This window comes from Delphinus delphis, chromosome X (assembly GCF_949987515.2).
Source record: "Delphinus delphis chromosome X, mDelDel1.2, whole genome shotgun sequence".
In the NCBI taxonomy this organism is placed as follows: Eukaryota; Metazoa; Chordata; class Mammalia; order Artiodactyla; family Delphinidae; genus Delphinus; species Delphinus delphis.
The window spans coordinates 74,350,110-74,494,288 of record NC_082704.1 but is presented as its reverse complement, the minus strand read 5'-3'; the positions used below and the strand labels follow the sequence as shown (position 1 = coordinate 74,494,288).

Genomic DNA, 144,179 nt, shown 5'->3' with positions numbered 1-144,179 from the left:
TTCATGACATTTTTTTGTTAAATTCCGTATATATGTGTTAACCTACGGTATTTGTCTCTCTCTTCCTGACTTACTTCACTCTGTATGACAGACTCTAGGCCTATGCACCTCATTACAAATAGCTCAATTTCGTTTCTTTTTATGGCAGAGTAATATTCCATTGTATATATGTGCCACATCTTCTTTATCCATTCATCTGTTGATGGACACTTAGGTTAATTCCATGTCCTGGCTGTTGTAAATAGAGCTGCAATGAACATTTAGGTACATGACTCTCTTTGAATTATGGATTTCTCAGGGTGTATGCCCAGTAGTGGGATTGCTAGGTCGTATGGTAGTCCTATTTTTACATTTTCAAGGAACCTCCATACTGTTCTCTATAGTGGCTGTATCAATTTACATTCCCACCAACAGTGTAAGAATGTTCCCTTTTCTCCACACCCTCTCCAGCATTTATTGTTTCTAGATTTTTTGATGATGGCCATTCTGACTGGTGTGAGATGATATCTCATTGTAGTTTTGATTTGCATTTCTGTAATGATTAATGATGTTGAGCATTCTTTCATGTGTTTGTTGGCAGTCTGTATATCTTCTTTGGAGAAATGTCTATTTAGGTCTTCTACCCATTTTTGGATTGGGTTGTTTGATTTTTTGCTATTGAGCTGCATGAGCTGCTTATAAATTTTGGAAATTAATCCTTTGTCAGTTGCTTCATTTGAAAATGTTTTCTCCCATTCTGAGGGTTGTCTTTTAGTCTTGTTTATGGTTTCCTTTACTGTGCAAAAGCTTTTACATTTCATTAGGTCCCATTTGTTTATTTTTGTTTTTATTTCCATTTGTCTAGGAGGTGGGTCAAAAAGGATCTTGCTGTGATTTATGTCATAGAGTGTTCTGCCTATGTTTTCCTTTAAGAGTTTGATAGTTTCTGGCCTTACAATTAGGTCTTTAATCCCTTTTGAGTTTATTTTTGTGTATGGTGTTAGGGAGTGATCTAATCTCATACTTATACATGTACCCATCCAGTTTTCCCAGCACCACTTACTGAAGAGGCTGTCCTTTCTCTGCTGTACATTCCTGCCTCCTTTATCAAAGATAAAGTGACCATATGTTCGTGGGTTTATCTCTGGGCTTTCTATCCTGTTCCATTGATCTATCTTTCTGTTTTTGTGCCAGTACCATGCTGTCTTGATTACTGTAGCTTTGTAGTATAATCTGAAGTCAGGGAGCCTGACTCCTCCAGCTCCATTTTTCTTTCTCAAGATTGCTTTGGTTATTCGGGGTCTTTTGTGTTTCCATACAAATTTTAAAATGTTTTGTTCTAGTTCTGTGAAAAACGCCGGTGGTATTTTGATAGGGATTGCTTTGGGTAGTAGAGTCATTTTCACAATGTTGATTCTTCCAATCCAAGAACATGGTATATGTCTTCATCTATTTGTATCATGTTTAGTTTCTTTCATCAGTGTCTTATAATTTTCTGTATACAGGTCTTTTGTCTCCTTAGGTAGGTTTATTCCTAGATATTTTATTCTTTTTGTTGCAATGGTAAATGGGAGTGTTTTCTTGATTTCACTTTCAGATTTTTCATCGTTAGTGTATAGGTATGCCACAGATTTCTGTGCATTAATTTTGTATCCTGTTACTTTACCAAATTCATTGATTAGCTCTAGTAGTTTTCTGGTAGCATCTTCAGGATTCTCTATGTATAGTATCATGTCATCTGCAAACAGTGACAGATTTATTTATTCTTTTCTGATTTGGTTTCCATTTATTTCCTTTTCTTCACTGATTGCTGTGGCTAAAACTTCCAAAACTATGTTGAGTAAGAGTGGTGAGCGTGGCAACCTTGTCTTGTTCCTGATCTTAGTATAAATGCTTTCAGTTTTTCACCATTGAGTACGATGTTGGCTGTGGGTTTGTCATATATGGCCTTTATGATATTGAGGAAATTTCCCTCTATGCCTACTTTCTGCAGGGTTTTTTATCATAAATGGGTGTTGAATTTTGTCGAAAGATTTCTCTGCATCTATTGAGATGTTCATATGGTTTTTCTCCTTCAATTTGTTAATAAGGTTTATCACATTGATCAATTTGCATATATTGAAGAATCCTTGCACCTGGAATAAACCTCACTTGATCATGGTGTATGATCCTTTTAATGTGCTGTTGGATTCTGTTTGCTAGTATTTTGTTGAGGATTTTTGCATCTATGTTCCTCAGTGATATTGACCTGTAGTTTTCTTTCTTTGTGATATCCTTCTTTGGTTTTGGTAACAAGGTGATGTTGGCCTCAGAGAATGAGTTTGGGAGTGCTCCTCCCTCTGCTATATTTTGGAAAAGTTTGAGAAAGATAGGTGTTAGCTCCTCTAAATGTTTGATAGAATTCGCCTGTGAAGCCATTTGGTCCTTGGCTTTTGTTTTTTGGAAGATTTTAATCACAGTTTCAATTTCAGTGCTTGTGATTGGTCTGTTCATATTTTCTATTTCTTCCTGATTCAGTCTTGGCAGGTTATGCATTTCTCAGAATTTGTCCATTTCTTCCAGGTTGTCTGTTTTTTTGGCATAGAGTTGCTTGTAGTAATCTCTCATCATCTTTTGTACTTCTGTAGTGTCAATTGTTACTTTTCCTTTTTCACTTCTAATTCTATTGATTTGAGACTTCTCCCTTTTTTTCTTGATGAGTCTGGCTAATGGTTTATCAATTTTGTTTATCTTCTCAAAGAACCACCTTTTAGTTTTATTAATCTTTGCTATCATTTCCTTCATTTCTTTTTCATTTATTTCTGATCTGATTTTTATGATTTTTTTCCTTCTGCTTACTTTGGGGATTTTTTTCTTCTTTTCTAATTGCTTTAGATGCAAGGTTAGGTTGTTTATTCGATATGTTTCCTGTTTATTAAGTGGGATTGTATTGCTGTAAACTTCCCTCTTAGAACTACATTTGCTGCATCCCATAGATTTTGGGTCATTGTGTCTCAATTGTCATTTGTTTCTAGGTATTTTTTTTATTTCCTCTTTGATTTATACAGTGATCACTTCGTTATTAAGTAGTGTGTTGTTTAGCCTCCATGTGTTTGTATTTTTTACAAATATTTTCCTGTAATTGATATCTAGTCTCATAGCATTGTGGTCCCAAAAGGTACTTGATACAATTTCAATTTTCTTAAATTTACTGAGGCTTGATTTGTGACCCAAGATATGATCTATCCTGGAGAATGTTTCATGAGCACTTGAGAAAATTGTGTATTCTGTTGTTTTTGGATGAAATGTCCTATAAATACCAATTAAGTCCATCTTGTTTTATGTATCATTTAAAGCTGTTTTTCCTTATTTATTTTCATTTTGGATGATCTTTCCATTGGTGAAAGTGGGGTGTTAAAGTACACTACTTTGAATGTGTTACTGTCTATTTCCCCTTTTATGGCTGTTAGCATTTGCCTTATGTATTGAGGTGCCGTATGTTGGATGCATAAATTTTTACAATTGTTATATCTTCTTCTTGCATCGATCCCTTGATCATTATGTAGTGTCCTCCTTTGTCTCTTCTAATAGTCTTTATTTTAAAGTCAATTTTTCTCTGATATGAGAATTGCTACTCCAGCTTTTTTTTTGGTTTCCATTTGCATGAAATATCTCTTTCCATCCCCTTACTTTCAGTCTGTATGTGTCTCTAGGTCTGAAGTGGGTCTCTTGTAGACAGCCAATATATGGGTCTTGTTTTTGTATCCATTCAGCCAATCAGTGTCTTTTTGCGGGAGCATTTAGTCCATTTAGATTTAAGGTAATTATCAATATGTATGTTACTATTCTCATTTTCTTAATTGTTTTGGGTTCATTATTGTAGGTCTTTTCCTTCTGTTGCATTTTTTTGCCTAGAGAAGTTCCTTTAGCAGTTGTAAAGCTGGTTTGGTGGTGCTGAACTCTCTCAGCTTTTGCTTGTCTGTAAAGCTTTTAATTTCTCCATCAAATCTGAATGAGATCCTTTCTGGGTAGAGTAATCTTGGTTGCAGGTTTTTCTCCTTCATCACTTTCAGTATGTCCTGCCACTCCCTTCTGGCTTGTAGGGCTCCTGCTCAGAGATCAGCTGTTAACCTTATGGGGATTCTCTTGTGTGTTATTTGTTGTTTTTCCCTTGCTGCTTTTAATAGGTTTTCTTTGTGTTTAATTTTTGACAGTTTGATTAATATGTGTCTTGGCATATTTCTCTTTGGATTTATCCTTTATGGGACTCTCTGTGCTTCCTGGACTTGATTAACTATTTCCTTTCCCATATTAGGGAAGTTTTCAACTATAATCTCTTCAAATATTTTCTCAGTCCCTTTCTTTTTCTCTTCTTCTTCTGGAACCCCTATAATTTGAATGTTGGTACATTTGATGTTTTCCCAGAGGTCTCTGAGACTGTCCTCAGTTCTTTTCATTCTTTTTTCTTTATTCTGCTCTGCAATAGTTATTTCCACTATTTTATCTTCCAGGTCACTTATCCATTCTTCTCCCTCAGTTATTCTGCTATTGATCCCATCTAGAGTATTTGTAACTTCATTTACTGTGTTGTTCATTGTTGTTTGTTTCATCTTTAGTTCTTCTAGTTCCTTGTTAATTGTTTCTTGCATTTTGTCTATTCTATTTCCAAGATTTTGTATCATCTTTACTATCATTATTCTGAATTCTTTTTCAGGTAGACTGCCTATTTCCTCTTCATTTGTTAGTTCTGGTGGGTTTTTATCTTGCTCTTTCATCTGCTGTGTGTTTTTCTGTCTTCTCATTTTGCTTATCTTACTGTGTTTGGGGTTTCCTTTGTGCAGGCTGCAGGTTCATAGTTCCCGTTGTTTTTGGTGTCTTTCCCCAGTGGTTAAGGTTGGTTCACTGGGTTGTGTATGCCTCCTGGTGGAGGGGACTAGTGCCTGTGTTCTGGTGGATGACGCTGGATCTTGTGTTTCTGGTGGGCAGGTCCACGTCTGGTGGTGTGTTTTGGGGTGTCTGTGGACTTATTATGATTTTAGGCAGCCTCTCTGCTAATGGGTGGGGTTGTGTTCCTTTCTTGCTAGTTGTTTGGCATAATATGTCCAGCACTGTAGCTTGCTGATCATTGAGTGAAGATGGTTACTGGTGTTGAGATGGAGATCTCTGGAAGATTTTTGCCATTTGATATTATGTAGAGCTGTGAGATCTCTTGTGGACCAGTGTCCTTAAGTTGGCTCTCCCACCTCAGAGGCACAGCACTGACTCCTGGCTGCAGCACCAAGAGCTGTTCATCCACACAGCTCAGAATAAAAGGGGGAAAATATAGAAAGAAAGTATTAGTAGAAGTAGAAAGAAAGAAAGAAAGAAAGAAGGGAGGGAGGGAGTGAGGAAGGAAGGAAGGAAGGAGGGAAGGAAGGAATAAAAGAAATAAAGAAGATAAAGTAAAATAAAATAAAGTAAGATAAAATATAATAAATTTATTAAAATAAAAAATAATTATTAAGAAAAAAAAAAGGACAGATAGAACTCTAGGACAAATGGTGGAAGCAAAGCTATAGAGACAAAATCTCACCCAGAAGTATACACATACACATTCACAAAAAGAGGAAAAGGGGAAAAAACCATAAATCTTGCTCTCAAAGTCCACCTCCTCAATTTGGGATGATTTGTTGTCTAAAGGAGGGAAGGAAGGAAAGAAAGAAAGGAAGAAAGAAAGAAGGAAAGAAAGAAAGGAAGGAAGGAAGGAAGGAAGGAAGAAAGAAAGTAAAGTAAAATAAAATAAAGTTATTGAAATAAAACATAATTATTACGAAAAAAAAACGGTTGGTAGAACCCTAGGACAAATGGAGGAAGCAAAGCTATACAGGCAAAATCTCAGACAGAAGCATACACACACACAAAAGGAGGAAAAGGTGAAAAAATCATAAATCTTGCTCTCAAAGTCCACCTCCTCAATTTGGGATGATTCGCTGTCTATTCATGTATTCCACAGCTGCAGGGTACATCAAGTTGATTGTGGAGCTTTAATCCACTGCTTCTGATGCTGCTGGGAGAGATTTCCCTTTCTCTTCTTTGTTCTCACAGCTTCCAGGGGCTCAGCTTTGGATTTGGCCCTGCCTCTGCATGTAGGTCCCCGGAGGGCGTCTGTTCTTCGCTCAGACAGGACGGGGTTAAAGGAGCCGCTGATTTGCGCGCTCTGACTCACTCAGGCCGGTGGGCGGGAGGGGCACGGAGTGCTGGGCGAGCCTGCGGCGGCAGAGGCCAGCGTGAGATTGCACCAGCCTGAGGCGCACGGTACGTGCGTTCTCCCGGGGGAGTTGTCCCTGGATCCCGGGACCCTGGCAGTGGCGGGCTGCACAGCCTCCCTGGAAGGGGGATGTGGATGGTGACCTGTGCTCGCACACAGGCTTATTGGTGGGGGCAGCAGCAGACTTAGCATCTCATGCCCATCTCTGGGGTCCGCGCTTTTAGCTGCGGCTCGCGCCCGACTCTGGAATCCTTTAAGCAGCGCTCTTATTCCCCTCTCCTCGCGCACCAGGAAACAAAGAGGGAAGAAAAAGTCTCTTGCCTCTTCGGCAGGTCCAGACTTTTCCCCAGACTCGCTCTCGGCTAGCCGTGGTGCACTTACCCCCCGCAGGCTGTGTTCACACTGCCAACCCAGTCCTCTCCTAGTGCTCCGACCGAAGCCCGAGGCTCAACTCCCAGCCCTGCCTGCCCTGGCGGGTGAGCAGACACGCCTCTCGGGCTGGTGAGTGCTGGTCGGCACTGATCCTCTGTGCGGGAATCTCTGCCCACTTTGTCCTCCGCACCCTTGCTGCTGTGCTCTCCTCCGCGGCTCCAAAGCTTTCCCCATCCGCCACCCACAGTCTCCGCCTGCGAAGGGGCTTCCTAGTGTGTGAAAAACTTTCCTCCTTCACAGCTCCCTCCCACTGGTGCAGATCCCGTCCCTATCCTTTTGTCTCTGTTTATTCTTTTGCCCTACCCAGGTACGTGGGGGGTTTCTTGCCTTTTGGGAGGTCTGAGGTCTTCGGCCAGCATTCAGTAGGTGTTCTGTAGGAGTTGTTCCACGTGTAGATATATTTCTGGTGTATCTGTGGGGAGGAAGGTTATCTCTGTATCTTACTCTTCCGCCATCTTCCCGGAAGCTAGTCATCAATTTTATACACATCAGTGTATACGTGTCAATCCCGATCGCCCAATTCATCAAACCAAGCCCCCCACCCCCCTGACGCTTTACCTCCTTGGTGTCCATACGTTTGTTCTCTACATGTGTGTCTCTATTTCTGCCCTGCAAACTGGTTCACCTATACCATTTTTCTAGGTTCGAAATATGCGTTAATTTACGATATTTGTTTTTCTCTCTCTGACTACTTCACTCTGTATGACAGTCCCTAGATCCATCAACACCTCAACAAAAGGCCCAATTTCATTCCTTTTTATGGCTGAGTAATATTCCATTGTATATATGTACCACATCTTCTTTATCTTTTCATCTTTCGCTGGGCATTTAGGTTGCTTACATGACCTAGCTATTGTAAATAGTGCTACAGTGAACATTGGAGTGCATGTGTCTTTGAATTATGGTTTTCTCTGGGTATATGCCCAGCAGTGGGATTGCTGGATCATATGGTAATTCTATTTTTAATTTTTTAAGGAGCCTCCATACTGTACTCCATAGTAGCTGTATCAATTTACATTCCCACCCACAGTGCAAGCGGGTTGCACTTTCTCCACACCCTCTCCAGCATTTGTTGTCTGTAGGTATTCTGATGATGCCCATTCTAACTGGTGTGAGGTGATATCTCATTGTAGTTTTGATTTGCTTTTCTCTAATGTTGAGGAGCTTTTCATGTGCTTCTTGGCCATCTGTATGTCTTCTTTGGAGACATGTCTATTTACGTCTTCTGCCCAGTTTTGGATTGGGTTGTTTGTTTCTTTAATATTGAGCTGCATGAGCTGTTTATATATTTTGGAGATTAATGTTTTGTCCATTAATTCATATGCAAATATTTTCTCCCATTCTGAGGGTTGTCTTTTTGTCTAGTTTATGGTTTCCTTTGCTGTGCAAAAGCTTTTAAGTTTCATTAGGTCCCATTTGTTTATTTTTGTTTTTATTTCTGTTACTTTAGGAGCTGGATCAAAAACTTTCTTGCTGGCATTTATGTCCAAGAGTGTTCTTCCTGTGTTTTCCTCTAAGAGTTTTATAGTGTCCGGTCTTACATTTAGGTCTCAAATCCATTTTGAGTTTGTTTTTGTGTATGGTGTTAGGGAGAGTTCTAATTTCATTCTTTTACATGTAGCTGTCCAGTTTTCCCAGCACCACTTATTGAAGTTACTGTCTTTTCTCCATTGTATGTCCTTGACTCCTTTGTCATAGTTTAGCTGACCATAGGTGTGTGGGTTTGTCTCTGGGCTTTCTATCTTTTTCTATTGATCTATGTTTCTGTTTTTGTGCCAGTACCATATTGTCTTGATTACTGTAGCTTTGTAGTATAGTCTGAAGTCAGGGAGTCTGATTCCTCCAGCTCCACATTTTTCCCTCAAGACTGCTTTGGCTATTCAGGGCCTTTTGTGTCTCCATACAAATTTTAAGATTTTTTGTTCTAGTTCTGTAAAAAATGCCATTGGAAATTTAATAGGGATTGCATTGAATCTGTAGATTGCTTTGGGAACTAGAGTCATTTTCGCAATACTGATTATTCCAATCCAAGAACATGGTATATCTCCATCTTTTTGTATCATCTTTAATTTCTTTCATCAGTGTCTTATAGTTTTCTGCCTGCAGGTCTTTTGTCTCCCTAGGTAGGTTTATTCCTAGGTATTTTATTCTTTTTCTTGCAATGGTAAATGGGAGGGTTTCCATAATTTCTCTTTCAGATTTTCATCATTAGTATATAGGAATGCAAGAGATTTCTGTGCATTAATTTGTATCCCAGAACTTTACCAAATTCATTGATTAGTTCTAGTAGTTTTCTGGTGGCACCTTTAGGATTCTCTCTATATAGTATCATGTCATGTGTAAACAGTGACAGTTTTACTTCTTCTTTTCCAATTTGTATTCCTTTTATTTCTTTTCTTCACTGATTACCATGGATAGGACTTCCAAACTATGTTGAATAATAGTGGTGAGAATGGACATCCTTGTTTTCTTCCTGATCTTAGAGGAAACACTTTCAGTTTTTCACCATTGAGAATGATGTTTGCTGTGGGTTTGTCGTACATGGCCTTTATTACGTTGAGGTAGGTTCCCTCTATGCCCACTTTCTGGAGAGTTTTTATCATAAATCGGTGTTGAATTTTCTCAAAAGCTTTTTCTGCATCTATTGAGATGATCATATGGTTTTGTTGTTTATTTTAACACCTTTATTGGAGTATAATTGCTTTACATTGGTGTGTTGCTTTCTGCTTTATAACAACGTTAATCAGTTATACATATACATATTTCCCCATATCTCTTCCTCTTGCATCTCTCTCCCTGCCACCCTCCCTATCCCACCCCTCTACGTGGTCACAAAGCACCAAGCTGATCTCCCTGTGCTATGCAGCTGCTTCCCACTAGCTATCTATTTTACATGATCATATGGTTTTTATTCTTCAATTTGTTAATATAATGTATCACATTGATTGATTTGCATGTACTGAAGAATCCTTGCATCCATGGGATAAATCCCAGTTGATCATGGTGTATGATCCTTTTAATGTGTTGTTGGATTCTGTTTGTTAGTATTTTGTTGAGGATTTTTGCATCTATATTCATCAGTGATATTGGCCTGTAATTTTCTTTTTTTGTAGTATCTTTGTCTGGTTTTGGAATCAGGGTGCAGGTGACCTCATAGAATGAGTTTAGGAGTATTCCTTTCTCTGCAATACTTTGGAAGACTTTAAGAAGGATGGGTGTTAGCTCTTCTCTAAATGTTTGATAGAATTCACCTATGAAACCATCTGGTCCTAGACTTTTGTGTTGGAAGATTTTTAATCTCAGTTTCAATTTCATTACTTGTGATTGGCCTGTCCATATTTTCTATTTCTTCTTGGTTCAGTCTTAGATGGTTATAACTTTCTAAGAATTTGTCCATTTCTTCCAGGTTGTCCATTTTATTGGCATAGAGTTGCTTATAGTAGTCTCTTAGGATGCTTTGTGTTTCTGCAGTGTCTTTGGTAACTTCTCCTTTTGCATTTTTAATTTAATTGATTTGAGTCCACTCCCTCTCTTTCTTGATGAGTCTGGCTAGTGGTTCATAAATTTTATTTATCTTCTTTTTTTTTTTTTTTTTTTTTTTTTTTTTTGCAGTACACGGGCCTCTCACTGTTGTGGCCTCTCCCACTGCAGAGCACAGGCTCCAGATGCACAGGCTCAGAGGTCATGGCTCCCTGGCCCAGCCGCTCCGTGGCATGTGGGATCTTCCCAGACTGGGGCACGAACTCGTGTCCCCTTCATTGGCAGGCAGACTCTCAACCACTGCGCCACCAGGGAAGCCCTGTTTATCTTCTTAAGGAACCAGCTTTTAGTTTTATTGATCTTTGCTGTTGTTTTCTTTGTTTCTATTTCATTTATTTCTGCTCTGATCTTTATGATTTGTTTCCTTCTGCTGCCTTTGCGTTTTGTTTGTTCTGCATTCTCTAGTTCTTTTAGGTGTAAGGTTACATTGTTTATTTGAGCTTTTTCTTGTTTCTCGAGGTAAGCTTTTATAGCTATAAACTTCCCTCTTAGAACTGCTTCTGCTGCATCCCATAGGTTTTGGATCATTGCGTTTTCATTGTCATTTGTCTCTAGGTATTTTTTGATATAGTCTTTGATTTCTTCAATGATCTCTTTGTTATTTAGTAATGTATTGTTTAAGCTCCATGTGTTTGTGTTTTTTACGTCTTTTTCCCCTGTAATTTATTTCTAATCTCATAGCGTTGTTGTCAGAGAAGATGCTTGATATGATTTCAATTTTCTTAAATTTCCTGAGGCTTGATTTGTGACCCAAGATGTGATCTATCTTGGAGAATGATCCATGCACACTTGAGAAGAAAGTGTAATCTGCTGTTTTTAGATGGAATGTCCTGTAAATATCAATTAAATCTATCTGGTCTACTGTGTCATTTAAAGCATCTGTTTCCTTATTAATTTTCTGTTTGGATGATCTCTCCATTGGTGTAAGTATGGTGTCCCCACTATTATTGTGTTACTGTCTATTTCCTCTTTTATAGCTGTTAGCAGTTACCTTATGTATTGAGGTGCTCCTATGTTGGGTGCATATATATTTATAATTAATATCTCTTCTTCTTGGATTGATCCATTAATCATAATGTAGTTTCCTTCCTTGTCTCTTGTAACATTCTTTATTTTAAAGTCTATTTTATCTGATATGAGTGTTTCTACTCCAGCTTTCTTTTGATTTCCATTTGCATGAAATACCTTTTTCCATCCCCTCACTTTCAGTCTGTATGTGTCCCTAGGTCTGAAGTGGGTCTCTTGTAGAGTGCATATTTATGGGTCTTGTTTTTGTATCCATTCAGCAAGCCAGTGTCTTTTGGTTGGAGCCTTTAATCCATTCACGTTTAAGGTAATTATGGATATATATGTTCCTATGACCATTTTCTTAATTGTTTTGGGTTTGTTTTTGTAGATCCTTTTTTTTTCTCTTGTGTTTCCTACTTAGAGAAGTTCCTTTAGCATTTGTTGTAGAGCTCGTTTGGTGGTGCTGAATTCTCTTAGCTTTTGCTTGTCTGTAAAGCTTTTGATTTCCCCATCGAATCTGAATGAGATCCTTGCTGGGTAGATTAACCTTGTTTGTCAGTTCTTCTCTTTCATCACTTTAAGTATATCATGCCACTCCCTTCTGGCTTGTAGAGTTTCTGCTGAGAAATCAGCTGTTAACCTTATGGGAGTTTCCTTGTATATTATTTGCCATTTTTCCCTTGCTGCTCTCAATAATTTTTCTCTGTCTTTAATTTTTACCAATTTGTTTATTATGTGTCTTGGCATGTTTCTCCTTGTGTTTATCCTGTATGGGACTCTCTGCACTTCCTGGACTTGGGTGGCTATTTCCTTTCCCATGTTAGGGAAGTTTTCGACTATAATCTCTTCAAATATTTTGTCAGGTGTTTTCTCTCTCTCTTCTCCTTCTGGGACCCCTATAATGCGAATATTGTTGTGTTTAATGTTGTTCCAGAGGTCTCTTAGGCTGTCTTCATTTCTTTTCATTCTTTATTCTTTATTCTTGTTCAGCAGCAGTGAATTCCACCATTCTGTCTTCCAGGTCACTTATCTGTTCTTTTGCCTCAGTTATTCTGTTATTGATTCCTTCTTGTGTAATTTTCATTCCAGTTATTGTATTGTTCATCTCTGTTTACTCTTTAATTCTTCTAGGTCTTTGTTAAACATTTCTTGCATCTTCTTGATCTTTGCCTCTGTTCTTTTTCCGGGATCCTGGATCATCTTCACTATCATTAATCTGAATTCTTTTTCTGGAAGGTTGCCTATCTCCACTTCATTTAGTTGTTTTCTGGGGTTTTATCTTGTTCCTTCATCTGGTACATAACCCTCTGTCTTTTCATCTTGTCTACCTTTCTGTGATTGTGGGTTTTTTTCCACAGGCTGCAGGATTGTAGTTCTTCTTGCTTCTGATATCTGCCCCCTCACATTGAGTTTCTTTAGGAAGATTATTTTGACGTCTTTGTCAGGCAATTAATAGATTCCATTTATTTGGGGTCAATTCCTAGAGATTTATTTTGGTGGTGTTATATTTGCCTGATTATTTGTATCCATGTAGACTGGCATTTATGTGTGCATTTAAAGAAGCAATCATCTCTCCTGGTTTTACAAACTTCTTTTGGCAGGTAAGGGCCTTTTCCTGTTGATTCTTTGGATTGATGGAATTACTTCCAAGATTGCAGTGAAGCTGCTCTTCATTCACTCAGGAGCTGAGTCATGTGGCTCAGGATTGATTCATGTGGCTCTTGATGAGTCTGCAGTGGGGTCCTCAGTTGGTGGGTCTATTACCAGGGGCTCAGCTGAGTGTGAATCCTGTCTGGCACTTGCGTGGATGGAGCTGCCTCTAGGAACTTGTTTAGTAAGGTTGACACTGGGACAAAGGCCCACTTTAGAACTCATGTTGGGTCCACTGACAGTGTGTCTGTTACCAGGTGCATGGACAGGTTTGTCTCCTGCCAGATGCCTGAAAAGATTCCTGCCAGGTTACTGGATGGATCATTTGGCAGGCAGGACAGTCCCTATACTGTGGCTGATAGGACCTGAAATTGAGTCCCAGGGTTACTTCAGAATCCCCACCTAAGACTGAGGTCTGCAGACCTGGCACAGATGTGTGTGGCTCCCATAAAGTACCTTGGCAGTCAGAAGTGCTCCCTGACTGCTATTGGAAGGGACTGGAGCTACGTTACAGGACTTTTTCAGAATCTACAACTGGACTGTAGTCTACAGTCTTCCCTCTGGTTGCAAGTACAGGTTTTGTGTCTCTGGAAAGGCAGGGCTGCTCATGAACTGCAGCTGGGATAGGGCTTGAGCTAAAGTAGAGGACTGTTTCAGGATCTGCTGTTGGGCCAAGTTTGGTTTGCTCACCTCCAAGGGAACTAACAGGTATGTCTCCCAGTGTTTCCCTGGGCCAGCTGGACTGCTCAGACTGTGGCTGGGTGTGGCTAGAGATGAGTCATAAGGTCATTTTAGCACCTGCTGTCAGACCAAGGTTGGTTGGCCTGCCTCCAAGGACACCAATGGATATATATCCCAGCCGGACTCTGGGCAGACAAGAATGCTCCCTGACCATGGCTTGGAGGGGCTGGAGCTGAGTTACAAGGCTGTTTCAGGATCTCTGGAGGTACAGACAGGTGAGTCTCCTGCGAGGCCTCTGGGTTGGCAGGACTGCTCCCAGACTACAGCTGGTAGGAGCTGGAGCCAAGTTTTAGGGCCCTTTCTGAATCTCATGGGGCACAAATTGTTATGTTTCCCCATGGGTTCTTGGGAGGACTACTACCAGAGTCACAGATGGGTGTGGCTCCCACAACATCCCTTGGCAGGCAGGAGTGCTCCCTGACTGTTATTGGTAGGGACAGGAGCCGAGTTATAGGACGTTTTCAGAATCTCAGACTGATGCCAGGAGGATCTGGAGCCCAGTTACGGGGCTGATTCAGAATCTACACTTTGACCCACCTCAGTGGGCTTGCCTCCTAGGACTCCCAGACCATGGCTGAGGGGACTGGAACTGGTTCATGGTCCAGTTTTGGATCCACATCCAGGACCAAGTTCTGCAAGCCTATTGCTGGAGGCATAGGCAAATATGACTCTTCCTGGGTCCCTTGGTAAATGGTACTGGTGGCAGGACCAAGGCCAAACATAGGGGGAACAGAGCTGTTTCCAGGTCTGTAACTATAGCCATGGTTGGTGAGTCAGCAACTTGGGAACAGACCTGCCTTCTCAAAATGGCCCTTATCAGCCTTGGGCTCCACTGAGTTTGTTTGTTTGTTTGTTTTTTGTGAGATCATTTTGAGAGTTTTATTTGCAATATTTTAAGGAAGCTCCATCCTGTTTTCCATAGCAGTTACACCAATTTTCACTCCCATCTACAGTCAACAAGGCTCTACTTTTCTTCTCATCATGGCCAACACTTGTCATAGCTTGTCTTTCTGACAATAGCCATTCTAACAGGTGTGAGATGATATCTGATTGTGGCTTTGAATTGCATTTCACTGATGATTAATGATGTTGAGCATCTTTTCCTGTGTCTCTTGGCCATCTGTATGCCTTCTTTAAAAAATGTTTATACAGTCCAATATCTATTAAAATAAATCTATAATTTAAAATATAAAAAAAATTTCAGTGTCAAATGGCTTCCATGAGAAAAAATATATATACATATTTTCTACCTATCTTTATTTTTTAATTTTTAAAAAAATATTTTAATTAATTAATTAATTTTATATTTGGCTGCATTCAGTCTGTTCCTGTGTGCGGGCTTTCTCTAGTTGCGGCAAACAGGGGCTACTCTTCATTGCGGTGCACGGGCTTCTAATTGCAGTGGCATATCTTGTTGTGGAGCATGGGCGTTGGTTGTGGTGGATTAAGTAGTTGTGGCACGTGGGCTCAGTAGTTTTGGCTCATGGGCTCAGAGGGCAGGCTCAGTAGTTGTGGCACATGGACTTAGTTGCTCTGCAGCAGGTGGGCTTTTCCCAGAGCAGGGCTCGAACCCATGTCCCCTGCATTGGCAAGCAGATTCTTAAGCACTGTGCCACCAGGGAAGTCTCTCTCTACCATCTTTAATCAAATGATTTGGGATTTTCGCTATTGACTTGTATGCGTTCTTTGTATATTGCAGTCATTAACCACTTGCTAGATATATAATTTCCAAATATTTTCACTTAAATGATAGGTTGTCTTTTCATTTTGTTGATGGTTTACATTACTCTGCAGAAGCTGTTTAATTTAAAGTAGTCCCAATTGCTTTTGCTTTTGTTAGCTTTGCTTTTGGAGTCAAATCCAAATATTCATTGCCAAGACTGATGTCAAGCAGCTGATGCCCTATGTTTTCTTCTGTGAATTTTATGGTACAGGGTAACATCATTTTTTACTTCTTTTCATGTTATATTTTTAAAACATTTTTATTGCAATATAATTGCTTTATATTGTTGTGTTATTTGTGCTTTATAACAAAATTAATCATCTATACGTACACATACATCCCCATATCACTTCCTTCTTATGTCTCCCTCCCAGCCTCCCTATTCCACCCCTCTAGGTCACAAATCACCGAGGTGATCTCCTTGTGCTATGCAGCTACTTCCCAATAGCTATCTATTTTACATTTGGTACTGTATATATGTCTATGCCACTCTCTCACTTTGCCCCAGCTTACCCTTCCCCCTCCCCGTGTCCTCAACTCCATTTTCTATGTCTGCGTCTTTATTCCTGTCCTGCCCCTAAGTTCTTCAGAACATTTTCTTTTTTTTTAGATTCCATATACATATGTTAGCATATGGTATTTGTTTTTCTTTTTTGACTTACTTCTCTGTATGACAGACTCTAGGTCCATCCAACTAACTACAAATAACTCAATTTCGTTTCTTTTTCTGGCTCAGTAATATTGCATTATATATATGTGCCACATGGTCTTTTTTTTTAACATCTTTATTAGAGTATAATTGATTTACAATGGTGTGTTAGGTTCTGTTCTATAACAAAGGGAATCAGTTATAAATATACATATGTTCCCATATCTCTTCCCTCTTGTGTCTCCCTCCCTCCCACCCTCCCTATCCCACCCCTTCAGGTAGTCAAAAAGCATGAAGCTGATCTCCCTCTGCTATGCAGCTGCTTCACACTAGCTATCTACCTTACATTTGGTAGTGTATATATGTCCATGCCTCTCTCTCGCTTTGTCACAGCTTACCGTTCCCCCTCCCCATATTCTCAAGTCCATTTTCTAGTAGGTCTGTGTCCTTATTCCTGTCTTACCCCTAGATTCTTCATGACATATTTTTTTCTTAAATTCCATATATATGTTAGCATACGGTATTTGTCTTTCTCTTTCTGACTTACTTCACTCTATGACAGACTCTAGGTCTATCCACCTCATTACAAATAGCTCAATTTTGTTTCTTTTTATGGCAGAGTAATATTCCATTGTATATATGTGCCACATCTTCTTTATCTATTCATCTGTTGATGGACACCTAGGTTGCTTCCATATCCTAGCTATTGTAAATAGTGCTGCAATGAACATTGTGGTGCATGATTATTTTTAAATAATGGTTTTCTCAAGTTATATGCCTAGTAGTGGGTTAGATGGGTCATATGGTAGTTCTATTTTTAATTTTTTTAAGGAACCGCCATACTGTTCTCCATAGTGGCTGTATCAGTTTACATATCAGTCTCCATAGTGGCTGTATCAGTTTACATTCCCTCTTACATTCCATGCTGGAGAGGGTGTTCCCTTTTCTCCACACCCTCTCAAGCATTTGTTGTTTGTAGATTTGTTGATGATGGCCATTCTGAATGGTGTGAGGTGATACCTCATTGTAGTTTTGAGTTGCATTTCTCTAAAGATTACTGATGTTGAGCATCCTTTCATGTGTTTGTTGGCAATCTGTATATCTTCCTTAGAGAAATGTCTATTTAGGTCTTCTGCCCATTTTTGGATTGGGTTTTTTGTTACTTTGAGACTGAGCTGCATGAGCTGCATGTATATTTTTGAGATTAATCATTTGTCAGTTGCTTTGATTGCAAGTATGTTCTCCCATTCTTAGGGTTGTCCTTTCATCTTGTTTATGGTTTCCTTTGCTGTGCAAAAGCTTTTAAGTTTCATTAGGTCCCATTTGTTTATTTCTGTTTTATTTTCATTACTATAGAAGGTGGGTCAAAAAGGATCTTGCTGTGATGTATGTCATAGAGTGTTCTGCCTATGTTTTCCTCTAAGAGTTTTTTAGAGTCTGGCCTTACCTTTAGATCTTTAATCAATTTTGAGTGTATTTTTATGTATGGTGTTAGGGAGTGTTCTAATTTCATTCTTTTACATGTAGCTGTCCAGTTTTCCCAGCACCGCTTATTGAAGAGGCTGTCTTTTCTCCACTGTATGTTCTTGCCTCCTTTATCAAAAATAAGGTAACCATATGTGCATGGGTTTATCTCTGGGCTTTCTATCCTGTTCCATTGATCTATATTTCTGTTTTTGTGCCAGTGCCATACTGTCTTCGTTACTGTAGCTTTGTATAAGTGTCTGAATCCAGGAAGCCTGATTCTTCCAGCTCCATTTTTCTTTCTCAAGATTGCTTTGGTTATTTGGGGTCTTCTGTGTTTCCATACAAATTGTGCAACTTTTTGTTCTATTCTGTGAAAAATGCCATTGGTACTTTGACAGGGATTACATTGAATTTGTAGATTGCTTTGGGTAGTATAGTCATTTTCACAATGTTGATTCTTCCAATCCTAGAACGTGGTATACATCTCCATCTGTTTGTATTGTCTTTGGTTTCTTTCATCAGTGTCTTATAGTTTTCTGCATACGGGTCTTTTGCCACTGTAGGTAGGTTTATTCATAGGTATTTATTCTTTTTGTTGCAATGGTAAATTGGAGTGTTTCAGTAATTTCTCTTTCAGACTTTTCATCATTAGTGTATAGGAATGCAAGAGATTTCTGTGCATTAATTTTGTATTCTGCCACTTTACCAAATTCATTCATTACCTCTAGTAGTTTTCTGGTAACATCGTTAGGATTCTCTATGTATAGTGTCATATCATCTGCACATGGTGACAGTTTTATTCGTCTTTTCCAATAAGGATTCCTTTTATTTATTTTTCTTTTCTGATTGCTGTGGCTAAAGCTTCCAAAACTATGTTGAATAATAGTGGTGAGAGTGGACAACCTTCTCTTATTCCTGATGTTAGTGGAAATGGTTTAAATTTTTCACCATTGTGAATGATGTTGGCTGTGGGTTTTTCATATATGGTGTTTATTATGCTCAGGTAAGTTCCATCTATGCCAACTTTCTGGAGAGTTTTTATTATAAATGGATGTTGAATTTTGTTGGAAGCTTTTTCTGCATCTACTGAGATTTTTGTATTGTTTGTTTGTTAATATGGTTTATCACATTGATTGATTTGCGTATATTGAAAAATGCTTGCATTCCTGAGATAAAGGTCATTTGATCGTGGTGTATGATCCTTTTATTGTGCTGCTGGATCTAGTTTGCTAGTACTTTGCTGAGGATTTTTGCATGTATGTTCATCTGTGATATTGGTTTGTAGTTTTCTTTTTTTGTAACATCTTTGTCTGGTTTTGGTATAAGGGTGATTGTGGCCTCATAAAATGTGTTTGGGTGTGTTCCTCCCTCTGCTATATTTTGGAAGTCTTTGAGAAGTATACATGTTAGCTCTTCTCTAAATGTTTGACAGAATTCACCTTTGAAGCCATCTCATCCTGGACTTTTTTGGAAGATTTTTAATCTCAGTTTCAATTCCACTGCTTGTGATTGGTCTGTTTATATTTTCTATTTCTTCCTGGTTCAGTCTTGGAAGGCTGTGCTTTTCTAAAAATTTGTCCATTTCTTCAAGGTTGTCCATTATTTTGGCATATACTTGCTTGTAGTAATCTCTCATGGTCCTTTGTATTACTGGAGTGTCCGTTGTAACTTCTCTTTTTTCATTTCTAATTTTGTTGATTTCAGTCTTCTCCCTTTTTTCTGTTTTGAATTTTATTTTATTAATTTTTTATACAGCAGGTTCTTATTATTTATCCACTTTATACATATTAGTGTATATATGTCAATCCCAAACTCCCAATTCATCACACCACACCCTTCTCCCCTTTCTCCCCTTGGTGTCCATATGTTTCTTCTCTATATCTGTGTCTCTATTTCTGCCCTGCAAACTGGTTCATCTGTACCATTTTTCTAGGTTCCACATATATGTGTTAATATGTGATATTTCTTTTTCTCTTTCTGGCTTACTTCACTCTGTATGACAGTCTCTACATCCATCCACATCTCTACAAATGACCCCATTTCTTTCCTTTTCATGGCTGAGTAATATTCCATTGAATATATGTACCACATCTTCTTTATCCATTCATCTGTCGATGGGCATTTAGGTTGCTTCCATGACCTGGCTATTGTAAAAAATGCTGCAATGAACATTGGGGTGCATGTGTCTTTTTGAATTATGGTCTCCTCTGGGTATATGCCCAGTAGTGGGATTGCTGGGTCATATGTTAATTCTATTTTTAGTTTTTTAGGGAACCTCCATACTGTTCTCCATAGTGACTGTATCAATTTACATTCCCACCAACAGTGCAAGAGGGTTCCTTTTTCTCCACAGTCTCTCCAGCATTTGTTGTTTGTAGATTTTCTGATAATGCCCATTCTAACTGGTGTGAAGTGATACCTCACTGTAATTTTGATTTGCATTCCTCTAATTATTAGTGATGTTGAACAGCTTTTCATGTGTTTCATGGTCATCTCTATGTCTTCTTTGGAGAAATGCCTATTTAGGTCTTCTGCTCATTTTTTGATTGGGTTGTTTGTTTTTTTAATATTGAGCTTCATGTGCTGTTTATATATTTTGGGGATTAATCCTTTGTCCATTGATTCACATGCAAATAGTTTCTCCCATTTTGAGAGTTGTTGTTTTATCTTGTTTGTAGTTTGCTTTACAAAAGCTTTTAAGTTTCATTAGGTCCCATTTGTTTATTTTTGTTTTTATTTCCATTACTCTAGGAGGTGGATCAAAAAAGATCTTCCTGTTATTTATTTCAAAGATTGTTCTTCGTATGTTTTCCTCTAAGAGTTCTATAGTGTCCAGTCTTACATTTAGGTCTCTAATCCATTTTGAGTTTATTTTAGTGTATGGTGTTAGGGAGTGTTCTAATTTCATTCTTTTACATGTAGCTGTCTAGTTTTCCCATCACCACTTATTGAAGCAGCTGTCTTTTCTCCATTGTATATCTTTGCCTCCATTGTCATAGATTGGTTTACCATAGGTCCATAGGTTTATCTCTGGGCTTTCTATCCTGTTCCATTGATCTATATTTCTGTTTTTGTGCTGATACCATATTGTTTTGATTACTGTAGCTTTGTAGTATAGTCTGAAGTCAGGGAGTCTGATTCCTCTAGCTCCATTTTTTCCCTCAAGACTGCTTTGGCTATTTGGCATCTTTTGTGTCTCCATACAAATTTTAAGATTGTTTGTTCTAGTTCTGTAAAAAATGCCATTTGTAATTTCATAGGGATTTCATTGAATCTGTAGATTGCTTTGGGTAGTATAGTCATTTTCACAATATTGATTCTTCCAGTCCAAGAATATGGTATATCTCTCCATCTGTAATTTCTTCCATAAGTGTGTTATAGTTTTCTGCATACAGGTCTTTTTTCTCCCTGGGTTGGATTATTCCTAGGTATTTTATTCTTTTTCTGGGAAGGGTAAATGGGAGTGGTTCCTTAATTTTTCTCAGATTTTTCATATTACTGTATGAGAATGCAAGAGATTTCTGTGTGTTAATTTTGTATCCTTCAACTTTACCAAATTCATTGATTAGTTCTAATAGTTTTCTGGTTGCATCCTTAGGATTCTCTAAGTATAGTGTCATGTCATCTGCAAACAGTGACAGTTTTTCTTCCTCTTTTCCAATTTGTATTCCTTTTATTTCCTTTTCTTCTCTCATTGTGGTGGCTAGGACTTTCAAAACTATGTTGAATAATAGTGGCGAGAGTGCACATTCTTGTCTTGTTCCTGATCTTAGAGAAAATGCTTTCAGTTTTTCACCATAGAGAATGATGTTTGCTGTGGGTTTGTCATATACGGCCTTTATTTTGTTGAGGTAAGTTCCCTCTATGCCCACTCTTTGGAGAGTTTCTATCATAAATGGGTGTTGTATTCTGTCAAAAGCTCTTTCTGCATCTATTGAGATGATCATATGGTTTTTATTTTTCAATTTGTTAATATGGTGTATCACGTTGATTGATTTGCATGTATTGAAGAATGCTTGCATCCCTGGGATAAATCCCACTTGATCATGGTGTATTATCCTTTTAATGCATTGTTGGATTCTATTTGCTAGTTTTTTGTTGAGGATATTTGCATCTATATTCATTAGTGACACTGGTCTCTAATTTTCTTTTTTTGTAGTGTGTTTGTCTGGTTTTGGTATCAGGGTGATAGTGGCCTCATAGAATTAGTTTGTGAGTGTTCCTTCCTCTGCAGTTTTTTGGAAGAGTTTGAGAAGGATGGATGTTAGCTCTTCTCTAAATATTTATTAGAATTCTCCTGTGAAGCCATCTGGTCCTGGACTTTTGTTTGTTGGAAGATTTTTAATCAAAGTTTCGATTTCAGTACTTTTGATTGGTCTCTTCCTATTTTCTATTTCTTCCTGGTTCAGTCTTGGAAGGTTACACCTTTCTAAGAATTTGTCCATTTCTTCCAAGTTGTCCATTTTATTGGCATAGAGTTGCTTGTGGTAATCTCTTAGGATGCTTTGTGTTTCTGCGGTGTCCATTGTAACTTCTCCTTTTTTATTTCTAATTTTATTGATTTGAGTCATCTCCCTTTTCTTCTTGATGAGTCTGGCTAATGATTTATCATTTTTTTTTATCTTCTCAAAGAACGAGCTGTTAGTTTTATTGATCTCTGTTATCATTTCCTTCATTTCTTTTTCATTTATTTTTGATTTCAACTTTATGATTTCTTTATTTTTGCTAACTTAGCAGGGGGTTTGTTCTTTCTCTAATTTCTTTAGGTGTAAGGTTAGGTTGTTTACTGTAGATTTTTCTTGTTTCTTGATGTAGAATTGTATTGTCCCTCTTAGAACTGCTTTTGCTGCATCCCATAGGTTTTTCGTTGTCTTGCTTTCATTGTCATTTGCTTCTAGGTATTTTTTTTTAACTTCCTCTTTGATTTCTTCAGTGATCTCTATGTTATTTAGTAGTGTATTTTTCAGCCTCCATGTGTTTTTATTTTTATGGCTTTTTTCCTGTAATTGATTTCTAGTCTCTTAGCGTTGTGGACCTAAAAGATTCTTGATGTGATTTCAGTTTTCTTAAATATACCAAGGCTTGATTTGTGACCCAAGATATGATCTATCCTGGAGAGCATTCCATGAGCACTTAAGAAGAAAGTATATTTTGTTGTTTTTGGACTGAATGTCCTATAAATATCAATTAAATCCATCTTGTTTAATGTGTCATTTCACGCTTGTGTTTCCTTATTTATTTTCATTTTGGATGATCTGTCCATTGGTGAAAGAGGGGTGTTAAAGTCCCCTACTATAACTGTGTTACTGTCAGTATCCCCTTTTATGGCTGTTAGCATTTGCCTTATGTATTGAGGTGCCCCTATGTTAGGTGCATAAATATTTACAATTGTTATATCTTCTTCTTGGATTGATCCCCTGAACATTATGTAGTGTCCTTCTTTGTCTCTTGTAATAGTCTTTCTTTTATAGTCATTTGGTATGATATGAGAATTGCTACTCCAGATTTCTTTTGATTTCCATTTGCATGGAATATCTTTTTCCATCCCCTCACTTTCAGTTTGTATGTGTCCCTGGGTCTGTAGTGGGTCTCGTAGACAGCATATATATGGGTCTTGTTTTTGTATCCATTCAGCCAGTCAGTGTCTTTTGGTTGGAGCATTTAATCCATTTACATTTTAGGTAATTATTGATATGTATGTTCCTATTACCATTTTCTTAATTGTTTTGGGTTTGTTTTTGTAAGTCTTTTCCTTCTCTTGTGTTTCCTGCTTAGAGAAGTTCCTTTAGCATTTGTTGAAAAGCTGGTTTGGTAGTGCTGAAACTCTTTACTTTTGCTTGTCTGTAAAGGTTTTATTTTCTCTGTCGAATCTCAGTGAGATCCTTGCTGGGTAGAGTAATCTTGGTTGTAGGTTTTTCACTTTCATCACTTAAATATCTCCTGCCACTCTCTTCTGACTTGCAGAGTTTCTGCTGAAAGATCAGCTGTTAACCTTATGGGGATTCCCTTGTATGTTATTTGTTGCTTTTCCATTGCTGCCTTTAATATTTTTTCTTTGTATTTAATTTTTGATAGTTTGATTAATATGTGTCTTGGCATGTTTCTCCTGGAATTTATCCTGCATGGGACTCTCTGCACTTCTTGGACTTGATTGGCTCTTTCCTTTGCCATATTAGGGAAGTTTTCAACTATAATCTCTTTAAATATTTTCTCAGTCCCTTTTTTTTTTCCTCTTCTTCTTTGGGACCCCTACAATTCGAATTTTAGTGTGTTTAATGTTGTACCAGATGTCTCTGAGACTGTCTTCAATCTTTTTCATTCTTTTTTCTTTATTGTTCTCTGTGGTAGTTATTTCCATTATTTTGTCTTCCAGGTCACTTATCTGTTCTTCTCCCTCAGTCATTCTGCTCTTGATTCCTTCTAGAGAATTTTTAATTTCATTTATTGTGTTGTTCATCACTGTTTGTTCGCTCTTTAGTTCTTCTAGGTCCTTGTTAAAAGTTTCTTGTATTTTCTCCATTCTATTTCCAAGATTTGGATCATCTTTACTATTATTACTCTGAATTCTTTTTCTGGTAAACTGCCTATTTCCTCTTCATTTGTTTTGTCTGGTGGTTTTTTACCTTGCTCCTTCATCTGCTGTGTATTTCTCTGTCTTCTCATTTTTCTTAACTACTGTGTTTGGTGACTCCTTTTCACAGGCTGCAGGTTCATAGTTCCCATTGTTTTTAGTGTCTGCCCCCAGTGGGTAAGGTTTGTTCATTCAGTTGTGTAGGCTTCCTTGTGGAATGGACTGGTCCCCTGTTCTGGTGGATGAAGCTGAATCTTGTCTTTCTGGTGGGCAGTGCTCCGTCCAGTGGTGTGTTTTGGTGTGTCTGTGACCTTATTATGATTTTAGGCAGCCTCTCTGCTAATGGGTGGGGTTGTGTTCCTGTCTTGCTGGTTGTTTGGCATGGGGTGTCCAGCACTGAAGCTTGCTGGTCATTGGGTGGAGCTGGGTCTTAGCATTGAGATGAAGATCTCTGGGAGAGCTCTCACTGATTGATATTATGGGGGCCCAGGAAGTCTCTGTTGGTCCAATGTCCTGAACTCAGCTCTCCCACCAAAGATGCTCAGGCCTGACACCCGGCCAGAGCACCAATACCCTGTCAGCCACACCTCTCCAGGTACTTGGAGAGTTTCTTGCCTTTGGGGAAGTCTGAGGTCTTCTGCCAACATTCAGTAGGTGTTCTATAGGAGTTTTTCCACATTTAGATGCATTTTTTATGTATTTGTTGGGAGGAAGATGATTTCCACTTCTTACTCCTCCGCTATCTTGAAGGTCCTCCATCCACTGAGTTTTCACTGTTTTGTGTCTGGATCCGAAAGCTCCCACAAAGGCACTTTTGTTCAGGGATGGCTGTCAAATTATTGTCTCTGAGGGGGGATACAAGCAGGGGACTTCCTATTCCATCATCATACTGATATCACTTGGACCACACTTTCTTATTTCTTTACATGTCTCATATTGTTTTGTTGTTGAAAACTGGACATTTTAAGTAATATAATGTGGTAACTTTGGAAATCAAATTTCCGCCTCTTCCCAGCGTTTGTCATTGTAGTTGTTATTTAGTGACTTCTGAAGTAATTCTATAAATTCTTCAACAGAATTCTTTGTTGTGTGTGATCATTGCGGTCTCTGCCTGAAATTGCTTAGTTGTCAGCTAATGGTTCAACAGAGTTCTTCTTAAATACCTTGAACCAATAAATGTCCCTCCCTTTGCAGAGGAACTTTGTGTGCATGTTGGCACACACTTTCAGCACTCTAGGAGGCACTTGATAACTTTGCCTTAGCCTACACTTCCTAATGCACAGAGCCTTAATGTCAGCCAGAGGTGAGAGATAAAGGATTTTTCAAGTCTTTCCTGTGCACATGCACAGCCCTGCACACACATGTGTCCTTCCAGATCCCCCAGGAATATGTGGGAGCTTTTCATTGTCCCCTATGGACATCTAGTTTCCAGTTTTTATGTTTAAGAGTTTTAGTCAGCTTATTTTTTACCCCAAATGTTATTACAACTGAAGACAGCTGCAATGCTAAACAATAGCCTCTAATTATTTTTGATAAAACTCCCTGGGGAAAAATCTTTTCACCATGCCCAAGCACTAAGTCAGGACAAATAAAGACAAGCTCTATGAGTCAAGTATTCTAAGGAACTGCTAGACATATCAGATAATTATGATTCTAAGGGGATGGTACTTTGGAGCAGCTCTAAATGCATTCTGATCCCTATATTGGCTTCTAAGTTGCTGTATTTCATTACTAGTGTGATTGTGAGGCTGTTGGCTTTCAAGGCCACTATGGATCTTGGGAGAGGAGATGGGAATAGGGTAAATTAAAATGCCACAATTTCTGTTCTTACCATGGTTCAGCCAGTTGTTTGTTGTCGTTGTGTTTTGGTTTAGAACAAACACTCCCTATATTACTGCAAGTCTTTGTTTAATTTCCAGAATTCTGGAAATGTTGACTTTAACAAGTTTTGTTTGTGTTCTCATTGCTTTTATAGACAAGCGGTTTTTGGAGTTCCTGTCTCTACCATTCCTGTTGACATCACCCATAACTAAGCTAACACAATATTTTAAAGCAACTATACTCCAATAAAAAAAATCTCATGACATAAAGGTAATTACATGGACTTTTAGACATTTGGAGAGTTATGCTGTACATTGTTTTCACTATTTTTAATCTCTACTGTGAAAAAATGTGCTTTCCAAACAATTAGTATTAATGTTTACTGAAATACAAAGTCAATTACAGGCAGCTTTTTAAGCAAATTGCCACTAGATAATAAGTGACTCACAAGAAATCATTTTAACCCAACTCACCATTATTAAGGTGAAAGTCAGGACTGTATATAACTGATACAAAGTCAAATATTTTTTATAATTTTGATCAAGTGAACTTGGCTGCAGGATGCTATAGTATGTCAGAGGCTGCAACAGTACAAAAATGAAGCATTTAATAAAGTATTTATTGAAAAATTACCATGTACATAGCAATATGCAGTGTTGGGACTGGGAAAAGAGGAACTACAAACATGAATGTGAATCGTTCTTGCCTTTAGTGGAACTCATAGTCTAGTGAGGGAGAGAGACAGACTTGTAACAAACGAAGGAGGGAGTGAAGTGGAAGAAGTAGAGGGGAGAGAATCCTGACTGTGAAGAGCATTAATCACTAGTCTTAACTCCACTGTGGTCTTTCATACCTCCATGCCCTTTCAATGTTACTCCATCTGCCCAGCATGTCTTCCACAATTCCCTTACCTTTTCCCTGATGAACCCTCAAAGCCAGCTCCAATTTCACTTCCCTTGCCTCAGGTAGCAGAATTACTTATTCCCTCCTTCGTTTTCTCTTAGCACTTATAAACGACCTTATGAGAGTATATTATTCTGTGACAGTTTAAATGTTTGTCTTACCTACTAGGATGTGAACATCTTATAGGGACTGTGTCATATTTGTTTTAGAACCCTCAGTATCTAGAGTAGTGCTGGGCACATAGTATGCAAAAGAGAGAGAGAAAGGGAGAGAAAGAGATAAATTAGAACTTCCTATCTTCAAAGATCCAAATTGGAACAGTGATTTTATGATGTGGAAGGGCAGATTTTGGACATCCTCCTACTGGAAATGTATGGATAAGAGAGGAATGTAAGCCCAAGAGAAATACTACTTTGACATTATGTTTCAACAGTATAGTTGATGGTGAAGCAACCTACCAAGTCTGGAGATATGAAAATATGTCATATGGACAACTGGTATAGAAATTTACAGTTTATAAACAGCTTTCATATCTGTTTTTCATTTGATATTTACAAAATCCTATGAAATAGGTGCTATCACCATTCTCACTTCACAGGTGAGAAAACTACAGCTCAGAGAGGTAATATAATTTGTCCAAGATCACACAATTAGCCGTGGTAGAGTTAGGACTAGCATGTAAGTCTCCTGACTCTCATTCTACTACAGTTGTTGCTGCTTATTATTAAGTGGTTCACACCTCTCTCTTATAACCAACAATAACAATATCTTACATTTATATTATTTTATAATATACCTTCCCCATTTTCTTCTTTGATCCTCACACTGGTCCTCTCAGTAGAAAGATCAAAATATCCCCATTTTCCAGGGGACAAAACAGACTAATAAGTGAGATGACTGCCTAAAGTCACACAGCTCTAGTAAATGATAGAAGGCTGCTCCTGCTTCAGACGTTCAAGTACCAACAGCACCCTATGCTCATGGAGCAACCAGGAAAGTGCCTATGTCATAAAATGGTTGACATATTATTCACTATAACATATATTGCATTAAATATTTCCTATTCTGAAAGCCTCTAAAATATATTTAAAATTCTTTCTTATGAACCTGAATGGCCACAGTAGTGCAGCTTTGGCTGAGATAGAACAGAGCAGCTGTTGAAAAGAAAACAGTACATAACTGTCTGAGAAAGAAAGTGAAAACAAATAGTGTGTTGGTTAAAATAAGGATAATTAAGACTTATGAGAGTCTAATAACCTCTACAAGCATTCCACTCCCCCTTTCCCTCTTACTCCCATTTTCCTCCAAATACATTTTGAATTTCCTCTTGGAGATCACTGGGGCTAACCAGACTTAAGCTGATGACCTCATGGCTGCAACACTGCAAGCTACCCCTCAGAACTGTCCTGATCATTGAATGATTTCTTATTTTAGTCTAATGATTTGATTATGAAGAAATAAAATAGGATATACTCTATTCTACTTATTTTTCAAAGCAGTTGAATTGGAGAGAAGCAAGAAAGATCAAGCCTGGTATTATTAACTGAATGGGATGCTCAAGATATGTTTATTGCTATTAAAGTCATAAAACAGGCACTATTTTTTTTCAATTTACTGTGAGTATCGGATGGCACAGGCACATTTCCCTACAGCTTTGACCAAAAGAATTTTTGGGGTGGGAGTGTATGGCACAGAGAAAGAAAAGAGAATGGTGAAGGACAGAAAAGGGGAGAGGGCAGAAGAAAGCAAAAAAATAAAATAAATAAGAAACTTCATCAATGAGTCTTGACATGTTCTCTGGAACATGTGGAACCCACTAGTGACAGCTGTCATTAGTGGCCAGAGAACATACATGCACTGCACAGTTACTCTAATAAAGACCATCTCTTGTAGTGTGTGATGCAGCGTCCCCACATGAATTTCAACCAATCTTTATCTAGACCTTCTTTATACAGAAAGAAGAAAATAGTAGGTATGTAACCTACAGCTTCCTTGTTTTTCTGAAAGGTTGAGCACTAGAAATGATTTTGTATGGGAGATTGAATCCAGTATAAATTAAGGTGACATTTACCAATGTGGTTTTAATTAGTTTAGACAGCAGAGTGTGTGTAGTACTTTGTTTTAGTTGTTCTGTTGACATAAAACTTTCCTAATGGGATGAGTGCATTGAAAAGGAGCAAGAAAATGAGCCCCAGTTTAAAACCTAGGGATAATGGGTCTTGAAATTCAATCATTTTATGTTTATTATGTTTGAAATCCTAGAAGAATGAATGGATATTAAAAGTTAACGGAGTGTTACTTTCCTATAAACACTTTGTCTAAAACTTCAACATTGATACAGGGGACAAGAATTGAGGCCATTTAATCATGCGAAGATTTGAAATGAAATCCTAAATTTTGAATAACTTAGTTGTGTTTAGCTCCAGCCATGACATGCATCTTATTGAGAATGCATTGAAGATTAAAAGTAAAAAAGGAAAGAAAGAAAAAGCCTATTTTTTTTAGAGGGTAGTGAAAGGACAGGCTGACAAACACACTCTCTTTGCCTGAGGGAAATCCCATTTTTACAAACCACAGAAAATAGGCTATTTCTTATACTTATTTCTTTGCTAAGTGTTACCACCATTCAAGAGCACATGGACAAGTGGATACAGTTGGAGGCTGAGGAAGCAATAAAGCAAGTCTTTATCTCCTTTATGATATAATTGCTGTATGTAATTGATTTAATATAAATGAAAATGATAAGTTTCAGATTTTGGATTTTTTCAGTTCACTCTCATGTGAACTTTTTCATTTTGAGAATCAGTAAGTATTTCAAACCCCTTTGCCTCCCAAGCATTGAGAAAGCTTACATTTCATATTTTTCCCTGGGATTTTTGTAACTTCTTTAGCTGATGTGCTTGACACAGGGAATTAAAGGTAGACTATATAAGTTATAACAACCCAAATCTGGGCTGTATAGGTAATGGCATGGCCTTGTTGATTGAGAGCATGTATGTGAAAGCACTTAGGCAAGCTCTAATTTGAAATGCAAACGTAAATGATTGTTCATATTTTATTACTATTACTAAAGTTTCATAATAGCTTTTATTTTCTTTGCCACTTTTAGAGTAAAATATGATGGGTTGATACAATACTGATTTGGATTTGTTCTCTTTAAAGTTAATTCTAAAAGCGGTGGTACAGTTCAAGCAGTAGAAACCAAGAAAAGAGTTTAGTATTCTTATTATGACTGAACTGTAATCATTTCTCAGTTATCTGGGCCTCACCAAAACTCTCACATAGTAGATAATTTTTTATTGAAATATAGTTGATGTACAGTATTACATAAGTTGCAGGTGTACAATATAGTGAGTTACAATTTTTAAAGGTTATATTTCATTTATAGTTATTATAAAATATTTGCTATATTCCCCATATTTTACAATATATCCTTGTAGTTCATTTTATATATAGTAGTTTTTACCTCTTTATCCCCTACACTTATATTGCCCCCATCCCCTTTCCTCTCTTAGTGGTAACCACTAGTTTGTTTTCTAAATATATCTGTGTGTCTGCTTCTTTTTTGTTATATTCACTAGTTTGTTGTATTTTTTAGATTCCACATATAAGTGACATCATACAGTGTTTGTCTTTCTCTATCTGACTTATTTCACTTAGCATAATAATCTCCAAGTCCATCGATGTTGCTGCAAATGGCAAAATTACATTCTTTTTTATGGCTGAGCAGTATTCCATCATACATATATTTAACCCAGATTTTTGTTTTTTTTTAATCTTGAGTTACATGAGCTGTTTATATATGTTGGATATCAACCTTTATCAGTCATATCATTTGCAAATATTTTCTCCCATTCAATAGGTTGTCTTTTTGTTTGGTCAAGGTTTCCTTTGCTGTGCAAAAGCTTTTAACTTTAATTAGGCCTCATTTATTTATTTTTGCTTTTTATTTCCTTTGCTTTAGGAGACAAATCCAAAAACATATTGCTATGATTTATGTCAAAGAGTGTTCTACCTATGTTTTCCTCTAGGAGTTTTATGTTTTCTGGTCCTACATTTCGGTCTTTAATTCATTTTGAGTTTAATTTTGTATGTGGTGCTAGAAAATGTTGTATTTTCATTCATTTACTTGTAGCTGTCCAGTTTTCTCAGCACCACTTATTGAAGGGACTGTCTTTTCTCCATTGTATACTCTTGCTTTGTTGTAGATTAATTGATCATAAGTGTGTGGGCTTTTTTTTTTTTCTGGGCCATTTTGTTCCATTGAGCTATGTGTCTGTTTCTGAGCCAGTACTATACTGTTTTGATTATTGTAGCTTTGTAGTATAGTCTGAAGTCAGGGAGCATGATTCTTCCAGCTCTGTTATCAAGTTGTTTGGGCCATTCAGGATCTTTTGTGTTTCCATACAAATTTTTAAATTATTTGTTCTAGTTCTGTGAAAAATGCCCTTAGTATTTTGATAGGGATTGCATTGGGGATTGTATTGAATCTATAGATTGCCCTGGGTAGTATAGTCATTTTAACAATATTAATTCTTCCAATTCAAAAACAAGGTATATCTTTCCATCTGTGTCCTCTTCAGTGTCTTTCATCAGTGTCTTAGAGTTTTCTGAGTACAAGACTTTTACCTCTTTAGGTAGATTTATTCCTAGGTATTTTATTCTTTTTGATGTGATGGTAAATGGGATTGTTTCCTTAATTTCTCTTTCTAATAGTTTGTTGTTAGTGTAGAAATGCAACAGATTTCTTTATATTAGTTTTGTATCCTGCAACCTTACCAAATTCGTTTATGAGCTCTAGTACTTTTCTGGTGGCAGTTTTAGGATTTTCTTTGTGCAGTGTCAGGGCATCTCAAAATAGTAACAGTTTTACTCCTTCCTTTCCAATTTGGATTCCTTTTATTTATTTTTCTTGTCTGATTGTTGTGGCTAGGACTTCCAATTATATGTTAAATAAAAGTGGTGAGAGCAGGCAGGCACCCTTTTCTTGTTCCTCATCTTAAAGGAAATGCTTTCAGCTTTTCACTGTTGAGTATGATATTAGCTGTGGGTTTTTCATATATGGCTTTTATTATGTTGAGGTAGGTTCCATCTATTCCCACTTTCTGGAGAGTTTTTATCATAGATGGATATCAAATTTTAACAAAAGTATTTTCTGCATTTATTGAGATGATCATATGATTTTTATTCTTCAGTTTGTTAATGATGTGTATCACATTGATTGATTTTTGGATATTGAAAAATCTTTGCATCCCTGGTATAAATCCCACTTGATCATGGTGTATGATACTTTTAATGTATTGCTGGATTTTGTTTGCTAATATTTTGTTGAGGATTTTTGCATCTATGTTCATCAGTGATATTGATCTCTAATTTTCTTTTTTTGTGATATCTTTGTCTGGTTTTGGTATCAGGGTGATGCTGACCTCTTAGAATGAGGTCAGGTGTGTTCTTTCCTCTGTAAATTTTGGAATACTTTGAGAAAGATAGGAGTTAACTCTTCTCTAAATGTTTGGTAGAATTCATCTGTGAAGCCATCTGATCATGGACTTTTATTGGTTGGGAGGTTTTTTGATTATTGATTCAATTTCATTACTGGCAATTGGTCTGTTCATATTTTCTATTTCTTCCTGGTTCAGTCTTGGGAGACTGTACCTTTCTAAGAATTTATCCATTTCTTCTAGGTTGTCCATTTTATTGGCATATAGTTATTCATAGTAATCTCTTATGATCATTTGTATTCCTGTGGGTATTTCTGTATTTGATATGGGTATTTTCTTTGAGGATACCTATTATGAAAAACCTGCTAGAAGGGAAAGGAATGGGCAGCTGTCTAATTAGGTATCCCTAAGTGTCTCTCGAAACATGCCTTCCCAGATCACAGTTTGAGATTTAACTGCTCTACAAATAAGAAAGTGGCTTAGTCACATGTAGATAATTGAGAATTAACTATTCTGTTCTTGATTTGGCTACTGCTTGATGGCTCTGTTCTACATGGTTATTGAACTTTTTTGAACATTTCCAATGATTTTGGCTCAGTAGACATGGTCAGATGTTTCTGTCTCCATACAGGGTGTTGTTTAGCAGATTTTGGAGAAGATGAAGTGGGGTTTGTAGTAGAACCTGATTGATATTGGAAAATTACTCTGTGCAAATGCAAAATGAACGAATCATATTTTGTAATAAAAGGATGGGGGAGGGGTGGAGGAAGAAAGTGGACTGAGCAGACTGAATGGTAAGGTGAAGATTCTTTTTCCCTTGGTGGAAATTCCTTGTCACTCTTGACAGCTTTTGCCTGCATTTGTTTTTCTGTTTTTTTAGCTTCAAAGGCAAGTTTTCAATCATTTGTTTATTATATTCTTAAGAAAATTATAGGCAAGCTCTGTACCTATAACACACAGCCAACTGATGACAAATCTCTCAACTTCTTAAAACAAATTATATCCAGTCCTTTAATTTCTTCTGATGAATGTGATTTTCCAAAATATGTCAGTATTTGTGATTTTTTAAATCAATAACAATGAAAGATAAAAACTCTTTACAATACCTGTCGTAAGTAACAGCTAGAACATCGTCTTTGAAAGTTTTCCCCCCAGTCACCTTCCTTTTTCAGTAAAAGTAACTATTTTCCTTTAGCCATCTTCACCAGTAATATTAAGCATGAGGCATTAATTAAGGCACAATATCATATTAATCTTCATATATCTATAACATTAAAAATTCTTTCCTACCCAGTAAATTGTTACTCTTTCCTTTAAGACTCAACTCATATTGTCCCTATACTTTTTAACAGTTAATCATTTGTCACAGGTTATAATTATGAATTATATAAGTATTTGATTATTGTCTATCTCCACTCCCACCACCACCACTATAAGCACTATGAGATCAGAATCCTTGTCTGTTTTTACACCCTACCAGATAACATGTCTCTTGGTACATAGCACTAAGTAGATGTTAATTAATTAATTAGTCAGAAAATTACTCCAAATATTATATCTTTCTTGAATTCTTCATAATCCCTTCAACCACCACCCTCATCTCCCACCCTGCAGTTAGAATCGAACATTCCCTCTTCTGTATGTAAATGGAAATTTTCAAGTAACTTGAAGGACCAACCATGCATCCATATTTGCCTGGGAATTCCCCAGTTCATGCCTATTGTTCTGACGTAATTATTAGTAATGATCCTTCATTCTCAAAATTGTCCCCACTTGAACTAAAATTGATATGATCACCCTCTATAGAATTGTGTTTCAGCATTCCCTAGGGCCATTTCTAGTCATTTTTAAAATTAGTTTGAGAGTTCTTTGAGGACAGGATCAGTTCTGATCTCTCCTTCTAGACCCAGGGCTTATCACAGTCTCTGGCACTCAGCGATTGTTCTTTTGAATGAAAAGACTTCCCTGCTATCTTTGCCTCAAGAAGTTTGCATTGTAAAACAACACAAAACAAACACACAAAAACACATGATACTTACACACCTACGTAGGTTTTAGGACAGACAACCAGCATTTCTCTTAAAAACTTGCTTAAGCCTTTAAAAAGTAAATCAAAGTTTATGTCTGCCAAGTCATTTATTTATCTTCTATCTTAGGTTATTGAGTAAGAAACTTTCACAGTAATAACTAGACATTTGGTCTGCTAGCTAAGAGCAGTCAAACTTATCTTTTACAGGTACCTGTCATTTGCCAGGAAAATATACATTTAGTCTTATAAACAGTTCTTGTTAAGTGACTTTGGAGCTTTGAATAAATGCAAGAGGAAAGTTTTCAATTTCCTGTGTGCACTAGAAATTATTTTCAAGAGAATAAAATGTAAGTCAGTAGTAAATATGGAACTTATAAAGGAAATAGGATTTAAAATTTATATAACAAAGATTAATGGAGAAGTGACAGTGAAATGGGTGTCTATGTGTCTATTCATTAAGGGAAAAATTTGAAGTAACAAGTGGTGATATAATCATTAGAGAAGTCATATGCTGCCTGAATGTCAGGTCTGAGATGTCAATTCTGTGTGCATATGTTGTTTCCAAACGTGACTTTCCTAAGATAAGTATGCAGTTATCTATATTATTCTTAGATAAAACTACTGATGAATTTTCTTCTTGTTTAAATGAATAGAATTAAAGTGTAACTGGAAAACCCTAGTACACTAATTACATAGATAGTCTGGTTTTAGATTAGTGAGCACAGCTGCTATCTGAAGAGCTTATCAATGCTCACAGGTCTATAGTCTTGCCTCACTGTCAATCTTCTCTTTTTTTAAACCAAACTTCTGGTGGTGTCTGTTGTACCCTTTACATATATTGAGAGCCTACTATGTTCTGTTCACTTTTCTAAGCACTCTCCTTACTCATTTTATGTAATCCTTGTTCTGTGAGGTAACTATCCGTATCCTCATTTCATATATGAGGAAACTGAGGCTCAAAGTAAAGGAAACACCTTGGACAGGTTAGAACTCAAACCTGAGGGGACAGATGATGTAGGTGAAAGGAGTTTAGAAATAAAATGCCCCTATTTCTCTTCTGTAATTAATGTTCTTTTCAAATATTCTAGTTTCTCATGCAAATTGAGTTGATTTTCTCCTTTTTACAATATAATAAATACAATTACAGTAGATAAAAGAGGCTGCAGATACAATTCATGAGTGTGCACACACCTTCTTTTCTTGTCTGGAGCACACGTCTCTATTCGTGACTCTTATAGCCAGCTTCAATTGCTTTAAAGCAATTTTAATGGTTTACCAGTCTCCCCAGTAGATGGGGACCCTGATATTTTGCAAAAAGTAATGCTGGAGAAGTTGTCCTCTTCAGGAGTGGAGTTCAGCTTTAGCTAGAAGAATATGGTGTGGTATTCGGAGAATTTACCTGGCAGAAAGTAAAAAAGAGTTCTTAAAAGATGTGTATGTTTCTGCACCCTGTTGAAATGCCATGTTTCTCTTCCTTCGTTTTTGTGATAAGCAGTTAACTTTAGATATGACTTTTGTGTGTGGGGGGGAATTAAACCACTATGACCATCACTGAAAATTTTGTGTCTAGATTTAGTAGAGAATTAGAGACCCTTAGATGGCTCTGTAGTGCAATGGATAGGGCATCGGACTTCTCGAGACTCTATTTTTTTAATGTGAGTCCAATCATTTTTTATTGAATTATAGTTGATGTGCAATATTATGTTAGCTTCAGGTTTACAACGTAATGATTTGACATTTAAATACATTACAAAATTATCACCCCAAAATTCTAATAACCATCTGTCACCATACAAAATTATTACGACATTATTGACTATATATTCCTTATGCTGTGTATTGGATCCCTGTGACATTTATTTTATTATTGGAAGTCTGTACTTCTTAATCCTCTTCACCTATTTCACCCAACCCCTCACCCTCACCACCCAGCCCCAACCAGCAACCACGAGCTTGTTCTCTGTATCTATTGGTCTGTTTCTGTTTTGTTATGTTTATCCATTTGATTTGTTTTTTAGATCCCACATATAAGTGAAATTTACAGTATTTGTCTTTCTTTGTCTGACTTATTTCACTTAACATAATACCTTCTAAGGAATTCCCTGGAGGTCCAGTGGTTAGGACTCCATGCTTTCACTGCCAAGGACCCAGGTTTGATACCTGGTCAGGAAACTAAAAACAAACAAAAAACAACAACAAAAATAATACCTTCTAGGTTCATTCATGTTGTCTCAAAAGGCAAGATTTCATTAATTTTTATAGCTGAATAATATTCTGTGTGTGTGTGTGTGTGTGTGTGTGTGTGTGTGTATACACAAATATATCTCACATCTCTTTTATCCATTCATCTATTGATAGACACTTAAGTTGTTTTCATAGCTTGGTTGCTGTAAATAATGTTGCAATGAACATAAGGGTGCATATATCTTTTTGAATTGGTGTTTTTGCTTACTTTGTGTAAATATCCAGAAGTGGAAATGCTGGTAGTTCTATTTTTAATTTTTTGGGGAACCTCCATGCTATTTTCCATATTGGCTGTGCCAAGTTACATTCTCACCAACAGTGCAGGAGTATTCCCTTTTCTTCACATCCTCACCAGCACTAGTTAGTTGTTGTCTTTTTGATGATAGCCATCCTGATAGGTGTGAGGTGATAGGTGTGAGGTGATATTGTGGTTTTGATGCATTTTGTTGATGATTAATGAAGTTAGGGATCTTTTCATATCTCTGACCAGTTTTTAATCAGAAAGTTTGGGGCTTTTTGTTATTGAGTTGTATGAGTTCTTTATATATTTTGAATATTAAGCCCTTATCTAACATGTCATTTGCAAATATCTTCTCTGATTCAGTAGGTTGCTTTTCTTTTGTTGATAGTGCGCAAGCACTTTTTAGTTTGATGTAGTCTCATTTGTTTATTTTTTTCTTTTGTTGCCCTTGCCTGAGGACACAGATCCAAAAAATGTTGCTAAGACTGTTGTCAAAAAGCATACTGCTTATGTTTTCTTCTAGGTGTTCTATGGTTTCAAGTCTTACACTTAAATCTTTAATCCATTTTGAATTTATTTTTGTATATGGTGTAAGAAATTAGTCCAGTTTGATTCTTTTACATGCAGGTGTCCAGTTTTCCCAACACCATTTATTGAAGAGGCTGTCTTTTCTCTATTGTATATTCTTGTCTCCTTTGTCATAAATTAATTGACCCAATAGACTTCGGTCTATTCTTTGGCTCTCTATTCTCTCCCATTGATCTATGTGTCTGTTTTTGTACCAATACCACACTATTTTAATTACTATAAATTTTTAGTAAAGTTTTAAGTCAAGGAGCATAATACATCCAGCTTTGTTCTTTTTTCTCAAAATTGCTTTGGCTATTCAGTGCCTTTTTTGGTTCCATATAAATTTTAGAATTATTTATTCTAGTTCTGTGAAAACTACCATTAATGTTTTGATAGGGATTGCATTGAATCTGTAGATTGCTTTGTGTAGTATGGAAATTTTAACAATATTAATTTTTCCAATCCATGAGCAAGGTATATCTTTCATTTGTTTGTGTTGTTTTCAATTTCTTTCATCAGTATCTTATCCTGTTCAGAATACAGGTCTTTCACTGCCCTGGTTAAATTTATTTCTAGGTATTTGATTCTTTTTGATGCAATTGTAAATGGGATTGTTTTGTTAATTTCTCTTTCTGATAGATGGTTTTTAGTGTATAGAAACATTAGAGATTTCTGTATATTAATTTTGTATCCTGCAACTTTATCTCATTTGTCAGTTCTAATAGCTTTTTTGGTGGAGTCTTCAGGGTTTCTATATATAGTATAATGTCATCTGCAAGAGGTTTTACTTCTTTCTTTCCAATTTGGATTACTTTTATTTCTTTTTCTTATATGATTGCTGTGGCTAGAGCTTCCAATACTGTGTTGAATAAAAGTGGTGAGAGTAGGCCAACTTGTCTTGTTCCTGATCTTAGAGGAAATGCTTTCTGGTTTTCACAATTGAGTATAATGTTGGTTGTTGGGGTATATATGGCCTTTATTATGTTGAGGTATCTTAACTCTATACCCACTTTCTGGAGAGTTTTTATCATAAACAGATGTTAAATTTTGTCAAAAGCTTTTTATGCATCAATTGAAGTGATCATATGATTTTTATTCTTCAATTTGTTAATGTGGTATATCACATTGATTAATTTGCAGATATTGAAAAATCCTTGCATCCCTGGGATAAATCCCACTGGATCATGGTGTGTGAACCTTTTAGCTTACTGTTGAATTTAGTTTGCTAATATTTTGTTGAGTGTTTTTGCATTTATGTTTATCAGTGATTTTGGCCTGTAATTTTCTTTTTTATGTTGTCTTTGTCTAGTTTTGTTATCAGGGTAATGCTGGCTTGGAAGCAGCATTGAAAGCATTCCCTCCTCTTCAACTTTCTGGAATAGTCTGAGAAGGAGAGGCAGTAACTCTTTTAAAAATGTTTACCTGTGAAGCCATCTTATGCTGGACTTTTGTTTGATAGGAGGTTTTTAATTACAGATTTAATTTCATTACTGGCAATTGGTCTGTTCATATTTTTATTTATTCCTGATTCAGTCTTGAGAAACTGTGTTTCTAGGAATTTATCCATTTCTTTCAAGTTGTCCACTTTTTGGCATATAATTTTTTGTAGAAATTTCTTATAATTCTTTGTATTTCTGTGCTGTCAGTTGTAACATCTTTTTCACTTCTGATTTTATTTATTTAGGCCCTCCCTGTCTCTTTTGTTTGATGAGTCTGGCTAAAGTTTTATCAATTTTGTATATCTTTTCAAAGAACCAGGCCTTACTTTCATTGATTTTTCCATTGCTTTTTAGTCTGTATTTCATTTATTTCTGCTCTAATCTTTATTATTCATTTCTTTCTACTAACTCTGGGTTTTGTTTCTTCTTAATTTTCTAGTTCCTTTAGTTTAGATTCTTTACTTGAGACTTTTCTTGTTTCCTGAGGCAGGCTTGCATCACTATAAACTTCCCTCTTACAACTGCTTTGCTTCAGTCCCATAGATATTTGTATCATTGTGTTTACATTTTTATCTCAAAATATTTTTTATTTTCTGTTTGATTTCTTCAATGACCTATTGGTCATTTAGTAACATGCTGTCTAGACTCCATGTGTTCAATTATTTTCTTTTAGTTGTTTATGTTGTAGTAAATTTTATAGTCTCATATCATTGTGGTCTGAAAAGATGCTTGGTAATATTTCAAGAGTCCAATCATTATAAGCAGAAAAATATAATGTCAGACAACTGTAGTTTCTTAGGAAGAAAACACTGTGTTCTAAAATACTTTTTCATAAGTTTACTAAACATGATTATGGTATGTGTGTTTATTTGTAGGAACTGGTAACATCTAAACATAACAAACCAAACAGGCAAACCCTTGTGCCATCACTACCACCCCATTTTACACAAAGGGAGGCCAATGTACATGGATTCCAAGAAGGCTAAAAAGAAAAAGAGCTGATTAGACCTCAGATTGCCCACTAAACGGGATGACGGCCACAGCTGCAGTGGAAACACCAAAAATGAAGAAGAATGCCTCCAAGGAAGAGAAGCAGCAGCCTAAGCAAGAGAACACAGAGCAGCATAATGCTGATTCTGAAGAGTTGAACTCTGAGAGTGACCCTGAACAGATGAGCCTTAAAAGCAGCAGTAATGACAACAGCTGCCAACCTGGAGATGTTCAGTTGAAGAAAAAGGATATTCCCTCTAAGCCACACCGCCAGCTTTGTAGATCACCCTGCCTAGATCATCCAAGCTTCTCCCAGAGTAGCATTCTACAGGATGGGAAGCTTGACTTGGAAAAAGAATACCAAACCAAGATGGATTTTGCTTTAAAGCTGGGCTATGCAGAGGAACAGATTCAATTAGTACTGAATAAGCTGGGTCCAGAATCGCTTATTAATGATGTACTGGCAGAACTTGTCAGACTTGGAAACAAAGGTGATTTGGAAGGGCAAGTCAACTTGAGTTTGTTAGTGCCTCGGGGTCCCAGCTCCAGAGAAGTTGCAAGCCCTGAACTGTCTCTTGAAGATGAAATAGACAACAGTGACAATTTGAGACCAGTTGTCATAGATGGAAGTAATGTGGCAATGAGGTAAGACTGGTATATTTTCTTTCTCTTTCTTTAAAACTGCCCTGTATGCAAACATTGCTTAGCAGACTATCTAGAGGTACATTTCAATATACAGTTCTATATAATCTTCATAGCAACTTTATTTTACAGATGAGAAAACTAGAGCTCGGCAAGGTTAAATGACTTCCTTGCGAACACTTGATATAGGTAATATGTAGCAAAGTGAGGATTTAAGTTTTCTGGCTTCAGATGAATGAAATGAAATTAACATTTGTAATCTATTTTGTGCCAAGTACTTTGCATATATGATTTAACTTGCAGGTGAGCCAACTCAAGTTCAGAGGTTAAGTAACCGCCAAGGTTACACAAGTAATAAATGGCAGTTTGTATTAAAACCTGAATCTGACTCCAATGCTCCTTCTGCAATATCATGCAACAGTATGTGGCTATTAATGTTATTAAGAATATTTGATATTGGGCTTCTCTGGTGGCGCAGTGGTTGAGAGTCCGCCTGCTGAAGCAGTGGACGCGGGTTCATGCCCCGGTCAGGGAGGATCCCACATGCCGCAGAGCGGCTGGGCCCGTGGGCCATGGCCGCTGAGCCTGTGAGTCCAGAGCCTGTGCTCTGCGGCGGGAGAGGCCACAGCAGTGAGAGGCCTGTGTACCACAAGAAAAAAAAAAGAATATTTGACACGGTTTCTATTTTTTTTAACATCTATATTGGAGCATAATTGTTTTACAATGGTGTGTTAATTTCTGCTTTATAAAAAAGTGAATCAGTTATACATATACATATGTTCCCATATCTCTTCCTTTTTTTTTAATAGTTATCTTTTATTTATTTATTTTTGGCTGTGTTGGGTCTTCGTTTCTGTGCGAGGGCTTTCTCTAGTTGTGGCAAGCGGGGGCCACTCTTCATCGTGGTGCATGGGCCTCTTCACTATCGTGGCCTCTAAGGTTGCAAAGCACAGGCTCCAGACGTGCAGGCTCAGTAGTTGAGCTCACGGGTCTAGTTGCTCCGTGGCATGTGGGATCTTCCAAAACCAGGGCTCGAACCCGTGTCACCTGCATTAGCAGGCAGATTCTCAACCACTGCTCCACCAGGGAAGCCAATCTCTTCCCTCTTGTGTCTCCCTCCCTTCCACACTCCCTATCCCACCCCTCTAGGTGGTCACAAAGCACCGAGCTGATCTCCCTGTGCTATGCAGCTGCTTCCCACTAGCTATCTATTTTATGTTTGGTAGTGTATATATGTCCATGCCACTCACTCACTTTGTCACATCTTACCCCTCCCCCTCCTCTTATCCTCAAGTCCATTCTCTAGTAGGTCTGTGTCCTTATTCCCATCTTACCCCTAGGTTCTTTGTGACATTTTTTTTCTTAGATACCATATATATGTGTTAGCATAAGGTATTTGTTTTCTCTTTCTCACTTACTTCACTCTATGACAGACTCTAGGTTCATCCACCTCACTACAAATAACTCAATTTCATTTCTTTTTATGGATGAGTAATATTCCATTGTATATATGAGCCACATCTTTATTCATTCATCTGTTGATGGACACTTAGGTTAATTCCATGTCCTGGCTGTTGTAAATAGAGCTGCAATGAACATTTAGGTACATGACTCTCTTTGAATTATGGATTTCTCAGGGTGTATGCCCAGTAGTGGGATTGCTAGGTCATATGGTAGTTCTATTTTTACATTTTCAAGGAACTTCCATACTGTTCTCCATAGTGGCTGTATCTATTTACATTCCAACCAACAGTGTAAGAATGTTCCCTTTTCTCCACACCCTCTCCAGCATTTATTGTTTCTAGATTTTTTGGTGATGGCCATTCTGACTGGTGTGAGATGATATCTCATTGTAGTTTTGATTCACATTTCTCTAATGATTAATGATGCTGAGCATTCTTTCATGTGTTGCTGGCAATCTGTATATTTTCTTTGGAGAAATGTCTATTTAGGTCTTCTGCCTATTTTGGATTGGATTGTTTGTTTTTTGTTATTCAACTGTATGAGCTGCTTGTAAATTGTGGATATTAATCCTTTGTCAGTTGCTTCATTAGCAAATACTTTCTCCCATTCTGAGGGTTTTCTTTTGGTCTTGTTTATGGTTTCCTTTGCTGTGCAAAAGCTTTGAAGTTTCATTAGGTCCCATTTGTTTATTTTTGTTTTTATTTCCATTTCTCTAGGAGGTGGGTCAAAAAGGATCTTGCTGTGATTTATGTCATAGAGTGTTTTGCCTATGTTTTCTTCTAAGAGTTTGATGGTGTCTGGCCTTACATTTAGGTCTTCAATCCATTTTGAGTTTATTTTTATGTATGGTGTTAGGGAGTGTTCTAATTTCATTCTTTTACATGTCCAGTTTGCCCAGCACCACTTATTGAAGAGGTTGTCTTTTCTACGCTGTATATTCTTGCCTCCTTTATCAAAGATAAGGTGACTATATGTGTGTGGGTTTATCTCTGGGCTTTCTATCCTGTTCCATTGATCTATATTTCTGTTTTTGTGCCAGTCCCATACTGCCTTGATTACTGTAGCTTTGTAGTATAGTCTGAAGTCAGGGAGCCTGATTCCTCCAGCTCCATTTTTCGTTCTCAAGATTGCTTTGGCTATTAGGGGTCTTTTGTGTTTCCATGAAAATAGTGAAATATTTGCTTCTAGTTCTGTGAAAAATGCCAGTGGTAGTTTGATAGGGATTGCATTGAATCTGTAGATTGCTTTGGGTAGTAGAGTCATTTTCACAATGTTGATTCTTCCAGTCCAAGAACATGGTATATCTCTGCATCTAGTTGTATCAACTTTAATTTTTTTCAGCAGTGTCTTATAATTTTCTGCATACAGGTCTTTTGTCTCCTTAGGTAAGTTTATTCCTAGATATCTTATTCTTTTTTGAAATGGTAAATGGGAGTGTTTTCTTAATTTCACTTTCAGATTTTTCATCATTAGTGTATAGGAATGCCAGAGATTTCTGTGCGTTAATTTTGTATCCTGCTACTTTACCAAATTCATTGATTAGATCTAGTAGTTTTCTGGTAGCTCCTTTACGATTCTCTATGTATAGTATCATGTCATCTGCAAACAGTGACATCTTTAATTCTTCTTTTTTGATTTGGATTCCTTTTATTTCTTTTACTTCTCAGATTGTTGTAGCTAAAACTTCCAAAGCTATGTTGAATAAGAATGTGAGAGTGGGCAACCTTGTCTTGTTCATTATCTTATTGGAAATGGTTTCAGCTTTTCACCATTGAGGATGATGTTGACTGTGGGTTTGTCATATGTGGCCTTTATTATGTTGAGGTAAGTTCCCTCTATGCCCACTTTCTGCAGGGTTTTTATCAAAAATGGGTGTTGAATTTTGTCGAAAGCTTTCTCTGCATCTGTTGAGAGGATCACATGGTTTTTCTTCTTCAATTTGTTAATGTGGTATATCACATTGATTGATTTGCGTATATTGAAGAATCCTTGCATTCCTGGACGAAACCCCACTTTCTCATGGTGTATGATCCTTTTAATGTGCTGTTGGATTCTGTTTGCTAGTATTTTGTTGAGGATTTTTGCATCTATATTCATCAGTGATATTGGCCTGTAGTTTTCTTTCTTTGTGACATCTTTGTCTGGTTTTGGTATCAGGGTGATGGTGGCCTCGTAGAATGATTTTGGGAGTGTTCTTCCCTCTGCTATATTTTGGAAGAGTTTGAGCAGGATAGGTCTTATCTGTTCTCTAAATGTTTGATAGAATTTGCCTGTGAAGCCATCTGATCCTGGGCTTTTGTTTGTTGGAAGATTTTTAATCATGGTTGCAATTTCAGTGCTTGTGATTGGTCTGTTCGTATTTTCTGTTTCTTCCTGGTTAAGTCTCGGCAGGTGGTGCATTTCTAAGAATTTTTCCATTTCTTCCAGGTTGTCCATTTTATTGGCATAGAGTTGCTGGAGTAATCTTTCATGATTCTTTGTATTTCTGCAGTGTCAGTTGTTACTTCTTTTTCATTTCTAATTCTATTGATTTGAGTCTTCTCCCTTTTTTTTTTTGATAAGTCTGGCTAATGGTTTATCAATTTTGTTTATTTTCTCAAAGAACCAGGTTTTAGTTTCATTGATCTTTGCTATCGGTTCCTTCATGTATTTCTGATCTGATCTTTATGATTTCTTTCCTTCTGCTAACTTTGGGGGTTTTTTTGTTTTTCTTTCTCTAATTGCTTTAGGTGCAAAGTTAGGTTGTTTATTTGAGCTGTTTCCTGTTTCTTGCGGTAGGATTTTATTTCTATAAACTTCCCTCTTTGAACTGTTTTTGCTGCATCCCATATGTTTTGGATCATCGTGTCTCCATTGTCATTTGTTTCTAGGTATTTTTTGATTTCTTCAGTGATCACTTGGTTATTAAGTAGTGTATTGTTTAGCCTCCATGTGTTTGTATTTTTTACAGATCTTTTCCTGTAATTGATATCTAATCTCATAGCATTGTGGTCAGAAAAGATAATTGATATGATTTCAATTTTCTTAAATTTACCAAGACCTGATTTGTGACCCAAGATATGATCTAACCTGGAGAATGTTCCCTGAGCACTTGAGAAAAATGTGTATTCTGTTGTTTTTGGATGGAGTGTCTGACAAATATCAATTAAGTCTATCTTGTTTAATCATTTACAGCTTGTTTTTCCTTATTTGATTTCATTTTGGATGATCTGTCCATTGGTGAATGTGGGGTGTTAAGGTCCCCTACTATGATTGTGTTACTGTCGATTTCCCCTTTCATGGCTGTTAGTATTTGCCTTATGTACTGAGGTGCTCCTATGTTGGGTGCATAAATATTTACAATTGTGATATCTTCTTCTTGGTTTTATCCCTTGATCATTATGTAGTGTCCTTCTTTGTCTCTTGTAATAGTCTTTATTTTAAAGTCTATTTTGTCTGATATGAGAATTGTTACTGCAGCTTTCTTTTGATTTCCATTTGCATGGAATATCTTTTTCCATCCCCTCAATTTCACCCTCTGTGTGTCCTTAGGTCTGAAGTGGGTCTCCTATAGAACATAGGAGAAGCATATATATGGGTCTTGTTTTTGTATCCATTCAGCCAGTCTGTGCCTTTTGATGGGAGCGTTTAATCCATTTACATTTAAGGTAATTATTGATATGTATGTTCCTATTCCTATATTCTTAATTGTTTTGGGTTTGTTATTGTAGGTATTTTCTTTCTCCTGTGTTTCTTGCCTAGAGAAGTTCCTTTAGCATTTGTTGTAAAGCTGGTTTTATGTTGCTGAATTCTCTCAGGTTTTGCTTGTCTGTAAAGCTTTTAATTTCTCCATCAAATCTGAATGAGATCTTTGGTGGGTAGAGTAATCTTAGTTGTATGTTTTTCTCCTTCATCACTTTAAATATGTCCTGCCACTCCCTTCTGGCTTGCAGAGTTTCTGCCGAAAGTTCAGCTGTTAACCTTATGGGGATTCCCTTGTGTGTTATTTGTTGTTTTTCCCTTGCTGCTTTTAATATGCTTTCTTTGTATTTAATTTTTGACAGTTTGATTAATATGTGTCTTGGCGTATTTCTCCTTGGATTTATCCTGTATGGGACTCTCTGTGCTTCCTGGACTTGATTAACTATTTCCTTTCCCATATTAGGGAAGTTTTCAACTATAATTTCTTCAAATATTTTCTCAGCCCCTTTCTTTTTCTCCTCTTCTTCTGGGACGCCTATAATTCGAATGTTGGTGTGTTTAATATGTCCCAGGTGTCTCTGAGACTGTCCTCAGTTCTTTTCATTCTTTTTTCTTTACTCAGCTCTGCAATAGTTATTTACACTCTTTTATCTTCCAGGTCACTTATCCGTTCTTCTGCCTCAGTTATTCTGCTATTGATCCCTTCTAGAGTATTTTTAATTTCATTTATTGTGTTGTTCATCATTGCTTGTTTCCTCTTTAGTTCTTCTACGTCCTTGTTAAATGTTTCTTGCATTTTCTCTATTCTATTTCCAAGATTTTGGATCATCTTTACTATCATTATTCTGAATTTTTTTTCAGGTAGACTGCCTATTTCCTCTTCATTTGTTAGGTCTGGTGGGTTTTTCCTTGCTCCTTCATCTGCTGTGTGTTTTTCTGTTTTCTCATTTTGCTTATCTTACTGTGTTTGTGGTCTCCTTTTCGCAGGCTGCATCTTTGTAGTTCCCGTTATTTCTGTTGTCTGTCCTCAGTGGGTAAAGCTGTTTCAGTGGGTTTTGTAGGCTTCCTGGTGTAGGGAACTAGTGCCTGTGTTCTGGTGGATGAGGCTGGATCTTGTCTTTCTGGTGGGCAGGTCCACTTCTGCTTGTGTGTTTTGGGGTGTCTGTGGACCTATTATGATTTTAGGCAGCCTCTCTGCTAATGGATAGGGCTGTGTTCCTGTCTTGCTAATTGTTTGGCATTGGGTATCCTGCACTGTAGCTTGCTGGTCATTGAGTGAAGCTGGGTGTTGGTGTTGAGACGGAGACCTCTGGGAGATTTTTGCTGTTTGATATTACGTGGAGCTGGGAGGTATCTTATGGACCAGTGTCCTGAATTTGGCTCTCCCACCTCAGAAGCACAGCACCGACTCCTGGCTGGAGCACCAAGAGCCTTTCATCCACATGGCTCAGAATAAAAGGGAGAAAAAAATAGAAAGAAAGAAAGAAAGAAAGATGATAAAATAAAATAAAGTTATTAAAATAAAAAATAACTGAAGAAAAAAATTTTTAAGTAAAAAAAAAAAAACGGATGGACAGAAACCTAGGACAAATGGTGAAAGCAAAGCTATAAAGACAAAATCTCACACAGAAGCATACACATACACACTCCCAGAAAGAGGAAAAGGGGAAAAAATAATATATCTTGCTCCCAATGTCCACCTCCTCAATTTAGGATGATTCACTGTCTATTCAGGTAATCCACAGATGCAGGGTACATCAAGTTGATTGTGGAGCTTTAATCTGCTTCTTCTGAGGCTGCTGGGAGAAATTTCCCTTTCTCTTCTTTGTTCGCACAGCTCCTGGTGTTCAGCTTTGGATTTGGCCCCACTTCTGTGTGTAGGTCGCCTGAGGGCGTCTGTTCTTCACTCAGACAGGACAGGGTTAAAGGAAAAGCTGATTTGGTGTCTGTGTCTCACTCAGGCTGGGGTGAGGGAGGGGTACGGATGCGGGGCAAGCAGAGGCCTGCGTAATGTTTCAGCAGCCTGATGCATGCCATGCGCTCTCCTGGGGAAGTTGTCCCTGGATCACGGGACCCTGGCAGTGCCAGGCTACACAGGCTCCAGGGAGGGGAGGTGTGGGTAGTGACCTGTGCTCGCACACAGGCTTTTTGGTGGCTGCAGCAGCAGCCTTAGCATCCCATGCCCATCTCTGTGGTCTGTGCTGATAGCCACATCTAGCGCCGGTCTCTGGAGCTCTTTAAGCAGCACTCTTGGTCCCCTCTCCTCTCACACCAGGAATCAAAGAGGGAAGAAAAAGTCTCTTGCCTCTTCGGCAGGTCCAGACTTTTCCCTGGACTCCCTCGTGGCTAGCCGTGGTGCACTAGCCCCCTTCAGCCTGTGTTCACGCCGCCAAACCCTGTCCTCTCCCTGCAATCCGACCAACGCCAGAGCCTCATCTCCCAGCCCCCGCCCACCCCGGTGGGTGAGCAGACAAGCCTCTTGGGCTGGTGAGTGCCAGTCGGCACCGATCCTCCGTGCAGGAGTCTCTCCGCTTTGCCCTCTGCACCCCTGTGGCTGCGCTCTCCCCCGTGGCTCTGCAGCTTCCCCACCTCCACTACCCACAGTCTCAGCCCACGAAGGGGCTTCTAGTGTGTGGAAACCTTTCCTCCTTCACAGCTCCCTCCCACTGGTTCAGGTCCCATCCCTATTCTTTTGTTTCTGTTTTTTCTTTTTTTCTTTTGCCCTACCCAGGTACATGGGGAGTTTCTTGCCTTTTGGGAGGTCTGAGGTCTTCTGCCAGCATTCAGTGCATGTTCTATAGGAGCAGTTCCATGTGTAGATGTATTTCTGATGTATCTATGGGGAGGAAGGTCATCTCCACGTCTTACTCTTCCACCATCTTCTCAAATCCATCTGACATAATTTCTAGTAGCAGGGAATAGATTTACAGAATTCTTTTTTTGAGTATTATATTTTTATTTTTTATTAAAGTACAGTTATTTACAATACTATATTAATTTTAGGTGTACAACATAGTGATTCAGTATTTTATAGTATTGAATCAGTATAGTAAAATTCTATATTTTACTACATTTAAAGTTATTATAAAATATTGACTATTTCCCTATGACTGTTCTCTGCACTATACAATAAAACCTTGTATCTTATTTATTTTATGCATAGCAGTTGGTACCTCTTAATCTCCTACCCCATATTGCCCCTCCTCCATCCTTCTTCCCAGTGATAACCACTAGTGTGTTCTCTATATCTGTGAGTCTGTTTCTGTTTTGCTATTTTCATTCGTTTTATTTTTTAGATTCCACATATAAGTGGTAGCATACAGTAATTACCTTTCTCTGATTTTTTCACCCAGCATAATACCCTCTAGGTCCATTCAAATTTTTTCAAATGACAAAATTTCATTCTTTTCTAAGGCTGAGTAATATTTCATTGTATATACACCACAGCTTCTGTATCCAATCATCTGTTTATGGACACTAAGGTTGCTTCCATATCTTGACTATTGTAAATAATGCTGCTATGAATATTGGGGTGCATATATTTTTTCCAAATCAGTGATTTTGTTCTCTTCAGATATATACACAGGGATGGAATAACTGGATCATATGGTAATGCTATTTTTAGTTTTTTGAAGAATCGCCTTAGTATTTTTATAATGGCTACACCAGTGTACATTCCCACCAACAGTACAGTAGGGCTCCCTTTTCTCCACATCCTCACCAACACTTGTTATTTTTTGTGGTCCTTTTGACAACAGCCATTCTGACAGGTGTGAGGTGATGTCTCACTTTAGTTTTTATTTGGATTTCGGAGACGATTAGCAACGTTGAGCATCTTTTCATGTGCCTGTTGGCCATCTGTATGTCTTCTTTGGAAAAATGTCTACTCAGGTCTTCTGCCCATTTTTTAATTGAGTTGTTTGGCTTTTTTACGTTGAGTTGTATGTGCTGTTTATATATTTTGGACATTAACCCCATATCAGTCATATCACTAACAAATATTTTCTCCCATTCAGTAGGTTGTCTTTTCATTTTGTCAAAGGTTTCCTTTGCTGTGCAGTAGCTTTTAAGTCTAATTAGGTGTCATTTGTTTATTTTTACTTTTATTTCCTTTGCTTTGGGAAACAGATCCAAAAACATATCACTCTGATTTATGTCAGAGTGTTCTGCCTATGTTTTCCTTTAGGAGTTTTATGGTTTACAGTCTTACATTTAGATCTTTAATTCATTTTGAATTTATTTTTTATGTCGTGTTACAGAATTTTCTAATTTCATTCTCTTATATGTAGCTGTCCAGTTTTCCCAGCACCACTTATTGAAGAGACTGTCTTTTCTCCATTGTGTATTCTTGCCTCCTTTGTTGTACATTAATTGACCATAAGTGTGTGTTTTTTCCTAGGCTCTCTATTCTTTTCTATTGAGTTATGTGTCTGTTTTTGAGCCAGTACCATACTGTTCTGATTACTGTAGCTTTGTAGTATAGTCTGGATTCAGGGAGTATTATTTCTCCAGCTCTGTTTTTCTTTCTCAGGTTGTTTTGGCTATTAGGGGTCTTTTGTGTTTCCATACAAATTTTTAAATTATTTGTTGTAGTTCTGTGAAAAATGCCCTTGATACTTTGTTAGGGATTGCATTGAATCTGTAGGTTGCATTGGGTAATATAGTCATTTTGACAGTATTAATTCTTCCAATTTAAAAACAGGGTATATCTTTCAATCTGTTTGTGTCCTCCTCAATTTCTCTCATCAGTGTCTTACAGTTTTCTGAGTACATGCCTTTTACCTCCATAAGTAGCTTTATTCCTAACTATTTTATTCTTTTTGATGTGATGGTGGAAAGGATTGTTTCCTGAATTTCTCTTTCCAACAGTTCATTTTTAGTGTATAGAACTGCAACAGATTTCTTTACATTAATTTTATATCTTGCAACCTTACTGAATTCATTTATTAATTCTAGTAGTTTTTTGTGGAGATTTTAGGGTTTTGTATATATAGTATCTTTTGATTTGGAGCATTAATCCATTGACTTTTAAAGTGATTATTGATAAGTATGTACTTATTGCCATTTTGTTACTTGTTTTCTGGTGGTTTCTGTAGTTATTCTCTATTCTTTTCTTCCTCTTGTGGTTTGATGATTTTTTAATGGTATGCTTGTGTTCCTTTCTCTCTAGTTTTTGTGTATCTATCATAGGTTTTGTTGTTGATGTTTATAAAATTATTTATTTATTTTTGGCTGTGTTTGGTCTTCATTGCTGCATGCGGGCTTTCTCTAGTTGTGGCGAGCGGGGGCTACTCTTTGTTGCGGTGTGCAGGCTTCTCATTGTGGTGGTTTCTCTTGTTGTGGAGCATGGGCTCTAGGCACACAGGCTTCAGTAGTTGTGGCACATGGTCTCAGTAGTTGTAGCTCATGGGCTTTAGAGCACAGGCTCAGTAGTTGTGGCACCCGGGCTTAGCTGCTCCACAGCATGTGGGATCTTCCCAGGCCAGGGCTCAAACCCATGTCCCCTGCATTGGCAGGTGGATTCTTAACCACTGTACCACCAGGGAAGCCCCAGCATAGGTTTTTGATTTGAGGTTACCATGGGGTTTGTATATGTTGACCTACAACTAAATGTATAGATCATGTTCTAAACTGATAGTCATTTAAGTCAAACACGTTCCAAAAAATCTACATTTTATACTCCCCTCCCCCCACAGTTTGTGTTTTTTATGTCATATTTTATATCATCACGTCTACCCCTTAACTCTCTATTGTAATTATAGTTTATTTTACAACTGTTTTCTTTTAGTCTCATACTTGCTTATGTAAATTGTTGATCCACCACATCTACTATATATTTGCTTTTACTAGCAGGACTATTTCTTTCCTATAAACTTTTACTTCTTGTTGTAACCTTTTATTTTCTACTTAGAAAATACCTTTTAACACTTCTTGTTGGGTCAGTTTAATACTGATGAACTCTTTTAGTTTTTGTTTGTCTCAGAAGTGCTTTTTCTCTTCTTCAATTCTGAATATCTTTTCTGGGTATAATATCCTAGGTTGTAGGTTTTTCACTTTCAGCACTTTAAATATATCATGCCACTCCATTCTGACCTGCAAAGTTTCTGCAGAAACATCAGCTGATAGCTTTGGGGGAGTTCCCTTTTATGTGACTCTTGTTTTTCTCTTGCTGCCTTTAAAATTCTTTCTTTGTCATTAACTTTTGCCATTTTAATTATGATATGCCTTGGTATGTGTCTCTTTGGGTTCGTGTTGTTTGGGACTCTGTGCTCCCTGTGAATGGAAATCTCTTCTTCTTCTGGAATTTTTCAACCATAACTTCATCAACTACATTCTTTACCTCTTACTCTCTCTCCTCTCCTTCTGTGACCCTTATGTGAATGTTAGTATGCTTGATGTTGTCCCATAGATCCCTTAAACTAGCCTCTTTTTTTTTTTTTTGGCAGTACGCGGGCCTCTCACTGTTGTGGCCTCTCCCGTTGTGGAGCACAGGCTCCGGATGCGCAGGCTCAGCCATCATGGCTCATGGGCCGAGCCGCTCCGCGGCATGTGGGATCTTCCCAGACTGGGGCACGAAACTGTGTCCCCTGCATTGTCAGGTGGACTCTCAACCACTGCGCCACCAGGGAAGCCCTATCCTCATTTTTTTAAAATTTTGTTTTTCTATTTACTGTTCTGATTGGGTGGTTTCCATTAGACTATCTTCCAGGTACTTATGCCGTCTTCTGTATCACTTAGTCTGCTTCCAGTGTGTTTTTCATTTCAGTTATTGTATCCTTCAGCTCTGACCAGTTGTTTTATATTTTCTAGCTCCTTGTTAAAATTCTCATTTTGCTTGTCTATTCTTTTCCCAAGTTCAGTTAGCCTTCTTATTACTAATGGTTTGTACTCTTTATCTAGTAAATTATTTACCTCTCTTTCATTAGGGGTTTTTTTCAAAGGCAGGTTCTTTTTCTTTCATTTGAAACACATTCCTTTGTCTTCTCATTTTGTTTAACTTTCTCTGTCTCTATAGAATTAAGTGAAACTGTTACTTTTCCTGATCTTGAAGCGGTGTTCTTCTGTGGGAGTGTCCTTATGCAGTCTGTGTGTGCCCAGTGACTTTGGTGGGAGAGCTGAATCTGAAATGAGCACAGGTCACATCTTCCCCAGGTGTGTGCTGACAGCTACCACCCTAGTTGGTGGTAGGGCTGGATATGGAGGAGCTAGAGCCAGAAACAGATGTGAGCTGGGGCTTCTCCTATGATCAATGGTTGTCACCACCCTATGGGGGCTGGGGTCCAAGGTGCTGGAGTAGAAGCCCTAAGGGTTGGGTCCAAGCTGGTCCCATACTCTCTAAGTGTGCACTCTCCCCCAGCAGCAGCACCTCCACCCTAGTGGAGGGCAGAGCCAGAGCAAGTGGAGTTGGAACAGTAGCCCAGTGAGGGCTGGAGTGGATTCTGGGGCAGTTGTGAGAAACCAGCCAGAGTCCCAGGCTGTTTTCAATATGCTTTCTTTGCCTTGTTCCTGGGAGTAAGGAAGTGTGCATGCATACTGTTCATGATGGAGTCTCAGTTTCTCACAGCCCCTCTAGTAAGTCCCACCAGTTTTCAAACAAGGTAAGGGGACTCATCTTCCCAGTGTGAGACCCCAGTGCTGGAATGCCAAATATGTGGCTAGAACCATATATTTGGCATCCACTCACTTCCTAGGGAGTATCTCCAAGCCTATGATATACCCCTCTACTTCTGTGTCCCCCGCTAGTAGCACAGGTCCCAAACTGATCACTTCTCCTCTCTGCCTGACTCCTTGCAGATCTTTCTTTATAGGCTTGGTTGTAGAAGAGCCTTTCTGCCAGCCTCCAGTTAGTTTTCAGTGAGAGTTGCTACACATGTAGATATATTTTTGATGTGTTTGTGGGGGGAGGTGAGCTCCCACAAATGTCCTCCTACTCTGCCATCTTGATTCCCCCTTTTTAAAATATGTTTAAAAATCACAGCATCATAATAGGCTATGTAAAGGAGGCTAGACATCTCCCCTGTTTTAATGAGGGGAAACTAGAAGCATAGTAACAAGAAAGTTAAGTGACCTGTACACAATATTCCAGGAATCAGAATGATGCAATGGGCGGTGAAAAGCAGAGAGTGATTTCTGTGCCCAAAGGACCAAAGGTAACTTTGCCCCCCTCCCTAATAGGCATAAACTAGAGTGATTCTTGAGGGGAAGAGGTATGGATCTGCTAAAATCAATTTTTTTTTCCAGATCAGGCCACCCAAAACACTTTAGATTGGACCCATTTCCCAAGACCCACTCTTCTTTAAGTGTTTTGTGTTTTGGGGGTGGGGATGAGAAGAACCCAGGACTTCTTTGAGAACTTTGAATTCATGGTGATATAAGATCTTCCTTGTATTTGGAATTCTGTTCAAGGATTGCTGATTATGAAGGACGCTTTATGGTTCTTTTGCTTTGTAAGGAATAATGAAGAGATTAATTACCAAGGTAATTAGTTTCAACATATCTAGTCTTTGCCAATAGTAAACTCTCATGCTGATAGGAAGATAAACTTTTGTCTTTTATAGTAGTTGATTTACTATGTTAAAGATACCTCACACAACTTAAAGAGAGCAAAAAAAAAATCAGCACTCAACCTTATTTTTAGGAGCATGTTAAAATAGTGCATAATGGACAACATATTTTTTTTTTAATTGCCAACTGTGTCCTTGTTAGCATCTCTTCCTTGTATGACTAGGAAAGTTACTGATGAGTCCCATTTATTCTGCAATCACATTTCACACGGTCAAAAGTTCAGTGCCATAGTCTGCTCATGATTTTTAGTGCCATTAATCTGAATTCATTTTGTTTTCCCCATTCTCCTGTAACTTTATCATGAGATTGGTACTTAAACAAACTATATACTGATGTCTGTTTTTCCTCAATGTATTGGATGAGACTGCATTGAAATCATGATGCTTTGTCATTAATAGCATTTGTTTAACATTTGCAATAGTGGTGTACCTGTAATTCACATATTGATGTATGGTAAAATCCTAAAGGGTTTGTTCATTCAGAGAGCTGTTTCCTTGGGGGTTGGGGGGGATCCATTTCAGTGGAGTTAAGGCTTTCAAAGGTAAACGCCACCATATATTTTTTTTCTTAGCTGTGTGGGGTCTTCATTGCTGTACATGGGCTTTCTCTAGTTGTGGTGAGTGGGGGCTACTCTTCATTGTGGTGCACAGGCTTCTCATTGTAGTGGCTTCTCTTGCTGTAGAGCATGGGCTCTAAGCATGCAGCCTTCAGTAGTTGTAGCACCAAGGCTCAGTAGTTGTGATGCATGGGCTTAGTTGCTCTGCAGCATGCGGGATCTTCCCAGACCAGGGCTTGAACCTGTGCCTCCTGCACTGGCAGGTGGATTCTTAACCACTGGGCTACCAGGGAAGCCACCCCACCATGTTCTTTTTTAAGTCTAGGAGAAGCCCAAATATTTGAACCCTACAAAAAAAAAAGTCAGAAAGAGAGGCCAGTGACCCATCTGCTAGACAGAATTTGGCTTGGAACCTAGATCGTGAGACATATCTAAGCCACTTGACAGAACAAAGTGAGTTGTAGTGTCCCTAAAACATTCTGTAACTTTCAGGTCCTAGGTTTTATATTGCTTTTTAGATAGGATTTTAGGTCCTAGCTTTTTAAAATTGCAAAAGGACATTTTGCAGGTTCAGGCTAAAACAGGTCATCTTGCAGGATTTATTTTCCATTTTTTCATTCATTTATTCCTTAAATATTTATTGATCTCTAAACTTTGCATACTGGGCCCTTATGTAGTGTTACTGGGTTGGCGTGCCTTGTGTCAAATAGCTTCAACTAAGGAGGTCAAAGGAAGACCCAGACCAGTAATCTCTGTCCTTGTGATAGCAAGCAAAGAATTGCAGGCTACCACTTTGGGCTTAAGTGCAAAGCAAAGTTTACTAAAGCATAGTTACACTCTCAGAGAGAGAGTGGGCTATTTCTGTGAAGTGAAACCAGCACTCCTGTACAGGCTTAAGAGTGTTTGTAAGGAACGTTCTGTGAGGAGGTGGGTCATGATCATGGGTGACAGGGGATCATTATTTGATTGACAGTCCCGAACTATGTAACAAGTTCATTATTGTGCATGCCCTTACCCTTAATTCACTAAGAAAAGCCTACCCAGATGGGCAAAACCACTTACAGATTTTATTATAATGATGGTATAATGAGTTTGGGTTTACTATAGGTTATACGCCTGTCTGGTCTGGGCATGTGCAGCCCAGAGAAGTTCCCTCGTGTTATTGGGTTCCCTCTTTATCTTTATCAGGATAAATTGCCCACCACCTGACCATAGTTTCACCCATTCTGGGTGGGGTCAGGGGAGGGTCCTCAGATGGTTGGGGTATAACTTGACTATTCCCCCCTTGTCTTTTTACCACTGTCACCTCCTTGCTGCTAATGTCAGGGGAGGGTCCTCAGATGGTTGGGGTATGACTCAACTACTCCCCTCTTGTCTTTTTGCTACTGTTGCCTCCTTGCTCTTAATGTCAGGGGAGGGTGCCCAGAGGGTTGGGGTGTGACTTAATAGTTTCCTTCTTGTCTTTTCACCACTGTCACCTCCTTGCTGCTAATGTCTGACTAACTACCTAACATTCCCCCCTCAAGAGTATGGGACCCAATTCTTTGTGACATGGGCGATGACTGCTCTGGCTGCTTCCTGCTGTTAAGGGGCGGAGTCTTGATTGGGTCCCTCCTCTTGCTCTCCTTCAGCTAGGAGGTAGGCTGGAGTGATGATCATCAAGGGGTCCCATGTAGATCTTGGTCTCAGGGCCAGGCTGAATGGGCTGGTAGCTACCTCGCAGAACCATTTGGAATCGAACAGCCTGTATGCGTTCTGAAATGAGTCGAACAAGTAGGTTTATGATACAAGGGCCTAATAACAAAACAAAGGCTGTCAGGACTAATGGTCCCAACAAGGGCAACAGTTATGTCCATATCTGGGTCTCCATGGAGGAGAGGAAGGTAGAAAGCCAACTAGGGCCCTGTCCTGCTCTCTCTTTCAGATCTTCTATTATTTTGATGTTTTTCTTTAAAGCCAGAAGGTTTTCTTCAACCTGGCTGGAGATATTAACATAGAAGCAGCATGTTTCATTTAACAGGGCACAGACACCCCCGGCCTCAGCTGTTATAACAGGGGTCCCAAACTCCCTGGCTGTGGATCGGTACCGGTCTGTGGCCTGTTAGGAACCAGGCCATACAGCAGGATGTGAGTGGTGGACAAGTGAGTGGAGCTTCATCTGCTGCTTCCCATCGCTCACATTACTGCCTGAACCATCCCTGCCCCCCACCCAGTCTGTGGAAAAATTGTCTTCCATGAAATTAGTCCCTGATGCCAAAAATGTTGGGGACTGCTGTGTTATAACATTGAGGGCCCTCTTATTTTGTAAAATCACCTCAGCCAGAGAATCTAGGGCTGACTGTTGCTCCTCAATGGCTGCTACCATAGCCTTCCAGGATTCCTGGACCATGATGGTAAGATTGAGAATGCTTCTCTCTAAGAGGTGTATACCCGCAAACCAAAAAATTTCCTCTAAAGACACTGTGGATCACTTCAGGCTGATCCAAATGGCGATCCCAAGTACTTTAACAGCTGTAGGAGAAGACAGCAAGACTGGATAGGGTCCCTTCCAGGCCAGCTGAAGTTGAGAACCAGGGGAGCCATCCTTCCAAGTTTTGATGAATACTTGTGTTACTGGAGAGTAGAGGCAAGGAGAAGACTCTGGGGAAGGAAGCCTTTTTACCACATGTTTCTGGAGGGCTTTTTGGAATTGTCCAAAGGAGGTGACAGAGTATGTCAGTAGGTCCCCTCATAAGAAAGGGCTACCATACAGCATTTCATAAGAGTTAAGGTTAAGTAAGGCCTTTGGGGATGTTCTGACCCTTAAAAGAGCAATAGGGAAGGCTTCCTTCCAACTAAGGGAGGTCTCTTGGGTTATTTTTCTTAAGGTATTCTTTAAATGTTGGTTGGCTCTTTCTACATTTCCTGAGGATTGGGGTCTCCAGGAAGAATGAAGGTGGTACTCAATATCTAGAGCCTTGGATATCTGCTGAATAATTTGGTAAACAAAGGCAGGACCATTATCACTCTGAAGAGACAACAGGAGGCCAAATCTAGGGATTATTTCAATTAAAAGCTTCTGGGCTACCTCCGAAGCTTTTTCTGTCCTGGTGGGGAAAGCTTCCACCCAACCAGTAAAGGTGTCCAGAAACACCAAAATGTACTTATATCCTCAGTAGGGAGGAACCATTGTAAAGTCCATTTGCTAGTCTTCCCCTGGATATGTTCTGTGTCTCTGAGCTAGAAGGGCCAATGGGGGTGGCTTTTTCCCTGAGGATTGTTAGTCAGACAAATAGGGCATGATGAGGTTACCTTATTAACTACATCGTAAAGTCCCTTCCCAGAGAAGATAGAAGAAACAATCTGGTATGAGGCATCTCTCCCTAGGTGACAGGCCTCATGCAAAAATTTAATAATTTTCCACTAGAGTGACTGGGGCAGGTGAGTTAAGTCCTCTCTCCAGTACCATCCATCTGGGTCAAGGTGGTACCCATGATTTATGGCCCATTTGATTTCCTTAGGCAGGTAAGACAAGGAAGGGAGAGAACTAAGGGAAGGAACTAAGGCACCCTCTATCACAAAGGGCTGAAGGGATGCTTGTCGGGCAGCCTGATCAGCTAGCCGATTTCCCTTTGTTATTTCATCGTCACCCTTCTGGTGACTTCTGCAATGAATCACTGGTACATGGAAAGGCTTGAGGACTACATCCAAGAGGGAGAGAATTTGAGGTCCATACTTAACTGGGTTGTTTTGGACCATCAAGTAGCCACATTACTTCCAGATAACAGCATGAGCATGCAGAACCAAAAAAGCATATTTAGAGTCAGTATATATATTAAGGGCCTTATTTTCAGCCATGGTTAAGGCTTGGGTTAAAACAATTATTTCTGCCAATTGGGCTGAGGTCCCTGGGGGAAGAGTCCGGGCCTCAATAACCTGTGTCAAGGAGACCACCACATACCCTGCCCTTCTACATCCTTCAGAAACAAAATTACTTCCATCAGTAAACCAAACCTCCTCAGGTTTTGTAAGTGGAATATCAGTTAGATCTGGTCGGGGCAACAAGGAATGATATATTATCTTCACATTGGTGAACTGGTAGACCTTCTTCAGGTAGGGGGAGCAGGGTAGCTGGATTTAAAGAGGAACAGACCATGACACATAAGTCTGGATTCTCCAACAGTAATGCTTGATATTTGAGGATCCTGCTATCTGTGAGCAAGAAATGGCCTTTCTCTTCTGAGAGAGGTAACCTGATGGGAGGTATATACTGTCAGGGGAGGCTTCTTCCACTAATAAGGCCAAGGCAGCAACTACCCTAAGATAGTTGGGCCATCCAGTAGCCACCAGGTCCAGTCTCATTGACAAATATCCTACAGGTCTCCAGACAGGGCCAAGTTCCTGAGTTAAGATTCCTAAAGCCATCCCTTGATTTTCTGCCACAAATAGTTGGAAAGGTCTATCAGTTCTTGGGATTCCCAAGAATGGGGCCTGAGATAGTAATGTCTTTAGCTGTTAGAAATCTTGGGTTTGGTTAGGGCCCGAGAGCAGAGGTTTAGAGTCAGATTTTCCTTTCAAGGTCTCATAAAAAGGTTGTGATTTTAATCTGTAATTAGGAATCCATAGTCTGTAATACCCCATGAGGCCTAAAAAGGCTCAGAGCTGCTTTCAGATAGTTGGTTCCAGCAGATCTAAATCCCTCGTATTCTATATGGGGAGATACTTCGTTCCCCTGGGGAGAGGATTACTCCCAGATATTTGACTTCCTGCTGTGCCAATTAGACCTTAGACTTAGAAACTTTATAGCTTTTTTTGGCCAAAAAATTGAAGGTCTGGGTAGCATGAGTTAAGGCTCTCTCATGGTTTTGGGAGCAAATAAGGTCATCCACATACTGGATGATAGTCCCTTCCTCCAGGTATAGATCTTGGAGGTCCTTGGCCAGGGCCTGGGCAATAAGGTGAGGGCTGTCTCAGAACCCTTGAAGTAGGACTGTCCAGGTGAGTTGTCCTCTATTCCCTTCCTCATGCCACTCAAAAGCAAAGAGGTAGTAGGACTGGGGGTCCAGAGGTATGGAAAAGAAAGCATCCTTTAAGTCTAACACAGTAAACCAGGAGGCTGTGCCTGGGATGGTCCCCAACAAGTTGTATGGGTTGGGGACTACTGGATGGAGTGGGACAACTGCCTCATTGACAGCTCTTAAGTCTTGGACCAGTCTGTATTCTCCATTCGGCTCCTTAACAGGTAAGATAGGGATGTTGCAAGGAGAACTGTAAGGAATAAGTAGCCCGTGTTGTAAAAATCTGGATATGAGAGGCTGCAGTACCCTTTGGGCTTCTGGGCAAATTGGATATTGTTTCTTTTTTTTTTTTTTTTTTTGCGGTATGCGGGCCTCTCACTGTTGTGGCCTCTCTGGTTGCGGAGCACAGGTTCCAGACGCGCAGGCTCAGCGCCCATGGCTCACGGGCCCAGCCGCTCCGCGGCATGTGGGATCCTCCCGGACCGGGGAACGAACCCGTGTCCCCTACACTGGCAGACGGACTCTCAACCACTGCGCCACCAGGGAAGCCCTGGATATTGTTTCTGATTGGGGAAAGAGGTTGGCTCCTTTAAGGTGATAAGCACTGGGGAGGCGGTTATAGCTCTCCCTGGGATTCTATCAGCCCAGACCTGGGGGTCTACTGACAACTTATCTAAGGCTGGTGTGCCAGTTCTCAGAGGGGGCTGTGTCTCTAAGACTAAGAACTGGAGGGGTGTTACTGGGGTGGTTCCCCCAAGTAGCAATCTGGTTCCCAGCTTGCTGGGAACAGTGGAAGGGGGCATTCAGGTATGACCAGGAAGGAATGAGAGAGAGTATATCCTTCCCAGTAACAACACAAAGGGACAGTAAAGGGCCTAGTAGTAAGTTTACCTGAGACTCCTGTACCCTGACAGGAGTCGGAGAAGGGTCCAGAGAAGGAAAACTAGGACAGAGTAAGCGGCCCCTGTATCCAATAAGAAAGATATGGTCCTACCTGCCACATCCAGGTTCGCCCTTGGTTCCAATCCAGTAATACTGACGTTAAACAGGGGGGCCATTTGGAGCGGAGGGTCCCGTCAATCCAGGGTCATCTGAGGGGCTGCCCCTGGCCCCGGGGCCCTTTAGCCCAAGGGGCAGTTGGCTCCCCAACGGCCACTTTTTTGGCATTTTGGACAAGGCATCTGAGGAGGCTTGCCCTTGTGGAAGCATTCCCCCCGCCCAGTAGCCAGGCTTTCTACAAACCCAACATCCGTCTTGGCTTCTGCTGGGACGGGTCAGGGTTTCTCTGGATGGGGGTTGCCCCTGTAGGGCTGCCAATAATTGGGCCTGCCTATTTTCTTTCCTCTTTTCCCTCTCTGGGTAAGGAAACTATCTTTTAAGAGGTTGGATTAAAATTGGGTTTCTGGCAGATGGAACAAATCAAGCTCGCTTGTCTAGATGGCTAAACCCTTTTTACTAATATTTATGGAAAACAAGTCAAGTTCTAAATTACTTTACCCTCTTTTTCAAAATTTGCATTTTAAAACGATGGCAGAGATAAGGGTTCCTGAGAAGACCAGATAGCACATTGGCATCTCAAAGATACAGGCAAGTTTCTCTTAGGATGACTTTGTTTCCCCTTTGTTTAATACTTACAAGCCTCTTAAGATAAATAGGGAAGGTTTGGGAGTGGTAAAAGGATTGGTGGGCTTTGGATTATTTTTGGAGCCACACTCCTGGTTTTGTAAAGACTACATTTGTAAAACAAGGACAGTTTTGTTTTTCTTTTTTCAAAGAATCGGGTGGCTACCTCAATGATATTGAAGGACTAACATACCCATTTACCTATGTTGGAAAGTTTTACTTTTCCTCATTTAGCTTAGGGGAGAAGGCCTCTTCCAAAATTCCAATCAGGCTCTGAATATCAGCTGTGATTAATTTAGTCAGACCAGTGGCCTCCTATTTTGGTAATCTATGTACAAATATTTTTGAGGATCTTCCCTAGGTTTAAGAAATTTGTGAGGGTGGTTCCCTTGCCCCTCAAGAAATATAGTGGCCCCTAACTTAGTTAATAAACCTCTTCCCATTAAAGGGATGGGACAGTCAGGCACAAACAGAAAGGAATGTAAAAACAGCTGGCCATTGATGTTGCACAAAAGGGGTTCCAGGAAAGTGTGCCCCTGCCTTTTCCCTGACACCCCCATTACATACTCTTTATGGTTACTAAGTTTTCCAATACTTTGGGTTAAGACCGAAAAGGTTGCACCAGTATCTATAAGCAAAATTCTATCAGGAGGCCTGCCACATCAATGACCACCCAAGTCTCAACATTTATTATGTAGATGGTATCTCTAGGCAGAGCCACTTTTGGCCTCGGGCCCCCTCAGTCTTCTGATTGTGAAACCGTCAATGGCTGAGGGGCCCCCATCACTCTCTGATGTCTGGGGCATTCCTTCTTCCAATGCCCTGGCTGTTTGCAAAGGGCACATCGATCGCAACTCTCCTTCCAGTGCCCCTTTTGTCCACACAGGGTATATTGGTCCTGTCTGGGTATCCATGGGCCTAGTGGTCCAGGAAAAGCCAGCCTCACAGTTGGTGGTCTCTGAGCAGACAAAACCACTGCAATCATTTGGGCCTTTTGCATATTTCTCTCCATGCATTCAGCATTTTTGGCCATATACCTATTATTGAAAAACAAATAAGCCAATTGGAGCAAATCGTTCTTTGGAGTCTGAAGACCAGCAGTTGCTTTCTGAATTTTGCACCTGATGGCTGGGGCAGACTGGGCCATGAAATGCATAGCCAAAAGGGCCTGTACCTAGGGGGAGGAGGGATCCATATTCATTTGGGATCCATGGCCCTGTAGGGTGAGGTCCCCTAGCTGGTATTCTAGAGGTTGTAAGAACAAATGGTTTTGTACTTCTACAGAAACTCCCATGACCAGGATAGACTGAGATGTTTTCTGTGCCACTATGGTGTTTACCACAGAATATGTGACACCATATCTATTAGAAAGTCAATCAACTTATTCCTCACTGTCAATGTTACCTGGGGGCTCTTGTGGGAAAGTTAGAATCGGGCACCTCAAGTCCAAGGGAGTCCCCGGGCCTCTTAGAGGATATCGGAGCAAGGGAAATTGCCCTGCTGCGGAAACGGCTCCCGGTCCAAATTGGGTGTTCTGTCGGGTCTTAGATGGTGATACTAAACCAGGTTCCTGTGCTCCAGGGGTTAACATAGAAACTATTATTTGATCCCCATGGGTAAGGTAAATAGGAGGTGGTGAATATGTTGGCAGCATGGGTCAGAGGGCAGTTGGAACAACTGCCGGGGCAGCTTGCTCGGCCGCTGGGAGAGCTGGATAGGCTAGAGGGAGGCTTAAGTTTTGAAATAACATATCCCCACTCTCATTTTCTCCCTCTTCCCCTTGTAGAATAGGTTCCCCCTTAGGTTTTCTTTCAGACTGCTGCACCATAAGGTGACAGCCCTCTGACTCCTTTTCCTCCTGATGCAATAGCATAAATGCTTCTACATATGGAATCTCATCTCTTTTCCCTGCTCTTTTGCAAAACACTTCTAACTGCGATATCATATAATAATTGAGGGCTTCCTTGGTGGCACAGTGGTTGAGAGTCCGCCTGGTGATGCAGGGGATACGGGTTTGTGCCCCGGTCCGGGAAGATCCCACATGCCGCGGAGCGGCTAGGCCCGTGAGCCATGGCCACTGAGCCTGTGCGTCCGGAGCCTGTGCTCCGCAACCAGAGAGGCCACAACAGTGAGAGGCCCGCGTACTGCAAAAAAATAAAAATAAAAATAAAATAATTGAATGAGCCATTCAGGGGCCATTGTTCTTCTGTTCCTAACATATATTGGATCTGTACCCTATTATAGTAGTATATCATATCTTTCTTAGTCATAGGCTCACAGCTATGTTTTGCCCATTTATCTAATATACGCCCCAAAGGGCTCTCCTTTGGGATAGATGGAGTATTTCCCATTTTTATAAGTTTTATAACACCAGAACACAAAAGACACATATTCCAACACAAAAAGCACAAATTCCAACATCAACAAAACCAAAACCAAACCCACCAAACCGGTTCCCCAACAATTCCCCTCTCCAACAGGGTACCCCAACCAAACAAACTGGTTTGTCCTGTAAAGGAAAAGCCCAAATTGAGGGGGAAATATGTTCTAATGTGCACGGCAGAGCGACTTACTCTCCAGAATCGAGTCTGTCGATTTATAGAAGTTTGTCGGTTCCTTGCTTCAACTGCCAAGAGCTGGGGTAGCCAGCGCCACTTCAGGGAATTTTGAAGGGAACACCCTCAGGACAAATGGTCCCCGCAGCTGCTAGGGCCTAGCCCCAGTATTCCCTGACTGGCGCCGCCTAGCCACAAGCAGCAAGGCTCCTGGCTGGCTAAGCTAAATTTGTTACCAAGTCCAAGATCGCTCTGCTCGCCGCACAACAGGCCAATAAATTGGGAGACGAGGTGTTGAGACAAGGAATAGCTACTGTATTCGGAAAGCCAGCAGACTGAGAAGATGGCAGACTAGGGTCCCCCCAAAACCCATCTTATTAGGGTCTGGTTGCCAGTTTCTTTTATAGAATCAGAGAGGGAAGTAAAGTAAAAAGTCAGAATAGAGAGGGAGAGGTGGGGAGGAAGTAAAGTAAAAAGGGCCATCAGTCTTGAAAAACATCTCCTGGAATGGGAAGGGATGTGTTAATTTCTTTTTTCTTGCAGCCATTCACAGGTGGGTAGGGTTCCCTGAGGCAGGCCGTTATGTATGGCTATAATAACAAAAGCAACGAAAAGCAAATGCTAAGGTCAAAGAAACAGATCCAGCATGGAGTCAAAATTGGCTCTTCCCTGCTAAAATAGTTTTTCTAACTTTTTACAGTAGTCCCCTGTTATCCACGGGGTGGGGGTGGGGGTTACGTACCAAGAACCCCAGGGGATGTCTGACACTAGGGATAATACCAAACCCTGTTTGGTATATACTCTGCTTTTTCCTATACATACATACCTATGATAAAGTTTAATTTATGAATTAGGCACAGTAAGAGATTAACAACAATAACTAATAATAAAATAGAACAATTATAACAGTATATTGTAATAAAGTTGTATGAGTGTGTCTCTCTCTTAAATATCTTACTGTACAAATTCGGTGTCTTTTCCATCTTAACTTTTGCAGTTTGAGGTGCGACAGCAAAACTAGCATGAATTTCTTTTTCTTTCTTCACAATTTCATGGATAGAGGATTCGTTCTTACAGTAGACCTTAGCAACCTCAGCATATGATTTTTTTTCTTTCTTTAAGTCAAGAACTTTCACTTTTTCACTTAAGGGAAGCATTTTATGGCCCCTCTTCAGTATATCCAAATTGCGAGCACCACTACTCTTGCACTTTGGAGCCATTATTAAGTAAAATAAGAGTTACTTGAACACAAGCACTATGATACTGCAACAGCCAACCTGATAACAGAGATGCTGCTAAGTGACTCAGAGATGGGATATGCTGGACAAAGGGATGATTCACCTCCTGGGGTGGGATGGAATGGGATTTCACCAGATTTCATCACTCAGAATGGTGCACAATTTAAAACTTATGAATTATTTATTTATGGAGTTTTCCATTTAATATTTTTGGACTGCAGTTGACCGTGGGTAAGTGGAACTGCACACAGTGAAGCCACAATAAGGAAAGAATACTGTACATATACTTTCTTCTATAAAATTTAGATTACATTACATGTAGTCCAAATCCTTTCTTTTCTCTTTTAGCATTACACTGTGAGCATTTCCCACATCTTAAAATTTTCAAGACTGTGACTTTTGTTGGCACATCATATTTAATTAAATGTGATAACTTTTCAGTCAGCATTTATGTGTGCCTTTTTTGCTATCAGTTGTTTTATAAGCTTACTATATGTGATTAAAATTCATCTCCAATTAATCCTCAATATAAACTTTATCTAAACCTCTGGTGACACCTCTTCTTTTTTCATCTGATAAACATCTGAATCTTTGAAAAGAAAGTGGTAATAGAAACAGAAAGAGATGAGAGAAAATGGAAATAATGATAGGAAATAGTCACTAAGGCTGCTATAAGTTGGGAGGTGTGGCCTTGAATGAATGTGTAATAATAACTGCAATATTTGTAATGATGGAATAAAAAAGAATTTGTTTTTTTTAAAAATACATTTTTGCCATCCTCAAGAAATAATATGTCTGTCGTTAATGCCTTGGTGCTAAGAAAAAGCCTGTTCGGAGTATTTCTTTGCTACCTGTTGTCAATCTTCTCTACTCTCATTCTCTATCTTCCTGAAGCCATGGGAATAAAGAAGAGTTCTCCTGCAGAGGAATACAACTTGCTGTGGAATGGTTTCTAGATAAAGGCCATAAAGACATTACTGTATTTGTGCCTGCGTGGAGAAAGGAGCAATCCCGCCCTGATGCACCAATTACAGGTACCATTTCATATAAGACATTTCTTCTCATCCAGAGGCAAAGCTGGCAAGATAGTTTGGGGACAGCTTGATGCTCCCAAATTAGATAATTACTTTTCTAAATTTATTAAGTATACTTAAAATGTTTTTATTAAGTATATTTTAAAGCATATTTTTCCTGATCCAAATAAACCATTTTGCTGTGGCATACAGCAGTTAAATAAAGACTTCAATTTCAAGCAAAGAATAAAGCACACAGTTGAAAAAAAGGAGTGTTTTTTCTATTTGACCACAGACTTCAGACTAAAGGGGGATGAATCTGAGTTTTCCAAAATACTAAAGAAACCATAGTAGACAATGGATCTTATTCTGTACCAGATAAGTGACTGTGGGATTTGCAGATTAGGGGGTAGAATAGAAAAAGAGAAAAGTCCCATGGCATTCAGAGCGAACTTATCCATGAGGCACAGGAGGCCCAGTGCCTAGGGCCTATGATAGATACTTTTAGGGTCCCATGTAAAAGTTTTAATTTTATTATTTTTTTAACATCAGAGGGGAAAATTGAATATAACAATGAATGTATAATAATGTACCTAACTGGATTGTTTGTTTTTATACTAACCCAGTTGTAAAGTATAATTTTTAATATTTCTTTAATGGAAGAAGGGACCCATGAAGGCAAAAGTGCCTAAAGTCCACAAAAGTCATGATGTGGCCCTATTGGCAGGAGGATCACTACATTCACTTGTAGTAGTATATGAAGCTAGCTCTTTACAGCATTTGAGAGCATAAATACCCCAGTCCTCTGAGTATCAGCTCTTGCCTGTTGTGCAAAATGAGAAGGTTCAGTGAATGGCTGTCAGAACCGTGTCATGGAGCTATCTGCCAGCTGCTGAACAGGCTCCCAGCCTCAGTCTGAGAGTGGATCCTGGCTTCTTTCCTCAGTAATTAAGAAGCTAAAAGGAAAGGGGGTCAGTACTCACGTGCTACCGCTTAATGTTTTTCCTTAGTCATGGCTTTCCCTCAGGCAGAAGGCAAAAATGTTGTCCCTAGGAGGGATGCTTTATTCTCCTTCTGGCAGACACATCCTCAGCATACTGCCCTGGTTTCTTCAGCAACCAAAAGCTGATGCTTCAGCCAAAGGGCAAAACAAGCCTCAAGAATGCTAGGATATCAGTGTTATTTCTCACTGTTCATGGTAGGTTTTAAAAACTTAGATGTCATTGAATCTATTTCCTTCATTTTATCAGAAAGAAAACTGGAATGCAAAGGGGAAGGTAACTTGCCTAAGGTCACAATCCAAATTGGTGCCATAGCCAGGAATAGAGGCCACTTTCTCTCTACGGGCAAATAATATATTAATCTAGTACCAACTTTTGTATTTGTAATATGGGGATAATGCTGTTGATTTCCAAAGGTTATTTCTACCCTCTGGCATATAATCCGTATTTCAACAGATCAAGATATCCTACGTAAACTGGAGAAGGAAAAGATTCTTGTCTTCACACCATCCAGAAGGGTCCAGGGCAGGAGAGTTGTTTGCTATGATGACCGGTTCATAGTCAAACTGGCTTTTGATTCTGATGGCATCATTGTATCCAATGATAACTACCGAGACCTTCAAATTGAAAAGCCAGAATGGAAGAAGTTTATAGAGGAGCGGTTGCTGATGTATTCTTTTGTGAATGACAAGTATGTTTCTTTCCTGTAGGCTCTGAATAGCCTAAATCCAAGTTACTACTAGGGATAGATTTCATTTCATTTCAATAAACATTTGCTGGACACTTACTGTGTACAGTGCATTATGCTGGTCACCATGGGGATAAAAGGCTGAATGAGTAACAGGACTCACCCTTAAGAGGCTCAAAGTGTACTGGAGAAGAGAAAGATTCCCACAATGTGTCATGACATGTGCTATGGTTAGAATTTTTTTAAATTGCTTTGTCTATGTGAAATGATAGGAAAAAGCCCCACAGAGGAGATAACATTTGAGATGAAGTTTCTGCAGAGGAAAGAGGGCTGCTGGGCATTTCAGGTAAAGAAGACATCATGAATAAAGCTATAAAGATGTGAAAGTGGATTGCATGTTGGGGGAACCAGCAGGCATGCCAGTATGGCTAGAACTTATAATCCACAGAAGAATGATGCACGGGAAAAATCATTCCTTTTTTGTGTTAAAGTGGAAACAGAGGGAAGAACTGCTGGCTTAGCAGAAGATAGACTTGAGGCAGGAAGGGCCATTAGAAGGCTGTGACAACAGTATAGGCAAGAGGTAGTGATGGTCTGAACTCCTGATAAGGGATAGTGGAGACAGAATGGAAGACATTTGCCTCTTGCTTGCTTGCTTTCAGATTTATGCCTCCAGATGATCCTTTAGGACGCCATGGCCCAAGCCTTGAAAACTTCTTAAGAAAGAGACCCGTTGTCCCTGAACACAAGAAGCAACCATGCCCTTATGGTGAGTACCTATGTGCAGAACCAAGTTCTGTACTGAGAGAAACATGAGAACTCTGTGAATACTTTTCTCTTCAAGGTTTCCCTTCCAAAGGGAAAATCCTGGCTTGTCCACTTTCTGAGTTAAAGTCTGTGTCTTCATGTATTATCAGTTAGGCATTTAAAGAAACATCTTAGAAATTACATGAGGAAAAGGTAACTAGGATTGAAGGAAAGAATAATTGTCACTAGTTAAAATGATGCATGTGTTCTAGCTGCCTCTGTCCTGAGCAGGGTTGCTGGGTGTAGGGAAGTGCAGAAACCCACTTGGCCTATGGAATCAGAAAGGGCAATGCCAAATTGGGTTTGGCCTGAAGAAGGACATGTCTTTCAGGCAGGTGACTGCACACTCTGTCAACTAATAATACCCTTTTCTTCCAATCTGTACTTTCCAGTTTGCTTTCAAACTTTATTTTCATTTTCTTTTTAAAATATAGTTTTCTAGAGTACTTTCATGATCTTACCCAAGTCCCTAGGATACAAATTTGTGAGCCTAATAATATGACATGGGATGCCTGGTCTGAGGCTACTTTGAATGTTCACTATTTTTGGATAGTCATTTATTTATAGGATGACTAGGTGTTTGTTCTCAACTATCATTTATTCATATCATAGAGTATTTCATGTTCATTATTTTCATTTAATCCTCACAATGACCCTATAATAAAGGTATTATTATGAGCCTTGTTTACAGAATAGGAAAATGAGGCACAGAAAGTAAAATCGCTTACCAAGGTCACGGGGCTAGTAAGTGACATAGCTGGAATTCAAACTCAGGTCTGACCGGCCTCCAAGCCGGTGCTCTTTGCACTGAACCACCCTGCCTGCTGCTGCCCTACACTGCCTCAGCATGTGGGTTATACCTAGGCAAAGTTGTGAATTACAGGAAAATGAAGGCTGTTCAATGGCTCAACTCTTAGCTTTCGCATTGCAGTTTCCTCCCCAGGTTTCCACTTCTCTCTCCCCTCACAGTGTGTGATGCCACCGTGGTGTTGTCTGTCTCCTATCTTTATGAACAGTTAATTTTCTGCCTTAACCCCAAACAGTAAAACTCTAACCTGAGTGACCAGATTGTTACGACAGCTTCTGGCACAGAGAGTTGCACTACTCTGAGAGAGAGTCTTACCACAAGGCATTATTTTTCAGGCAAAAAATGCACCTACGGCCACAAGTGCAAATACTACCATCCGGAGCGGGCCAACCAACCGCAGCGTTCGGTGGCTGATGAGCTCCGCATCAGTGCCAAACTGTCCACAGTGAAAACCATGAGTGAAGGCACCCTGGCCAAGTGTGGCACAGGGCTGTCTAGTACCAAAGGTGACATAACCTCAGAAGTCAAACGTGTGGCCCCCAAGCGCCAATCGGATCCCAGCATCCGTTCCGTGGCTGTGGAGCCTGAGGAATGGCTGTCCATTGCCCGTAAGCCTGAGGCCAGCTCTGTCCCCTCACTTGTGACTGCTCTAAGTGTCCCCACAATCCCACCCGCCAAAAGCCATGCAGTGGGTGCACTCAACACCCGTTCAGCCAGCAGCCCAGTGCCAGGATCCTCTCATTTCTCCCACCAGAAGTCCTCACTGGAGCACATGACCAGCATGCAGTACCCCCCGATCCTGGTTACCAATAGCCATGGGACCCCTATTAGCTACTCTGAGCAATACCCAAAGTTTGAGTCCTTGGGGGACCACGGCTACTATTCAATGTTAGGTGACTTCTCCAAATTGAACATCAACAGCATGCATAATAGAGAGTACTACATGGCTGAAACAGACCGGGGGTTGTACGCCCGGAATCCCAACCTCTGTCCTGACAATCGTATGAGCCATAGCAGGAACGACAGCTATTCCTCTTACAACAACCTGTATTTGGCTGTAGCTGATACTCATCCTGAAGGTAGTTTGAAGCTGCATCGCTCAGCATCTCAGAACCATCTTCAGCCTTTTCCTCATGGTTACCATGAAGCCTTAACGCGAGTGCAGAGCTATGGCCCAGAGGACTCTAAGCAAGCCCCCAACAAACAATCAGTCCCCCACTTAGTTCTACATGCCCAGCACCCGACAACTGGAGCACACTCCAGCTGTCCTGGGGACTATCCCATGCCTCCCAATATCCATCCTGGGGCAACTCCCCAGCCAGGACGTGCCCTGGTGATGACTCGGATGGACAGCATTTCTGATTCCCGTCTGTATGAGAGCAACCCCATGAGGCAAAGACGCCCTCCTCTGTGCCGGGAACAACATGCCAGCTGGGACCCACTGCCCTGTGCAACTGACTCCTATGGCTACCACTCCTATCCCTTGAGTAACAGCCTCATGCAACCATGCTATGAGCCAGTCATGGTACGGAGCGTGCCTGAAAAGATGGAGCAGCTTTGGATGAATCCTTGGGTTGGAATGTGCAATGATTCCAGGGAGCATATGATCCCAGAGCACCAGTATCAGACCTACAAGAACCTCTGCAATATTTTCCCTTCAAACATCGTCCTTGCAGTGATGGAGAAGAATCCCCACACAGCAGATGCCCAGCAACTAGCAGCCTTGATTGTTTCTAAGCTTAGGGCTGCACGTTGACATGACATAGGACTTATTTCATTTTACAAATATAAATATGAATACCAATAATGCACTAATACTATGATAATAGTAACTAATAATTTTGTGTTACACTTTACAAGTTACAGAGTGTTTATGTCATTGATGTGCATAACAACCCTGTGAGGTAAGTCTTACTAATGTCTTGCTTTCTAGACAAGGAAACTGAAGCTCAGTGAGATTAGGTGACTTGCCGAGGTCACACTGCTAGCAAGTGACAAAGTAAAGACTCACACCCAAGTCCTCTGACTCCAAGTCCTATGCCCTTTTACACTGCACCATGCAGGTAATGGAGGACAAAACCCAGGGGAAAGGTCCAAATGCAAGAAACTCCAAGGGATTCCATTACCAACTGTTTTCTTAGTCACATATTCTATATTACAAAGTATCGATGATATATCTAATTTTAGAGAGCAAGAGCATCAGGATCAATCCATATGTTGAATTAACCTTTTAGGATTTTTAATAGGAATATTTAAAGGTATTTAAAAGTAAATGCATACTTTATTGCATGGATATCTGACCATTCAATACCTTTATTAACCGAGCTATAGGGTCACATCGAAGCTTCTAGAGCTATATTTCAAACTTATTGTTAGCAATTATATTGCATGTATGACTGTATGTATTTGTTTGAGAGGTGTGTGTGTATATCTCTATATAACCTTTTATATAGTGATGATAAAAAGACAGGCTCTGCACAGCCCTTAGTCTACAGCTGTGTAGATCACAAATCAGACTTGATTTTATGTCACATTTCATAGTTTCAACTAGTTTTGAAAGTGAAACTACATCCTAATATTTGAACATTGCTTTCTTAGGCACCAGAGCAAACTGGCTCTATTTCCTTTGCACTTTTTACTTGTCAACATTTATTGACAGTTCTTAGCTTTTAAGTCTCTTCACCTCAGTAAATTAGGGATCAGATTGAAGCCTTCTTCTGCAGAGGAGCTGATGGATAAGCTCAAGTTCCAAGCATAGTAGATGCGTGTGCTAGACAAGCACAGAAGAGTTTAACCAGGACCAAGGGATTTCCTACCAGAATCCGCTTCCCTTAATCCCAGGAGAGATGGCCAAACTCATTTGGCGTTAAATGATGGACACAAAAGCTGCATTCAAGGAGGGTCTAATGGATGCTCTTTGGACTTCTGACCTATGCAGTATTCAACACTACAGGATGAAATGTAATGCACAGCCATGTAATCCACTTTGTCCTTCCATCCACCCTTTGGGCAATAAGGTTGATCATTGGTGGAGCAGAATTTCTTTAGGAAACAAAATTAGGGGATTTTCTAGGTGGAAAAAAGGCAGCTTCCAAAAGGGGATGCTACATCTTTGCTAATAGCTGGCTCAGTTACACACTTCAAATGCACACAAAGAGTGTGCACTTGACCTTAGGTAATTCTTAAATGCATTACTAAAGAAGGCAGGACTTTGTGTTGAGGGCACCATTTGCGCAACTTGTATCTTGCTCAGGGTGGGAACCTTTGTAGCTAAATGCCTCTAGAAGAGGTGTTTATTGTTTTTGGTTTTTTAACAGCTGCACTAAATGAACCCCTTTTTGAATCCATTGTATATTGCAACATTTTGAACCATGACCAGCTCAGTATTTCTTGAGCTGGAACTTGCTAATTTCTATGGTCGTTTTTTCATGAAAGTTGAGAAGGCCTGGTCTTGGCCTTTTGTTTCTTCATGAGAAGGTGTGACACTGCCTATAAATGTTTCTTACTGTGAAACACTCCGAATGTGAGACTGTAGTCAGGGTTGTTTCTGGTGGTTTGATAATGGCTTGCATGCTGCTTTCTGGCTTTGTGTCTCTGTCCTAGTTGATCAAAACTTCATCTCAGTGTTTCTCTTCAGTTAACCACAGTTCACATTCATCTCCTACCCTCTGATCTTTCTATCCCCCAGCATACTGAGATGTAAAATTATTTTCTGTCAGGTAGGTCCATAGAGAGTGACGTGCTTGCTATTTCACACAAACACCATTTTATACCTTCAGCTTCTTGGACCTTCTAAATCTGTCCCATGTCTAAATCAGGGTATTTGACAATCTTAGATGACTCTACTGCCTTTGTGCCAGTTAGTTCATCTTCCTACCAAAACCATCAATGACACCACTGTATCCACTAGCTGCACAACGTACAGGGAAGCACAAGATTAATCTTGTCAGCTGCAATTCATCTGGAACATGTTCATGTTTAGTACTCAAAAAAATTGTAAGCTCCTCCCAATACAGGAAATATTTTTAGGGCAGCGTATGTATTTCTTATTTCCAAAAACAATTGTCATTCTTCTCATAAAATGTGTATGAATCAAAGCGGCTAGGAGCAATGCCTCAAATAACCAGAAATGACCTTCTGTTGATACAAATTGTATCTCTTTTTTTCCTGATTGTATAGAAGCAAATGTACAAAACTCATCTTAAACTAGGTTTGGTATTGACTTTTCACTATGATGTTTGTGGCACTGTGTGTCACAAGGGAGTAGCCCAGGGGTCATGAGAGAGCTTTTATTTCCAAAGGGCAGCAGTTTATAGACAAAGACAATTTTTCAAGGCCTCTTTATTACTATGTCCAACAGCTACTGTGCATAGTTTCAAGCATTATATTGCATAAGTTTCTCTTTAGCCTGTTAAGTTTAATATATCCTTGCAAAAGAGACTTTGTGTAAAAAAGTGTCAGTGTTAGTGGTTCATCTGCAAGAATCTACAAATCAAGCTGGGAACTCCCCTGGTGGTACAGGGGGTAAGACTCCACGCTCCCAATGCAGGGAGCCTGGGTTCAATCCCTGGTCAGGGAACTAGATCCCACATGCATGCCACAACTAAGAGTTCACATGACACAACTAAGAAGTCCGCATGCCACAAATGAGTCTGCATGCCACAACTAAGAAGTCCATGTACCGCAACTAAAGATCCCGCATGCCACAATGAAGATCCTGTGTGCTGCAACTAAGACCCGGTGTAGCCAAAATAAATAAATAAATATTTTAAAAAATATATATAAATGGAGCTGTACAATTATGAATGCATTGAGGTCTGCACACTTCTTGACTTCCATTTTGTCTGCAATTATAAAACAGTAAATACAAAGAAAGCCTGGAACCCCTTTGGCTCCCTTGATAATAAAATCAAGCTTCCTTCCTAGGGCTAAGTGTGTGTCCTTCAGGATACTTACCTCCAAGCACTAAGCAGGGGCTACTGCACAGTGTTTTGTGTGGTTTTCAAGAAGTATATTTTGCAAGAGGTGCTTTGTAATTTTAATTCTTTCACTGAGTTTCTGAACTCATAGCAAGTCTGTGCTTGTTCAGGCCTTATATCTTGTAGATTTTGTGAATTTTTTTTCTTTTTGTGATTTTGTTGTTGTTATTTTTATTTTTATCTGAAGAAGTGTGACTCTGGAGTGGCATGGTCAATCCAGGGCACCATTTCTGTAAAACAACTCAAAGGAAAGTGAGCTTTTTCAAAGGTAACATATAGCCATTGCACTCTCTCTTAAGGTGCAAGAAATGGGAGGATGACAGATGCTTTATGGAAATGGTATATAAAACTTTTCTTCTATGTAATGAAATATACATCTATATATCTATATCTATATCTATATCATCTATATATCCTCTCTCTCTCTCTTTCTGCTAGTTTCCAGGAGAATACTTCTAAATCCATTTTTTCTATTTTAGAATAAATTATCTTTATACAGTAATTCAAACACTGATATCCATTAACCTTTGGCACTGGGTTTTTTTCTAATATAGAAGAGTTCATTTTGAGAGGCGCTCAGTTACTGTTCTATCTATGCTTTAAGTATGGGACTTTGTATAAACACCCTTTTTGAGGGCCAACAATTTCAATACACTTTAACTCTGTGAACTAGGTCTGGAACTGCACAGGGAAAGTAATGTCAAGCTGTCCAAAGAGCCCTGCTCAGGTGTCCTCCCAACCCTTCTCTGCCTTCCCCTAGTTTGCTTCTCCTCAGGTCTGACACTGAGGTGTGCATAATCTTCAACTGAAAAGGCACTACACTTAGTTCTCATTGGAAACCAAACTAGTATATTTTGGGAACCTGCTTATCTAAATAGCTGATGCCAAAAGACTCAGCATATTCCATATCTATCATAGTGTAGCTAGCTATATACATAGGCAGATTGACTAATTTTAGTCCTGGTTTGTGTATCACTGAGCTATAGTAGTTTGCTTTATCAATTTGTGGGGTTAAATGATACTGTATAATGGCTATAAACTTTTATAAAATCTCTTTGGGTTTTTTGTTTGACCCAAACATTATGTAAGTCTCAACGACAAAATACACAAAGCTAACCTGAGGTGAGTGAAAATATATCGTGTCCCCAGTTTTGTCTGCCCCTCTAATGCATGTGCAATGCTTTGCAATATGTTCTCACTAGCATGAATGTGCTACGACTACTTCATGAGGTTTTAATTTGTTTCACCTATCATCATGATGGAAAATGCTGTCATTGACAACAATGAACTGTAACCACACTTAATTACTGCATAAATGTTTTGTTTACTAACCACTAAGGGCTCTGTTTCTTTAAGAATATCACCAACAAAGCCATACCACACATATAAATACACACACTCAGCTCCTAAAAAATTAGACTTCTGTCCTTGGGATTTGCATCTTGAGATAAGGTATAATGGGAGGGATCTCCCCAAATGAGTTCATCTGAATTTCATCACAGTAAACATATGCCCTCTAATTTTTGTATACTAACACATCTATAAGTGCTAATCAATCGGTGTTTCCCGCAGGGGTGGGCTGGACCAGGCCTTCACTGGTGGGTCAGAAACTGGTGGAGGGCTCAGGGCTCAGGCTTATTTCTGTAAAAGCCTACTGTTTCCCCCCTGAATAGCCTCAGGTCCACAGAGACATCATCTGCCGAGCCATAGCCAGAATATCAGAGCTAGAAGCAGCCTGGCACCCTACAGTTCACAGAGAAGTCACATGGGGAGTGCTCAGTTGCATGGACTCAATCAAGTTATAGGTATGAGAACTGAGGCTCCAAGAACTGAAGAGATTCAACCAAGGCTTAACAGGGAGTTGATGGCAAAGCCAGGACTGGAACCCCAGGCCTCATTGCTCTCAGGCCAGTGAGCCCTTTATCACAGTGGTGTCTGCTCTTCCCTTAGGTCTCTCTGAAGCCTCATCCTTACCCCTGCACTCCTCCTCCCCTCCCCGACACAACAGGCCAGTCTCATTCTAAAGGCAGAGGTGGACACAGTGGCTGCAGGGGACCCCAGGCTAGGAGACTTCAGAAGGGGCTAGTATTCGTGAATCTTTTTTTCTTTTATCATCCTTCTTGGGACTAAGTGTGCTCATCTCTCCCCGTCCTTTTCCTCTTCTGTCTGTTTACTCCTGCTGTCTCCTCTCACATTTCTCAGACATACATACAACAAATTCTTACTGAGTACCAAATAGGAGCTTGGCCTATACTGGACTAGGGAGAGACTGAAGAGGAGGAAACAGTTCCTGTCTTCTGGAACTTGCACTGCAGTGAGGGAATGAAACATGCTTAGAAAATAAATGAATTCCCTTTCTTAGAGGGCAGTGACAGTGTGAGGTTAGGGGAAGTGATAAGAATAATTAGAATTCTAAGAAGGGACAATTCAATGTCCAATGCTTCTCCCTAATCACAGGCAGAAAATCAATTAGTCTGACAATATCCCTCCCTAGCTTAACCTCTCTGGCCTCAGGACCTCCCATGTTCTTCGCTTAACCCATATTCCAATTATTCTGGACCCCTCACTGGTGCCCCAACATGCCATGGTCTTTCTTATAACCCTCCAGACTTTTACCTTCCTTCTACTGTTTTGACTAGTAAAGTCACCTCCTTATTAAGCTGTCCCACCTCCTTGTCCAGACATTGTTAGTCCTTTCCCCCGGGGGCCTTGCAGGCATCTTGAACAATACGTCTATTTTAGCACTTGCCACTCTGTTACAATCATGTTGGCATGCAGATCCCATACAAAACATGAAACTCCTTAGGGGCAGGAACCATATTCTTCATTACTAATGAAATTAACTCCTATCAGAAGGGGTGTGTTGACTTAAAAAAAATACACAACCTGAGAGTTGCAAGTTAAGTTTTATCTGGGGCAAAATGAGGACTGAAGCCTGGGGAGACAGCCTTTCAGATAGCTCTGAGAAACTGCTCCGAGGAGGCAAGGGGAGGAGCCGGGATATAGGGGAGTTTGCAACAAAGGGCAGGTAGTCAGGAACATCAAAAGATTACTGTTAATTAAAGAAAACCAGATAGCTCAAATTAAGGAATTTAGCGCTTTTCTGTGTATGGGAAGATGCAAGAGTCTGGGCTTACTGAAATCATTCCTTTGATATGCACCTCAACCATCTGGGGCCAGTATCCTGTATTTTCACATCCTGAGTTTCCTCAGGGCTCACCGCAGGGAGTGGCTGCAGTCTGATGGCTGCTAGATGTCAGGTATTCTTTTCAGCCCTGAGTTTCCTCAGGGCTCACCAGCTCACGTTGGAGGGCTGCAATCGTTGATGACTGTGACATCCTTTGTTTATTGATAAGGCAGGAAATATTCCATTTATAAATATTCCATTCCACTTATATTCCATTTATCAGGTGACTCTCATTATTGTTGTTGACTAGCAATATAATCAGTGCTCCCTTCCCTTGACCCTGAACCCTGCTCCTCGGTTAAATGTGTGCAGTTCAAAGACTTTCTAATCAGCCTCTGGCCTCTAGTCAGAAGGAAAAGGTGCAAGGGCACTGGGCTAAGGTTGCTTCCTGGCCTGTCCTCCCCTATGCCCCCTCCCTCACTTCCTACCCCCAGCCCCCGCCATCTAAAGCAGCCCTTCCCAGGGACCTGGCTTCACAAATCCCAGGTTTCAGGAGGACTCCAGCCAACAATAACGCTTGGTTCTTATTCTCCCTGGACCTGGACTAAAAATGGCTCTGATAGCCTACTTCTCATCTTTAGGTCAGTTTTTGAGGGCCAGGGGAGAGGTCTTTGTCCTAGGTTATATGGAGACCCAAGTCCTGAGTTCAAGGCCTGTGAACCCTGGCATGAATCCACACCACTCACACATACAAAGCATGAAAAGCTTTAGAAAGCAATTGCACATCTATTATCTTATTTGATCCTTACAAGCCCATGAGGCAAATATCCTCCTTCTACAGATCAAGAAACTGTGACATGATTTACCCAAGGCTGTTCTCATTAAGTGGTGGAGCTTGCCTGGAATCTAGGTCTTTGGGTAGCTTTTTCCTCTATACCAGAGCATCTCAAACTTTAGTGTGCATCAGAATCATGTGAAGGGCTTGTTAAACCAGATTGCTGGCCGCCCTCAACATTTCTGATCCAGGCCAGGAGTGGGGTTCAATAATTTGCATGTCTAACAAGTACCCAGGTGATGCTGATATTACAAGAAACTCGTTCTACACCAAGCTGTTAACTTGTTCTGTGTCCTTAGGCAAATCCCTTCCCTTTTACTCTGCCTTAGTGTCTCAATGTATAAAATGAGGGGGCTAGACTAGAACTATGATTTCTAAACTATTTTTTTGGCAGCAAAGTCCACTTTGAAAAAAAAATCTTATATACAATACCAATACATACACAATAGATAAAAATCCAGGCTGCTTTAGAGAAGTGCTGGACAGAACCAAGAGCTTGCAGCACCTATCTCCCCACAGGGCAGATGCTGAGGCTATGTCCCAGAATACACATTTGCAAATCCCTTTAGATGTGGCCTAGATCCTCCTTGAGGGCTCCGTTAGATCTGACATTCCTGGATGCTAAGACTTAGCATTTGGCAGGAGAGGGAAGAGTTGGAGGGAACCTGACTTTGCATTAACCTGTGCAGGAGACTGCTTGGCCCATGACTGGTGCTTGGGTCCACACAGGATAGGAAATTGTAACCTTTTCAGCTGTTGGGCTCATGGACCACTTTGATAATCTGATTAAACCTGTGAACTAGCTCTAGAAAAATGATTACATACACATACCCACAAAGATATTCAGGATATCTTTTAAGAGGTGTTGGGGACTCCTTAGAGTCTTAACTAGTTTAAACCCTTGACTGGGCTCTGGCAGGACACTTACACTCAATTCCTCCTTGGCATTTTATAGCATATGCCCTCTCCTTCCTTTCACCATTCCTTGGCTCAGCCGCTTCTAGAGCCAGCTTCTTGGCTGGAATGTGGCCTGGTTCTGTCCCTTGTTTCACCTTATCTGGGCCCAAACGGGCCCCACAGATGCCCACTCTCTCACCCAGTTATCACTTCCCCAAGTTGGGGTGGGAGATACTGTAGCCAATCTTAACCTCAGTCAACCACCACCCTGGAAATATCATCCTGAGAAAAACAAACAACTTGTGTACACTGGGGCTTTCTTAAGACACTTAACAAAGGCATCAGGTTACCATAATTGGTGGACTTTGTCCTTTTTCACCCAGCAGAGGGCCCTGACCGGTGAGACATATTTTATTCATCCCTGTCTCTTGGCAGCTCAGGGCTGACAGGGTAAGTAAGGCACTCTGAGTGTCTGAAGGAGTTGGGTGACCATAGAAGAACTCTGGTTCAGTCCCTTAGACATTTCTCTGTTCCAGTGCATACCACAGGGAAGTCCACTTCATCTTTTCTAGGCAAAAAGGTGACAAAGAAAGGTTTCTCTTTGACTTTCAACTGCTGTTTGGTGCCCAGTGAGGGCAGGCAGGTAAATGAGTCAGAAGCCTGCTGAATAGCAACAGGAAGACCTGGGTCTTCCAGCTGTCAGGGAGGTTCTGAGCAGATTCCCCTGATGCTGGCTGGGCTTTATGGCCAACAATGCCTCTTCTGGGGCCTGATGCTTCCTAGTGAGCTGGCCTCACACTACATTCCAATGAGGGGAGTGAAAATGGTTTGAGTCAGAAAAAAAGGCAAAAAAGGGGCAGTGGACCCAGATCCTGCTCTGTTATGATCCCACCTTTTCCGGAGCCCCCAGAATAAAGGAAGAAGCACACAATCCCTCATCTCACAAACACCAAAACAGTTGCCTGTTTATTGTTTTTCAAAACAAAAAACAAAATGAAACAAAGCAAAACAAAATAAAACATATTCAAAATCCTACTGTGATTTTGAATCCTACTGTGACTTTGAAAGCTGAGCTGATATGGCTGATGCAGGCTGTCTCCCAGCTTGTTTTATGGAGCATTAGGTGCACTGGCAGAGTGGGGGAGAGTGGGCTATTGCCCCAGTAGCACTGGATGAACACCTGCACCAGGGCTGGCATCAGAAGAGCTGTAGGCCACTTTTGAGCCCATGCAGCTGGCCCTGGCTCCAGAGAAGGCCGTCCAAGTTGCCACTGTCATTGCTGCCGTTGCTGCAGTTGCCACTGCCAATGCTGCAGCTCAGGCCCAGGGTGCTGCAAAGAGAGGGGAGAGGGGAGGTCAGTCAGGGAAGGAGGCAGCTTTAGGCTCTAGAGGGGCTAAGGGTGCTTGATGTGTGTGTCTATGGGAAGGGCCCACCCTCTTGCCTGGCTTTACAAAGAGACTGGAACACATCTGAGAAACCACTTCAAGATGGGCCCCAGGGGTGGCTCTGCCCTGCCCTCAGTTGAGGGAGGAGGGAGAAAAGGAGTGGAATTTTTCAAATGAAACTTTATATAGAACCCCAGTACATAAACCAGATTAAAGCAGAGCTAATTGGGTTGAGGTAGGAAAGGAAGACCCGTACCACCCTACCCCCAGGAAGGCATTAAAAGTGGCTGCCTTAATAGGCTTTCTTCTAAGGCCCTAGATCTTGGGGGCCCAGAGGACCCTGGGCTGGATCCCTCCCACCCCAACAGCAGGTTAAGGGGCCCAAGGCCAGGCTTAGGCTGCAGGGCTAGGCCCAGCTCCCATCTCAGGATTGCAGAACTGACCTAGGGAGAAGACTGCCCTCCTCTTCCCTGGCCCTGCTCGGAACACTCTTGCTTCCCCTGCTTCCTGCAGGTCAAAAGTTCTTCCAGGTAGATGAGGGTGACAGCTGAGAGCAAAGCCATCATCTTTCCTCTCAGGGAGATCCACGGTTACACTAATGCAGCTGAAAAAACCCTTAGAGATGATCTAGCCCCATCCCCTCCCATCACTCACCATCTCACAGACAAGGGAACTGAGGCTCAGAGATGAAAAAGGACTTGCTCAAGGCCACACAGCCAAGTCGGGGTGGAGCTGAGACAAGGAGCAGGGGCAGGCACGCTGGCTCCAGCTGAGGAAGTCTCCCTACTACAGGGGGTGTGGGACTGGGCCTCCTTCTGGATAAAACAGCTCTACCTGCCCACAATTCACCCTTGATACCTTGATGTTCATCAAGACAGCCCTACCCAAGGGAGAGGAGGTCTCTCTCTCAGACATGTGGGCCCCACTCGCAACTACAGACAACCTGGCTTCCCCCACTGCCTCCTCTTCTCTCCAAGAGGCCTGCTGCCCCGGCTTACAGCAGAGAGTCCATGACACTGCCTTGGGCCTGGCCTGTTGCTGGGGTCCCTGGGTTCCATAGCCCTCTCTCTGAATGTCTAGAGGAAGAAGGGCTCATCTCCCATGAAGTGGGCAGGCAGCACAGGGACAGACTGTTTCAGGGGCCCACAGAGGTCTCTCTCTGGTACTCACAGGATTGTCCCAGTCACAATGGCCCCACATTCTGGAATGTACAGGCCCTCTGGACGGGCTCCTCTGTGTTACCAGCAGAGCCCCTCAGCAAGGGCTGCTTGGTTCCTGCCTTCCTGATGACCCAAGGGCTCCTACGCCTGTGATCCAGAGGTGAGTTTCGAGGGACAGCATGGACCCCTGCATAGGCCTTGCTACCAAGATGCCTGGACAGTGCAGGGAGGCCTACTGATTACTCTGTGCACCTTTGGACAAATCTCTTCCCCTTTCTGGGCCTCAGTTTTCTCCTCAGGAACATGAAGAAGTTAATTAGAGCACCCGTTCTTGACTTTTTAGGAGTGGTGGATCCTTTAGAGAATCTGTTGAAAGCTATGGACCTCTCCCTTCCCAATACACACACACACACACACACACACACACACACACATACACATAAACACACACACACATGCATGCATGCACAAACCAGATGCAATCTGAGAGGGATGCCAAGCCAGTTCTGTGTGGCTGCCTCACTGGTCCCCCACACTAGGGGCTGGGACTCCTGGCAAGGGCCCAGCCAGGGACTGGAGCTTATATTTCACTCATTTTGGCCCTGACTGGGGACAGTTACCTCCCCCAACCACCCCACTCTATGTTCTTCCCTTCCTCCCTCCCTCCTGTGGGAGGCAGAGAAAGGGGTGAGAAATCCTGCTGCCATGGGCACTCACCCAGTCTTGCATGTTGGGGGTTCCAGCCGCTGGTCTAGCACAGGCTGGTCCAAAAGATACATGGTGTCATAATTCTCCAGCATAAGCTCTGATGGGTCTTCAGTCTGACCTGGCATTCGGCCTAAGGGGAAAGTGTCCCATCGTACATCTTCTGTGGAGCAAAGTGAGGAGGCAAGAGAGGGCTGATGAGCTAGTTCTCATATGGGTGCACAAGCCCACCTACTCTGTCCATCCACCCACCTTACTTAGCCTGCTCAGCACAGGCTGTGTATCTTCATCCTCACTCCTCTCTGCATCATTTCTCATCATTTCTCCTCTCCACCTTAGCATTCCCTGTCCCTTCCATACTCCCCCATACACTCTTCATGGTCCTCCTATGTGTTCACATGCAGCACCCCCACCACAGCCACCCCCAACCCCCGCATACCATGCACACAACTATCACAACTGTAGACATTTTTGTTCCTCTCCACTCTTCTTCTCCTACTTCCCCAAACATGTCCCTACACAGATACAGATGACACCTTCTTCAGACCTGGCTGTATCACTGCCTCAATCGCTCACCCCCACCCCTATTTTCACACACGCATATATATATATATCCTGGAGAGTCTGGATGCCCCTGAATTCCCACCACACCTCCTCCCCAAACTGAAAGATACCTCTGCATATCTGAATGACCTAGATATCCTACACATCTATGCACAACCACCCCTCCCCCTCCCAACATGTTTGAGTGCCACATCATTTCTTAGTAGCCTTGCCTTGAGAGATATACATACAGGCCCACATACCACCTCAGGGTGAACACTCTCTCAGCAGTTATCATGCTCTCCCTGCCCCCTGCAAGGTCTCGTTGCCCCAGATGTGCACACAAAGAACATCCCTTCTCTAGGAAAGGACTGTCTCATTGCATATCCCACCCCCTATAGATGCCTCAATATACACACATAAGCACACTGACCAAACCCTCCACTCAACAAATGTTTCCAGTTTTACTCCCTGCCTCTCATACTTCTCCTGCACAGGCACACAAACCAGAAATTTTAACATCCCTGCATCTCCACATATGTGTATACACATACAGAGGAAGTAACAACAAGGGGGAGAGGGAAAGATTTCAATGCCCTAGGCCTTTCCACATTCACAACCCCTCCCCGCCCCTGCCATACTCCACTTCGGAATGGACCATGTCAGGCACTCCCCACCCACTCTGTCCTATCACTTAAGTACCCTCCACACAGTATTATATTAAATCCCTTCCCCATCCTTACACTAGTGCATCCAGTGTTTTCAAGCGAAGCCTTCACTGGTGAGCTCCTCCAAGTAGATCCAGTTTCTGGCCTCCTGCATCTCCCTGGTACCCAAAGAATTCTCCCTGTCATTATGCCCCTGGCATTCTGGAAAGTATCAACCCTGGACTAGAGTTTTATGTTACCCAAAGAACCCCCGCAGGAAGGGCTGTACCTCTGCTTGCCCATCTCCCCATCCCTGGCTCTCTTACACGAAGGAAGTTGTGACTCTTAACACCCTGCATTGCCCTATGTATACAAAGACACCTTTGTACACAGGGACCATTCCCCCATGTCTGTCACTGACCTGACCATCCTCCCTACTCCCAACCCTGTCTACATCACTGCCCTTGGCTCTCTAGCCTGATACCTTTGTACATGTCCCCTCAGTGATAGCACAGACCACACAGGCCATCTCAACATGGCTGTTTCACTGCCTGTTTTCAGGCCTTTCCATATCCCCCCACCTCTTATTGTTTCCACTTCTCTCCCTCATACAGATGCCTCCTGGTCCTCATAGGTCTTAGCAACCCTGCCTCCTCTTCCAAAAACATATATGACCATGTGTGCATGTATGCACAGATGCACATACAGCCCACTTCACACTTTCTCTTTTCACAACCCCTACTCTCTCTCTTTCTCTCTCTCTCTCTCTCTCTCACACACACACACACACACACACACACACACACAAAATTCTGCCTGAGTCACTGCCCCTCCCTTTGAATATTTACAAACACAGCCCTCCTTGCTCTAAGAGATTTCTCTGTTGCTGTGCCTTGGTTTGTCCAGCACATGCAAGCAATACCCATTCACACACACACACACACACACACACACACACACACACACACACACACACACAAATATGTTCCCCCATCTGTAGCACTCAGGGCCTTTATGTCCCAGCCCTTCCACACACACGTCCATAAGGGCAAAGACTTCACTTTCCCCCTAAGCTCTTTCACTGCTTCCCCTTTCTCTCCCTATTGTTCCCCACCAAGCCTACCCCACAGCATACCCAGTCCCAGCCCCAGGCTCCATCACATGGGCTGTGCCCCATGTCTACCCCTGCCTCCAGCGTGTACACATACACACATGCCCATGTGCACACATCAGACTGTTCATTCCTGCGGAGTCCCCCTGCCTTAAGGTTCCTGCTCCCCAACCCAAATGAGGGCATTCAAAAAACCACCCTCAGGAGCTGACTCATGTTCCTCCACCTACCATTCAACCCCCTGCTCCCTCCTGGCTTTGTCTCACTAACTTGCATGCTCACCAAAAAACTGCACTGCTCCTTATTCTCCCCCTTCTGATCTCATTTCCACTTCCACTGACTGAATACCCTTGGGTTCCTTCTTTCTCATACACACAGCAAAATCCTGTCCTATCACCAACCAGCCTCCACGTGTCCATACACATTCACATATACACAGAAAGCACTATTCTTTGGCTCCTTGCCCTGATCACTGCACATGAAAAACACACGCAGAATCATACATATATCAACCACCTAACTCTAGCTTTCTGTGTTTTGCTGCCCAGTGCCCACACCCACACCAACCTCTCTGAATATGCTCTCTGCATGAGGCAGCTGGCAGCATGACAGTGCTAAGGTCCCTGGCGCTCACATGCTCCATCTTAAGGGGGAGGGAAACCAGCTGTCATCCACACACCAGGCTGTCTCCCAGGCTTGCCTCATGCTGGCTACCTCCTGCTACTTTCCATCCTTTCTCTAGGGTGAAGGGAAGCCTCAAGAGCCAGCCAGAGAGGGAAGATAGATGTGGGGAGAAAGTGGATATCAGGCTTCTTACCTGAGCTAACTTGCCATGTAGAGCCCTCTAAAGCTCCTCTTTTCTGGGCCAGGAGCCTGGCATTCTCAGCAGTGGGGGACTCTTCCTCCATAGAGAAAGGCCCCACTTCCATCCTGTCTTCCTCCTCCTCCTCATCTTCGCCGTCGTCGTCATCATCGTCGTCGTCATCATCGTCGTCGTCGTCGTCGTCATCATCATCACCTTCCTCCTCCTCCTCCCACTTCTGGTCATCATTTTCCTCTTCCTCCTCCTCTCCCTCCTCCTCTTCCATCTGGTCTTCCAAGGCCTCTTGCTTCTTCTTCTCATCTTCCTTGGCATCATTAAGGCTGCCCTGTTCCTCCTGTTGCTGGGCTTCTCCTTCAGGTCCAGAGCTCGAGCCAGCTGGTTTGAGGCTCCAGTACAGGCTGTCCAGTGTGTATGGAGACTTCCCAATGGGGGAAGCCTCTGAGCCCTCCTGCACCAGGTTGTTTTCTCCACTCTGGGTATAAATGGAACAGATGCGCAGCAGCTTCTCCTGCTCCTCGTCTGGCAGGACCTGCCCCATGGCTTTGAAGATGCTGAGCAGAGGGATGGAGTAAGAAAGATTCAAAATCTCAAGTCATTTTATATCCCAAAACTCCAGTTTCAATTTGGTCTCTGAGCTTCCAGACCTGCCTCTGAAAGGCAGTGCAGTAGAGCAGACAAAACACAGATACAGTAGGGCCATGGACCCTGAACGAGCTCCATAATTCATCTCTGTGGCTCACTTCCACTCTCAGTAAAATGAGGACAATAATGGCACCTAACTTAGAGGGTTGTTGAAAGGAGTAAATAAGATAGCTCACACAGAATGCCTGGCACATAGTAAGCAATCAATAAATGAGAGCTATTAATCTGTACTGAAATGCTATGTAAATACACAAACTAGCCAACAGGCCTGCAGGGCTGGACATGAGAATAGATCCCTCTCTTTAGCCGAGCAATGTATCCTGAGCTCTAAAGATATGCCTGGAAGTGTGCTGTGCTCCTTCTGCATGGAACACAAAGTGTGATCCCTTTTGGGAGACAACTACAGCCCAGCCTGGAATGGAGGAAAAGAAAAAAAAAAAGCAGCAGCTGACAAGACAAAGCAGAATGTGGGCGGGAGGCCAGATGAGCAATGCAGACCTGGGCACTACAGGAGCTGGGGGGAGGCAGAGAGCACAAGGAGGGCAGGAGAGATCAAGGGAAGGCTTTGTGCAGAGACAAGAGCGAGCACACCGGGCTGTGTGCATGCGGTGAGAGTAGCCTGGCTCGAGCGGAAGGGCTGTGCTGAGCAGCTGTGGGAGCAAGAGAAGCCTGCAAAGGTTAAGTGTGTGTGTGTTGGGTGGAGGGGGTCATCTGACGTGTGCTCAAGCACAGGTGAAGGCTGCATTTCTGAAGATCACCATGGTGACCATGTGGAGGATGGCCTGGGTGGGGCAGCCTGGAGTCAGGGAGAGTCGGTGAGGGCTGACCTAGTGCACTGGCAGCAGCGATGGGAGGGAGAGAAGCTATGAAGGACAGACAGAGAGCAGGGCTTGGTGATCAGATGGTAGGGGGGAAGGCAGAGGGGAGTTAAAGATGACAACATCGTGCATACAAAGGACGGCGCTAACAGCAAAACCACCAACAAACACAGAGCGGTTGGGAAGGAGAGCTCCTGGGGAGGAAGAGGGTGAGTACCCCTTGCAGAGCCTCACATAGAACTGGGCACCCAGCAGGCACCTGGTCACCGCTGGAGGCATGGTAGGATGGACAGATGGATAGTTTCCTTCTAAGTGTATTGAGTTTGAATTGTGGGTTGTTCACAGAAGGAAGGGCCATGTGCTCAGCGGGCTGTTTTCTCTCTGGGCCCCACAGGCAGACCAGACACATAGGTGTGGTTGCTGGTCACTGGCTGCTGGGGGTAGGGCTGGGAGCTAGTGACTCCACTGGGAGACCCTCTCTGCAGGGCTAATTTCACATTCCAAGATGGCACTGGCTCAAACTGACTTGATATTGGCTGGCTGGGGGAAGCTCTCAAAAAGCTTCCAGCCTTACTACTAAGAGGAAAAGCCAGAGAGAAACTCTCTTCCCTCTCATTGTGGTCCATTTGTAGGATTAATAATAAATATTCCCAGGTACTTTATGTTGGCAAGATGCCATATTACCACTGTTTATTATTACACACCCACTCTCTCAAGCTGTCTAGTCTGACCACTGAGGTGCAGGGGTGATATGAATCTTAAAATCCATCTCCTTCCTCGGGTTTGCCTGGTCACAGCTAGGGACTGAGAAGGTCACAGGTCAGGCTGATGGAAAGAAGGTGGACTTTGGACTCATAAGCCCTGGGCCCAAATCCCTGTCCCACCACCAACAAATTGCATGACTTTTGGATAAGTCACTTCACACTATTCAGAACCTTGGTGTCTTTCTTATCTGTCAAATAAAAGTATATAATATCTCCACCTCCAAAGACTGCTGTGTCAAGTTAAATGAAAATGCTTCTACAAACACAGCACCATGTCCGACACTTAATTGCCAGTGGTATCTTTTATTTTTCCTGTGGGGAAAAGAAAAGTCATGTTCTGTATGTGCAATCTAATGGAACACTGTAGAAAGAGCACAGGAGTAAGGACAGTATATCTGGAATCTGGTTTCTGGCCCCAGCTCTGACTTGCAGACTTGTTACTGACTTGCAGCCTAATACCTGGGGAAATCCCATTTCCCAATCTGTGTAACAGGATGATTAGGACTAGATTCACCGATTATCTGCGAAAGGCAGGATCTGTGCACAAGAAATCGTACCCAAGTGAGCCGCTGTTACTGCTGGCATGTGTCGCATCCCGCTGGTATGCTTGGGTTGGGAGAAGATCTCTGTGGTCCAGACTTCTCCAAGACCAGCAGCTTCCACTCTGTAGGCACTTAGGATTGGAAAGTACCTTGAAGGCCACTTATCCAACCTTTCCATGCTGCTCTTTTCATTCCCTCCCCCCATTACATACATATGCCATATTCCTTCAGAATTTTGAAATTTCCTTTATTCTTTCTCTTGCTGGAATTGCTCAAATGCCTCTAGGATTTTTTGGTTCTCCTCCCAGTTTCCCACCCATCCATATCACTTCCAGTCTAGAGCATACACATCTGGAGATTTGGCTGTTTGGTTCAGTCTCATCTCCTGGAGGTCTTGAACTGGCTGTCTTTTGTCAACAAGGCTACTTTTTTCTCTTATAAGTTACTTATAAGATACAACTGTGCCCCAAATGTCATTAGGGTTCAAGAAAGACTTTCTGACTCCATGGGAAAGATCAGGGGACTAAGACGGTCTTAGCATCCAGACTCCCACTTCATTTATTCCTCAAGCCTGGACTCAGCTCCCACCAAAGACAGCACTGCTGGCAATGAGACAGCAGAGTACAGTTCAGTTCAGCATTTACTGAGGTTTATTTGGGGCCTGGACTTGCATGGCGTGCTGGGGCACAGATGGCTAATGCAGAACCCTTGTCCTTGAAAAGCTTAGTCTGATAGAGGGAAGGAGACACTAGGGGAAATAGACACGAATCTCAGATTTGAGAAGTACTTGAGAGAATCAACATGACACAGTAGATAGTGCTGCCACCAAGTGAGATAGGGAGCAGAGGAAGAAGTTCACTTTGGGGCTGGGGTGGGGAGTAAGATGACCCATGCTCTTTTGGTCACAGTAAGGTGACTGGAGGCCATCTAAGGGGAGATATCTGGCATGCGGTCAAATACAGGAGGTTTAATCTTAGGGGAAAGGCCTGAGCTAGATAAAGAGATTTGAGCTTTGGCACTTTACTGGAACTAGTAAAAAAGCACAGGCATTTGAAGGAGGGAGTGGTAAACAGCATCAATGCGGCAGACAGGCAATGGACAAGGGCCCACTGGATTTGGTAATTAGGTCAAAGCAGCTCTGGGGATGAATGCCAAATTGCAGCAGCTTGAGGAGTAAGAAGGTAGTGAGGAAATTGAGACTGCTGAGTATAGACTACTCTTTTGAGATGTTTTGATAGGAAAGGAAGGAGTGATAAGCTAGTGATAACCCAACAGAGGGATGCAGGGTCAAAGGAGATTTTGCTTGTGTTGTTGTTGTTGTTGTTTGGTTTAAAGATAAGAAAAACTCAGGCACTGTTCACAAGTTGAAGAGTAAGAGCCAGTAGAGCAAAGGAGAGGCTGGGGTGAGGCCCCAGTGATGCTAGCAGAGAGCACAAGTGGAGGGAAGGCTTTGAGGTTGGGCAAGGCCACCTCATACTGAGACTGGCGACAACGTTGAGTGTAGCCGAAGATCAGTTCATGAGGGCTGGACCTCAGGTCAAGGGGGCCCTGCTGGAGGCCTCCATGTGCTTGAGGAAGCTAGGGTGAAATGGGAGGGGGGGATGGGGCTTGAGATGAGTGGTAAGGTTTTCAGAACAGTCAGGAAACAGGAGAGAAAGTGGGCAGAAAACAAGTAAAAGTTCAGACAAGCAGAACTGAGGCCTGGCTTGAGATTAAAAATCATACCTCTGCAGTGGCAGCAATCTGCAGGGCTATGTGGTTTTCTCCAGCAGAGCTCAGCTACCTGGGCTGAGGAGTGGGAGAAGCAGAGTGGGGAGGATCACTCCTAGCTTGGGGGTTTGCAAGTCAGACACACCAAGGGATGGGCAGAGCTGAGGATGCTGATGATGGGTGGTTGAAGTGATCAACCACAGATAGGATTGAGGGGAAGCAAAATTGAGGCGGGTAAGAAATGGAGGGATGGAGGTCTGGAGGCAGGCAAAGAGCAGATGTTGTGGGATACGAGGGTGAGAACTGGTAGGACAACAGGTGGTGGTCACCGAGTGGGATGCTGGGATGTAAGCTTTCAGAGGTGGAATAGCTCTGAGTGATGGAAGTGGGTTGCTGAGTGTAGTGGAGAATGAAGGTCACTGGAGGTGAGGAGCTGCAGTGTCAGATGGGTCACTCAAATGAAACAGATATCATTCCAGAAAGCAGGAAGAGAATTGGGTGCTAAAGCCTTCCATGAGTATGAGGGAAGTGGCTCAGGGTCAGGAAATGACAGAAAAAAAGTGAGACAACCACAGGTATTTACAGGAACCAGCACAATATTCAGTTTGACCACAGCGCCCAGAGTAGACTGGGTAAAGGGGAATCACAGGAGGTATGGTTGTCATGATAGGTTGGGGCAGAATCAGAAAGATCTTTGAATGTCAGGCTAAGAAGCCTAGACCTCATTAGGAAGGCAGTAAGGAGCCACTGAAGGTAGTTAAGCACCTATGAGAGGTATATTTTGGGAAGATAATAGAGACAGCACTGGGCGTAAAGTCAGAAGAATGGGTTCAATAATAAACAGCAGCTACCATTTATTGTGCACTTACTCTGTACAGGCCACTGTGCTAACCACTCTAGGGGGGTTGCCTTGTCCATTTTCATACTGGACTCAGTTCAGCCATGTCTTAAGCTCTGTGATCTTAGGCAAGAATACCCTACCCTCTCTGGGACTCAATTCTCTCATCTGTTAGTAGGACGGCGACAGGACTAGATGTCCTTGCAAGGGCTCGTCCAACTGTGCCATTCTAGGGCTGTGTGGCCCTGAGGCCTGCAGGGTCTCACCCTCTTACCGAATGGAATTCAAGAGACTTACAGCTGAAGGAGTTGGGGGCTGGCCCAGCAAGGTGAACCCAAGCAGGACTCAACCACCTGGGGCCAGTCAAGGGAGGCAGAGCAGTTGAATAGCCTCCAGTTCTTCCTCGCTTCCCACTGGCTTGCAGAAAACCGGCGGGCGTTCCGTCCTGAGAGAGAAGAGAGGGCCTGAGGAGAAGGAACTAGAAATCCCCCCCACCCAATCTTGCACCTTGAAAAGCTTGGCTCTGCCCATCCCTGTCTCCCCAGACTCCGACTCCCCATTCTATACCTCCCAATTGCTCAAAGTATTCAGGACCCTTTGCCCCAGTCCAGTTTACTTGGTTCTGAGAAGAAAAATGTGAAGGGAGATTTGTCCACTGCTGCTGTGGGGCCCTCTTGGGCAGACCTAAACCTTTCACAAGGGATGTGTCCTCCTGGTGCTATTCAGTCGAGAGCTGAGCACAGTGGCAGATGCTCTTGCCTGGGCTGCATTAGGCCCTGGGGCTAGGGCTAGTCTCCCTCACCAGTTTTGGTGTTAGCCACGATCAGTTCAATGGTCCATCTGAGGATGTAGGTGGGCCGGATCCCAGTGTCCCCCAGGGCTGGCAGCTCAGAGAGCATCCTTTCCAGCAGGGCCTGTGTGAAGGTCTGGGAGTGGAGGCCCCTGAGCAGGGGCTGCCAGAATTGAGAGAACGGCCTTGGCACCAGGACGTCATTCAAGTCCACGTTTTCTGGTTTGTGAGAAACACCCATTGACAGGAAAAGGGGAGGCAGGGAGGGAGAGAGAAGGAAGGAGGGAGGGAAGAAGGCGAGAAAGGGAAAGAGGGAGAGAGAGAAGGAAGAGAGGAAGAGGAGGAGAGAGAGGGAGAAGAAGAGGGGGCCCCACCAACAATAACAGAGTTGCCACCGCAGAACAGGAGGAAAGAGGAAAGTAGAAGAGCGGGGAGAGAAACCAGTTAGTATCTGGTAAACAACAACTGACTCAAAATAGAATATAAAAGAAAAAGAGTTCTGGTTCTAGCTTCGGCTTTGTCAATAACTCACTGTGTGACTTTGGGTCAGTACTTTCCCCTCTCTGGACCTCAGTCTGCCCATCTGTAACATGAGGATGTTGGACTAGATGACCTCACAAGGCCCTTCCAGTTCTGCTGTTCTAGCTCTCTACCAAGTGGCTAGATCACAATTAACATAGCACAATAATGGCATTAAGACCCCCACCCCCACCCCAGCCCACCCCAGCCCACCTCACCCCACCCAATTCCAGGCCACCTAAGGATAGCCCAATAACTACTTATCAGTGGGGCTACATGTTCTGCTCAGCCAAGAGGGCTTCCAGTAGCTATGGAACAGCAGTAAACAGCCCTTACCTCCCAGTCCAGGGCCACCCAGCCCACCCCTGGTGTTCTTGCCCAGGATACACAGTACCCTAAGGCTGCATCGAGCCTCCAGGACCCTACCTTCATAGTCTAACTGCAAAGCCGCCAACTGTTCAAATGTGGGGATGAGAAAGCCGTCATCCAGAAAAGCATCTAGCAGAGCCTCCCTGGAGCAAGAGGACACTAAATTAAGTAAAATGAAACAGGCAGAAGACCCTCTTCTACTCCCCTACCCACTCCCAAGGCAGCTAATGCCTTTGACTCAAATGGCCAAACCAGCATGGGGGAAAAGGAAGGCAGATGACAGTTGGTTCTCAGGCCTCAGCCTCCCTGAGTCAGGGGCTGAGCCAAAGACTGGGATCTGTGGGTTTTGAACAAGCATTTACCTAGCACAGGCAAATCTAAGGCCCATAACAAGGGCAGTAGTGGCTTAACAAGTCTGAAAGCACAGATGAAGAAAAGTCCCAGGCCCACAAAGGAGTTAAATGCCTGAGGTTATAGGGTCAAGGGCTTTTAGACTTTAGTTCCTGCTTAGTCTTTGTTTCCCTTGACAGTCCTCCAGTCTCCTACCGCTTCCCTTCTCCCTGGTTACCCTCTTTCAGATCTTACAAGCAGAAACTTTGGGGACTCAATTGCTGGGCCAAATATTATATTATCCTCATTCCTAAGGACCCCAAGAACCCAGAACTAAGATACAGAGGTTAAAAGTATAAGCTATAGGGGTAATCTCTCATCCCCATCTAGCTTAAACCAAAACCAGCAACATCCAGCTGTCTCCTCCAGAGCTAGCAGTTCCCTAAGAGAGGCTCTCCTAGCTGATTGGGCTGAGGGGGAACAAGAGCTCCCAAGGTGTCTCAATGTCTGGAGGGTTGTCATGCTCAGATCCCTCCCTCTACCAGGCTCAAGGAGGAAAGAGTTGTCCTTCCATCCATCTCCCATCTCCTCAGGTCAGTATGCAGGAAGAGCACTTAAAACAGTCAGCCAGTTGCCTGCTCAGCATGACCAGGCAGACGCTACTGTATAGCACAAGGATAGTTTTCCAAGCTACGGAGGCGGCCACCACTCACCCCTTTACTGAAGGGTACAGCTAAGAAGCCTAGGCTGGGCAGACACTGATAAAACACCTTTGGAACTACTGGTATCCTGGGAATAAAGAAGACGCCAGGGACAATCCTAACCTGCACTGCAGGCTCCCCACCCAGGCCCACTCTGCCACATACACCACCTTCCTATACTCTCCGCTCCATCCCAGATTCTTTCCAACCTCTTCCCAAAGCCCTTTCCAGCTGAATGTAGGTAGCAAGCCCCAAAGAGCCAGGGAGGAAAGGAATGGATAGACACTGTCTGCTCTGACTGAACTGAGTACTACTTTGAGGGGAAAATAAGGCTCATGGCCATACTGGGTGGGTCAGTGGGGACTTAGTCTTTGGAGGATCCAGGCCCTGGGAAGGCCCCTCCTCTCTCTCCTCAACCACAATTATCCAGGGGATGTTGATCCTCTCTAATAGCAGTTCAAAAGAGACCAGCAGTGCCTACCATATATCTTTTACCTCAAACTCGGACAAGAGATCGGCAGTGAAAAAGCAAAAGGTTAACGGCTTTTCCTAGTTGCCAAGAGCTCCACATACCACTGGACAAACAGGAACAAAGCTGGCCAGGGGATGGATGACGGTAGACATTCCTGCCTCTGGCCATTTCAGTTACTCAGAGTAGACAAACCCCACCTGGTAGCTGGCAGGGTTTGGGGAAGAGGATCATGTGAAATGCAAGGTCACCCGTGGTGGGTCAAGATTATCCCTGGGATTTCCTACAGCAGAGGTTGGCAAGCTGGGATATGAAAACCAATTTCAGTGAGGCTGCTACGCTCTACCCTAGAGAGTAGGCAGCCCCTGATTACCTAGTTACACACCTGTTCTCCCATGTAATGCCCTTGAGCTCTGCCAGGATGCATTCTACAGGTGGGGACAGGTTATTCCACGCCTTAATGGCCTGAGGTAAATACCTAAATTTCTCCAGCACCTGCCAGCAAAGAGGGTCCCATCAGAAGGCTGGTTCAGCCAGGTAACACCCCCCCATCCCTCCAGGATTCCTTCTCATAGGACCTCTCAGCATGTCCCTTCAGGGGATACGGCAGGGTATGCAGAGGTGAGCCCACAATGTCCCTATTGGTCCTGCAACTAAAAATATCCTGACTCTCAAACTCCAGACTTTCTCTTCTTCCTCCCTCCCCACCCTCCAAATTCCCTTGTTACTGTGGCTGTCAATAACCAGATAATCCAATACATAGATATCCAATGGGGGCATTTGGTTGGAGTTGGGCAGAGACCCTTGGACCAAGGGGTGAAAGGAAGCAATGGGTTATGGAAGAAAGTGAATCAGGAGACTCAGGTTCTTGTCCTGGTTCTATCACTAACTGCATATGTGACATTGGGCCAGTCATTTCACTCATCCATGGCTTCAATTTCTTCATCTGTGAAAAGGAAGGGTTGAGGTGAATGGTTTCTAAGCTTACCTCCCTTCCTGCTAAAACAGCACCCCTCAAGCTCACCTGATCTAGGAAGGTTCCTGGACGCCATCTGCTGATCAGCTGCAGTACCGCAGGTCTAAGCAACCACCTAAACCCTGTTGTTCCCTACCACCCAGTGGGACCGATTATCCACAAACTTCCAGTGATGTGCAGGATCGGCCAACTGGACTCTGCTCCTCTTGTCTCCTTCCTACTTCCCCTCTCTCTCTTTCCAAGAAGAGTTTTGGAAGAGCTTTCCAAGCTTTGCCACTTTTCTTTAAATTTCATTCTCAAGACTTCTCTCAGGTAGCTGGCAAGGGGGAAGAAATGGCTGGGGCAGATGAAAACAGGCCAAGTCAAGGGCACTTTCTTACCTTAAACTGCTCCTCTTCATAGGATACCAGCAGTTCTCGGGCTCTTTCTGAAAACAGAATAGGGAAACAGATAGAGCAGCCAGCCCTGTGCCTTGCTCCTGATGGAATTTTGAGCCCTCTCACCTCATTTCTTGAGTTGTAAATTGGGAACTAGAATTCTTGGCTCTCCTGCCTCATGGAGCTCAAGGAAGATGATTTGTGACAGTAATTTTTTTAAGCTAAGCCTCACCACAACCCCAGAGGAAATACTGAGCCAGGGAAATAACCAGAGTCAACCTAAGTCCGAGTCTTCCAAGCTCATGGGCCCCTTTCTGTATCAAGGACACCTACCATACAACTCTTTATGTCTCACAGCCTTTTGCCAATGTGGATCAACCTCTTTGTTGCCTTCGCTGTCTCCATCAGCCTTAACATCCAGCTCTGCACCTTTCTCCTCATCCTTAGGCTCTGGTTTCTGTTCTGTGATGTCATCAACGACAATGTTCTTATCTTCCTCTTGGTCTTCTTCATCTGTCTCTTCCCTGTCCTCCTCCAACTCCCAGGTCTCTCTTAGGCTGTTCTCCAGTTGGCGGCACCAGTAGGTCTTCTGGAGCCAATCCAGGACAAAGTAACAGCCTAAAGGAGGGGAGGAAGGAAGGCAGCGCCATAGTAACAGCCCAGGCAAGCAGCTCCTAGCAGGCCTCCAGCCTCATCTTGCTAACATTATGGGGAGGCCCCAGGTAAGAGGCTTGGCTCCAAGGAGGCACAAATCTCAAATATCTAGAAGCAGCCCCTCTTGCTCTGGGTTATCCCCGAGTTCTTTGCTTCCTCCCACTCACCAGCACATTTCCTAGAAAAAACCTATACCAGACTTGAAGATGGGATGCCAAAAACGGCACGGGGCTAGCAAGTGGGAGAGCAGAGACTCCTTAAAGTTTGTGTCCAAGGCAAATGCCTCACTCACCTCACCCTAGTCTCAGCTCTGACCCCAAGTGAAGACCCTCCTCCCTCTCTCTCCCCCCACAGTGCCACGTAGCCCAGGCCTCTGGGCTAAACTGTGATAGGTATACTCCCTGGGGACTCACCCCTGCGGCAGTCATTTATATGGGGCATTTTCTTGTGGGTCAACTCATGGCGAAGTTCAACAATCCAATCCGGAATGTTCACCTGATTATGGGGGAGGGTGTGAGTGCAGAAATTAGAAAATATTAAAGCAGAAAGGGCCACAGAGATGAACTAACCTGGCTTCTCCCCATTTTACAGATAGAGAAACTGAGCTCCTGAGAGGAGGTTCCATTCTTAGTGGCAGAGCCAAGATTAGGAACCAAGTCTCCTGATTCTCTTTACGCTCTGTGGAAGTGATCTTGAAAATCAGAAGACACTCGCCTCCCCCAACCACCAACTACCCTCCTCCAATGAAGAGATTCCTGTGAATGAGCATTAACAATCACCTTCTTCAGCCTCCCTCTGCCCTTGTCTGTACCAGTTGCTCTCCCAGGGTACCCTTTACTCTCCCCTCTCTTCTTCCCTTCCTCCTTCTCTCCCAGACCTCCTCCAGGAAGCTTCTCTTGATGGCTGAGAACCTGTCTGCCATCTGGGTCTCTACACACCTCCCATACTCACTCAAGGCGGGAATGTCTTGCATTTTCACCCTGCTTGGCTGAGTTTGTCTCCTCCTTCAGACTGTCAACAACCAGAGGGCAGGCACTTTAACTGCCACCTCTTTCCTGTCCCCACTCAGGGGTGCATTGGGGTGCTTCAGCTTCACCTGGGCCACTCCCAGCAAGCTGGGCAGGCCAAGCCCACTGAAGATAGCAGCCATGAGCAAGGGAGCAGGTCTGCTTCTTTCAAGCTAGAAGTTGAGGCTCTGGGGTTCTTGCTGGGCTTGGCTGACAGTGATGGGATGAGCTAGTCTGACTGTATCCATATCACCCCATGCCCCATTAGTGAGTCCTCCTGAGAAGAGAGAATTTAGCAAGTCCACTTTATCATACACACCTCCTGAGCCAGGAACTTGAGAGGGAGCTTGGCAAACTTTGTCTTCCTCTCCGAGATAAGGTTCACAAACCTGAGTTTGGGGGAGAAATAAGTGGCATAGCCCAAGTAACTGTTTTATTCAAACCAGTGGGGCTTTAAAACACCTTGCTGAGTTACTGTCAACTTGCATTTCCACAACCTTTCCAATGACTGTTCTGTCCTGTTCTTATGGTTGGTGTCAACCAGAGCAGGAATGGTTCCATCCAGTCTAACATTTACTGAGACTCTGCCCTGTACTGAAGCCATACAAATGAATAAGACACTGCTCTGGCCTTGAAGAGTTCAGTCTAGGATAAATAATCATGACATAATGTAATATATTATGCTAGAACATAATATGTTATAAATGCTACAACAAAGGACTACATCAAATGATATGGGGAGCACAGCTAAACAATGGAGAAGGTAAGAAGAGCTAGGGAGGACCTCAAGGCAGACAAGGCAAACAGTATGAGCTAAGCAAAGACTCTGACAGATGAGAAAACTCAGAGGCAACCTTTTTCCTGATGTACATGATACAGCTAGAACCACTCTGAGTCGCTTTGTAAATCAGGAACTCCTGGCCCATGTCTCCATTTCCACAACTCAGTAACCTTTCAGTGTTCGTGGAGAGAATGGAAAAAAGGTGTAGGTAGGGGTAGGATTAGAAAATCCACATTAAATCATGGGCAAGGGCATTGAACCATGTAGAAAAGTTCCTCTGGGTGAAAGAGTAAAAGGGGGAAAGTAAATCAAACTGTCAAGGCTGGAAGAGACCCACAGAGACCATTTGGTCTGAACCACCCCCACCCAACATTCCAAAGAGAGGGAAAGAAAAACGGAAGAGAGAAGGCTCTCAGGAAAAAAGAGGAATGTGTGTTAACAGGGGGTACCAAAAGCTGTCACATTAAGCAATCATAAGGTGACCCATACACAGGGACACACAAGGCTTTTTGCTTCAGGTAGAACCCAAAGCCAAACTTTGCTTATCATGTGCTAAGCCCACGCCCCCCCCCCAAAAAAACCACCCCCCCACACCCCTACCCATGTAGGTCTTACCTGACCAATGCCATGCCATAGAGCAGTCTAAGTTCATCAGTGCCCAAGCCACCAGTTACATCCATGAGCTTACAGCGTACCAGGTCTGCAGTAGAAGCCACTGCCAGGGGGAGTTCGTTGCCTAACCTAAAGGGCCACAGTCCAGCACCATCATAAAGGTCCTTTACACAGGCCCACCCTCCATCTCAGAACCTAGGTTGTAGGTTATTGCAATTATATACTGGCTCAAGAGTGTGTGGATAGACACAAATCAAGAAGCTGGGAAGAGGGAGGGTAATGTCCCTGGGATCCAATAGTACACAGGACATGAGAGGCTGGTTTAGGACATACAAAGGATATCTAACTGCTACACAGCCAATCAACAATTAAGTGTGGACACACTCCTTTCTTTCACCGTGAAACCCTCAACTCTTTCACCCAGAGAAGACCTTATTCTTGGAGGCATTAGCCCCTTGTCTGCTCCCAACTAAATCTTACCAACTGGACTGAAGCGCTCCATTCAAACATGCTTTTGCAGGCAAGCTCCCCCCACCCCCTTTCTATTTCGAATCAGAAATCCACCCTAGAGTGCTACTCCTTAAGACAAGGCTGGCTCAGCCACAGCGGTGCCCTCTCATCGGCACCCACCCCAAGATGAGAGAAGGTAAGGATCAAAGCTCACAGACTTGACAAAAGGGCTGTTGAGGCACACCCCGTTTCTTTCCGCAAAAGGGATTAGTGCACGAGCTTGGCTGCGACCTTCCCCCGGGCACTTGGGAGACAAGCAATGCCCAAACTACGCGTAGCGGGGGGCCATTAGGCATTTAGGAGAAAACTGGGTAATAAGGCCTTATGGAAATTCTACAAAGGAAGAGGTGAAGTGCCACCAGCACGCAGGCAGGAGGGCTAAGCCTGCCGCCTTACCTGCTCCTCCACACGGTGATGCGGTTCAGCGCGTACCGCTGCAATTTATGGTCGTCAGAGAACAGATACACTGTCACCTGATCCCACTCGGCCCTACTGAGCCAGGCGACCACGATGCGCTGGGCCCAGAGTGGCGGCGACCCTTTCTCTTTGACGCACTTCCCGCACCACGCACTCCACACGCGATCCATCCCCCGGGGACTCAGGCCTGGCTCAATCCCGGATTACCACCAGACACCGGGCTCGTTGCCAGGCTTTGGGCCGCCGCACTCCGCACAGCCTCCAGCTCAACGTGCTACCCTCACTCCAAACCGCCGCCGCAACAGCAACCAATGGGAGAGTGTGACCCCGACGCAAGCCCGCCTCCCACCGTTAGCGCGGCAAATCGAAACGCGAGAGCTAGAGGCTGACCAAACCACAAGTTGCGGGAACGGCCTCTCCGACCGGAAGTGTTCTTTCCTCAAAGCAACCGTACCAGCTGCAAGCATTCAGCCTCAAGGTTCCGCTAATTTCCTGGTTGCTAACGGAATTCTGTCCCAGACCCGGAGGGACACTTCTGGGCTGCAGGAGGAATTTTAGTTTGCGCTCCCTGGCGGGCCGGGGAGGGATTGTGGGCGTCCAGTGTACTGGAAAAACGCTTAATGTTTTCATTGCCATGAATCAATACCTGATCCAGTAAAACACTATGGACTCTAAAGCAAGACTGCAGAACAAATATCTAGTACCTAAATATCTAAAGTTGGGTTAAAAAAACTCTGCTGGGTTTCACATCTGTACAGTGAGGAGCTTAGACTGGGTGATCTCTAGGTTCTTTTCCATAGCTGAAAATTGTAGGATTTTACTCTGCCAGCATTCCACTGCTATGTTGGTTTCAACATCCACAAAGGTATACTTAGTTTTTCTGCACAATTTCTTGGGATTCTGGAGTTCTGGAGGGGAAAGCAATATTATGAAACCCTTCTGATTTTATGGGTTGGCTAAAATATGTTCAAGACTCTGTCCCAATCTTTCTCACAGAAGTTATTTTCCAATCTAACACATGAGAGAGAACTGTTGCTAACACTCTAACAGCATTGCTGGGAGTAACTATTTTGCACTTTACATCAATAAATTCCAATCCATTCTCTATATGTGCTTCTTTCTCCAGCCATCTTCTCCTAAGATCTAGTCTGCCCATGGTTCTTGAATGATAGTTACTCTGTCCTGAGTAGCCATGCCAAACAGTAGGCGAGGTGTCTTCCAGAAACCAGATACCCTCTCCATGCTCAGGCTCTTAGCTGTGTGCAGGCAAAGACAGGGAGATGGCTTATATGACCCCTTAAGATTCAATCCAGTCAGAGAAGTTGCCAGGTCTGCAGGAATCATTCATGAACATTTTGGTTTAGAGGTTATTTTTGGATAGTACTTTTCAGGTAAAGGGCCCTATCCTTCCCCATTCCTTCCCTATGAATTTGAGGGTCTCCCTATTCCATGTGTTCCAAGAAAACTTGACAAAGCACATAACAAGAGTAACATGTCTAATATGTGGCAAATGAGGCCTGACACCTATTGAGAATTAGGAATTACTGGATCAAGTCTGTTAAGCAGTGATAGCTTTGAGGAGGCCCTGCATTAATTTCCTGTGGATGCTATAACAAATTTCCACAAACTTGGTGGCTTAAAACAACAGAAATTATCTCACAGTTCTGGAAGTCAGAAGTCTAAAATCAGTACAGTTTGGCTGAAATCAAGGTGCTGGCAGGGCCAGAGTCCTGCTGGCTATTCTAGGGGGAAATCCATTCCTTGTCTTTTCCAGCTTCTGGAGGCTACTGGCATTCCTTGGCTTATAGCCACATCACTTCAATCTTCAAAACCAGCATCTTCAAATGTCTCTCTGCTTTGTCTTCACTTCACCTTTTCTTGGTGTGTGTAAGATCTCCCTCTGCGTCCCTCTACTACATGTGATTGTATTTAGGGCCCATCTGGATAATGCAGGGTAATATCCCCATTTTAAGAACTTTAATTTAATTATATCTGCAATTAAATTTATTTTTAAAATTAATTTTACTGTATAAAATAGCATTCTTTTATTTATTTATTTTACCATATAAAGTAATGTTCACAGGTACCAGGGGTTAGGATGTGGATGTTCTGCCAGTGGGGGGGGGGGGGGCGTTGCAATTCAGCCTACCACAGGCACTATGGAATCTATCCTAGCACATGCTCAAGAATCCTAGGAATCCCTAGACATTTGATGCTGCAGGACACCTCTAGATGTGCCAGTGGGCTTGAATTAAATGAGCACTCTCCAAGTCTAAGGCATTGCTTGTAAAATCTTAAAGTGGATCAAATTTGTCTTCAAGCTACTGCTTCCCCTTATATGTTTCAGCATTTCCCTCCCTCTACCCACCCCCAATTTGTGCATCCCATTCACCTAAGGCAGTCCTAAGGCCCCTTCTGAGCACCTGCCTATAAGTAGATGCCCTTCAAATCTCCAGCTCTGATCCTAATCTTTCTCTGGAGCTCCAGACCCATTTAATAATTGCACTCAATATCAACCTGTCCAAAACTAAAATATTTTCCCCATAAGTCTGCCCCCATCCAATAGCCTTCAATCCTAGTAAATGGCAACACTATTCACATAGTCATCCAAAGTTCAGTCTCTGCACTCAGACAACTTGGGCTTGAATTCTAGCTTCACCACCTACTATCTGTAAAAACTTGAGCAAGTTATTTAACTTCTGTATGCCTCATTTTCTTCATTTAAAAATGGAGAAAAAAGAGCACTTACTTCATAGGACTCTTATGTGGGTTAAAAGAGATAAGTGTAGAGCCCTTAGAACTGTGCTCAGCACATTGTAAGTACTTGAAATATTAGCCTATACTGCTTTTAACAGTATCATTGTCCACTATTCCACTTCCTCCCTCACCTCCATGCTGACCTTCCCCACAACTACATAATCTGTCTAGTAAATTCTACTAACTATTTTTTAAATTCAGTCCTCTCCTTGACATCCTCATGGCCATTGCTCTAGTTCAGGCCTTGATCCTCTCTGGATCATGTACTACTTTGCTAACCGATCTCCCTGCCTCCATTCCTTACACAGCAGGGAAGGGGTTCTCATAAACTGGAATCTAATCTTGTCAGAATCATAAATTCCTGGACTATTTTCCTGAAACAGCAGGCATTAAATGGCTTTTGAAGCATTTTTACAATTTGGCTCTAACCTACCTTATGTCTAGTTACTCCTTGTAGCACATTGAAGTTACAGCTGGTCTCTGAACATGCAAATCTCCTGTAAGCCGCTATGCCTTTATCTCTTACATTAGCACTATCAATAATGTTCTTTCCTCCCTCTTTTTGGCAAAAAATTATTCATCCTTTAAGATTCAACATCCTTTGTCAAATCTAGTTCTCTCATGCAGAGTAAATCTGTCAGGCCTTTCTCACCACAGGTTTCTCACCACACCACTATCCACATCTTTCTATTGGAGGAAGAGAAGGAAAGAAACATTTGCTGAATGCCTACCATGGGCCAGGCCCCATGCTAAGTGCTTGATAACATTAAACTTTACCTGAGCCCTGGGCTCCAAGAAAGCAGCCACAGTTGAAAAACTCCCTCACCCTTTCTTGTTCTAAAAAAGATGCTAATTGTATAGTAACACATTGCCCTGGCATATTCCGAGATCAGACCCTCTCCATACTTCCTCATGACTCCCATAGACTTGTGATGACTCTTTTGTTTACCTATGTCTATAAAACTCTAAATTTACTTTCTTTTCTTTGAGCCTTCTCCCTATGGCTATAACCTGAATAAAATCATCTCCTTAATTGCCCTGTGCATTTTATCTTTCACGTGGTGCTCACAATTCTATGAAGTTGGTTTTATTCTCATCAGTCTACAGATGAGAAAACCAAAGCTCAGCTGCATGGCTTTAAATGGTGCCATTAAGAAAGGAGGGAAATGCAATTCCCTCCCAGGTATATAAGGCTCTGAAGTCCAGGCTTTCCATAACCTCAGACATAGGCTATGATTTACCTGTTTACAGATCTGCTTCAGACCATGAAAGCTTCAAAAGTGGGGAAATCCAGGGCTTCAATCAGCCTTATCCTTGCTTGCTGAATGAATTCCTGAATAAACCACATCAACTCCTACTAAGGTAGTATTGCAGTTTTTCTCAAACTTTGTTTTTAATCCAGGCCTCTTTTTGATAACTAGGAAAAACAAATTGAAAGGCTAAACTTCTGAGACAAAGGAGAATTTACATTTTAAATGGAGAAGATAGTGCCTTATCCATAGGAATGGAACCTTCTGAGGAATTTCAGGGCAGGTTGTGGGGGGCGGCTAATGTCCCTTCCAAAATCACCAGCCTTCTAAAGCCATAAAGTGTCAGAATTTCCTCAGAGAAGTAGATAACCCATTTGAGAATGGAAGCCACTGTGTCACATTTATTGTTCTATCCAACAATACTCAGAATCAGCTCTGGGAGGTAATAGCCAGAGAACACATCTCAGGTTAACTGCCTGCTTCTATTGTAAGATTCTCTCTAGAATCATAAAAACTTCCCAATGAAGGGGACTCCATAGTTCATCTTATCCAGTGCCCTGAATAAATAGGTTGTATCTCAGTCAAAAGGGAACTTTTATCTGCTTAAGGATTGGTTGTAGACACTAATAATGCTCACATTAGGGAGTTGTTATTTGTGTCTAGCCTCCATCTTTTGTTCTGAAGTAACAGTTACGACTTGGCTTCTTTCAGCTCTCTGCCAAAATTGCGGACAGCCTTATAGATCCAAAGTTCCCACTTAACCCTTAATCTACCTGGACAGGGCTTCTGTTCCAATTCTTAGATTATGTGTTTCTCCTTAATAAAGCTAGATGCTCCTCTACTATTAGCATGAAAGTTTAGATTGGAGCAATGTAAACTGGCTGAGAGAGGGGATCATCCCTTTTAGGGGTCTGTCAGCATTTTTTTAGGCATTAGTTTTCTAATATTTCTGGATCCAGACCTATTGTAAGAGACACATTTCACTTCATGACTCATTTCACACATACACATGTATAACTGAAACAAAATTTCCACAAAACGATTCTCATCCTTACTAGATACAATTCAACTGTAATTTATTTAGTTCATTTTTTGAAAAATGCTGGTCATCACTGCCATGTAAGGGGGTCATGGACATACACCACAACACCTGAGAACCAAAACCTTCTATTCCCAAACTTAGTCTGTACATTGAGAACTGAAACCACACCTTACTGTCTACACTAACACTATTTTTATTCTACTCTTCATTAGCATGACTTTACTTTTCCAGGACTCCCCTCTGCCTCAGCAAATGGTTCATTACAGGAACATCCTGAAAATCCCAACAACTAACTCCCTAATGGAAAACAACAACAGGTTTTGAACTGCCATAAGATTTTTAAATCCCTCATCTCAAAAATCCTTGTCTTGGGCTTCCCTGGTGGCGCAGTGGTTGAGAGTCCGACTGCCGATGCAGGGGACACGGGTTTGGGACACGGTTCGTGCCCCAGTCCGGGAAGATCCCACATGCCGCGGAGCAGCTGGGTCCATGAGCCATGGCCGCTGAGCCTGTGCTCCGCAATGGGAGAGGCCACAACAGTGAGAGGTCTGCGTAACGCAAAAAAAAAAAAAAAAAAAAAAAAAAAATCCTTGTCTTGCTGTTTCCACGAATCCTAGATTATTATATTATAATCCTTACCTAATTCTAATCAAATCCCTGCATTGAAAGACCTATGTCAAACTAAACTTCCAATTCTTTAGTTCTAACCTTGCCTTCCCTCCCTCTGAGGCACCTCCACTGAAGCTTTGCAGAATTGGAGTCATCCTTCACCCCTGTAAGCAATAAACTCAGTTTGGTCTTATCAATAGGCTGTGTAGGTAATATTTGGGGAACCAGCTTTTGATATGCTGCAGGGTACAGATCAGCATGGGGTTTATTGGGGGAAAACTTACAAGCAAGCCAAGAAGTAGTAGGACACACAATCTCCCGAACTCTTCTTGTTCCATGGCGTAGGCCAGTCATGGATCTTCTGAGTGCACCAAGGCCAAAGTCCCAGCAAAGAGGGGTCTGCTTGGACTGTATACTGAATGTGCCACTGTGAGCAGTCCAAATGAACACAAGCTCTACCTCCACACTGGGAAAAAGGGCTAAGGTGACACCTAGTTTCTCAAAGTAACAAGAAATGTATCAACAATCTCCTAGATTGGGAACAATGCTAGGGAGTGTGCATGCCCAGGGCCAAGGTCAGCATACTGAGGGCCTCCTTGGAAGAGCCTAGTCTGCCAGGAATGCTGACATCAGCCAAAGGCCTTGTCTTTCTGCAACTGGCTCAGTACAGCACAGCCAGCTCTCAGCTAAGCTACTGATAAGGGGAAGGAAATGAGGCTGCAGGGCTATCCAGAATTGTCTCTCATTAATCATCCCAGAAGTGATTCCACAAATGTCTATTGGGTTGCAACCTGCAGTTAAAAAAAACACTGTTTTAACTTTTGGGGTGATTAACATGTTCATTATACTGATGGTTTCATAAGTGTATACATTTACCAAAACTCATCAAATTTTACAATTTAAATATATGCAGTTTATTGTATGAAAATTATACCCCATTAAAGCTGTGAAAGAATTATAAAACAGGTAGGTACAAATAGAGGGTATAAATGCAACAAGATTGGTTTTTCATTGATAATTGTTAAAGCTACTTTTGTCTGCCTTTGAAATTTTCTTAAGTAATTTTTAAATGAATTTTACCACACAGATATGAAAAAAAAACAACATAAAGAACCTATTCTAAGGGTCTGAACCATGGCTTCACAGTTATTATAAGGAGAATAACGAGTGAAAGTTGCTCCAAAGCTCCAGACACAAGTTTCTTTAGAGCCTTTTGTTACCCTGGTAGAAGAATTTCTAATATCCTAAGGGCATAGAAGAAATATGAGGAGAGTGGTATTCATGCATTCAATAATTCATTGAAGAAATATTAGTTGAGTACTCATACATACCAGGTACTGTTCTGGACACTGGGGATGAAGCAGTGAACAGAATAAAGTCCTGGCCCTCATGAAGCCTACATTCTAGTGAAAGGAGAGAGACAACCTAGGAGAAAACAAATATTGTGTGATATAATTTCGGGTAATGATAAGAGCTATGAAAAAAAGAAATAGGTACAGGAATAAGCGAATAATAAGGAGTTCAGAGAAGGCCTCTGAAGAATGGATTTGATCTAGAATTTAGAATGAAACATTGGTAATGGAGACAAGGGAAGGAACAGGAGGAGGGGATTAAATACTAGAAATGAATATTATTTACCAGATATTGGAGGAAAAGTGCTAAAGGTAAGGGAGATATTGCTCAAGTGAAGTGTGTCAAAACCCCTGCATTTACCCTTACTAATAGAAGGGAATAAATACAGGGTTTGTGGGGGGCTAAATTCTAAAGGACTGGAGCTCAGGAGTCTAGTCCTGGCACAAGCTCAGGTACCATTAAGAAGCACCCAGCTTTCCCTGTCTGGGCTGGTGCTGTTAGAATCAAAATAGAATTGCTGATTTCTAGTTCATCACCTTTCTGTGTTTTATATTCCATCTATTAAATGACCCGCTGGTGCCCTATTTTGCTCAGTAGTTGAACTATATATTAGGTTGGAAAGCCAGAGGTTGGGGATTGGGCATCAAGCAGCTAAGAATTGTTAAATCCTGATCCTCTACTGACCAGGGTTAAGTGACTGCTCCACTTGGGGGAATGTGACACGAGATGGATCCTTTATACTATGCCATGCCTACTATCACCTCACCACCTTCCAATTTTATATTGTTTTAATTATATTCTTCCAAACGGGTTTACATTTATGGAATATGTAAATAGTCATTAGCTATGTAAATCTGACCATATAAATATTGGGGATATTTGGAACAGTTTTTTTTGTGGAAATCCTCCTTCTTATCATTCCCATAATCCATGTTGATATGCTATTATATGTATTTCCCTTCACATAATCAAATATTCCTATGCATAGATACACATATCATTTGTTTTCCAAAATAGGACTATATCATAAAGACTTTTCTACATATTGCCTTCAACAATACCTCATTAAAGCCCCTTCAAGTCATCTGGTACACCTACAATTATGTCTTTTAATGGTTGCATAATATTCCCTGTCAGGAATGTATTGTAATTTCTTCAACCATTACCTATTGCTGGGCATTCACTTTGTTACCAATATTTTTCAGCTAAGAATACAATAACATTTTTGTATAGATTTGCAGCTAAGAAATATGATACAGTAATATTCTTGTATAGATTTGCTAAAGAGGCAGTGTTGTAGTACATAACTCACACAGCTATACCCAGAAGTCCTGCTAGGAAAAGTAAATAGGATCTTAAAAAAATTTTTAAACCCTGAATTGTACTGTTTGCTGATTTCTGTGGTTTAAATACTGTCATCATAGTCGATTTCAAGCTACCAGTGTGAAATCACTGAGCGCAGACTTGGAAAGAGATGCACACAATTGGCTCTAACCTGTATGAACCAGCTTTAGGACATCACCGTGACGACTAATAGATGTAATGTTCTGTTCTTGTTTTTTATTTGTTAACTTCTTTTAGTGGCAGGAAGAGGAATAACATCCTTACTAACAGGTCTGCACTGCACATCTCTGTATGGCACCATTCACATTTACATGAAGGGTAGCCTCTGGAGTTGTGCAAAGCATAATTGAGTTCAGTGGCCCTACTTCCTAGTACCCCTAAAACGATACCACTCTACTTCTTTGTAAGGCTAACCTAAGGGCACAGGGCAGAACTTCTCGAAGTTCAGCATGTAGCAGAATCACCTGGGCTGCTGGTTAAAACCAAGATTATTGGGCTTCACCCTCAGAGTCTCTGACTCCGTAGATCTGGTGGGGGCAATACTTTTCATTTCTAACTAGATAGTGGTGCCATTGTTGATTTAAAGACCAACTTTCGAGCACTACTGGTTAGAGTAAACTAGGTGTTTTCTCTGTGAGCAAGAAATACATGGCTGGAATACTCAATTCGACTGCCTGCCTTAGGTAATAAAGGCTTAGGGTAGAGTGGAGTCCCAAATTCAGATGTCTGTTGGGGCTTTGCTGGTAATAGAAGTATGTGTAGTGGCTAGCTGGGGTGTAGAAAATGTTATATTTAAGGTTAATTCTTTGCTTTGAGATTTAGGAGCTTTAGAAATGACAAATTGACCAAGGTTTAGGGCATTGGGGGAATGGGAGCTAGGCAGTGAGGACAGGAGATGGGATTGAAATGAGAGAGAGTCAGCAGTCCAGGACCACAGTGTAAAAGAAATGTCAAAAGCGGGAGGGGAAGGGTTTATAGCCCCCTTCCTTTCTAATATTTCTCCATCTCCACACCCTAACATCTGCCTCAGGATCCTCAAATTCCAGTTTATTAAGAGAGCCTGCTGGGTGAGAATTGAGGATACAGAGGTGTGTGGAGGTGTATTGACCTGCATTCAGCAGTAATGTAGAAGGGCCTCCTTGGCCAGCAAGCCTGATTCCAGAGGATGCAGTGACATGAGCTCTGCACTAGGTGGCAGGACATCTTAGTATTCCTGTCCGTCTTCACCTTCAAAACAGTGAGCCAGACCTTTCTCTGGACTTCATTTTTTTCTATCTGTAAAATGAGAGTTTGGGGCTAGATTATATCAACAGGCCACCTCTATAAGTTCTATAGTGCAAGATGTGGCCCTTCTTGGGAACTAGTTTTGGAATCAGGGGCTGGAGACATTCTTGAGGATGCTAAGAGGCTGAAGGGATGGGCTTGCTGCTTCCCAATAACTGACTACTATCTTGGCAGGGGTGGACTTTTCACTCTTCCCTCTGTACCACCACCCTGGTCCCCAGCTGTCACTCACCTCCAGGCCTCTCAGGGGTTCCAGCCAATGACCAAATCCTCACTGCCATCATATCCTATGCCTTGTGGTGTGTGTGTGTGTGTGTGTGTGTGTGTGTGTGTGTGTGTGGCAAGGGTAGGCTGTAGGGTACAAGATAAAATTGACTGAGAAGCTAAAAACCTGAGTTTTGGAGGCTCCATCTTCCCATCTCTAACAAACGCTATGTCTTATCATGCCAGGGACACAATAAACCCAAATGGGGTGAGAAACAAAACATTTCTCAGGGGCATTGCAATATTGTAAGATAAGAGCTGGATCCAGAGTCGACCAGTCTGGGTTTGAATCCTATATTTGTCAATTTCCAGCATTTTGACCTTGAGCTACTTCTCTCACTCAGCCTCAGAGTCTTCATTTGTAACACTATTGAGCTATAGATAATATATCCACTAGACTAGACTTTCTCAACCTTAGCACTATTGACATTTTGACCCAAATAATTTATTGTTGAAGTTGCCTTGTACATTGTGGGATGTTTAGCAGCATCCCTGTCCCTCACCTACTAGATGCCAGTGGCATTCTTCTCCCCTCAGGTTGTGACAACAAAAAATGCCTGCAGACATGCCAAATATCCCCTGTGGGTAAAATCACTTCAGTTGAGAAGCACTGTCCTAGAACACAGAGTTATTAGGAGGAATGGACATTAGAAGCACATTGCAATTTGTTGAATCTATGTATTTTTTTTACAAATTTTTAGAATTTTGATTAGAGAAATACAGAAGTAGATTGGTTTGTGAGTCAAACAAATAAGAATGTTGGATGGTTAGACTGTGCCTTCATTTGGAGAGTTGAGAAGAGAGGATTGAAAATAGGGTGAACTGCTAACATATATATATGGAATCTTAAAAAAAAATGGTTCTGAAGAACCTAGGGGCAGAACAGGAATAAAGATGCAGATGTAGAGAATGGACTTGAGGACATGGGGAGGGGGAAGGGTAAACTGGGATGAAGTGAGGGAGTGTCATGGACATATATACACTACCAAATGTAAAACAGATAGCTAGTGGGAAGCAGGCGCATAGCACAGGGAGATCAGCTCGGTGCTTTTTGACCACCTAGAGGGGTAGGATAGGGAAGGTAGGAGGGAGACGCCAGAGGAAGGAGATATGGGGATATATGTATATGTATAGCTGATTCACTTAGTTATAAAGCAGAAATTAACACACCATTGTAAAGCAATTATACTCCAATAAAGATGTTTAAAAAAAAAAGAAAAGAAAATAGGGTGACCAACGATCCTGTTCTGCCAGAACTCAGGGAGTTCCCCACAACGTGAGACTTTCAGTGCTAAAACCAGGAAAGTCTTGGGCAAACCAGGATGTCACTCTAGTTAAAAAAGGCACCGCCAGTATGTATTGTACTACATTGTCAGGCATCGTGTTGGGCACTTTACACATATTGCTCAATCCTGGCAGGCAGGCCTGTGACAAAAGTATTGATCCAAAACAAATATACTGCTAGTTATTTCTCCAGCAAAAAAAAAAAAAGGAACTTATTCCAGATCAGCAAAGAATTGCTATTTGGGGTCTGCAGCCATGGTGAGCCACATGCAATTCTCCAGCAAAAATGGCGAGGAAAACTCTTTTACGGAGGGAGAAAGGAAATTGGGAGGGCTGTAGTAAATGAACAGTTCATGACTTTTCATTGGTTGAGTTGTGACTGGCTCTCATTGGCTGAGCTCTTCCCAGGCAAGAAAAGGGAGTCTTTCTTCTTCCTGTTGGACTCTGCTATGTCATAGGGTGTGAAAACTCCCCGTTCTGGTCTCCTGACTCCATTTAATTGAGGTTTCTGTTTATTACATTGGGTTAGCCAAAACATTCATTCAGAATTTTCCGTAAGAGGTTATAGAAAAACCCGAATGAACTTTGTGGCCAGCCCAATATTTTTTACAAAAGTGATATATTTATTTCCTTGGATAGGTAACCAAGACTCAGTGCAGGAGGATAGTCTAGACACAGACATTTGGGCAAATTCACTCAAAGGAGGTGAAATGGTTTCAGGCCTTCCAAAAACCCAGTGGGATGATCCAGATTCCATTCCACCCCACTCTGGGGTCTTCTTCCCTTTAAGTCCTGGCCCAAGATGCAGCCAGTAACTTGATAATGAGAGTATGGACATATGATTCTGAACATACCATGCCCAAAGCCTTCGGCATGAAGTGGACTGGAATGAGCCTCCTCAAAATATACTCTACATCAGCAAAATCATCTCCAAGGGTAAAGAGATGGTAATAAGGAATGGGGGAACCCCAGGAAGAGGCATCTATAAGATCATCTGGGCTCCTTTGGGTGTATTACCCTTGAATAGGAGGAGGTGGGGTAGGAGAGGTGAGTGGAGTAACTTGGGGCAGAAAAGAGACAGTAAATCCAACGTGCCATTCTGGAGCTTACATTTCCTCAGTGCACCATCATTTCCCAGGAATCCTCAACACTCTGCCCAAACCCCTACCGGAAAAAAAACAAACAAAAAACAAACAAAAAAACTTTTGCCCTGGAAAGGTCTGCTTAGTTGTCTGGCATCACAAGCTCTTGCCAGGCTTTTTGGAAGGAAGCTTTCTTTTCTGGGATGAGGAATTTTCTTTAGGGAAGTCTGGGGCTTTCTCTGCTAATTGCTGGAAAATATGCTGTCTATCTGTCTCTTCTGCCTGCATTTTGATGTCCTAAACAGCTATCCTCACTCTAGCCTTAGCAACTTGAAAACAGACTTGCATTTTCTCCTAGTACCCACAGTAGAATCTGAGCTGCTCACTTCTTTCCATGAGTATCTTTTGATCAAAGGCCAGGATTTATTAGTGCTGCTGTTTGCCTAATAGGAACTGCCCACTCTATCGCAGTTTTACTTTTCCTTTCTGAAGTCCACGGCTGCCATAGAATTATGTTCCCCTTCCTACTTCTACTTTCTGGTCTCTGGCTAGCCAGAGAGACTTCAAAAAGGATGAGGAAGCATGCTCACATAGATTCACTCTCATACTTAAAAACTTCTGAGGTAAACTCTCCTAGAAGCGTGAACTGTTGGAGTTGGAAGGACCTTCAGAAGATCAGCCAGTTTAACTCCCTAAGCTTAGAGAAGGGGAGGCAGTGATGACCAGAAAGGCCAATGGCCTAGCACAAGATCACTCAGCAAGTTGTGGACTGAATCTGGCACTAGAATCCACAGCTGCTGGAATCTAAATTATCATTCAGAAGACTTTTTACTTTCTGAACACTACCCTAGCCCTGGTGCAGACAAAGGGACTGAAAGTTCTAGCTAGGAGTCTGGCTATGTGATACCTTGAGCTGAAGACCAGTCTGCTGATTCCTTGCTCCTTGGAAAGGTCAGTGTCTTCACTGAAGTGCTCAGCACCAGCAGGACAGCCTTGGAGTGGGGACAGAGGAGGCCAGATCATCAGAGGGATTGGTGAGGTGACCAATGTCTCAGTGGCTTTCACTGCCAGGTGTGATCCTGAATGTAATTCATTTGCCTAGGTTGGCATAATTAAGTTAAATAATTGACTTTTCTTTATGTTTTTTTAATTACATAAATCTCTATTAAACTACTGCCACAGGTCAGCAACATGTGTTTAAGATGAAAGACCCGAGCAGCTTTTCTCGTTTTGTTTTGTTTTCTTTTTCCTGGACATGTGTGCTGTGGGTTGTGATTTTAGACACATATGTATTATATGTTGTCTGCTGGGAAATTGTTTTGTGGTTGTCATGAAAGAATGAAGTAAAGAGCAGGAACTTTAGAGACCAACATACGAGAATTCTAGCCCCAGTTTTTTTTTAACATCTTTATTAGAGTATAACTGCTTTACAATGGTGTGTCAGTTTCTGCTTTATAACAAAGTGAATCAGCTATACATATACATATATCCCCATATCTCCTCCCTCTTGCGTCTCCATCCCACCCTCCCTATCCCACGCCTCTAGGTGGCCACAAAGCACCGAGCTGATCTCCCTGTGCTATGCGGCTGCTTCCCACTAGCTATCTATTTTGTCCTGCCCCTAGGTTCTTCAGAACCATGGTTTTTTTTAGATTTGATATATATGTGTTAGCATACAGTATTTATTTTTCTCTTTCTGACTTACTTAAATCTGTATGACAGACTCTAGGTCCATCCACCTCACTACAAATAACTCAATTTCATTTCTTTTTCATGGCTGAGTAGTATTCCATTGTATATATGTGCCACATCTTCTTTATCCATTCATCTGTCGATGGACACTTAGGTTGCTTCCATGTCCTGGCTATTGTAAATAGTGCTGTAATGAACATTGTGGTACATGACTCTTTTTGAATTATGGTTTTCTTAGTGTATATGCCCAGGAGTGGGGCTGCTGGATCATATGGTAGTTCTATTTTTAGTTTTTTAAGGAACCTCCATACTGTTCTCCATAGTGGCTGTATCAATTTACATTCTGACCAACAGTGCAAGAGGGTTCCCTTTTCTCCACACCCTCTCCAGCATTTATTGTTTGTAGTTTTTTTTCTGTTTTTTTTTTTTTTTTTTTTTTGCGGTACGCGGGCCTCTCACTGTTGTGGCCTCTCCCGTTGTGGAGCACAGGCTCCGGACGCGCAGGCTCAGAGACCATGGCTCACGGGCCTAGCCGCTCCGCGGCATGTGGGATCTTCCTGGACCGGGGCACGAACCCGTGTCCCCTGCATCGGCAGGCGGACTCTCAACCACTGTGCCACCAGGGAAGCCCTGCTTGCAGATTTTTTGATGATGGCCATTCTGACTGGTATGAGATGATATCTCATTGTAGTTTTGATTTGCATTTCTCTAATGATTAATGATGTTGAGCATTCTTTCATGTGTTTGTTGGCAATCTGTATATCTTCTTTGGAGAAATGTCTGCTTAGGTCTTCTGCTCATTTTTTGATTGGGTTGTTTGTTTTTCTGATATTGAGCTGCATGAGCTGCTTGTAAATTTTTGAGATTAATCATTTGTCAGTTGCTTCTTTTGCAAATATTTTCTCCCATTCCAAGGGTTGTCTTTTCATCTTGTTTATGTTTTCCTTTGCTGTTCTAGCCCCAGTTTGAATTAACTCTCTAAACTGGGGTGAGTTGCTTAATCTTTCTGAGCTTTAATTACTCTAGCTGCAAATTGAGGCTATCATACTCACTTCAGTGGATTCTTGGTATGATGATATGAGATAATGTGAGTAAAGTGTTTAGCTTAGTGCCTGGCACATACACTGAATTTGTGCTCAGCCAACAGGATCTATTAACATTGTTGTTATGTCCCATGATGTTCTAAGAGTTTTGGGACCTCTAGGCATTTTGTAGCCACTCATCTGGGAAGCAGTAAACCATCCCCATAAGCCACGACCCAGCTACCCAACTCCTATCCTCTTCTGTGCTCCAAAACCAATTTTGGAGTGTGGCTAGGCTAAAGGGAATTTCCCCCTCCTCTCTACTAGCCTGGGTACTTTGCTAATATCATGGGTATATATCTTTACCTCTGCCTTTTTGCATTGTTTTATAATTATCTGTTTATATCGCTGTGTCTGTCCAGCTACATTTTTTTTCTTTCAGTTTTATTGAGATATAATTGACATATAGCACTGTGTAAATTTAATATGTACAGCATAATGATTTGACTTACATACTTCATGAAAAAATGATCACAATAAGTTTAATGAACATCCATCACTTCATATAGAGACAAAATTAAAGAAATAGAAAAAAATGTTTTCTCGTGATGAGAACTCTTAGGATTTACTCTCTTAACAACTTCCATACATAAGTAGTGTTAATTATATTTATAATGTTGTATATTACATTCCTAGTACTTTTTAATCTTATAACTGGTAGTTTATACCTTTTGATCTCTTTTATCCAATTCCCCCTCCCCCCATTACCCACCTCTGGTCACTACAAATCTGATCTCTTTTTCTATGAGTTTGTTTGTTTTTGAAGTATAATTGACCTACACCACTTTGTTAGTTCCTGTTACACAACAAAGTGATTTGGTATTTTTATATACTTCAAAATGACAACCAAGATAAGTCTAGCTGTCATCTGCCACCATACAAGAATATTGCATAGCTATTGACTATATTCCCCACACTGTTCATAACAATATATATGTGAATATTTTAAGTTGCTGATCTTTCAAGTTCAAACACATTTAACAAGACTGCAATTTTACTCCCCCCACCTCATGGTTACTGTTTTTGACATCATATTTTACATCTTTTTGTTTTGTGTAGCCCTTAACTACTTATTGTCGATATAGACGGTTTTACTACTTTTGTCTTTTAAACTTCCTACTAGCTTTATACATGGCTGATTTACTACCTTTACTGTATATTTCTCTTTACCAATGAGATTTTTCCTTGTGTGATTTTTCTGTTTCTTTTCTTTCTTTTCTTTTTTTTTTTTTGGCCATACCTCATGGCTTGTGGGATCTTAGCTCCCTTATCTGGGATTGAACCTGTGCCTTTGGCAGCGAAGGCATGGAGTCTTAACTACTGGACCACTAGGGAATTCCCTAATTTTCCTGTTTTTAGTTGTGGCCTTTTCTTTTCTGCTTAGAGAAATATCTTTAACATTTCTTGTAAAGCTGGTTTGGTTAACTCTTCTAGCTTTTGCTTTGACCTTTGACCTCTCCATCAAATCTGAATGAAAGCTTTGCCATGTAGGGTATTCTTGGCTGTAGAATTTTCCCCTTTGATCACTTTATATATATATATATATATATATATATATATATATATATATATATCTTGCCACTCCCTTCTGGTCTGCAGAGTTTCTGCTGAAAAGTCAGCTGATAGCCTTATGGGATTTCCTTTGTATATAACTTGTTGCTTTTCCCTTGCTGCTTTTACTATTCTGTCTTTAATTTTTGCCATTTTAATTACAATGTGTCTTGGTGTGGTCCTCTTTGGGTTGATCCTGTTTGGGACTCTCTGTTCTTCCTGGACCTGGATGTGTTTCCTTTCCCAGATTGGGTAAGTTTTCAGCTATTATATCTTCAAATATGTTCTCTGCCCATTTCTCTTTCTCTTCTCCTTCTGGCACCCCTATAATGGGAATATTAGTATGATTGATATTGTCCCAGAGGTCTCTTAAACTGTCCTCATTTCATTCTTTTTCCTTTTTTCTGTTCAGCTTCAGTGATTTCCACTACTCTGTCTTCCAGCTTGCTAACCCATTCCTCTGTATTATTTAATTTACTGTTGATTCCTTCTAGTGTATTTTTCATTTCCATTATTGTATTCTTCATCTTTCTTTGGTTCTTCTTTATATTTTCTAACTCTTTGTTAAAAAATTTCTGACTTCTCTCTCTGTTCATCCAATCTTCTCCTGAGTTCTTTGAACATTTTTATTATCATTACCTTGAACTATTTTTGGGTAGATTGCCTATCTCCACTTCACTTAATTCTTCTTCTGGGGTTTTATCTTGTTCCTTCATCTTGAGCATATTCCTCAGTCAATTCTTTTTGCTTAATTTGCTCTTTTTATTTCTATGTATCTGGTAAGTTGGTTATGTTTCTTGACCTTGGAGAAGTGGCCTTCTGTAGGAGACATCTTATGCAACCCAGCAGCACACTGCCCCCTGGTCACCAGAGATATATGCTCTAGGTGTGCTCTCAACTTGGGCTGAGTGGGTACTTCTGTTGTGGTGGGCTGACTACTGTGGGTGGTCTGACAGGCATGGCTGGCCCCCAGTCTGGTTAGTTGCCAGGCTCTGCCTTGTGTGGAGGTGGCCAGCCACTGGTGGGCAGGGTCTGGTCATGAGGCTGCTGGCTGTGGGGCTCTGGGGGTATCACTGGGATAGTGCTGGCTCTTTAGTGGGCAGAGTCAGGTTCTGAAGTGGGTGCTTTCAGGGCAGGGGTTCCCAGATCTAGTGTTGGCTTACTGGTGGGCAGGATCAGTTCCAGACATGGCTGGCTGCAGGGTCTATGGTGTCTCAAAGTTGCTGTTGGCTCACTGTTGGGTGGGACTGGATCCTGGTGCTGCTTTCTGAGGGCCCAATATGTCCCAGAGCTGGAGTTGGTCTGCTGGTGGGCAGTGCTGGGACCCAAGTGTCCTGGGGCTGGTGCTGGCCTGCTAGTGGGTGGGCTACGTCTTAGTATAGCAGGCTGCAGGGCTGTGGTGGTCCTGGGGACCCTGGGGCTGGTTCCCTACCACCAGTGGGTAAGGCTGGCTCCTGAGGCTATTGTCAGCCCACTGTTGGCCATAGCTGGATCCTGGGGTCTCTGTCTGCAGGTTCCTGGTGGTCCTGGTTCTAGTACCAGTGCGCTGGTGTGTAGGGCCAAGTCCTGGGTCCTCTGGTGAACAGGGCCGGCTCCTAGGGTGGCTTTGGGCTCAGGGGGTCTTAACATAGCAAGCCTGGTGGTGGGTGAGGCTGTGTCTCTGCCTGGCTAGTTGTTTGGCCTGAGGTGTCCCAGTACTGGTGCAGAAAGGTTGGTGAGTGGGGTTGGGTCCCTGTGCTAATAAGCTAGAAGGAAGTTTCCAAAATGGCACTTGCCAGCTCCAGTGCCCACATGGTGGAATGTGCTCCCCCAAATGGCTGCCACCACTGTCCATGTCCCCAGGGTGAGCTGCAGTTGCTTCCTGCCTCACTCAGAGGCTCTCCAAGATCAGCAAGTAGGTCTGACCCAGGCTCCTTCCAAATTACTGCTTCTGCCCTGAGACCTAAAGCATGTAAAATTTTTTTGTGTGCCCTTTAAGAAGTGGAATCTCTATTTGCCATGGCCATCTGGCTCTCCCCAGAGTAAGTCTCTCTGGGGTTCAAAGCCAAATGTTCTGGGGGCTTGTCTTCCTGTTGCAGGACCCCCAGGCTGGGGAGCCTGATGTGGGGCTCTGACCCTTTGCTCCTTGGGGAGAAACTCTGCAGTTGTAATTATCCTCCCATTTGTGAGTTGCCCACCCTTGGGTATGGCTCTTGACTATATTATGTCTTTGAGAGTTGTCTTTATATCTTTAGTTGTAGGAGGTCTTTTCTGCTAGTCTTCCAGTTTTTCTCATCAATAGTTGCTCTCCAAATGGTTGCAATTTTGCTGTGCCCATGGGAGGAGGTGAGCTCAGGATCTCCCTACTCTGCCATCTTTACCTCTCCTCCTCCAGCTAGACTTTAAATAAGATCAGAAACTGTCTTAATCCTTTTTGATCTCCCCCACAGCATTAAACCCATAGCAGAGCACGTGCTTAGGGTGTATTTAAATGTTAACAATTGAATGAGCCTCCAGATGCTAAGGACTAAGCCCTCAAACTCTTTCTGATTGTTAAGGACCTATCTCTCTCCTTAGATTACCATCAGTATGCTCAAAGAGTCCTAGTTGTTTCCAGTAAAAGGGTTGGTTCCAAGCTGTTTTGAGATTTTTTTCCTTTCCTTTTCTTTTTCCTTTTTTTTTGGCCACAGTCATCCCATTTGAGTTTACTTCTTGTTCCTCTTTATGTGCACAGAAATTTGCACTTTTTTTCCTGGAACTTAACATAGTCAGTCTTAGAGTACAGTGTGTTGTATATTTCACTTACCCCGTAAGAGTGGTTACTCCTGGAGGGTGGGTTTGGCTTTGGAGCACCAGCTTTGGAGTCTGACAGGTCTGGCTGGATTGCAACTCTGGCTCTACCATTCATTTATTGGCTGTATGACCTTCAACAAGTGGCTTAACCTCTTGAGTCCAGTATCTGTATTTGTAAAATGATGTAAAAAGTTTGTAAAAATCTTATTTAATCTTTGTGACAATCCTATCAGGGATTTGAGTTGTCACAAGGGTCAAATAAGATAATGTGTGGGATGTGCCCAACATAGTCTTGGCACATAGTGGATATTTAACCAATATTAGCTTATCATTTGTTTATTAAAATAACCGTATTATAGAAAAAAATGTAGAAAATAGAGAAAAGAAGGAAAAAAATATCCATAGTTCCAGCACCTTATCATAATGTTTGGCCTTTGGGTATCTTCAGGGATCCTGCCTTATTCATCTTTGTAGTTCCTACAGTGCCTGGCACTTAGTGCACACTCAATCAATGTGTTCTATTCAACTGACTTAGAAGGGAGAAGTAAATAAATGCCAAACATATGTAGAGACCTTGACAGTTTACAAAATCCATGTCTATTACACCTTTGTTTCTCACACCAACACTTCTTTTTTTGAAATTAATTAATTAATTAATTTATTTATTTTTGGGTGTGTTGGGTCTTCGTTTCTGCGCGAGGGCTTTCTCTAGTTGCAGCAAGAGGGGGCCACCCTTCTTCGCGGTGCGCAGGCCTCTCACTGTCGTGGCCTCTCTTGTTGTGGAGCATAGGCTCCAGACGCGCAGGCTCAGTAGTTGTGGCTCACAGGCCTAGTTGCTCCACGGCATGTGGGATCTTCCCAGACCAGGGCTCGAACCCATGTCCCCTGCATTGGCAGGCAGATTCTCAACCACTGTGCCACCAAGGAAGCCCTCACACCAACACTTTTAAGCTAGTAGATTGTCATTCCTCCCATTTTACTGAGGAAGAAATTGAGACTCAGAGAGGTACAAAGTGATTTGCCCAAGTCTACATAGCTAATAAGTAAATGGCAGGACCTGGCCTCTGGTCCAGGGTTTCTAACTCCACTGTCTACCCCTCACTCCCTGAGCCCCGTCCTCCCCTAGAAAGCCTAAATTGCGGGAGGTTCCCTGGCAGTCCAGTGGTTAGGCTCTTTCACTGCCATGACCCCAGGTTAAATCCCTGCTCAGGGAACTAAGATCCTGCAAGCTGTGCAGCATGGCCAAAAAGAAAAAAAAAAAAAAAAAGAAAGAAAGAAATAGAAAAGAAAAATAAAAAGACAGTTAAAAAAAAAGCCTAAATTGCCATCCTTCCTCTTCCTAAAAGTGTAATGTTCCCAGGCAAACTGCCCAGCTATGCCCCCTCTTTACTCTTGGCCCTTGGGACTTAGGTTGGGGAGTGGGGATGGTGGTGGACAGGGAGCTGAGACACGGAGGGCATTGGATCTGCCAGCCCAGAGAGAGTGGAGGGAGAAAAAGCATGCCCAGAGGTGCCTGGGGCCACTTCCATTGAGGGTCTGGGGAGAGGAATTCACTTTAGAGAAGGTTCAGCTTGCCCTGGACCAGTAAACTTTGGGAGAAAGAGAGCTCCCTCTGAAGTCTCTGTCCAGGAAATTGGGAAGGGATTCTGGGCCACTTCAGTTTATCTCCGTCTCCTGTGCCTGGGGCAGGCTTATGTTCCTGAGACAACCAAAACTCTACTCTGCCTCTGCCCTTAGCTACCCACTCCTGGTATTTCAATCCCCACTCTAAAATGAGGGCTTTTGAAACTGCTCCCAGGTGAGCTAAGCTAGGACTCCAAGTAAGCCTCCTCCCCATCATACATCAGCCCCAGGTTCCATCCCTACACTCTACAGCAGGAAGCTGACTTACACACCTGTGAGGCCCTCTCTAGACTGCCTTGATTCCTGAGATCTAAGCATGTTTTCTCAGATTGATGAAATGTCCTTGCAGATACTCGTGGAGAAAATCCAGATGACAGAACTCCAGCAGGGGTTCAACAAATTGAATACAGTGGAGAAGGGTAATATAGGGGAGCAGGGAGAATGGGATGGATTTGGGGTAGGGGTTGGGGAGGCATGGCCATACTCATCTGCCTCCAGTCTGCTGGGTAGGCTTTACCTCCCTGGGCCTCAAATGCCACCCGAGTTTGAGGAAATGATTTCCAGAATGTTAAAACTGAGATGGACTTCAGGGGTCTTATCCCACCTGAGACCCTGAGACTTGTGCAAGGTAAGTGGCTGGAACTCGAATACAAGGAAAAATGCCTAGACAGTACCCAGCACACAGTAGGGACTCGAATGTTCATCTCCTTTCTTCTTCCTGACCTTCTGGCCAGGGTTCTTTTTAGGGTGACCAACTTGTCCTGGTTTCCCTAGGATTTTCCCAGTTTTAGCATTGAAAATCCTGGTCCTGGGCAGACCAGAACAGTTGGTCACCCTAGTTCTCTTATTGCTGTCCTCTCACCACCCTGCTTCCCATTGGGAAATTCAAGCTTGCAGGCAGAGTTGATATTACTTCTTGAGGAAGCAGACGCTGCATTTTTTTTTAAACCTGAGACTGGCATGTTTCAGCAGCATTGTGTCTTTGGATTTATAGATTATTTTACAATTTTTAAAGGCTTTTGTAGTCATTATCTGGTTTAATCCTCCCTCTAGCCCTAGGAGGAAGATAATCATCAGCCTATTTTACAGATAAGGTATCCAGGACTCAGGTAGGTTAGATAGCTTGCCTTAAGTCCATGTGTGTCCATGGTGCAGGGGTCACGGATGGACAAGCAAAGCCAGGGCTTATGAAACTAGGTTCAATGTGTTTCCCATGGTACTCCCCATTGCCCCTCAAAATTAGACCTGTGACTGGACTCATAAATCTTTGGGGCTTCTCTTCTAAGGACTGAGACCAGGGTTGTGCATCCAGTAAATCCTCAGTCAGAGTACTGCCTGTCCACATGGTGTTTTTGTGTGTGGTAGTCAGATGAGCAATTGAAGAGGGCTGGCATCTTGCTGGTTCTGGGAACTTGTTTGTAGAGTGACTCATTCTACAAGTTTCTGGGAGCCTTGAGATCCCTTTCTGTCTGCTGGTAGCCTGCCCCTCCCTCCTCCTTCTCCCCCACCCCGCAGGCTCACGTTACATTTCTGGTATCTTTTTAAGATAGACTTTGCATATACTATGGGATTGTCATGACTGTGTCAGAAAACATCCACCTAGTATAGGAGCACGTCAGCAGCCTACTGAAGATGTGTCCCCAGTAGGCATGCCAGTGGGAAGTGAGTACTAGGGGAGTGGGGGACCCCAGCCTGCTGCACCTTCTGGAACACCTCTGTACCTTCACTTTATACTCTATCAATGGTTTCTGGGCTTGAGGTTTGGGGAAAGAGGCCTGAGAGGGTACAAAGAACATGGGTTTGGGAGTCAACAGAACAGGGTTGGACCCTAGCTCTGCCCTTAATTGCTGCATGTCTTTGGGCAAGCCACTCTGCCTTCCTGGGGCTCAATTTCCTCCTCTGTACAATGGAAGGACCACCCCACAAGATCCCTGAGGGGCATGAAAATTTTGTCACTGTTCTAGTCTCTGATTTTAGCTCCTCTGGGATTCTGGGCTTTCAGAAATGATTATGATAGTTAAGAGAAATAATAATATCATTTATTGAACACTGGACATTCACCAAACAAGCAGAGCAGATGAGAGCTTGGGCTCTGGAACCAGGTGGTCTGGATTGGAGTCCAGCTCTGCCACTTGCTAGTTGTGTGACCTTGGGCAAGTGACTCAATCTCTCTGTGCTTCAATTTCTTTCATTTGTAACTCGAGAAAAATAAGAAGTGCTGAGCACAGTGCCTGGCACTTAAGAAGTTAGATATTATTATATAAACCACCATTTATTTCTCATAACAACCCTATGAGATAGGGACTATACTTACAACCATTTTACAAATGGAAGAAATGAGGCTCAAAGCAGATAGACCACTTTCCCAAGATGACAGAGTTAGCAAGTGTCAGTGATGAGCTTCAAACCAAGCAGTCTGACTCCAGAGCCTACTCTCTTAACTCCTGTGCTATGCAGTTCAAAGTCACCTAGAAAGGCAGTGGGTCAGTGGCAGGCCCAAGCAAGAGACCTTGGGAAGGTGGCTAAGTCCAGGAGGCCAGGAAATGAAGAAGAACTGCTTCCTGAGCAAAGGTCTCCTGCAGAGTCAGTCCTGGCCCCCTCTTGGGACCTGGGAGGGGAAGGGGCAAGGCTAAGGAGCCCCACAGGATACAGGAGCCTAGGAGTGTCAGGGGGCCTAGTCCCTGTCTATTGCAGCATGGAGGGTCCCCAAGCCAGCTCTCTTCAATCCCAGAAACACAGTTTGACCAAAGTTTCCTTCCTCTCCTCCCTACTTGACCCAGCCTGGCCCTAGAGCAAGGAGAGCCTCCCTTATATGGATCCCTTACTCCCATAGAAAAGCCCCGTGCTAGGCTTGATACAGCCAGGTCTTCAGACAGCTCCACTTGCCCTCTTTGTACAATAACAATAAACCTATGGGTTTATAAGCAAATCATAATTTTCATATGTGTACACTACTTTAGCTGTTTACAAAGTATTTTCTCACATACCTCTTTATCTTCACAACTACCTTAGGCAGAGGAACTTCTCTCCTATTTTATTGCTGAGGAAACAGAGACTCCTAGTCAAAATGATTTGCCAAAGTCAAACCATTGAGTGTACGTGGGTTCCAAACACAAGCTGGTTGTCTCTTGCCTCTTGTTCTACCATGAGAGGCATGGAGGGAGAGGGAACCAGAAGTTAACTCTTGCCCATGCCCCCATTTGGTTCCCTTCCCTCTCTGCCATCCAGGGCATTGTCCTTACTGTAGGATTGGCAGGTTCTTGATGTCTGGATCTGACCTATGTTCTGCTAGAAGAATTTGGCAATGACATTCTAAACTAGGTGACCTAAGTGGATTCACAGTGTGCATTATTCCCAGGGAGAGGAGAGTTTGTGGATGACTGACCTCTGGGGACAAGACCCTGTCCTTCTTCCAGTCCCCACCTCCCATCTTCACTCAGGCCTGTCCTGGAGCTATTCCCAAAGAGGTCTGCCATTAGGTTAGTTGGAGGTGGGGAGGGCTTGAGTTCTCCCTACCCACCATCTAGTTCTCTCCTAATAAAAGGGTCTTTGCCATGGCCTCCTTGCTGCTCATGAGGGAAAGAGAGTTTGCTGTGCAGCCATAGCTCTCACTTAGAAGGGAAAGGCAGCTGAGCAGGTAGTGGGTTCTGGGACATGCTTAGGAGCTGCACAGTTTCTGTGCCTCTGTGAATTGCCTGCTCTTAGGGACAGGCATGTAGGTCTGAGGCCCTTGACCTTCTTCATGACTGAGGAAATGTCTTCTAAAAACTCATAGAAACTGAACTCTCACTTACTAACTCATACTTGTGACCCAAATTTCCTTTCGGTGTGAGCTCTGCAGCACTCTTGGACAGGTTTATGGCAAAAATTTGAGAGGAGGGGCAGTAGGAGAGGGAGTATTGGCCCTCTTGCCATCCAGCATACCAGCTCCTATGGCCATGAGCCTAAGAGTGGGCATTGTTCCCTTCACTAGGGCCTGTCGCCACAGAGCCCCAGAAGGGCTGCACCCTGCTGCTCTGCTATGGCCTCATGGCTTCACACTCCCAGGACATCCTCTCAGCACTGGCTGACCACCTCGTCTCCTGCACTGTGTTTTACTTTCAGAACAGCCACTGAGTACCTTGTTCTTTTACCCCTTTCCCTTCCCCACGGTACCTCTTCCCATTCCTCTGGCTTGAAGGAGATTGAAGAGCCAGAAATCCTGGGTTTTGACCTGTTTCCTTGCTCTAGGACTCAATTTTCTGTCTAAAGTGCATTCACCCCAACCTAGCCTCACTCTGAACCAGCGGCTCTATTCCTTCTACTGGCGTTGTTTACATAGTAGAGGTCCCCTGTACCTCTTAGTAGGTTTTATAGTCCCAGACCAGGACTGCAAAACTGAAGCAATAATATTCATTTATTTAAAAAATTGTTCAACAAACATTTATTGAGTCTTATCAAATGCTAAGTGCAACGCCAGACCCTGGGGACACAGGAATGAATCACACACAATCCTTGACTTCAGAGAGTTCACATGGTCATAGTTATGTAGACAAACAGGGAACTTCACTGCAATGTGATTAAATGGTGTGATCATGGGAAATACAGGGGCCTGTGGAAGCACCAGGAAGGACCAATAACTCACTGGGCGTGGAACAAAGGCTGATTACAATGGTTTCTCAGATAAGAGGGTGAGGAAGGGCAATCAAGTCTGAGAGAAAAGCTGGTGCCAAGGTTCCGAGGCCTGGGTGGCATGCGTTCCTGGGGAATATAGAGTGGCTTGTTTCACCTGAAGCCTCATGCCTGGTAGCTGGAGGACAGGAGTGGTAGGAGTTGAGGTTAGTCAGGTAATTCTAGGCTAGGCTCGTGTGAATTTGACATCCTCTGAGTGAGGAGCCATTGATAGTTTTTAAGTAAAAGTTGTTACATGATCAAATAAAAGGATCCCCAAAAGGAAGTCTGGTAGCAGTAAAGGAAGGTGCACTAGAAAGAGAGAGGAGGAAGAAAAATGGATTAGGAGGTGAAAATTGCCTGGCCCAGTGCATTGTGAGTAGGGACAGAGAAGAGGGGAGAGGATGGAAAGATAAGAAAGGTATTCAGAAAGCAAAATATATGAAACTACCAAAGTATTAGTTTCTTATTGCTGCTTGCAATTACTACAAACTTAGTTGTTCTGTATGGGAGGAAATATAATTTTCCTTCTATCCTCCTAGGTTCCCACTGAGAATCCCCCTGTGATAAAAAGACAGATTAACAGAAGAAAAATAAATTTAATTTCCTACTTATGTATGGAAGCCCCACAAAAATATGAGATTCAAAGGTAGTCAGGCAATTAAGGCTTATTTACCATCCTGAGCTAAAGAAAGGGATAGGGTGACCATATGTGCATGGGTTTATCTCTGGGATTTTTATCCTATTCCATTGATCTACCTTTCTGTTTTTGCACCAGTACCATACTGTCTTGATTACTGTAGCTTTGTAGTATAGTCTGAAGTCAGGGAGCCTCATTCCTCCAGCTCCGTTTTCTTTCTCAAGATTGCTTTGGCTATTCAGGGTCTTTTGTGTTTCCATACAAATTGTGAATTTTTTTGTTTTAGTTCTGTGAAAAATACCAGTGGTAGTTTGATAGGGATTGCATTGAATCTGTAGACTGCTTTGGGTAGTAGAGTCATTTTCACAATGTTGATTCTTCCAATCCAAGTACATGGTATATGGTATATCTCTCCATCTATTTGTATCATGTTTAATTTCTTTCATCAGTGTCTTATAATTTTCTGCATACAGGCCTTTTGTCTCCTTAGGTAGGTTTATTCCTAGATATTTTATTCTTTTTGTTGCAGTGGTAAATGGGAGTGTTTTCCTTCTTTTTTTTTTTTTTAACATCTTTATTGTGGTATAATTGCTTTACAATGGTGTGTTAGTTTCTGCTTTATAACAAAGTGAATCAGTCATACATAAACATATGTTCCCATATGTCTTCCCTCTTGCGTCTCTCTCCCTCCCACCCTCCCTATCCCACCCTTCCAGGTGGTCACAAAGCACCGAGCCAATATCCCTGTGCCATGCGGCTGCTTCCAACTAGCTATCTACCTTACTACGTTTGTTAGTGTGTATATGTCCATGACTCTCTCTCGCCCTGTCACAGCTCACCCTTGCCCCTCCCCATAACCTCAAGTCCGTTCTCTAGGAGGTCTGCGTCTTTATTCCTGCCTTACCCCTAGGTTCTTCATGACATTTTTTCCCTTAAATTCCATATATATGTGTTAGCATACAGTATTTGTCTTTTTCTTTCTGACTTACTTCACTCTGTATGACAGACTCTAGGTCTATCCACCTCATGACAAATAGCTCAATTTCGTTTCTTTTTATGCCGAGTAATACTCCATTGTATATATGTGCCACATCTTCTTTATTCATTCATCCGATGATGGGCACTTAGGTTGTTTCCATCTCCGGGCTATTGTAAATAGAGCTGCAATGAACATTTTGGTACATGACTCTTTTTGAATTTTGGTTTTCTCAGGGTATATGCCCAGTAGTGGGATTGCTGGGTTATATGGTAGTTCTATTTGTAGTTTTTTAAGGAGCCTCCATACTGTTCTCCTAGTGGCTGAACCAATTCACATTCCCACCAGCAGTGCAAGAGTGTTCCCTTTTCTCCACACCCTCTCCAGCATTTATTGTTTCTAGATTTTTTGATGATGGCCATTCTGACTGGTGTGAGATGATATCTCATTGTAGTTTTGATTTGCATTTCTCTAATGATTAATGATGTTGAGCATTCTTTCATGTGTTTGTTGGCAGTCTGTATATCTTCTTTGGAGAAATGCCTGTTTAGGTCTTCTGCCCATTTTTGGATTGGGTTGTTTGTTTTTTTGTTATTGAGCTGCATGAGCTGCTTGTAAATTTTGGAGATTAATCCTTTGTCTGTTTCTTCATTTGAAAATATTTTCTCCCATTCTGAGGGTTGTCTTTTGGTCTTGTTTATGGTTTCCTTTGCTGTGCAAAAGCTTTGAAGTTTCATTAGGTCCGATTTGTTTATTTTTGTTTTTATTTCCATTCCTCTAGGAGGTGGGTCAGAAAGGATCTTGCTGTGATTTATGTCATAGAGTGTTCTGCCTATGTTTTCCTCTAAGAGTTTGATAGTTTCTGGCCTTACATTTAGGTCTTTAATCCATTTTGAGCTTATTTTTGTGTATGGTGTTAGGGAGTGATCTAATCTCATACTTTTACATGTACCTGTCCAGTTTTCCCAGCACCACTTATTGAAGAGGCTGTCCTTTCTCCACTGTACATTCCTGCCACCTTTATCAAAGATAAGGTGTCCATATGTGCGTGGGTTTATCTCTGGGCTTTCTATCCTGTTCCATTGATCTATCTTTCTGTTTTTGTGCCAGTACCATACTGTCTTGATTACTGTAGCTTTGTAGTATGGTCTGAAGACAGGGAGCCTGAATCCTCCAGCTCCTTTTTTTGTTCTCAAGATTGCTTTGGCTATCCGGGGTCTTTTGTGTTTCCATACAAATTGCGAAATTTTTTGTTCTAGTTCTGTGAAAAATGCCAGTGGTAGTTTGATAGGGATTGCATTGAATCTATAGATTGCTTTGGGTAGTAGAGTCATTTTCACAATGTTGATTCTTCCAATCCAAGAACATGGTATATCTCTACATCTATTTGTATCATCTTTAATTTGTTTCATCAGTGTCTTATAATTTTCTGCATACAGGTCTTTTGTCTCCTTAGGTAGGTTTATTCCTATATATTTTATTCTTTTTGTTGCAATGGTAAATGGGAGTGTTTTCTTGATTTCACTTTCAGATTTTTCATCATTAGTGTATAGGAATGCCAGAGATTTCTGTACATTAATTTTGTATCCTGCTACTTTACCAAATTCCTTGATTAGCTCTAGTAGTTTTCTGGTAGCATCTTTAGGGTTCTCTATGTATAGGATCATGTCATCTGCAAACAGTGACAGCTTTACTTCTTCTTTTCAGATTTGGATTCCTTTTATTTCTTTTTCTTTTCTTTTTTTTTTTTTAACATCTTTATTGGGGTATAATTACTTTACAATGGTGTGTTAGTTTCTGCTTTATAACAAAGTGAATCAGTTATACATATACATATGTTCCCATATCTCTTCCCTCTTGCGTCTCCCTCCCTCCCACCCTCCCTATCCCACCCCTCCAGGCTGTCACAGAGCACCGAGCCAATATCCCCGTGCCATGCGGCTGCTTCCCTCTAGCTATCTACCTTACTACGTTTGTTAGTGTGTATATGTCCATGACTCTCTCTCGCCCCGTCACAGCTCACCCTTCCCCCTCCCCATAACCTCAAGTCCGTTCTCTAGGAGGTCTGCGTCTTTATTCCTGCCTTACCCCTAGGTTCTTCATGACATTTTTTTTTTTCTTAAATTCCATATATATGTGTTAGCATACTGTATTTGTCTTTTTCGTTCTGACTTACTTCACTGTGTATGACAGACTCTAGGTCTATCCACCTCATTACAAATAGCTCAATTTCGTTTCTTCTTATGGCTGAGTAATATTCCATTGTATATATGTGCCACATCTTCTTTATCCATTCATCTGAATATGGGCACTTAGGTTGTTTCCATCTCCGGGCTATTGTAAATAGAGCTGCGATGAACATTTTGGTACATGACTCTTTTTGAATTTCGGTTTTCTCAGGGTATATGCCCAGTAGTGGGATTGCTGGGTCATATGGTAGTTCTATTTGTAGTTTTTTAAGGAACCTCCATACTGTTCTCCATAGTGGCTGAACCAATTCACATTCCCACCAGCAGTGCAAGAGGGTTCCCTTTTCTCCACACCCTCTCCAGCATTTATTGTTTCTAGATTTATTGATGATGGCCATTCTGACTGGTGTGAGATGATATCTCATTGTAGTTTTGAGTTGCATTTCTCTAATGATTAATGATGTTGAGCATTCTTTCATGTGTTTGTTGGCAGTCTGTATATCTTCTTTGGAGAAATGTCTATTTAGGTCTTCTGCCCATTTTTGGATTGGGTTGTTTGTTTTTTTGTTGTTGAGCTGCATGAGCTGCTTGTAAATTTTGGAGATTAATTCTTTGTCAGTTGCTTCATTTGAAAATATTTTCTCCCATTCTGAGGGTTGTCTTTTGGTCTTGTTTATGGTTTCCTTTGCTGTGCAAAAGCTTTGAAGTTTCATTAGGTCCCATTTGTTTATTTTTGTTTTTATTTCCATTACTCTAGGGGGTGGGTCAGAAAGAATCTTGCTGTGATTTATGTCATAGAGTGTTCTGCCTATGTTTTCCTCTAATAGTTTGATAGTTTCTGGCCTTATATTTAGGTCTTTAATCCATTTTGAGCTTATTTTTGTGTATGGTGTTAGGGAGTGTTCTAATTTCATTCTTTTACATGTACCTGTCCAGTTTTCCCAGCACCATTTATTGAAGAGGCTGTCCTTTTTCCACTGTACATTCCTGCCACCTTTATCAAAGATAAGGTGTCCATATGTGCATGGGTTTATCTCTGGGCTTTCTATCCTGTTCCATTGATCTATCTTTCTGTTTTTGTGCCAGTACCATACTGTCTTGATAACTGTAGCTTTGTAGTATAGTCTGAAGTCAGGGAGCCTGATTCCTCCAGTTCCTTTTTTTGTTCTCAAGATTGCTTTGGCTATTCGGGGTCTTTTGTGTTTCCATACAAATTGCGAAATTTTTTGTTCTAGTTCTGTGAAAAATGCCAGTGGTAGTTTGATAGGGATTGCATTGAATCTATAGATTGCTTTGGGTAGTAGAGTCATTTTCACAATGTTGATTCTTCCAATCCAAGAACATGGTATATGTCTCCATCTATTTGTATCATCTTTAATTTCTTTCATCAGTGTCTTATAGTTTTCTGCATACAGGTCTTTTGTATCCTTAGGTAGGTTTATTCCTAGATATTTTATTCTTTTTGTTGCAATGGTAAATGGGAGTGTTTTCTTGATTTCACTTTCAGATTTTTCATCATTAGTATATAGGAATGCCAGAGATTTCTGTGCATTAATTTTGTATCCTGCTACTTTACCAAATTCATTGATTAGCTCTAGTAGTTTTCTGGTAGCATCTTTAGGATTCTCTATGTATAGGATCATGTCATCTGCAAACAGTGACAGCTTTACTTCTTCTTTTCCGATTTGTATTCCTTTTATTTCCTTCTCTTCTCTGATTGCTGTGGCTAAAACTTCCAAAACTATGTTGAATAAGAGTGGTGAGAGTGGGCACCCTTGTCTTGTTCCTGATCTTAGTGGAAATGCTTTCAGTTTTTCACCATTGAGGATGATGTTTGCTGTGGGCTTGTCGTATATGGCCTTTACTATGATGAGGGAAGTTCCGTCTATTCCTACTTTCTGCAGGGTTTTTATTATAAATGGGTGTTGAATTTTGTCTAAAGTTTTGATAAAGGAGGCAAGAATATGCAGTGGAGAAAAGACAGCCTCTTCAATAAGTGGTGCTGGGAAAACTGGACAGGTACATGTAAAAGATTGAAATTAGAACACTCCCTAACACCATACACAAAAATAAACTCAAAATGGATTAAAGACCTAAATGTAAGCCAGACACTATCAAACTCTTAGAGGAAAACATAGGCAGAACACTCTATGACATAAATCAAAGCAAGATCCTTTATGACCCACCTCCTAGAGAAATGGAAATAAAAACAAAAATAAACAAGTGGGACCTAATGAAACTTAAAAGCTTTTGCACAGCAAAGGAAACCATAAACAAGACCAAAAGACAACCCTCGGAATGGAAGAAAATATTTGCAAATGCAGCCACTGACAAAGGATTAATCTCCAAAATTTACAAGCAGCTCATGCAGCTCAATATCAAACAACCCAATCCAAAAATGGGCAGAAGACCTAAACAGACATTTCTCCATAGAAGATATACAGATTGCCAACAAACACATGAAAGAATGTTCAACATCATTAATTATTAGAGAAATGCAACTCAAAACTACAGTGAGATATCACCTCACACCAGTCAGAATGCCCGTCATCAAAAAATCTGTAAACAATAAATGCTGGAGAGGGTGTGGAGAAAAGGGAACCCTCTTGCACTGTTGGTGGGAATGTAAATTGATACAGCCACTATGGAGAACAGTATGGAGGTTCCTTAAAAAACTAAAATTAGAATTACCATACGACCCAGCAGCCCCACAACTGGGCATATACCCTCAGAAAACCATAATTCAAAAAGAGTCATGTACCGAAATGTTCATTGCAATTCTATTTACAATAGCCAGGACATGGACGCAACCTAAGTGTCCATCAACAGATGAATGAATAAAGAAGATGTGGCACATTTATACAACGGAATATTGCTCAGCCATAAGAAGAAACGAAATGCAGTTATTTGTAGTGATGTGGATGGATCTTGAGTCTGTCATACAGAGTGAAGTAGTCAGAAAGAGAAAAACAAATACCGTATGCTAACAAATATATATGGAGTCTAAGAAAAAAAAAGGTCATGAAGAACCTAGGGGCAAGATGGGAATAAAGACACAGACCTACTAGAGAATGGACTTGAGGATATGGAGAGGGGGAAGGGTAGGCTGTGACAAAGTGAGAGAGTGGCATGGACATTATACACTACCAAATGTAAAATAGATAGCTAGTGGGAAGCAGCTGCATAGCACAGGGAGATCAGCTTGGTGCTTTGTGACCACCTAGAGGGGTGGGATAGGGAAGGTCCGAGAGAGGGAGGTGCAAGAGGGAAGAGGTATGGGAACATATGTATAAGTATAACTGATTCACTTTGTTATAAAGAAGAAACTAACACACCATTGTATAGCAATTATACTCCAATAAAGATGTTAAAAAAATAAAAAAAGAAAGAAAGGGATAGGGACCTGGGGCTTCAAAGGGGAGGAAGGCAGTTCACAGGAAAATGAGAGGAGGAAATGTATGGTAAACGAAGGTTGCCCTGCTACGTAAGTCTCTCAGATGAAAAAGTTATCACTGGTAACAGCTTTCTTCCTGGTGCAGGCCCCCTTTCTAACGTTCCCTTACAAAAGGGTAACTTCTACTCTGTTTTTAGAGCTTCCCCTGTATCTGCATTTTCTCAAAATAATTCTTATGCCAAAGAGGCATATTTTGGGGTGATGTATTGAAAGTGCTACCCTTCAATGAATTGGAATATACTGTTCAAATAACTGACTGGTGCTGACCTGTTAAAGCCTGACTCATTAGGCCTGATTCACCCATAAACCAAGAAATCAACATTGGCTATTTCACTAATCACTTAACAACCTCTCCAAACAAAACAACTTTCTAATTAGCTGACTGACCTGACCTCAGGTAGGAATGACTGATTAAAACTTGCTGTATAATTAAAGAAGTGAGACAGAATTCAGAAAGATTGATTGGGTGAATGGCTGCCCAGCTCTTTCTAAGACTCAGACCCCTCTGGAGTTTGGGCCTTGCCCTGGCTGTCTATGTAATACATTCACAGAGATAGAGACAGATTCTTCCATTCTCCATGACTGAGGCTCTACAAGGCCCAGTTTCATGGAAATGTAACTTTGGAAGTTCCTGAGGTCTTTTCTGATGGTGAGTGAGGTAGAAGAGGAAATGAAGAGGATTCTAAGGGATGTTTCTGTCAACCTAAATAAGGAGGTAAACAGAGGCAAGCTCGAATTACCTGAAATTGAGTTTATTCAGGAATAGCAGAGGAACTGCAATTTGAGAAACGCATGCTGTAGCAAGCTACAGGTGAGTCCATTGAGGGTTTGGACTGGGCTGCATTTACGGGCAAGGATTGCAAAGAGAGAGAAGTCCAGCCAGAATCAAAGCAGTTAAGTTCATTGATTTGAGGATAGGGAGAGATTCTTGATAGATGTTCATTAGTCAGTAGATTAGATTCAGTTTTCTGTAAATCATGCATTTATGGGAAATCAATCTCTCCATTCTTAAATTCTGTTCTTCTCAGTGCACATGCATGAGATTCTCCATTTCATATCCTCTGGTTCCATTTTAAATTGAAATCCTTTCACACTTCAGTCCTGTGCTCAAGTATAGGTTTGATGAGCCCTGTGTGGTACTTTTCTCCTTTGTGCCTGGGGCAGGGAGGGGCAAGAGGATAAGGGGGAGTACCTGGTGCTAGGATTCTAGCAAGAGATTCAGGGAAACAGGTAGCCTTAGTTTAACACTTGGTGGAGACACTTCATTCAGGACTGAGGTAGAATGATCCAATTATCAGATTCTCTGCTTGGCAGGAGGTGACTTGTCAGGTAGGAGTGCAGGATAATAATAATAAATGTGCAGAATAAATGCAAATATCTATTGACACTGTGAGGGGTGGAGCATGTAAGTAGGAGTGGTGAGTATATAAGTAGGTATGTATATTTATATAAGTATTAACACATGTGTAAATACTGTGTGTACAGTGTCTGAATGTGTATATTTCTGTATATGTATTATATATGTAGCCTGAATGAAGCCACATAACATGTTGTGTGAATGCTGTCCCAAGTCATTTCTGGATTGAGGGAGGTTAGGAAGAAAGGAAGAGCAAGAAAGAAATATTTTCATATATATATATAAATAACCAGGCCTTACAACTTGATAGAACTTCACAGATTACAAAGGACTTTGACATCTGTTATTCTACAGCCCCCTTGTGAAGCAAGCAGACTAAGTTTTATTGTCTCCATTTTCTAGATAAGGATTTCTAGATAAGCTCAAGAAAGTTATGTGATTTTTCCCAAGGTCATACTGTAAGTAACAAAGCAGGGACAGAGACCCAAATCTCCAGATTTCCATCTCACATTTCTCTTTTCACTATGCTATGCTGGAAGCAGCAGGGTATATATATTTGTATCTCATGTGATTCTTTGAACATATGGAAATGTATCTGTGGGCGCTACACTGGGAACTCCTGGAGAGCAGGGGTTATGAGCTGCTTGATCTCCAGAATTCTTATAGCAGGCTCAGCCATAGCAAGAAATGAATGTATATAAACTAACACAATATTGTAAAACAACTATACTCCAATAAAAAAATAAATAAAATTTAAAAAGAAATGAATGTAAATGTAAAGTAAGAGAGGAAAGAAGACAGATGGAAGAATGGAAGGTGGACAAGAGAAAACAAGTAGATGGAAAAATTGAAAGTTTGGAAAAAATAAAGAGAAAAAAAGAAAAAGAATGAGTATACATTGGCTTGTGAACTGATTAAAGAGAGATTCTCTGTGATATGAAAGTCCTTTCAGAGACAGCAAATATACTGGCAAGAACATGAACTTGGAACTCAGAGAAACTTGGGTTTAGAATTCACTTCCCATTTAAGTGCTCTATTACCTTGGCTGAAATTACTTTCCCTTCTAAGTTCTCAGTTTCTTTTTCTTTAAAATGGGGTTAATACATGCTCTTAGGGTGGTTTGTGGGGAAAACTTGAAAATGGAAAATGTGTGTATGGAATCTGACAAGAACTCAATAACTTAATATTCCCTTCCCTTTTCTTTCTGTGCTATCATCCCATCCCACACCTAGGGTCATTCCACTGGGATCCTGGGGTCCCAGCCATTCCCTGGCTCATTCATTTTATTCCCTGTCACATTCTCAATGAGTAGATGATGCAGGCCCTGGTCAGGCGCTCCAAGGCTTCTTCTCTGAGAACCCTGGTGCAGGTTCAGACCTGGAAAAGACTCCCTGACCCAGGAGGTGTCACAGTTAGACTCCCAGGGGATGTTGGCTGCCCAGCAGAGATGATAGGAGGAGGAAAGAGGTGGTGTGTAGAAGGGTTAAAACTAGGTTTGAATTAAAAACAAACAGCAAAAAGCCTTCTGGAGTAATCCACTGGTTATTATCACAAGGATAATTGAGAATTGACCATGTCCTCTGAGCCTCTCAATCCTTTTATTATTTGGGTTAAACGTCCTCTGGGCCCTTGCTAGCTACCCCTTGGCTCCAGCTACTGCAGGGTACCAGACAGGCCTGAGTTGCTTGCATTGGACTGACCAGGGCCTAAGATGCTGGGAAGTTCAGGTCTTTGTTCTCTCCCTGATTCTCTTTACCCTCACTTTCAGCAATTGATATGTTGGGTGAGTTCTGCACTCCCCTGAGTGCCAGCAGGTGCCTGGGCTGGTGCCCTCCTTTTCAAGCCTGTCATGGAGCACTTCAGCTATAATGTGAATCTGGCTGAGCCTTTGCCCTTCCCTGCTTTTGATCTCCCTTTCCCTATCCTGGCCTGTTTCTGGGCTCCCTGGACAGGTCTGTCTTTGCATTTCAGGCTTCTTTCTGCTTTTTCATCATTCTCAGACCCTTCTGGGCCCTCTACTTCTTTCAAAATCTCCATTTTGCTTTACTACCTCCTTCTCCTTAACTTGCTAAATTTTATTATGATGGGGATGCCTTGATATGGTCTGGTTCATGATCCTTTACAAAGTGTCCTTCTGTCTGCCAGTTTTCTCCCTGGAGCTTCACATAATGTTAGAGAAGCAGACAGGTCAGACAACTAGCACCTAATGTCAAGCTAAGCCCAGAAACAAGTAAGCTTTTCCTCTTTTTCTCCTCTTCTCTCCCTCTTTCCTTTTCATTCAGTCAACAAGCATATGCTGAGCCCCTTCTATGCACCAAATTTTGTGCTGGGCATTAAGGAAACAAATGGGTCAGATGGAGTCCCTGCCCTCAATGAGATAAGTACCTCTCCCACCTAGGTCTTTGCCTCTTACTAGCAATGTGTTCTTGGGAAGTCATTTAACATTTCTGGGCCTTGCTTCATACATAACTAGAATTCAAGACAGAATATAAGTGCTATAAGAGAGGCCAAAGAAACACAAAAAATGGAAAGATTAGTTCTGTCTCTGAAAGTCAGAGAAGGTTTCATGAAAGAAGTGGTATTTAAGGTGGACCTTAAAGAATGGGTAGAATTGAGATTTAAATTCCACTCATTGAAGAATAGGTAGTGGAAAAACATGGTGAAGCATGAGAAGTAGATAGAGAATTGGGGTCATAGGATCAGGGAGTTTGAGATTGATCTTGGGGACAATGATTCCTGCCCTGCCTGTCTCCAGGGGGTGTTGTTAGGATCAAGTGAGATAAGAAATACGAGGGATATAGACTTGGGTTTTTTTGTATACAGATTTTTAAATCTAGGGGGGCGCCAGATCTTAGAGGTCCTGAAATGCTACACTAGGAGTTTAGATTATTTTGAGTTACTTTGAACATTTCATGTATATTTTTTAGAATGGATAAATACTATATTTGAAATTAAAAATTCACTGGATGAGCATAAAAATGAAATGATGGCAATGACTGAGGAAAGAGACAGAGAATTCTTGTCTAGTAGAGTCAGGAATCTATTATCCAACGTAAAGAACAGAGAAAATAGAAAGAAAATAAACAGATAATATAATGCAGTCCCAGAAGGAGAAGAACAATAAGGGGGCAAAAAATATTTAAAGACTAAATAGTAGCTGAAACTTTCATCTGTTGCTGGTGGTATGCAAAATGGTGCATCTACTTTGGAAAGCAGTTTAGTGCTTTCTTATGACAATAAACATATACATGCCAGGATCTCTATTAGGACCCAGCAATTCTACTTATAAGTATTTACCACAAGAAATGAACATATAGGTCTACACAAAGATTTGTATGCAAATTTTCATAGTAACAGTTTTTTATAATGGCCCCAATCTGGAAACATGTCATTAAATGTTCATTAACTGGTAAATGGATAAACAAATTGTATTACACCCCTACTTTGGGGTACTACTCAGCAACAACAAAAATAACATAACAAATCTCAAAAACATGCTAAGTGAAAGAAATCCAACACAAAACACTGTTTGCTTCATGATTCCACTGACATGATGAACATTTCATATATTTTTAATTGTAAAAGAAATACATGCTCATTGGAAAAAATCAAATAATAGGGAAAAGATTAAAGTAAATATAGAACATCCACCCACTCCCTACACCCACTTCCCATGGGTGTCCATGGCAAATGGTTTGACATTCAGCCTTCCAGACCATTTTCTATGTATGTACAAATATCCATATGTAGGTATGTGAGAGAGTGTGTGTGTGTATGTGAACAAAGGGAAGGCATGTGACAATATGAGAGTTGGTAGTGGATATGTTTGTATGTGGAATATACATGAATGGATGGAGAGTGTGGTGTCTTGGAGAAAGCATTTGCATTGGATTGTGGGGAGCAAGACTATGGTGGAATATGTGTTGAAGAGTGAGCCGGATGTGCCTATACTCACGCATGCTTTGAGTATATCTGTATATGAGTGAGAGTGCATGTGAGAGTTTAAGGTGAGCATGTGCAGAGATAGGGTGAAGGGAGGACATGTGTTGGTAAGTGTGAGTGTGTGGGTATGGAGAGTGAATTAGTGGGAGGTTACTTGGGCAGCCCTAGTTATACCCCTTAGTTTATACTGCTCAATGAAAGCCTTCCACTGAATTCCTTTCAGCACCAGTCTTTGGGATGTGGACACTCTAGGTTTAAGAAAACTGTTATTTCTCCCCTCAGGCCCTGTGCCAAAGGGTACCCTCATTTAGCTTCATGCACATTCCATGAATACTTACTGTGGCACAAGGCACTGCTCTTATATTGCTCCTGGCAGATAAGAATAACTTCTGAGGAGTCATATCTCTTGACACTGTCCCAAATCCCTTTCTCTCATTGGATTCTCTTAAGAGCTTATTCTCTTCATTGTATGAGCAGAGGAAGCAAGAGCTGCTCAGAACTTGGGCCTGGGGGAGGGGGGGAGTGGTAAATTCCTGGCTCTGCTATTTCCTAGCTGTATTAGTTTGCTAGGGTTGCCGTAACAAAACACCACAGGCTGGGTGGCTTAAAGAACAGACATTTGTTTTCTCACAGTTCTGCAGGGTACAAGTCCAAGATCAAAGTGTTGTCAGGTTTAGTTTCTTCTGAGACCTCTCTCTTTGGCTTGCAGATGGCCACATTCTCTTTCTGTCCTCACATGGTCTTTTCTCTGTGCATGTGCATCCCAGGTGTCTCTGTGTCCAAATTTCTTCTTATAAGGACACCATCCAGATCAGACTAGGGCCCACCCTAAAGGCCTCATTTTAACTTAATCACCTCTCCAAATACTCTCACATTCTGAGGTACTGGAGGTTAAAGTTTCACATATGAATTTTGGGGGAATGCAATTCAGCCCATAACACTAGCTGTGTGACCTTGGCCATGTCATTTCACCCTCTGAACCTCAGTTTTTCCCCAGAACAAATGGAGATAATCAGAGATGATATTTAAAATATTTAACACCTGGCAGGGACTCTGACCAGGCTCAAACTTCAGTGACTTTAGTACTACAGCAGAGTCCTAGAGGCCCTTTGCTAGGCCAGGCATTAACCCTTTGGTTGCTGGATTGTATCAGGAGGTCTGAGGGAGGAGGTGTCCCAAGGGAGGGTTCAGGGTGGCAGTGGTGGGAGAGAAGGGTGATACCAATCAATACAGAGGTTTTTCAATATCTTAACAACCTGTACAGCTCTATCTGTGCATACCACCCAAATATCAGTCCCAAATATATAATGCCTACATGCATAGTCTAATTCCACACGCACTGGAATGCTGACCTCCTCCCTAAACACTCAACTTGGTTTCTCTAAGGAAATTCCCCAGGGCTCAATTGTAGGGTCTCAAAAACCCTGCCACCTTAAGACTGAAGAGATCCTCTCCCCTCTTTAGTATACTATGGTGTTCACCAAAGTAAACCTGGTGGCTGCTTGGGGCATGCTCTCTGGCGATTCTGAGGAAGAAACACATCTACATGCCTTGGAATGAGTATTTTATGTTTACACCATTATGGTGCAGCAGAAGGGTCAGATTCCAGTCTGGGCTTAGCTACCTTCTCACCCTTGGTGGGCTTCACTCTTCCTTCTGTCATACAAGGAGTTGGATAGTTCAGTGTTCTGTGAAAATCTTTGCTGGGAAGCAGAAAGGAACTTGAACAGTAGTTGTTGAGTTAGAGGACACATACATCTCCCTCGTAGCAGACTATCTTGACCCTGGGATCTGTTCTTTCTCACCTCCTTTTATTTCTCCGGGTCCGGACGTGACTCATCTTTGAGCAAGGAAGCCAGAGCAGGCTGCCTCTTGTTACTTGACTGAGGGCCACAGCTCCTTATCTCCAGACCCGTGTCTCACCTAATCTCTGACTGGGTGGTATGGTCAAGGGGAGATGGAGGCAGAACCTTTCCTTGGGGTGGGGGCTCCTTAATGGGAACTCAGGCCAAGAGAGGGTAATGGGAGATTTCAGGGCAAGCTGTTGATCCCAAGCCTCAGGGTTTAGCAGGACCTGAGTGAAGGGTGAAGTCAGCTTCAGAATCTCAGCCCTCCTGGGGCTATTTAGCAGGGCTCTTCTGGAAAGCTGAGGCCAAACGGAGAGAGAGAGAGACAGAGACAAAGACAGAGACAGAGGAAAAAGCCTCATCATAGTGGTAGCCAGTCAGAGGTGGTTTTAGCTCTGTGCATTTTTGTCACCAATGGTGAGAGTCCAGAAAAACAGGACTTTCTTGCCTTTTAGAATGTATTCATAAAGGATACTAGGTGCAGTGCTCTACCTCCAGCCCCTGCTAAATTACATTGGTTGACCCTGGCAAGAAAATCTCCTGTTTGGGTTTGACCAAGGTATGTTCACACTTAGACTTTAGCCCGACCCATCTCCCAGTGGAAGTGTCAAAAACTATCTCTGAAACACTTTGGCATGACTGTACTCACCTTAAAAAAATTTTTGCAGTAGGTAAAAGTTATTTTTAAATTAACTAGTTTTTTTTAATTTAAAAGCAGTATGTTCACAAAGTAAAGCATTTAATCAGTGCAAACAGCCAGACTGCCAAAGTTCACTACCCAGGTGTACGCACTGGTAACAGTTTATCGTGTGTTTCTTCCAGAAAATGTTAATGGTTTATACAGAGGAACATTTTTTTACATAAATGAACTCATACCATACCTTTCTTTGTTTACTTAACTGTATTTGGACAGCTTTCCATATCTCTACAAACATATTTACTTCATTCTTTTTAATGAAGGTATAGTTGGAGGTAGAGTTTATACCTTAATTTAATTGACCAGTTCCCAAATGATGAATATTCAGGGATTTTCCCCATTTATAGGGGAAAACTAGAAACAACACTGTACTGATTATCTCTGTACACTTGTCCATGCACAGGTGTGATACATCTGCAGGCTAATCCCTAGGCATATAATTGTTGGGTCAAAGGGTATACACACCAGAATTTTTGATAGATATTGATGAACTGCCCCTGAGAGAGATTGTCCAATTTACACTTCTACTAGCTATGTACAAGAGTGATTGTTTCTTCATACTGTCACCCACACTGAATACTATCAAACTTCTTAATCTTTGTCAGCCTAATAGGTGAAAAATATCTCACTTTAAATTGAATATTTTTCATTATGATTGAAGATGAGCATTTTTCATTGATATTTCTCTTTCTGTACACTCCCTCTTCATGCTCTTTTCCCATTTTGTACTATTATTCACCTTATTCTTATTGATTTATAAGATCTCTGTTATTGAGGAAAGTAGTTCCTTCCTTCCCTGTTTTATGTAAATATACATTCCTAGTTTGCTGCTTGTGTTTTCATTTTATATCCTATGTATTTGTGTGGTGCAGAAGTTGTAAATGTTATGTAGTAAAATGTATCAATCTTTTCTTTTATGGCTTTTGAATTTTGTATGGTGTTTGTTTAGAAAAGGTTTCTTCACTTAGAGGTTATAGAAATTTTGCCTGGTTTTCTTCTTGTACTTTAAATTCTCTTTCTTTTTCTTTCTTAACATTTAAATCTTAGAATCTGGAAATGTCCTAATTTTGTACTTAACTTTCCAAACTTAGCACCTCTAAATCTGTTTATTTCCCTCAAGCTAGTACTTTTCAAACATTCCCACAAAACATCTCAGAGGAGAGGGAAATGTCCTTGAGCCCCTGGGGATCTGGGGAGGAAATTTGGTGCCGAGGGTCAACATTTTTTTGAAGCCTCATGTTTTATTGTAAATAGCCATGCCAGTTTTGCATTATATGTCATGCTATATCCATGTTTCCTTTAGTATAAAAATAGAGATTTAAATTATTTATCCACTGAGTGAAACCAGTGCCTTAAGAAGATGGGTTGTGCCATATTTAGTCTGTGATTTCATTGCCCTGCTCTAGCCTGTTATGCACACACAGTGCTGCTGTGTTCTCCGGGACGTTTGTTGGCTACACTTTGGAGAAGCAAAGCCTCAGGCTGTTGGTCTGCAGTCAGGGTATACCACCATCAGAGGAGCATATGCAACCAGTAATGTCTGTGTTATTTTGCTAGGGCTGCCATAATCAAGTACCACAAACTGAGTGGCTTAAGACAACAGAAATTTATTCTCTCACAGTTCTGGAGGTTAGAAATCTGAAATCAAGGTGAGGGTTCCTTCTTGGGGGCTTAGAGGGAGAATCTGTTCCATGCCTCTCTCCTAGCTTCTGGTGGTTGCTGGTAGTCCTTGGCATTCCTTGGTTTGTGGTGGCATAAATCCATTTGATGTCTCTGTCTTCATATACATATGGCATTCTCCCTATGTGTCTCTGTGAGTCTTTTCTTTTCTGCTTAATGACACCAGTCATATTGGATTAAGGGCCTCCCTTACTCCAGTATGACCTTATCTTAAATAATTACATCTGCAATGATGCTATTTCCAAACAAGGTCACATTCAGAGATTCTGGGATGTATATGAATTTGGGGGGACACTATCAAATCCAGCACAAGGACTGAGTTAGAAGAGACTGGTTCAAAGAAGAGGGTGACCCTTGGTTATGCCTGCCATATCTTTCTACCCATTTATTATATTTTTTAACAAAAACCTCTTTAAAATTTTTAAAATATTTATTTATTTTGGCTGTGCTGGGTCTTAGTTGTGGCATGCGGGCTCTTTGTTGCAGCATGTGGGCTTCTTAGTTGAGGTATGCATGTAGGATCTACTTCCCTGACCAGGAATCGAAACCAGGCCCCCTGCAATGGGAACATGAAGTCTTACCCACTGGATCACAGGGCATGTCCCCTCTTTTAAAATTTTTATTTAAAACATTTTATTGTAGAAAATTTTAATGTATACAAAAATAAAGAGAATACTGTAATGAACTTCATATATCCATTACCCAGTTTCAAAATTATCTACTAACAACTTTTGTTTTTGTAATATCTTTATTGGAGTATAACTGCTTTACAATGGTGTGTCAGTTTCTGCTTTATAACAAAATGAATCAGCTATACATATATATATATATATATATATATATATATATATATATATATATATATATATATCCCCATAACTCCTCCCTCTTGCGTCTCCCTCCCACCATCCCTATCCCATCCCTCTAGGTGGTCAAAAAGCACAGAGCTGATCTCCCTGTGCTATGCAGCTCCTTCCTACTAGCTATCTATTTTACATTTGGTAGTATATATAGTCCATGCCACACTCTCGCTTCATCCCAGCTTACCCTTCCCTCTCCCCATGTCCTCAAGTCCATTCTCTACATCTACGTCTTTATTCTTGTCCTGCCCCTAGGTTCTTCAGAAACTCTTTATTTTTTTTAGATTCCATATATATGTGTTAGCATACAGTATTTATTTTTCTCTTTATGACTTACTTCACTCTGTATGACAGTCTCTAGGTCTATCCACCTCACTACAAATAACTCAATTTCCTTTATCTTTATGACTGACTAATATTCCATTGTATGTATATGTCACACCTTTTTTATCCATTCATCTGTTGATGGAAACTTAGGTTGCTTCCATGTCCTGACTATTGTAAACAGAGCTGCAATGAACATTGTGATACATGAATCTTTTTGAACTATGGTTTTCTCAGGGTATATGCCCAGTAGTGGGATTGCTGGGTCATATGGTAGTTCTATCTTTAGTTTTTTAAGGAACCTCCATACTGTTCTCCATAGTGGCTGTATCAATTTACATTCCCACCAACAGTGCAAGAGGGTTCCCTTTTCTCCACACCCTCTCCAGCATTTATTGATTGTCGATTTTTTGATGATGGCCATTCTGAGTGGTGTGAGGTGATAGCTTATTGTAGTTTTGATTTGCATTTCTCTAGATGTTGAACATGTTTTCATGTGTTTGTTGGCAATCTGTAAATCTTCTTTGGAGAATTGTCTATTTGGGTCTTCTGCCCATTTGTGGATTGGGTTGTTTGGTTTTTTGATATTAAGCTGCATGAGCTGCTTCTAAATTTTGGAGATTAATTCTTTGTCAGGTGCCTCATTTGCAAATATTTTCTCCCATTCTGAGGGTTGTCTTTTTTTCTTTTTAACATCTTAATTGGGGTATAATTGCTTTACAATGGTGTGTTAGCTTCTGCTTTATAACAAAGTGAATCAGTTATACATATACATATGTTCCCATATTTCTTCCCTCTTGCGTCTCCCTCCCTCCCACCCTCCCTATCCCACCCTTCCAGGTGGTCAAAAAGCACCGAGCCAATATCCCTGTGCCATGCGGCTGCTTCCCACTAGCTATCTACCTTATGTTTGTTAGTGTATATACGTCCATGACTCTCTCTCGCCCTGTCACAGCTCACCCTTCCCCCTCCTCATATCCTCAAGTCCGTTCTCCAGTAGGTCTGTGTCTTTATTCCTGTCTTACCCCTAGGTTCTTCATGACATTTTGTTTTCTTTTTTTTTTTTTTAACATCTTTATTGGGGTATAATTGCTTTACAATGGTGTGCTAGTTTCTGCCCCATAACAAAGTGAATCAGTCATACATAAACATATGTTCCCATATGTCTTCCCTCCTGCATCTCCCTCCCTCCCACCCTCCCTATCCCACCCCTCCAGGCTGTCACAAAGCACCG

The 144,179-nt window shown here is 41.7% G+C and overlaps 2 protein-coding genes across 7 annotated transcripts; one reads left to right on the top strand and one right to left on the bottom strand.

Moving 5' to 3' along the window:
- Positions 1-39,704: 39,704 nt before the first annotated feature.
- Positions 39,705-71,058, top strand: ZC3H12B (zinc finger CCCH-type containing 12B). Its single transcript, XM_060001973.1, has 5 exons — positions 39,705-40,309; positions 65,880-66,019; positions 67,456-67,690; positions 68,350-68,456; positions 69,638-71,058. Exons 1-5 carry the CDS (start codon positions 39,705-39,707, stop codon positions 71,056-71,058), a joined length of 2,508 nt encoding a protein of 835 aa, XP_059857956.1.
- A 9,022-nt stretch (positions 71,059-80,080) lies between these two features.
- On the bottom strand, positions 80,081-99,618 carry LAS1L (LAS1 like ribosome biogenesis factor). 6 transcript variants are annotated; one of them, XM_060001713.1, is made up of 15 exons: positions 99,320-99,618; positions 98,417-98,542; positions 97,340-97,409; positions 96,427-96,508; positions 95,693-95,977; positions 95,363-95,409; positions 94,392-94,501; positions 92,564-92,649; positions 92,151-92,201; positions 91,631-91,837; positions 91,126-91,273; positions 85,509-86,065; positions 82,403-82,553; positions 80,969-81,129; positions 80,081-80,470 (listed from the first exon to the last, which is right to left on the bottom strand). In XM_060001713.1, the coding sequence occupies exons 1-15, from the start codon at positions 99,508-99,510 to the stop codon at positions 80,457-80,459; spliced, it is 2,286 nt and encodes a 761-aa protein (XP_059857696.1). In that variant the 5' UTR covers positions 99,511-99,618; the 3' UTR covers positions 80,081-80,456. The 6 variants fall into 6 exon arrangements, with proteins under 6 accessions (XP_059857696.1, XP_059857699.1, XP_059857697.1 ...); XM_060001716.1 differs by having other exon boundaries at positions 80,969-81,072; XM_060001718.1 differs by having other exon boundaries at positions 80,336-80,470; positions 80,969-81,032.
- Between the last annotated feature and the right edge of the window lie 44,561 nt (positions 99,619-144,179).

Bases quoted from the DNA above. Each gene is read 5' to 3' on its own strand.
- ZC3H12B (XM_060001973.1), top strand. From the start codon at position 39,705: ATGACGGCCACAGCTGCAGTGGAAACACCAAAAATGAAGAAGAATGCC. The intron at 40,310-65,879 runs GTAAGACTGGTA...ATCTTCCTGAAG, and splicing joins GGAAGTAATGTGGCAATGAG to CCATGGGAATAAAGAAGAGT. The intron at 68,457-69,637 runs GTGAGTACCTAT...ATTATTTTTCAG, and splicing joins GAAGCAACCATGCCCTTATG to GCAAAAAATGCACCTACGGC.
- LAS1L (XM_060001713.1), bottom strand. From the start codon at position 99,510: ATGGATCGCGTGTGGAGTGCGTGGTGCGGGAAGTGCGTCAAAGAGAAA. The intron at 95,978-96,426 runs GTGAGTCCCCAG...CCCCTCCTTTAG, and splicing joins TATAAATGACTGCCGCAGGG to GCTGTTACTTTGTCCTGGAT. The intron at 95,410-95,692 runs GTAGGTGTCCTT...TTCTGTTTTCAG, and splicing joins GAGACATAAAGAGTTGTATG to AAAGAGCCCGAGAACTGCTG.